The sequence below is a fragment of the Akebia trifoliata genome, chromosome 12 (assembly GCF_017979445.1).
Source record: "Akebia trifoliata isolate Shusen 1 chromosome 12, ASM1797944v1, whole genome shotgun sequence".
Lineage (NCBI taxonomy): Eukaryota > Viridiplantae > Streptophyta > Magnoliopsida > Ranunculales > Lardizabalaceae > Akebia > Akebia trifoliata.
Window position 1 is genome coordinate 22,539,317 of NC_141386.1, and position 144,179 is coordinate 22,683,495.

Genomic DNA, 144,179 nt, shown 5'->3' on the forward strand with positions numbered 1-144,179 from the left:
TTTTTGAAGTGCCTACAAACCTTAGTTCGAATCCGAGAAACGAGACTTCAACTTTTTGAATCACAGAATGAATAGGCTTTTTGAAATCCCTACAAACCTAAGTTCGAGTCCGAGAAACTCCAACTTTTTGAATCATAGAATGAATAGACTTTTTGAAGTGCCTACAAACTTAAGTTCGAGTCCGAGAAACAAGACTCCAACTTTTTGAATCATAGAATGAATAGGCTTTTTGAAGTGCCTACAAACCTTAGTTCGAGTCCGAGAAACGAGATTCCAACTTTTTGAATCATAGAATGAATAGGCTTTTTGAAGTGCCTACAAACCTTAGTTCGAGTCCGAGAAACGAGATTCCAACTTTTAGAATCATAGAATGAATAGGCTTTTTGAAGTGCCTACAAACCTAAGTTCGAGTCCGGGAAACGAGACTCCAACTTTTTGAATCATAGAATGAACAGGCTTTTTGAAGTACCAACAAACTTAAGTTTGAGTCCGAGAAGCGAGACTCCAACTTTTTGAATCATAGAATGAGTAGGTTTTTTGAAGTGCCTACAAACCTAGGTTCGAGTCCGAGAAAGGAGACTCCCACTTTTTGAATCATAGAATGAATAGGCTTTTTGAAGTGCCTATAAATCTTAGTTCGACTTTGAGAAATGAGACTCCAATTTTAATAGGATTGTTTAAGTTCCTGTAAACCTCAACCAGAGTTCGAGAAATGAGACTCCAGCTTTGTTTGAATCATGTTGAATTAACAGGATTGTTTAAGTTCTTTAGCCCGAGAAGCGTGGCTACAATAGGTTTGAGCTCGATAAATGAAACTCATACTTTTTTGAACTCTAAGAAAGAATTTCAAATAGGATTTAACGAAGTTCTTACATTGTTATGACTCCAATTACCTCATTATTCGACCTTGCTATGATTGATTTGGTTGTATAAACACATTTCAATTTTGAATCATTATTGTCAGTGAGAGAAGATCTCTAGGACCTGACACATTTTTACTCAGTAAGCATCACACCATTGCACACACGTGCACTTTTTCATTAGTCAAGGAGAATTTTATAAAATTCAAGGATCTTACACTGTCAGTGAGAGCTCACGTTCGAGGACCTGACAACATTTTTGTTTAGGGAGAGTTTTACACTCAAGGATCTGAATGCCCCGCCGAATTGCTAAATCAGGCTGCAAAATGAACTGTCACTAGCTTTGGCATTCGGATATCGCACTATCTACCAAAATAGATTTCCTATCTAGTTTGCTTCAACCCTCTACCAAAGAGGGGCATCTGTAGACACCTCATTTTTGTACTCGCTGATTAATCAACTCGTCAACCCGATCGCAATGATTCCCAATGATGGATGTTTATTCCATTGCTTTATTTTGTTACCAGAAATGTTTCAGAAATCCGGATGAGGTATCTCAAACTGACAAAACCTTAGAAACCACGCTACACTAGGAAAATACGACTCCAGAAATATAGAAATCATCATCTTGTAGACCCAAAAAGAAGCTTCACGATAAAAATCACTAAAAATGACCAAATTACAAAAATACCCCTAACCTTAAAATATCTCTAGAGCCTACGTTACGATTAGGAAAATCCTTTCGAACATATAAAATAACAAATCGAAATCAAATAAATCATTTCACCAATTTTAACAAAATTCGATAAAATTACGAAAATACCCCTCATAAAGTTCATGACCATTTCACACGAAAAATTTCATAAATGACACAAACTAATATTTCCATTGAATACCTTACGAAAAATTGATTCTAAAACATCGTAGAACATTAAAAATTGACTTAAAACGTGAAAAGTCCTCTCCGGGGGTAAAACGGTAATTTCACAATTTTCATAATTAAAATTTTCGAAATTAATAAATAAAACATTAAATAATTAAAGTGAAACATTAATGAAATTAATTTAAAATTTTAAACTTAAAAAATCGATCAATCGGGCTTTCAAGTAAAATTGTTGAGGGTTCGTGAGATATTTCTTTAAGGACCCCTCCATTTGGGGGTCCAAAGAATTAAAGATATAATAGAGAGGGGTTCTCCAAAAAATCAAAGTAAATCAAGCAAGACTAAATTCAAAATCTTAAAGTCAATCTAGTGAGACTAAAGTCAAAATTAAAGTCAATTAAGCAAGACTGAAGTCAAAGATATTAAAAGTCAATCAATTAAGACTAAAGTCAAAATATTAAAAGTCAATTAAATAAGACCGAAAGTCAAAATCATAATAGAATTCTAATTAAATAATAACTTTATCTAATAGAGTTCTAATTAAAAAACAATTCTACCTAAAACAATTCTAATTAAAACACAATTCTACCTAAAACAATTCTAACTAAAACATAACTATAATTAAAAGAGTTATAATCAAACACTAATGCTATCTAAATCAACCCTTAAAAAAAACATATATAAATAGAGGTGCTTACACCCTATTTTCGTATCAAATCATAAACCCTAATAGAAGTAGGTCTAAAAGTCCCCCTAGCCTCCCATAAACCCTAGTTTTGGAGTCTCAACTCCTTACCTAACATCCCTCTTTCGATTTTAGCCTAAAAAATGCTTAAAAATCCTTCGTAAACACCCCAAAACCCATAACAAACTTGAAGAATCTAGATCAAAAAAGGAGATACCTTACCTCGGAGATCAGAAATCCAAATCTGGAGACAGAACGGAGCAAGGAATACGATACAAGGAGCAATTTTTATTGGATCTGAGGGAATAAGGTATTTGCTATCGGAAAGGTACAATTTCTTCTTTCTTTTATTATCTAGGTTTTTTTAGCAATGTAACTTATTTGGAAAATTAGTAGAGACCGGCTTTGGCCGGGCGGGGTTGGTGCCTAACACCTTCCAATCCCGTAACATGATCCCCGAATTCAGTTTTTTTCTGTTCTAGATTAGTTCTTTATCTATTTAGAGTCATTGATCGGTTCCTAGATCGTAATAACTAGGTGGCGACTCCCAAACCTCAAGGGTCAAAAGCGGATCAGTGCACCCCGTGGATCGAGGGCGCTTTCACTAGTAAGACTAAAGTCAAGATCTTAAAGCCAATCAAGTAAGACTAAAGTCAAAATCTTAAAGTCAATCAAGTAAGACTAAAGTCAAAGGCAACCAAGTAAGACTAAAGTCAAAATCTTAAAGTCAATCAAGTGAGGCTAAAAGTTAAAAGCCTAATAGAATCCTAATTAAATAATAACTCTATTTAAGACAATCATAATTAAATAAGAACTCTATTTAAAACAACTCTAATTAAATAATAACTCTATTTAAAACAATTTTAAATAAATAATAACTCTCTAAAAGAATTATAATTAAACACTAACTCTATCAAAACAAGTACTTAAAAAAAATCTATAAATAGGGGTCTCTATAACCTATTTTCGGATGAAAAAATAATCCCTAAAAAAAGTAGGTCAGAAAGCTTCCCCAGCCTCCCATAAACCCTAATTTTGAAGCCCTAACTCCTTACCTAACATCCATACCTCAACTTTAGCTCAAAAAATACTTAGAAGCCCTTAAAAAACACCCAGAAATCCATAAACAAATCAGAAAAATTCATATCTAAGAAGGAGGTATTTCGCCTTGGAGGTCTGAAGCGAATTTAGTGACAGAATGAAGCAAGGAGTACTGTACAAGGAGCTGTTCTATCAGATCTGAGGGAACAAAACCGTTGCATTCAAAAAAGGTAAATATTTATTATTTATTATTTTTTATTATTTAGGTCTTTTTAGCAATGTAGTTTTACTTGGAATTAGTAGAGACTAGCATTTGTTGGGCGGGGTTGGTGCTTAACACCTTCCACTATTTTTAGTAGATTAGTTACTTTTTTATCCGTTTTGAGTCAATATTCGATTCCTAAACAGTAATAATTAGGTGGCGACTCCCAAACCTCAAAAATCAAAAGCGGATCCGTGCACCCCGTGGATCGAGGACACTTTCATTACTCGACCATGCTCATTGTTCGGATGGATCCCTTGAAGTATCTCTTTGAGAAGTCGGCACTAACGGGAGGTACTGCAAAATGGCAACTACTATTATCGGAGTTCGACATCACCTATGTCACTCAAAAATTCATTAAAGGACAAGCCATTATAGACCACTTAGCGGAGCACCCTTTACTCGATGAAGCCATTTTGTTTGTCGAAGCCAAAGACGATGATGAAGACAAAAGTTGAAAGAAGTACTTTGATGGAATAGTAAATTAAAAGGGAAACGGAATTCAGGCAGTTTTGCTCAAGCCAGACGAAACTCATATTCCCATTGCAGTTAGATTAAGGTTTCAGTGTTCCAACAACGAAGTCGAATATGAAGCATGCATTATAGGGTTGAAAGCAGCGATCGACCTCGAAGTGGATGAAATAAATATATTCGGAAACTCAAGTATGGTAGTTTACTAGACAACGAGAGAATGGAAGACCCAAGAACAGAGACTAGTTTCTTATCATGAGTATCTTGAGGATCTAAGTTCAAACTTCACTCGAATCTCATTCACTTATATGTCGAGGGCAAAAAATCAATTTGCAGATGCACTAGCCACTCTTGCTTCAATTATCAGCATCTCCGAAGATACCATCGTCGACCCCCTTGAGATTGGTATTCAAGACGAGCCAGCATACTGTCAGCCAGTGGAGATTGAAGAGCTTGAGGTAAAACCATGGTATGCAGACATCAAGGCATTCTTAGAGGACCGAACTTTCCCACCCGATGCCACAACAATCGACCGAAAGACTATTTAGAGATTGGCAGGACAGTTCTTCTTGAGTAGTGGAGTCTTATATAAAAAGTCGCACCATGAGGTCTTCCGCAGGTGTGTAACAGAAATAGAAGCTCAACGTTTAATCGAGACCGTGCATGGTAGAGTTTGTGGACCTTACATGAATAGACATATACTCGCAAAGAAGATTATGAGAATCGGTTACTACTAGATGACAGTGGAGAGCGATGGGTATCAACATGTTCGAAAGTGTCACATGTGTTAAATCTATGCCAACAAAATCAATGCGCCACCTTCAAAGTTGCACAACATGACTTCTCCCTGGTCCTTCTCACTCTGGGACATGGATGTCATCAGACATATCAATCCTCAAGCTTTCAATGGGTATCGTTTCATTTTGGTTGCCATCGACTATTTTACAAAATGGGTAAAAGTCGAATCCTACGCCAATGTTACGAGGGACAACGTCTTGAAGTTTGTGAAGAACAACATCATATGTCGGTATGGCCTCCCAAGCGGGATAGTAACTGATAATATCAAGAATCTCAAGAACAAAGACATGTCCAAGATGTGTAAGAATTTTTAGATCACCCATCACAACTTAATCATTTATAACCAAAGATGAATGGAGCAGTCGAAGCCGCTATTAAAAATATCAAAAAGATCATCGATAAAATGGCTATCACTTATAAGGATTAGAACGAGATGTTATCATTTTCTCTAAACACTTATCGAACGTCAATCCAAACTTCGACTAGGGCAACATATTCACTGATCTACGAAATGAAAGCAGTCTTGCTTGTTGATGTTGAGATTCCCTCTTTTTGGATCTTAAAAGAAGTTGAATTGGATGAGACAGAATGGGTCCAAGCCCGATTTGATCAGTTGAACTTAATAGAAGAAAAATGACTTTCAGCAATCTGTCATGGGTAAACTTATCAACGGAGAATAGTACAAGCTTATAACAAGAAGGTTCGACCTAGAGAGTTCTTGTATAGAGACCTTGTTTTGAAAAAGATTTTACCAATACAAGAAGATGCAAAAGGAAAATTTTGTCCGAATTACGATGGGCCATTTTTCATCAAAAAGGTACTGTCAGGGAGAGTGTTGATTCTCACAGAGATGGATGGAGAGGTCTTTCCACAACCGATCAATGTCGACACCGTCAAGAAGTATTACGCCTAAAGTCATCCTTTGAAATGAAAAGAGGCCATCTTTCTATTACCTGAACAATTATCTACCCTTAGTTAACCCTTTTTGAGCCATCACATTCATTTCTTAAACTAGGACTGAGCCAAGTCACCGCCATCAAGAAAATAAATAAAAAATAATCAAAAATCAAAACAAAAATACCAAGGTATACTCCTAGCCCACATGAGGATAAACTGTGAACGACTAAAAGTACAAAAAATCAAAAAGTCAAAAATCTCTAATACTTTATCTTAAACTCAACTCAAATCTCCTACCTAAACAAGTATATGAGACGTTGGGAGGAGACATAGATCATATTTTCGAAACAAAAATAGACAAACCCCATATCCATTCTATCCCTCAGTAAATCCAGATTCAACTTTTCTTATCCTTTCGCAAGCATAGCCTAAGCCTACGTTTCATCCTATTTAAAGTCCTCTCAGATCAGGGAATGGTTTAAGGCAACTCAATTAAGGTGGAAGCATGTCGTGAAAAACATCATCAGGGTATAATTGATTTTGTTACATAATTCGAATTTCAAGCCACCAAAGTCGTTGGAAGACCCGAGAGGGAAGGTCAGGTCAAATATTTGAAAAAAAGAGCGACTTGAAGAGTCATTGATCTTGAAGCTCAACTTGAGTCACCGCACTATGAAAATCGTCGGAGGAATTTGAGAGGGGAGTCCAGATCTGCTATTCAAGAAAGAGCGCCACTAGAAGAGTAGAGCATTTGATCTTGCAGCTCAACTTAAGTTACCAAGCCACAAGAGGTACAGAGAAACCGAGAAGGTACTAAAAGTGAAAATCTATAAAGTAAACATAGACTGAAAGGGCATGGTGAAAACCCGCAAGGGCACTATGAGTAAAAAAATCAGTCTATGGCAAGATCAAAACCACCGGCACAATGAAAACTTGAAAAGGGCGTCAATGCGCAAAAATGTAAAAATCGGGTCTGGTGAAAATCATAGCTGGCGCTAGGGGTAAAAATGAAAAAAATAAAATACAAAAACAAATTAAAAAAATAAAAGAAACAAAAGAAACAAAAAATATATATAAACTCCTAGCCTGCAAGAGTATAAACTGTGAACGGTAAAAATCTTGAAATCCTCAATGTTCCAACGGATACAGTGAAGATAACTTAGTCAAAATTCTCAGTCTCGGGGATGACTCTAAAGAGGCTAAGGATTAGTTGATACTTGTATCTTCGGCATTTGGCAAAGGAACCATGATCGTTAACTTTCAGAGTCGTCAAACATTGTTTGTCACAGATTATTCGACAAAGGTAATCTTTTAAAATTTAAAACAAAAAATACATAATCAAAATTATTATTTTTGGCCTATGACGAAAAATCTAGGAATTTCCTCGAAACTCAAAGTTTTCAAAAGTAGTAGATATATCTGAGGCCACTACGTAAAAACCTATTTTTTTCATTTTATTTATTTCAAGCAGTACTACACAGCTTTTCTTGAAAGTAAAGTACAAAAGAGGACAATGGAGGAAGAACTATTGAAACATTTTCATACGAAACATAATAGGCATCAAGTCTATCCTCTAAGGCTTTGATTTGACTAACTTGGTCAATGATGATTCTCTCTACATCCGAGGCAAGATAATTCATCGAATACTCAAATACCAGGTCATCATGTATCTTCAAAGCAAGCCTCTCTCAAGAACGACCACCCTACGTCAAGCCTTCTCAAGACGATCCCGTAACTTCCTCAAAAAGGGAAGAAGGAAGTTCAAAATTTGGAATTAACAGGGGAAAAGAAAAATATCTCAAAATTGCATTGCATGGTTTAAAATGTCAATTAGTTTCAAAAATCATCAAAAATTCTATCTAAGATTTCAAACGAGCTCTATGTCACGAAGTCAAGGGTTTCAAAAATGTTAATCCTATCAGACATTGGGCTTGGGTAGCCACATTCTACAAAAAATTCCTCAATCCATTCGACATTTTTAATCATCATGCAACAAATTATTTTAGATTCGTACAAATAAAGGGTCTAATTTATTCTTTGCAGTTCTTTGTAAGCAATTCCTACAAAGAGGGGCAACTGTAGACACCCCAATTTGTACAAACCCGTTAGGAAAATCTAAATTTTCTGTAATTGATTCCAACTAAGACACAAGCCTATCACAGGCCCACATTGCCACTTGGCATCATACATGCATCATGTCATATAATTTGCATGCTCAACCTTGTCCCTAATCCGAATCCATTACCCATTCATCGATTCATTACCCATACCATAATCAAGGTCTAAGATAAAGCCCATCTTTTAACCCAAATTCAAGTTCATTCTTTTAGCCTACTCTCAAATCCCAAATTCCATAACCCAAGTTCATTCTAAGCCCAACACCAAGCCCACTCCTTCACATCCCCTCAAAAGGTGACACATGTTGATCTCTCATAAGCGCTCAATACCTAATGCCTTATCTAATTGAAAAATCAACTCCCCCTTGTGAAAATTCAAGAATGTCCTTCCCAAAAAAATTGGTCAAACGAAAAAGATTCTTAGGTCTTTGGTAATAATCCATAAAGTTGAGAGAACTTCCAATCATATCCTCAAAAGGTGGAAATCTTCAAGTACATACAAAGAGTTCTCCCATTAGTCCATTTCAAAATTTTACTTCCACCCTTGCTTTATAATTTATTTACAAATTAACCAAGATCTACTTTTCACCTACCACTCCACCTTTATACATGTCATTTTCCTATTAATCCTCCCAAAAGTACTTTTTATTCTCTCATACCTCTATTTACCAAAAATAATCAAAGATCAAAGAATATTTTTAGGATTTCTTCACAAATGTGATATTTGCCCTCATACAAATAAAAAATCTAAAAGGAAATTACCTAAACCTTATGTCCATTCTCTTTATTTTTAGGATTAGACCATTTTATCCTAGAAGTTTTTCAAAAACTCTACAAATATTCTCATTTTCTATGAATAATTTATGTTCTTAAGCCCTAATTTCTAAACCTAAAACTCTACCAAAATCTCTACTTATCTCTCATCTCTCATCTCTCATCTCTCAACTTTCAACTCCCTTAACCCTCAACTACATCCTTCAACTCTCAAGTTCATTTCTCAAGCTCAAGTTCAGTCAAGACTTCCAAGGGGACAAGGTGGGTATAGTAGTTATTATTTATATTTTAAGTTGCATCTTCTTCTACTATCCCTCTCTTTTCATTTTTTTAGTAGCCTTTAGGATGTAATGGAGAACCCTCATTCATCTCGAGTAGATTGAACCTCAACCTTGGGCATGAAATGCTTGAGGCGGGTTGGTCGAAAGGATAGAAGTTGACGCCCTTCTTTACCCACTTTTATCTCATACATCATATCATACACCATGCACACACACCACATATGCTTGGTTATGATGAAAAATTGTGTAACTTTCTTAATGGGGTTAATACACTAAGTTTTTAGATAAGCATGCATGCATTAAGGTTATGGATCTAAATGAGCTCTATTTATGGAACTTCTCTAAAATCCTAAATCAACATTCCAACTCATGTAAAGATGTGATGATTTTATGGGATATCCTCTTTTATTAGATATTCCTTATGTCTATACTAACATTAAATCTTCTTTCATAGAGGTACATACACACATGTGCACACATCTACTTCATGCATCTCATGCATTTTTCTTGATATGATATTCTTTTCTAAAATAGACAAATTTAAAAGGTAACCACATTAGGTGGAGAGAATAGGGTGCCTAACACCTTCCATATTCTCTAACCGAATCCCTTTACCTAAATTTTAGGTAGACCACACCTTTTCCAAGAATAAGAGTCACTACAATGCCATGAAAAAATGGTTTTTCAAAAAAATCAATTCGGGTGCCCATTTATACCTATTTTCAAAAAAGAATGGTGACGACTCTAAACAACGTAGCATTGAGGTTCAAAGATAAACATTCTCATGTCTATAGGATTGATTATTTTTTCTAGAATCGTTTTGATTTTCTTATTAAAAATCTCTACCTGGCTACATGTTTGTGGATGGTAAGGTATTGAAATTTTATGTGTTATGAGGTATTTCCTCATCAACGATATAAAGATTTTATTGCAGAAATGTAAGTCACCATTACTTATGATAACTCTCGGAGTATTGAATCTTGATAAGATAGTTTCCTTAACAAAGCTGATCACCACCTTGTGATCATTCATTTTACACATCACAACTTTTTTCAATTTAGATACATAATCAACTGCAACAAGGATATATTAAAAATCCTAGGAGATAGCAAAGGGCCCCATAAAATCTATGTCCCAAACGTAAAAAAATTTGATGATCAGAATAGGTTCTGAGGCATTTCATTTCTCTTGGAAATTTTTCCTAGCTTCTGACTTCCACTACAAGATTTACTAAAATCATGGGCATCTTAAAAAATGGAAAGCTAGAAGAAACTACACTACAAGATTTTTACAGCGGTCTTCTAACCACTGAAGTGCCCTTCATAAGCATGATTATGACAAAATTCTAAGATATTAGATTGTTCACATGTTGGAACACAACGTCTAATAATTTGGTCAGTATAGTATTTGAATAAGTATGATTTGTCTTAAAAATACCATTTGATTTTCGAAAGGAGACAATTTTTCTTGTCTAGTCATTGAAACTGACAATTGACCTATAATTGGTGATCCTTGGCTAGTCGGAGCCATAGGTGGTAGGATATTCTACGTTATTGGTTGTTGTTATTGGGGTTGTTCCAGTATGGCTTGATTCGAACCTGAGGTTTGATATTGAACAGCCTGAATGGTACTTGGATTTGCTATTAATAGATCCATAATCTTGTCGTGTTTTTCTAACGTCTTCACCACTATATCTAGCTTCGAGGTGAGATCTGTTATGATTTCTATTACTGACTGTTGAGGTCACTCTGAAGTGCTCATGATTGATTGCGAACGTAAAAAATATGGAGAATTATCAGGCGACAAATACTTCTTTCTAGGTCGTTTGACTACCTGTGGATAAGATGTTAAGCGTTATATATTATTTACACAATGACGATGCATGATGTTTTATTAGATCAAATTAGATTAATTGGTAAAGTTGAATTAAGAAAGGCTTGGATTGGGTTGGAGTTGGATTTTTTTACTTTTTGTGTCAGTACCGAGCTGGGGGTTCGTCGACATGGAGTCGAAAGGTTTTTAGCATGGAACTGAGGTTTGCCAACACGTAGATGTAGATTTGTCAACACGAAGTTGGAAATTTATTGGCGTGAAATTGGAGGTTCGTCAGTACGAAACTAAAGATTTGTCAACACGGAATTGGAGGTTCATCAGCATGGAGCCGGAGGTTTGTCAATAAGAAGTTGAAGGTTCAATGGCACAGAGTCAGAGGTTAATCGGCACGGAACCGGAGGTTTGTTAACACAGAGTTGGAGGTTCAATGGCACCGAGCCGGAGGTTTGTTAGCACGGAACTGATATCAGAGCACTTTGAGAAGCATGGAAGCCCTTATGGTTATGAGTATCCAAGACAAGAAATTCGATGAAGCTAAAGCGAGTGAAGCCAGATTGTTTAGTCCAGATTTTGAAAACACATCCTTCTTGGATGATGTCAAACCACGCCCCTTGCAAAAGGCATTACAAAAATTTTTGAGGGGATGGGTAAGCTATATAGAGGATTGAAGACTTTAGAGCGACGACCCGATACAACTAAACAACCCGAGAAAATGAAAGATAGCTACTACTATAGGCAGATCTCGTAGGGATAGACACTTGAGTAGATGTTTTCATTAGGAACTTGTATTTTGTTGTTATGCTATTAGGTTTACTTTACCTTGTTAAGCAGTTTTTATTTTATCTAAATGTTGTACTATCCATATTTTGTTTCAAAAACAGTTTTTGTTTGCAGTATTTTTCAAAAATCATTTTCTTTTTCCTAATTATTTTGTCTTATGCTAGTTTACATATTGTAGGTTGAAAATACAGGTGTATTTTTTTCTGACATAACTTTGGAACCAATTACCTAATCTATGATCACAGTATCTTTTGGGGTGCTTCTAGCATCATACAACAAGATTACAATTAATACAATAGATACAATAGACATTGGAACAATGGTAAGTGGTGTGTTATCTCATTTCAGGAGACATTATGTAATATGATAAGACTATAGGATCCTTTTTAGGTGCTTTTCAACCAACTTCATTTACTTTTGTCAATTCCAATTTTGCATTTGCATATTGTTAGTACCATGTTTTGTCAATTCCAATGTTAGTCGTGTAATGTCATGGTGTATCTACTGGAGAACAGTATTCGTGTGCATTACTCATAGACAAATCAATAATATATCAAAACCAATCCAAGTCAAGGAATATCTTCACCCATGGAGCATCAGAACAGGTCTATCTCAAGAGAATCAGAAGTTGTCGGCACGAGTGAAGGTACCGCCAGCCACCGACTGAACAATATGGGATATCATCCATCGGTGGCAGAAGCACAATCTTGTCGGTCCTACTGACAGAATACTCATCGGTTCCACCGATGAACAACCTATCGGTTCCACCGTCAGCCACCGACTGAACAATATGGGATATCATCCATCGGTGGCAGAAGCACAAACTTGTCGGTCCCACCGATAGAATAGTCATCGGTTCCATCGATGAACAACCTGTCGGTCCCACCGCCAGAACTAATTGGTGAACCAGCGTTAGGTGGCAGAAACATAATTCTGTCGGCATCACCGCTATTATATTCATCGGTGCCACCGATGACACTTGGAAGTGCCACCGACAGAACTGCCGAAAATGTACAACGATAAGATTTTCGATCATTATGTTTGGTCGGTGCCACCGATGGGATTCAGGTGCCACCGACAGAAAGTCGTTAAGAGCTGTTCCTATAAAAGAAAAACTCTAGGCTTCCTTTTCGATGATCAACATCTTCTAAATTGCTCAAGCTAATAAGCACACTTCAAAAGGCTTAACAAAGTAAGAAGGATCATGAGGTGAAATGAAAATCATGCATATTAAGCTACCTCATCTGAGTTGATCAAGTTTCACTTACTTCATCCTTCAAGAGTTGCATTCTAACATTGAGCTAATCAAGGAGCCACGGATGAAGGAAGTAATGAAGAACCGAAGAATGACAAACTCACCTCAATCGGCATAACTATGAGTTTGACTGTTTGTATTTTAAATTCCAAAATTCTCTTGTAATAGTTTACTTGATTTCTTCTTCAAAATCAATCACTTGATTGAGTTGCGGACTCAAGTTGAGTGACAAAGGTTACTGAGTTCCCGAAGTATAAAACTCAGACATTTTGAGTGGATGTGGTCCACTCAATCTTAGGGTTGCGAAATTAACCCGAAAAATTCTATGTGCTGTTTAAGGTGAATCAAAAACCTCAGTTTTAGTGAACACCAAAGAACCATCAATTTGGGTTCCTTTGGGAATGGACGTAGGCATAGGTGCTGAACCACTATAAATCGTGTGTCACATATTTTTTGCCTCAGATTTCCTTATCTTCATGCAAATCTGGATGCACATCATGACTGATCATAACTTGCATAAATATCTTGTCTCATGAATGATTTGGTGAATGCACCCTGATTAACAAACTCATTAAAAATTCATTTACTCTTAAGGGTTCACATTTAGAAGAATTTTTAAATAGTCCTATTCACCCCCCCTCTAGGTCTCTACACTGTTAAAGTCTGTAATTTCAATGCTTGCTAAAATATTAAAAATAATATTATGTTTAAGTTTGGGGGTGTAGGGTCAGATTGCCACCTATTTTCTTTTCTATTCAAAAATCATAAAATTTTGAAAAATTTTAAAAAAATATTTGGGCAACTTTGTTGTATTTTGTTTAAGATCCTAGTTTATATCTTTAAGCACTTAGTTAAAAATTACTAAATCAGTTTTTAGCTAGAAGCTTTGATCTGGAGTCTTCATTCGTGTTTTTCTTAGGCAAAAGTTAGAGCAAAGTTACCTCTTATTTATACTTACTTCTAATAAGATTACCAAGAGTCTAGGTTAAATTGAGTAAGCTTGTTACCTTTTTTCTACCTAGAGTATAAGAAAAAATCGGGTTTCATAAACTTTGACTTCCTTGTTCATTTAGTTGGCTAATTAAAAGAAAAACAGAATTGAGTTGAATATGTCTTGAACACCAACAATTGAATTAGACTAGATACCTTAAAAAAGGTCACGTGTTTTTCTTAGAAAAAAGAATGAAAAAAGAGAAAAAACAAAAAGTAAAAGAGTAAGAAAGAAAAAGATCCCTTGAAGTTTAAAAGAGAGAGAAAGATTTTCAAGAATCAAATGTAGAAAAGTCTAGAGTTTCAATAGGGTGAAAGTCATTAAGAGTAAAAATGTGAGTACGTTGGAATATCATATATAAAGTCCCATTGAGATATTAAAGTGAACATCCACACTTCTTACTACCCTAGACAGGATGCTAAGTTTAAAACTAAACCCTAACTTGATCCAAGTATCCCAGATTAGTTAGAAGATTGAAACTCACTCTAGAAAACCAAATCTCTAAAGTTTCTAGGTTAGAATCGCTATATCTTAAAGATCAGTTTAAGTTTAAGTTTTGTCATAGAGAAATAAGAGTTGAGACTCCATACTAAGTATTACTTTCAAATGACTGACAAATCTTAAAAGAACTTGTGTTTTTATATATAAGTTTTGATTTTGACCATTATTACTTCTAAAGTTATTTCGAATTTTGTGGGTATATTATCTACAAACCCTCACAAGTCAAACTCGTCCACTAGGGGTAACTTAGCGGTTTAAGGGTTTGATGCATTTGCTAAATGCAGTCGAGATACTTGTGAAAGTGGTAAATTTATTTTTAAAGGACTAGAAAAAGTTAAGTTTGGGGGTGTGATCAGTGCCTTAAAATACTGAATTATCCACACTTTTCTAAGGTATTTATCTCAATTTCCGTCCTTATTTCATTAGTTTAGATGAATATATATGTTAAGCCTCAAATTATTACATTTCATGTTATACCTTGTTAATTAGGCTTAATTAGAGAAAATAATTATATATTTCAGAAAATTGATCGCATGTGTTAACTATATAGGTCAATGATCAAATCATTCAAATGGACAACACATCACTTAAGCAAGAGTACACTGCAATCAAGAGGTCAGATCAAGCATCCAGTAAAAAGATGAAATGTCAATGCTTCCAAAGCAATGCGATGTAGTGAACTTTCATTGTAACGTAGTCCACATCGATTAGATCACCCTAAAATTTATCCTATTTGCTTCGCATGTGAGATTATACGCAAGAGTGATGGTGGTTATATTTATATCATTTGATAACATCTCAAGTATATAAATAGGTCATTTTTCCAATTTAAAAAGAGTCCTTGGGCTCTTATTCCTTTTCTTTTTCTCCCCCAATGCCCTTGGAATTATCTCTGTAATTTTCATTTTTTAATTAGCTTTTAATTTAGCAATTTCTATAATTTCTCAAGGAGATAATGTATCTTGGTTATCATGAATACAAGTGTTGGTTCTTTTACTTTCTCTTGTATCCTTTCTATGACCATAAGCTAGAATCCCTCCATTAGCGAGAGGATGAAGCCTAGGTGCAAGCTTTAGTTCTGTATTATCTCTTCATCCTTCTATGCTCTTCATAATGTTTATAAGATTCACTTCAAGGTTTTATCCAACTCTAATGGATCAAAGCTTTAGTTGAATCTCTACACTTTATATGCTTGACTTAGATGTTTTATGCTTAGATAAGATCAATATAGAATATGCTTAATTAGATATTTGGTGGTAGGGACTTCACACATTAGTGAGTAAAGGAGTACTAAGTATAGTGTGTTCTCAAAAGCTTCATGTCGTATCTTCTAATTCAAGGAGCTCATACCAATTCCTTGTGGTTGACTGCAAAGAAAGATAAGCTCAAATACAATTTTATGTACTGATTTTAGATTACTCTAATCACTAATGGGTGTTTCATCTTTTGTTTACATAGTAAAATTTCCAGCAACATTTTATTCTCCATTTTGTTTTACACAAATTCGAAAACAAGTTTGAATTAAAATTTAGGTTAACTTCATTTCTTGCTAACTTGGTAACATTCCCCATTTCTCTTGGGATTGATCCCTCACTTACCCATAAGCTAAGGAGAGTATAAGTATTAATTTTTGATGAGATGACAATGACGACATTACTACCCACTCGAACAGTCCATTTCTTAATACATTCTTCTCAGAATGCCACCAATGACTAGCATCCCCGTCTAGCTGAAATGTCGTCATTATCACCCATTAATTTCTTGGGCACTGAATGGCACTTGAAATCTCTCCGATCTTCAATACCCATTCCTCGACCTCAATGGGATCGGAAAAACCCCCAAATCTCGATGGACATAGTCACTGGAAGTTTTGTAACCACATCCTAGATCTGCCTATCCATGGGGTTAGGAAATTCTCTCATTCCTCAAAAGTACAACTTGTGGCTGTGGTCCCTGTGGTGGAACCTGAGGTGGACTAGGGTCTACCCTCTGTGAAAAAGCCTAGTAATCTTCAATTCAACCACCTCTCCAGCTAGCCGAGCCTATAACTCAATCATCTCCTCTCAAAATTTAATCTGCAACTCGGTTATCTATCTTATGAACGACATTAGCTATGCTATTGGATTGAAGGTCTGACCCGAAGCCTGTCCTGTCTCTGCTACTTTTCAACCTCTTTTTTGTCCTCTACCTCGTCCACTTACTTCAATTATGTATGTCACCAACAAGACACCTATCAAAATAAGGCCTACAAGAATTCTATGAAAGCATTAATTACTAATTTGACTAGGAATTTAGTAATGGACACTATTTCTATTACTAACAGAATAAACCTAGAATCTTATCTTAGACTTACTAGGCTCTAAGGACTTCTAGACATAGAAGAACTTGTAATCCACATACGGAACTACGAATGAGCTCCGATACTACTCTTTAGAGTTTCGAGAATACTAACACAAATCCCTATGTCAAATCTCAAGGTACTAGGTGGCGCTTCGAGACTTCGGCATGATTTCCTCTATTTATGTTAGCATTCCAAGGCATACAACAACCTAATAAACCATATACAACCAATCCTGTATATACATATATGCTAAAAATATACAAGTAACTGGAACTGTAAACATTGAACAACATAAAGATAGATCAGAGTGTGGAATGAGTAAAAATATACAAGATTACAAAAAATGTCCTTTCGCTAACAAAGTCCTAACTCTCGACCCAAAATTTATATATAACCTATACGGACTGACACGGCTAGTATAACCCCAATGTTCATTAGGTGGCGGACTCTAGTCATTTAAATAACCAACCAGATGCTCATTACTCGTCGACTCCACGCCCGTCTCGGCAACTATTGGCTCAAAAACTAAAAAAATAGGTTAAAAATGGTGAGTAACAATGGTTCCCTAGTGTAGACAGCCCATTTTTGCACTCACCTGATTAATCAACTCGTCAACCCGATTGCGACAATTCCCAATGATGGATGATTATTCCAATGCTCTATTTTATTACTTAATATGTTTTAGAAATTCAGATGAGGTATCTCAAACTAACAAAACTGTAGAAACCACACTACGCTAGGAAAATATAATCCCAAAAATATAGAAATCATCATTTTGCATATAAAAAGAAGTTTTACAATAAAATCACTAAACAATGACTAAATTATCAAAATACCCCTAACATCAAAACATCCCTAGAGCTCACATTACGCTTAGAAAAATTCTTTCAAACACATAAAATAATAAATTGAAATTAAATAAATCATTCCACCAATTTTTACTAAAGTTGACAAAATTACTAAAATGCCCCTCATAAGGTTCACAATCGTTTCATGCAAAATGTTCGTGAATGACACAAACCCATAATCCCATTAAATTTCTTATGAAAATCGATTCCAAAACATCCCAGAACATCAAAAAATGACTTGAAACGCAAAAGTTCTCTTCAAGGGCAAACGATAATTTTTCAATTTAAAAAATTTTAAATTTCTAAATTAGTAAATAAAATATTAATTAACGTAAAATAAAATCTTAATAAAATTAATTTAAAAATCTCAACCAAGAAAATTAATCAGTCAAGCCCTCAAGCAAAATTGTTGGTAGTTGCCCACATATTTAAATGAAACCCCCTTAATATTTATTAAAAGGCCCTTCTATCTGGGGGTCCAAATAATTAAAGATATAATTAGGGGGTTCTACAAAAAACTCAAAAATATATTCTTTCATTGTACGTAAGAATTAAAATCTAATTTAAAAGACCAAGTCAATCTCATAAGACTTAAGTCAAAACCCTAATTAAAACTCTAATCTAAAGAAACCTAGTCAATCAAACAAGACTTAAGTCAAAATCCTAATTAAACAACCTTATATTATTTAAAAGGAAACCTAGTCAAACTCTAAGTCTTTCAAAAAAAATCTATAAATAGGAGCCTCCACAACCTAATTTCACAGGTCAAAATAAATCCTAGAAAAAGTAGGTCAAAAAGTCTTCCTAACCTTTTCCAAACCTTAATTTTTAATTCTTAACTCCCTACCTATCATTCAAACCCCAGATTTTATTCCAAAAACCCCTCAAAAACTCTCCATAAACACCTAGAAATCCCTTAAAAAGTCAGGAAACACTTAGATCTAGAAGAAAGATACTTTAACTTGGAGATCAAAAATAGATCTAGTGATGGAAGAGTAGCAAGGAAACTCAAACAAGGACATTCTCTGCCAGTACTGAGGGAACCATCGTAATCCACTAAGTAATTATTTTTATTATTTTTAGGTCTATTTTACAATGTAGTATTATTTGAGAAAAGTAAAGACCAATGTTTACTGGGTAGGGTTGGTGCCTAACACCTTTCAACCCCGTAACCTGATCCCCGGACTTATTCTCTGCATAGATCAGTATATTATCTATTGGTAGAGTCAATATTTGATTCCTAGACCATAATAACTAGGTGACGACTCCCAAATCTCAAAAATCAAAAGCAAATCATACACGGATCAAAGGTATTTTCACCTAGTAAGACCACAAATAATTCTTATTAATAACCTCTCCTAACATGAACGAATAAGCATAATAAATCATTTTAATACATATAAAATTCACAAAATAAACTATGAGTAACTAGTACATATAGTCAAGGATGAGCAACTAAACATTTGAATGATTCACAAGACATCAATCAATAGTATTCACTATAACATTACCTTCTTATACAAATCTAATTGACAAAATGAAAACATTAAACAAACATTTCATTTTATAATTCAAAATAAGGCAACAGATACATAATACATACTAGTAGAGTAGTAGACTTAGAGAGTTTGAGTTCACGATTGAATCACTTCCAATTAGGATATGATGTTATAATACTTTACTGATTTTTAGTTCCTGATTTTGTGGTTGGTCGCTGCAACGTGCCATATTTGCTTGACTATTTATCCAACTCAGGTAGGCCATTTGACGTGATCGTAAGTAATGAATCTCTTTTCGATGTGTGAGTATGTTCGACTACTCTAGATTATTAATAATCACTAACTAATCATCTTCATCTATGCTTATCAGGTATGCATGTGATTCCCATTATACAAGTTCACTAGTAAAAATAAAGAGGAATAAATCTAGATTCCAATTGTGACTCTACTCTCATATGCATCCTATACCACGTATGAAATTGATTGTCCCTACCGTACATCCCAGGATAATACGTCACTCCTGATGATATGATGGACTATCCCTTCAGGTATTCACAAGCTCTTTAATAGTTTACAAAATAGATACACATATATATATATCATTTTTCTTTGAAAATAAATGAGAAATTAACATTACAGAATTGAGAATGGATATCTAATTTCCTACCATGCAATTGTGGCCCCCTAGCCTAAATTAAATAATAGTGTAGAAATTAAGCCAACACCTTGCACTAACAAAAAGTAAATAAACATGCATCAAAAAATAAATTACCCTGGATATCCGTTCATCAACCCACACATATCACAACACTGTAAAATATTAATATAACCCATCGGGTGTGATTATAACATTTTATCGTTTCATCTCTTTTTCCAGTGTTTTCATTTCTCGGTGATTCGAATACCATTTTCTTTTTTTAAAATTTATCAAACAATGTAAATTCCTTTAATACTAATCATTTTCAAAGTTGAAATTTCATTTTTGACAATTTAACTTAAAACTATAGCAAATTCAATCAAAATAAGGTCCTGAAAATGCACGAAAATCAAATAGTCAAATTCAGTACTAGTAATAGCTGTCGGTGGCACCACTAGATTGGCTTGTGGTAGGTGACACCGCCAGTCCTATTGACAAAATTAGCAGACTACATGAAAATTGGGTTTTTTCGTCCAATTTGTCAAATTTCTTTAACAATTCTTCGATATACAATCCCACCGATGTATAATTTATTGTAAAACGTGATTAAAACACATCAACACATAGGTCTCGCATGAATTTGAAAACAATTACAAAGAATTCTATGATTTAAAGCATATCACAAGTTTTGTTAAAAGTCCTAAATACAATTTTCATAATCTACAATTACCAATAGGAATTGAGAGACCCCTACAAAAGATCATGATTGTCAGAAATGATAAGTTATCACCAAAGTTGAGGTGAATACATGGAAATTGAGGTTAAATAGACTTGGTTGTGACACAGTCGGTGATTTGTGAAGATCTTGACGTCAACTTTCTACTTTCCTCCTTCGAAGGAAGATGACCCTAACTCTAATTCTATGAAACCCTCAAGTAGAAAGTGTTGGAACCTATTTGAAGTATGTGGCTGGTTTCGATGAAAAATGGGGAAGAAGAAAGGAAAATAGCAATCGAAGAGGGTGAACTTGTAAAGTTTGTCGACGCCAACAATTTTCTCTCCTTCATCGAGACTCAATGAGGTCTCGTTTGCAACGGATCTAGATGAGAAAGTAGTGGAAACCTTTGGTTCTCAATCGGCTAGGTTTTGGGTCATTGGAAACAAAAGAATTATTAATTTCTTTTATTTAAAGACCTTGAGGAATAAAGTTGGTATTTCTTAACTTGGTTTTATTGTTGGTAGTATATCAACTTTTCGGACTCGAAAATTAGTGAATGATTACTCCATTCTTTACAATTTTTCATTGTGGACCTAATGGTACGATCGAATTTTACTAATTCTCATTTTAACAAAATTTACCTTTTTAGGTCTCGTTTGACACAAAAATCGAGAATTTGTAACTTTTCTGTTTAAACTTGAATTTGAATGTGCTTACAAGCTAAAATATGTTTTTCAACCATTTTGAATCCAATGGAGAAGTTTGTTTTCATCCAAAGTGACTAAATCAAAATCTAAGAATTTCTACACTAAGTCCCACTTTCAGAATTTTCTCAAAATTTTACTATTTTAATTTCTTCAAGATACAAATTGAAAACTTGGGGTATTACATTTGTAGAATGTATACCGGGTTTGTGGCAATCGATACCAAAGCACTTTGAGGAGCATGGAAGCCTTCATGGTTATGAGTGCCTAAAAGAAGAGTTTGATAAGGTTGGAATGAGTGAAGCTAGATCGTCTAATCAAGATTTTGAAGACACATCCATTCTTGATGATGTCAAACCATGTCCCCTCTAAAAAATATTTACAAATATTTTCAAGGATATGGGTAAGCTGATAAAGGGTAGAAGACATTAGAGCGATGACTCAATACGACTAAACAACATGAGAGAATGCAAGAGTTTAAGACAACCACTACTAGAGGCAAAGCTCATAAGCATTAAATGTTTCAGTAGAAGTTTATTTGTTATTAGGTTTACTATGTTTAGTAGTTGTTTATTTTTTATCTGAATGTTATACTATCTATATTTTATTTCAAAAATAACTTCTTTTGTAGTATTTTTCAGAAATCATCTTCTTTTTCGTAGTTATTTCATCTTTTGCTAATTTACACAATGTAGGTTGAAAATACTGGTGTGTATTTTTTTGACATAGCTTAGGAACCAATTACATAAACTATGATCACTGTATTTTTTGTGGTGCTTTCTGCATCAAACAACATGATCACGATTAATACGACAGATATAATTGACACTGCAACAATGGTGAGTGGTGTGTTATCTCATTTCAAAAGACATTATGTTAATATCACAAAACTATAGGATCATGTTCAGGTGCTATCCAACCTACTTCATTTGCTTTTGTCAATTTCAATTTTATATTTGCATGTGCATATTAAAATATTGAGGACAATATTATGTTTAAGTTTGGGATTTTCACCTATTTTCTTTTATTTTTTATTCAAAAATCATAAAAATTTTAAAATTTTAAAAAATTATTTTGGCAACATTGTTTTATTTTGTGTAAAATCTTAGGGCCTGTGTGGATACAGGAGCCAGAAGTACTTAGAACATAAGTACTTTCGTAAGTACTTTTTGAATTACTGTCTGGAGTAGGTGGATAACTGTTGTGTGCTTGAATCCAGGTTCTAAAAAGTACTGTTAGAAGTATTTTTGATAGAGTTTTGTGTTTGGAAACTATTTTGGATTCTGTTAAAATGATCAAAATGCCCTTATAAGTATCAGTTACTATTTTTAACATTATAACTCAACAAATTATTCTTCATAAGAAATAAAAGTTATTGTTTTTATCCATAAAAACTAAACACCCAACAATTATAAACAAATAGAAGATATTATGAGCAAATATATATAACCACTAAAAATATGAAGAAGCTTTCACCACATCAATGGCTAGTAAATTTTTGTGTAATTGTTCACATCAATCTTGCAATAATAAAATTTCAACCATGGTTGGAATGCTCATGGATAAATCATTGAGTGATAAATTGGGGGAGCTAGAAATCCAAATTCAAATGTTACACTAAAAGGCTACCACCATATCAATGGATAATAATAAAATATTATTTAATTACATTTTGGAGGATATATTTATAATTTTCAAAATTTATTAGGGGCATACTTGTCCCAAATGCTACACCAAAAACTTACCACCACATCAATGGATAGTAATATAGTATTACTGCAATTGCATTTTTGAGGGTATGCTTGTAATTTTTAAATTAAAGTCCCTTAGAGGTATTAAAGTGAACATCCATACTTCTCACTACCTCGGACAGGATGCTAAGTTTAGAATAAAATCCTAAGTTGATACAATTATTCGGAATTAGTTAGAAGATTGAAACTAAATCTTTAAAGTTTCTCAGCTAGAATCATTATATCTTATAGGTCAATTTAAGTCTATATTTTGCCATAGAAAAATAAAAGTTGAGACTCCATATCAAGTATTACTTCAAAATGACTAACAAATCTTAAAAAACCTTGTGCTTTTAGATATAAATATTAATTTTGACCATTATTATTTTAAAAATTATTTAGAATTTTGTGGGTATATTTTTTACAAACCCTCACGAGTCAAACTCGTCCATTAAGGGTAACCTAACGGTTTAAGGACTAATTGCATAGGCTAAAGACAGTCGAGATGCCTACGAAAGTGGCATAGTTATTTTCTAAGGGACTAAAAAAAGATAAGTTGGGAAAAGTGATTAGTGTCTCAAAACACTAATTTATCCATACTTTTCCTAGGCATTTATCTCCATTTTCTTTTTTATTTCATTAGAATAAGTAAACAAGTGTGTTAATCCTCAATTTATCGCATTTCATGTTATACCATGTTAATTAGGATTAATTACACAAAATAAATGTAATTTTAAAAAAATTGATCACGTGTGTTCATTGTACAAGTCAATGACCAACCTATCCATATAAATATCAAATTAATCAATTAAGAATGCACTACAATCAGGAAGACCAACCAAGCAACCATGTAAAAATAGAGATCTAGATGTTTTTAGATCAATATGGCACAGTCACAAAGCAATGTGGTGCAGTCCACCTCAGATGGATCGCCCTAAAAATTTTCAGTTTGCTTCGCACTTGAGATTATACGTAAGAGTAATTGCGACTATTTTTTTATCCTTCCAAAGCACCTAAAATCTATAAATAGATCATCTTCCCAATTAGGAAAGAATCCTTGGGCCCTTGTCCTTTCTCTCTTCTTCCCCCAACACCCTTGTTATTTTCTTTGTAATTTTCATTTTGTAGTTAGGTTTTATTTCAACAACTTCTGTAATTTCTCAAGGAGATAATATATATTGGTTACCACTTGAATACAATTGTTCTTCGTCTTATTTTTTCTTATATCCTTGCAATGACCATAAGCTAGACTCTTTCTATTAGTGAGAGGAAGAAGCCTAAAAATAAGTTTTAATTCTGTGTTTATTTATTTCTCCTTTCATGTTCTTTATGATGTTTATAGGGTTCTCTACAAGGTTTTATCCAACTCTAATAGATCAAAGCTTTGGATGAATCTCTACACATCATATGCTTAACTTAGATGTTTTATGTTAAGATAAGATCAAGATAGAATATGCTTAATGTAGATATATGGTGGTAGGGACTTCACACATTAGTGAGTAAAAGAGTTCTAACCAAAATATTATTAAAAGTTTCATGTCATATCTTCTAACCCAAGGAACTCAAATCAAGCCCTTGAGATTGAATGCAAAGAAGGATAGACTTAAATACCGTTTTATTTACTAATCATAGGGTACTCTAATCATTAATGGCTTTATTTCTATTAGTTTTTAGTATTAATTTCCTTTTTATTGTTTTATTTTTCAGCAACATTTACTCTCCATTTTATTTCACAAAAATACAAAAGTAGATGTTAAATTTGTAACTTAAATTAATTTCATTTTTGCTTGAAATTACAGGCTTTGACAATGTATAGACCTAGAGGGGGGTTGAATAGGACTATTTAAAAATTCTTCTAAATGTGAACACTTAAGTGTGACTAAATTTTTAATGAGTTCGTTCTATTGATACATTCATCAAATCATTCACGGGACAAAAGATTTATGCAAGCTATGATCAATCATGATATACATTCAGATTTGCATGAAGATAAGGAAATTAGAGAAGAATACAAGACACACAATTTATAGTGGTTCAGTAATTGTGCCTACGTCCACTCCCAAGAGAACTCCAATCGATGGTTCTTTAGTGTTTACTAAAACTGAGATTTTTGGTTCACCTTAAACCGCACATAGAATTTTTCGAGGTTAATTTTGCAACCCTAAGATTGAGTGAACCACATCCACTCAAAATGTCTGAGTTTTATACTTTGGGAACTCAGTAACCTTTATCACTCAATTTGAGTCCGCAACTCAATCAAGTGCTTGATTTTGAAGGAGAAATCAAGTAAACTACTACAAGAGTATTTTTGAAATTTAAAACAAAACAATCAAACTCACAATTATGAAAATTGAGGTGAATTTGTTATTCTTCGGTTCTTCACTACTTCCTTCATCTATGGCTCCTCGCCTAGCTCAATGTTAGAATGTAAATGCTTGAAGGATGAAGTAAGTAAAGCTTGATCAACCCAGATGGAGTAGTTTGATGTACATGATTTCGACTTCACCTCACGATTCTTCTTACTTTGTTAAGCCTTTTGGATTGTACTTATTCGCTTGGGCTTAAATCAGAAGATGTTGATCAATAGAAGAATGAAGCCTAGAGCTTTTCTTTTATAGAAACTGCTCTTAACGGCTTCTTGTCGGTGGCACCGACCAAATATAACGGTCGAAAATCTTACCGTTAAACATTATCGGCAGCACTGTCGGTGGAACCTCCAAGAGTCATCGGTGGGACCGATGAGCATTATACCGGTAGAACCAGTAGAACTATGCTTCTGCCACCGAAGGATGATTTCTCAATTAGTTCTAGCGGTGGGACTGACAAGTTGTTCATCAATGGAACCGATGACTATTCTATTGGTGGGACAGACACGTTAGAGCTTCTGCCACCGATTAAAGATTTCCCATTTTGATCTGTCGGTGGCTGACAGTGGATCGGATAGATTGTTCATCGGTAGAACCGACAAATTTAAGCTTCTGCCGACGATAGATGTTTTCTCATTTTTTTCTGTCGGTGGCTGATGGTAGATCCTTCACTCCTGCCGACAGTTTCTGTTTCCCTTGAGATAAAGCTGATTTTTGGATGACCTTAGAGCACTCACAAGATGCTTCGATAATAACGTGTTCTTATGCTCCACGGGTGAAGATGTCCCTTGTCCTTGGTTAGTTTTGATACATTATGGATTTGTCGTTGATGTAATGCATACAAACAATGTCCTCCAGTAGTTACAACATGACAACATACGACAAATCTTGGAATTGACAAAACATGGTACTAACAATCTCCCCCTTTGTCAATTATAAGACAAAACCAATCCTAGACTACCAACTATGAACCATTTGTAAGAGTAATTAATTACATGTAGAGCCCAACAAGATATTACACAAAATATACAAATATAGAGCAATAAGACTCTTAACAGATTACAGATACATGTTCAGATATTGTGTGACAGCAGATATCTCCCCCTTACTCCGTGCATTGTTCATATATGCCTGCATTAAAATAGTTGTTCATAGGTGGGATGCCTTCTCCCCCTTTTTGTCAGTTGTTGACAAAGGGTGAACCACCCAAAAGCCAACACACAAGGAAACCAAATAACAAGAGATACAGCAGGGTGAACAGAGACAGAGATGCACAATAGTGAAGATGCCAAGAATGAGGATGCATGCATCAGTGAGAAGGGAAAAATAGAGCATGAAATTAACTATATATTCAGTATAAACAGTACAAGGTACGGAAGATAGATAAATACATGTTCGGACAAAAGCAACCCAACAAAATACAGCTGAACAACAAAATAGTCGGAGAATATAACTATAAAGCCTAATCACTACTTGAGCTGTCATCGGAGGTGGCGTGTCCGGATACACAAGCCCGAATAAGAGTCTTGAGGTACCGGATCATCTTCTTTAGGCGCGACTCCAGACGAGTTTGCCCTTGTACCAGGTGGAGCTGACCTACTTCCAGAGCAGCTAACCGAGACTCAAGATTGGAAGGGGCAGCCGAAGGTGGAGCGGGTGTGTCCTGAGGAGGTGGAGTTGGGGCTCGACGTGCTGGAAGAGGTGGGGGAGGTGCAGCGGGAAGGGCAATCCGCATCTTGGAAAGGGTGGCGGCTGTGAAAAGTTCTTCATGAATCAATGGACTTGTGTCTGCCTGAACACCACAGAAAACGGCCATGGCCATATGGTAGGTTACCGGACGTGCGACCAGAGCGGGCAAAGCCGACAATCGTATGGAGGAGATAGGTGGCAAAACACATGGCTTGTCCGGTGGCAATACAATACAGAGTATCGGCCATGTGCATCGCAACATCGGTCTTGTTCCAAGCACGCGGATAAAAAATAGATGTAAATAATTTGTGGAGAAGTTTATACCACGAAAAGGAGATCTATGCACTGAATAGCACTATCCTTGACCCACTGGATGTCCCGATGACAGAATACATCCATGTAAGCTTTGCGACGAGTCCCCAGGTCTAAAATGGGATCAGGATTGCCAACATAAGTGCATGTGATGCCCAAGATGGAGGTAATGGTGGCGGTAGTAACATGGGTGCTGATCTGATCAGGCGTGCCGAAGGCCACCACATCAAGGAAATGAGGAAAGTCGCAAGAGTCTACAATGCTGGCATAAAAGCGACGAACGCGCGAAAGAAAGACATCGCCTCCAAGGTCCAGAAGTGCCTCCCAACCCATTTGTTGAAGTAAGTCAGGGATGCCAAATGGGTGCACGACTGCGAGGTCAACGCGGCGTTCACAAACAATTGGGCGGTCTAGAAGGGACTACAATTGCTCTAGATATTGGCGCTGATCATCATCAATGCCTATATCTGAAGCAGGAGGATGGCGAGAACCCTGTGGAGGTGGCAGATCAACGTCCTCTTCATCATTGTCTCCATCGTCAGCGGAGGAGGAAGGACGAGCAAATGATGTAGAAGCACGCTTGCTTCTAACATTCCTTTGTGCCAGTGGCGGCCTCGCTTGGCGACGACGAGCCATGAGATCGATGATGATCCCAGCGAAGATCAGAGTAAGGAGAGCAAAGAGAATCATCATGGTGGCGAGCGACAAGAGAGAGAAGGCAGAGAGAGAAGGAGGAAGAGGGTGAGACGAAGCAATGTAACAGTGAAGGAAAATGAAGAGGCGCGAAGAGAAAATGGGGAAAAAGGGTTTAAAATGACGAATCGCATGCTGCCGGTCGAACCGTCAGATTCTGTCGGTGCCACCTGTAGACACCCCATTTTTGCATCCGCCTGATTAATCAACTCGTCAACCCGATCGCAATGATTCCCAATGATGGATGTGTATTCCATTACTTTATTTTGTTACCAGATGTGTTTCAGAAATTCAGATGAGGTATCTCAAACTGACAAAACCTTAGAAATCACGCTACGCTAGGAAAATACGACCCCAGAAACATAGAAATCATCATCTTGCAGACCAAAAAGAAGCTTCACGATAAAAATCACTAAAAATTGACCAAATTACCAAAATACCCCTAACCTCAAAACAACCCTAGAGCCTACGTTACGCTTAGGAAAATCCATTTAAACACATAAAACAACAAATCGAAACCAAATGAATCATTTCACCAACTTTAACAGAATTCGACAAAATTACGAAAATGCCCCTCATGAAGTTCACGACCATTTCACACAAAAAATTTCATAAATAACATAAACTAATATTTCCATTGAATTCCTTACAAAAAATCGATTTTAAAACATCCTAGAACATTAAAAACTGACTTAAAACGTGAAAAGTCCTCTCCGGGGGTAAAATGGTAATTTCAAAATTTTCATAATTAAAAAAATTCGAAATTAATAAATAAAACATTAAATAATTAAAGTGAAACATTAATGAAATTAATTTAAAAATTGGAACTAAAAAAATCGATCAATCGGACTTTCAAGTAAAATTGTTGAGGGTTCGGGGGATATTTCTTTAAAGACACCTCCATTTGGGGGTCCAAAGAATTAAAGATATTTTAGAGGGGGGCTCTCCAAAAGTTTAAAGTCAATCAAGCAAGACTGAAGTAAAGGTATTAAAGTCAATCAAGCAAGACTGAAGTCAAAATTAAAGTCAATTAAGCCAGACTGAAGTCAAGATATTAAAAGTCCATCAATTAAGACTAAAGTCAAAATATTAAAAGTCAATCAAATAAGACCAAAAGTCGTAATAGAGTTCTAATTAAATAATAACTCAATCTAATAGAGTTATAACTTAAAAATAATTTTACCTAAAACAATTCTAATTAAAACACAATTCTACTTAAAACAAGTCTAACTAAAACACAACTCTAATTAAAAGAACTCGAATTAAACACTAACTCTATCCAAATCAACCCCTAAAAACATCTATAAATAGAGGTGCTCACACCCTATTTTCGTATCAAATCATAAATCCTAAGAGAAGTAGGTCTAGAAGCCCCCCTAGCCTCCCATAAACCCTAGTTTTTGAGCCCCAACTCCTTACCTAACATCCCTCCTTCAATTTTAGCCTAGAAAACACCTAAAAGCCCTCCAAAAACACCCCCAAATCCGTAATGAACTTGAAGAATTCAGATTCAAAAATAAGGAGATACCTTGCCTCGGAGATCCGAAATCAAATCCGGAGACAGAACGAACCAAGGGAGTACGGTACAAGGAGCTATTTTGTCAGATCTGAGGCAACAAAATCCTTGCTATCGGAAAGGTAAATTTTTTTATTTTTATTTATTTTTATCTAGGTTTTAGCAATGTAATTTATTTGGGAAGTTAGTAGAGACCGGCTTTGGCCCGGCGGGGTTGGTGCCTAACACCTTCCAACCCCGTAACATGATCCCAGGACTCTTTTTCTCTTTCGTAGATTAGTTTGCCTTTTTTTAGAGTCAATTTGGTTCCTAGACCTTAACAACTAGGTGGCGACTCCCAAACCTCAAGGGTCAAAAGCGGATCCGCGCACCCCGCGGATCGAGGGCGCTTTCAGTGGCGACTCTGTTGGGGATCATTGAGGATTAGACTTGAAAAACCCCAAGTATGGGAGCATTGCTAAAGCGATCTAGTTTTCGTTAATTGTTAGTTCATCTATTTATTTACTTGTTTTTTATTCTTTATTTTTCTTTTTCTTTTGTCATCTGTTTGTTTAATATTTGATCACATGTTTAGATCATGAATATTTTGCCCTTGCATGTTCGCATTATGTTATTACTTATAGTCCAATCGAGGGGTATTTAGAATGATCCTAAATAACTAAGAAAATCAAGGAATTTAATTAAGGATAGAATAATGATTAGTGAATCGCGTAGGGTTGTTTTCTTTTTATAAAGTTTTGGTGGACGATGTATCTTTTAATAATTTCTTCTTTCATTTTTTAGTTTGTTTTATTTTTACTGTTACTGTTTTTAAAATTGTTTTAGGTTCCATTAACATTGATAATGGGCTGAGGGTGTTAATGTGAAAAAAAACTAATCCTTTCAATAGCCCCCCATTTTTTATTTTTTTTTCTTCGTAAATTTTTTTTTTAAAGGGTCTATCTACAGCAACGTTGGGCTGTGTTGTAGCAAAAAACAAATCGTTTTTTTTTTTTTTTTAACTTTTTGGAGGTTCTGTCAAAAAACAGCATGCTGTTTGTGTAGGGTGCTACGAGCAACCCTGATTTTGTTCTTGTCTCACACCACTTGGACAACAACAATATTGGTGATTAAGAGGTGTGTCATACATAAAATCAGTGTGTTGCTTTTCGCACACCATCTTCTTTAAAAAGTCGACCTGGTTTCAGCGTTTTTTAACACAAAAGCCGAACACATCTCTCTGTTCTATCGGCTGAAATCTCAGCCCGATCGTTTTAAATTTTGCTCGAAGTTACTAATGCCTTTCGATTCAAAGCAGTTTTTTCTTAAAAACCGACTTGAATTGAAGGGGTTCATCAGGAATAAATCGATTTTTCTTTCTTTTTGTCGAAGAGAACTTCCATGTTCACTGGTTCAAGCCGTGGGAAATTTAAATTTCGAATGAGATCGAGACATAAACCATTCCAATCGAATCGAACCCAATATGAATCGGTTCTGAAAAGGATTACAGGGCGGAAATTTCTTGTTTTGGTTGTTTTTTTTTTTTTCTCTTCAATCCAATGTTCTGATTTTTCTTGAAAGTCTCGATTAATTTCGATTTGGAAATGGATAGAAACCAGGTCTATTGTTTTTTACTAGAATCATAGTTTTGGAGTTCATAGGTTTTTTTTTTCGGCTCTTCTCTTGATTAGTTGACATCATCGATTGTAATTTTCTTTGCTGTTTTGGTTTTGGATAGTTAAGAATGGTAAAAGTCAAAAACGAACTGGATTGAGATGACAGAACGTAATAGATGGTCGTGGTGAGCACGAAGTTTTTTTTTTTCAATGGGATTGGCTGCGAATCAGCACTGGTTCTATGAACCAATTACTCAATGTGGTTTCAAAATATCATCCCAATCCTATTGTGCGGAAAGCAGTGATCAATAGTTCCAAATTAAAATCAGATTTTGCAAGTGTTCTACAATTTTCAGACAATTTTCCAATAATTAGAAGGGATTAACTTACATCGAATTACACTTCCATCAAACCCTTGAACTGATAAAGGAAATTTTTTTTATAATAATAATAAATCCAGATTTGTGTGTTGCCAACAACAACATATATTTTCTTTCACAAAGCTCTTTCGATTTTAAAATCATTTTGTTTTCTAAAAAAAAAATAAAAAAAATATAATTTTGTTTAACCTCAGATCTCATCAATTACCGCTCTATTTTTAATTCAATATTCCTTGAAGTTCCATATTATTTTGGGCCACCCAAAATAACCCTCGATTGGATCATAGATAATAAATATTTTGGGCCCTTTCAACGTTGGTTCAAATTAATTATTCTTCGAGTTATATGCCTACATAATGTGCCATGATCTCTACGGATATTTACGATATGTTTGCTTTCAATGTGATGGATTTTTTGTGTTATTTTCTTAATCAATATTCATACAATATCCATATGTTGTAATGGTTTTGATCGGGCCATGGGCCCATTTGTTTGAAAAAGGCCCCGGGCACACCCCACCCTGTTTTGCACACACCACATGCACGTTTACTGTTTTGAGCACTTACACATCCCATTTAGCCAACGTGGCAATAGTGCGTGGCCCGGTCTCTTCGGAGATGTGACGTCATTCATGAAACCCACAACTCCAGTCACGTACCTTAGGGTATATCAAACTGGGGGCATTAATACCGTCTGATCAGGTGATTCTGAGAGATATATTGATGCACCCAGGATGGAGCGCCCTGAGCCTTTGACCTATTGTGAGCCACACAGTCACATGTCCCGATTGCCAACGTAGTACTAGTACGTGGTCGGTCCCCTCGTGGGATGCCAAACCATTTATGAAAGCTACAACTCTTGACTCGTACCCGTAGGTATAAAAGATAATCTAAGTATATCAATTGCACTTCTTGATCAAAATCGGTGCCTAAGCAAGATCTTGCCCCGCTGTACCCTACTGTACGAGGGGGATAGACTACATCTATTCTAGATGAGAGGTATTTAAGTGGGCCCTTGCTCAGCATTGTGCGCCACCTCTCAACTGGAGATCAAACTGGCTGTTTTTGGCTTCAGAGAAGTGAATTGAGGTTTTAGATTATCACCTACACGGTATATCAAACCAAGTCACCACGTATCGAAAGGTATATAGGTGTGCTTGGGCAAGGGTGGCCAGATAAAAATGCATTACACGTAGTAAGCTTAGAGTTTAGAAACCTTCCTAGTAGGTCACGACTCGAACTTATCGTGGGTGTTCCCGGGTTGTTATTGAATGAATGCATGTGATTGATGAATGTATGTGAGTGATGTGAATGACGAGATCAAAGTGTATGACTGTCCTCAAGGATCAAAAAAAATTTATTTTTGAAAATTAAAATGGGTGCACTGACCCAATAAAGAATCCATTCTTTTACAATAATGACCCAGTCCATCCCGATCCAACAATCATGATGGACCGGGCCAGTTAAATCAAAATGGAAATCGAATTTTCAAAGAAGAAAATATTTTTCTGAAAAGATTATTTTCCAAAAGAAGTGTTTTCCAGAAAAAATATTTTCCAAAAAATATTTTCCATAAGAATAAGATTTTCTAAAAGAAAATAAATTGATCTCTTACATGGACCATTGGAAGAGTACTAAAATACCCTTTTGTGTCAAACCAGGATGTTAGCCGCCGACGATAACCCAATCGATCAGTTAGTCAAAACAACCATCATAGGAATGCACCCTGTAGAGAAGATCAATTTTGGGAGATTCATGTTGAGGAGTGCTCTCTACTTCCATGAGTTTGAGATAGACTGGAACCTCTTACGTGCTATGGCTAAGCGATGGAACCCCTATCTTCACATATTCCATATGGGGTATATGCATTTGTGCCCCACTCACGAGGACTATTGCGGCATCATGAGGATATCCACTTCAGGACCTCTAGTCAAGCCCTCATTGAAGACCGGATATTCTGGTGAACTCGCCACAGGACTAAACATTTCCAAGAAAGAAGCTAAGGTCTTAGTCAACGACGGGAGATTGAACTTAGTACCTTTATTGGGCCCGTATCGCTCCCGCAGTCACCCTATCAATGTAAAACCCGAAGCCTGGCGAGCCACTAGGGATTATCGATTATGCTTAGAAATCCTAGCCCAATACATACTGTCCTCCAATAGTGATGGCCAAACTATCCCTGAGTCTTTCATAGATATAGCCTCTCAACTCTCAAGGAAAGCCAACCCAGTACCTCTCATCTTAGCCGAAACCTTCTCAGGTTTTGATGCCATAAAAAATGGTGAGCGGGAAAGCTTCAAGGGAAGCCCCTACTTACTCTATATGTGGCTTTGTGACCGTCTCAAAATCGTAGAGGTTCCCTCAAACCTCGAATATGGGCCAGAACATTTTTCCAAGAGAAACCTGTTAGTGCGTCACAACTCAGTCAAAGCTTGGAGCAAATGGTTAGACTCTCGCCTCGCCTGTCATATTGATTTTAGGTGCCCTTGGTGGATGACTGATCCCCCTGTTCTAGGAACCAAAGGATCATACTATGTCCGTCTGATTGGTTTAGAAGAAACATATTTTTACCATCCTAATCTGATCCCATAACAGTACGACGTACCTACAGAGTTATCCTTACCTCAGCACAAAGCTTTCTTTTCCCCTGAGCCTTTGACTGAAAAGTTAGTACACCTCATTGAGAAAGCTTGGAACAAGCGCACCTTAGGGTATCCAGACGGACCAGCAGAATTCAGAGAGCCAGTTGTTAGAGCTAAGAGGGTCAAGCCTGACAGCAATCCTTATGACCATCAAGACAAACCAAGCGTCCATGTAAAAATAGTTCAAATCAAATTTGTTGAAAGATGTTTTAATAAGAACATATTGTTTGTCAATCATTTTCAATAAAACTATCTTTCTTTTTGAATAAATATTTATTTTCTTCTCGAATACTCATTGTGTGAATGGATTAATTAATGGATTGGTGCACAAACCTCAATAAAATAATTCTTAAAAATGTTATCAAGGGGGTAATACTGAAATTGACTAAATCTACCTTTGATGGGGTCATATAGGATTATCATTGCGCCCAAACTCAAGCGTCCACCTCCTAGTTGGAGTCGTAAGTCCAGTCGGTTAGAACTAACCACAGCACCAAGTCAACAAGTAGAGATGGCTTCAGAATCTGAGCTCACAGAGATCCGTAAGATCTTGGCAGCCTTTGCCAATGATATCAGCAATATAAAAGGCAAAGTGGAAATGTTAGAACAGACCTCGAATCGACGGGAATTCCCCTAGATGACCCAAAGGGAAAAAAGGTAGAAGAGAAACGTCCGCGTGAAGTCTTCGAACTCGATGGAGACGAAAACTATGTTGATGAAAATCTGGCGTTATCTAATAGAATGTCTCAATTGGAGTCAGCGATGAAGAGTATAAAGGGTATTGATGAAATTACAGCAGGCATTGAAGCTTTGAATCGCATCCCTAGAATCCATTTGCCAGAAAAGTTTGTGATGCCTGAAATGGACAAGTTCAGTGGGACAGGGTGTGCAAAAACACATCTTAAGGTGTATGTTACCAACATGCGCACTATGGGTCTCAGCGACGAACAAATGACATTGTTGTTCCAAAGAACTCTATCGGGATCAGTACTACGTTGGTTAATGTCTCAAGATCCAGTTACTGTGGGTACATGGGAAAACATGTCAAAGGCCTTCTGGCATTAGTATAAGTACAGCACCGAGATTGAGACTTCAAGAAGGGATCTGGTAGCAACTAAACAGAAAAATGGGGAGACATTCACTGATTTCATTGGTCGCTGGAGGGCCAAGGCTTCTCAAATGTGGGATAGACCTTCGGAGAAGGAACAAGTAGCAATTATCCTAAAGAACCTCTCTCAAGGATATGCTCAACACCTAGTGGCCCAATACCTCCCTACTTTTGAATCCTTGTTGCAAGCAGGGAGCCAACTTGAGGATGCGTTTGCCTCTGGAATCCTTTCTAACCCCTCAGATAACAAGCCTAAGAAACCATATGTTCCCAAACCCAACATCAACCATACTTACATCGCCAATACCTCAGTTACCCTAGCTTAACCCCCGGCCCGGACTAATAACCAGATTCACCCGAGTCAACCTCGAACTCCACGCCAATTTACCAATTTAGGGATGACCCTTACCGTAGCTTTGCAAAAACTGTTGAAAAAAGGGTTGCTTACCCCGATTCAACCCCGACCTTTACCAAATCCCTTGCCAGTCGGACACAACCCCAACTTATTCTACAAATTTCATCAAAATCCTGGCCATCACACGGATCGATGTATCACCCTGCACCATGCCATTCAAAACCTTATTGATAACAAAAAGATCACGATCCCAAGCCCACCAAATGTCACCACTAATCCACTACCTACCTATCAACCTCCACCGACCCTGAACATGGTTTCTCACACCCTATTACCATTTGACCCTGTTTCTCTCATCCATCCAATCCAAGTTAAACCGCCCAGTTACCCCCTTGCCGGGATAGCCTTCACTGATGAGGTTTTCACCACAAACTATGAACCATTTGATTTAACCTCGGATGATACCTATTGTTTATCCCCGCCTCGTTACGATAGTCCCGCGTTCACTAGTTACTTGTTGGCCCAAATGAATCTGAAAAACCCTGAACCTTTGACAGTCGAAGATCCATACTTGTTGACTGAGGAAGATGAGCCTTTCTCCCTTTCCTGTGATGAAGTTAGACATATGACTCAAGGGGGAAGAGTTTTTAAGCCACAAGAACTTTGTGTTGAAAATCCTACAGTCCTGGCAAGAAAAGAAGGAGAAGATCCCACTAAGGAAAGCATCGAAGAGGATAACTCCGTGATCAAACAGTTGAAAAAATCAGGGTCCAATATCTCAATATGGGGTTTACTCATGGCTTCCACTGCTCATAGGGAGGCTGTTCTCAAAGCACTAAACACAGCCCAAGTCTCCCTTGATACTTCTCCAGATCAGCTGGCCAGTATAGTGGGGGCAACTTACGTGGAGAATATCCTATCCTTCTCGGACTCAGATCTCCCAAAAGAAGGGGCAAGCCATATTAAGCCGTTGCACATTACAGTTGACTGTAACGGAATGAGGGTACCTTTGGTTTTGATTGATAACGGGAGTGCACTGAACGTTTGCCCGCTGAAAACGACTACTTGTCTCGGATTTAAGGCTGAAGACCTACTAATCAAGGTGTTAGAGCCTATGATAACACCAAGAGGGATGTACTGGGAATTTTGCACCTTCGACTGTCCACAGGCATAGCTGAATTTCCTGTAGAATTTCAGGTTATTGACATCCAGTCTTCTTTCAATTTACTGTTAGGGAGACCATGGTTACACCAGAAGGTCAAATTTATCAAGGATGGGCTAGTAATTACTCTTCATGGAGATGCTGAAATTGTAGAGATCATAAATAATACTGAGGCTAAGGATAAGCCGTTGCTTGAGATTCAACCAGAACAACAGGGAGTAGAGCTCTGTGGGTTCGAATTTGAAAAGATATGCTTAGTCCAATGGGATCAAGCCATGAAAGAGTATTTTCCAATGGAAAATACCTGTAATTGCTGCATGGCCAATATATTCAAGAAAATGAGATTCTTCCCTAGTATGGGCTTAGGTCGCAAGCAGCAAGGTATTAAAGAGGCACCAGTGATTAAAGAGGCCATCGGCACATTCGGACTAGGACATAAGCCTACTAAGGAAGATTGGGTCCAATATTGGAAGACAAAACGGGATAAGGCCATCACTAAAAGGCAAAGGCGTACCGCAGATCTCATCAAAATGAAGTCCTATCGAAAGACTCTCAATGGTTATTTTGTGAAAAAAGGAGAAGACTTCCGTTACTGTGGGTTCCCAGAGCCTTTCATCTATCACATCACTGGTACTCGACTGCCGGGGTTTGAAATCTTCTTTGGCATGGAATGGCCTGAAAAATAAGCAAGCACAGAAGTTAAAGAGAAAAAAGTTGAAGACTGGCAGCTCGATCTGAACTCCCTCAACATCGATCAGCTATTCATTGAAGACCATAGTATTTTAGTATTGTCGGTTGAGAAAGGGATCCCAAATCCTCAGTCTATAATCAAACCCGCTGTTGGGGCTCTATCAAATTATCATGTAATCAGTCCTGTGTTGCATGTCAAGGCTGGGTCTGTCGGTCCCATTAGTCTTGTTCAGTCTGACATGCCAGTTGAGTCATTTATTTCTGTTGAGTCGAGTAAGTTAGTTGTTTCTGCTGAGTCGTTGCTTCTAGGGTGTCTATTTTTTCTGCTGAGTCGAGTGAGTCTGTCAAGTCTGCAATGAGTCCTGTTATCCCATCTCTTTTTAATGAAATGAAAGAAATTTTTGATTACCCAGAGCGCAATAATAATTCAACTAACAATCTGGCTTCAGAAGGAGAGTCTTCTGACGAAGAACCTCCCCCTGAAATAATCAAATTACTTAACCAAGAAGAGGAACGTCAGCTCAACCTCTAATAGAGGAAGTAGAGGTTATCAACCTCGAAACAAAAGAAAGTCCTCAAGAAATTCGGATAGGGGTCACTTTATCTCCCGATGAACGTAAAGGGATAGTAGACTTGCTCAAAAAGTTCAAAGACGTGTTCGCGTGGTCTTACGAGGATATGCCGGGGGTAAGCATAGATATTGTCCAACATCGGATTCCGTTATATCCTGATGCTCGACCAATCAAACAGAAACTTCGACGTATGAAGTCGGAATGGACTTTGAAAATCAAAGAAGAAGTTACGAAGCAGATTAACGCTGGATTTTTGGAAGTAGTAGAATACCCTGACTGGATTGCCAATGTCGTCCCGGTACCGAAAAAGGATGGAAAAGTTAGAATGTGTGTGGATTTTAGAGACTTAAATAAAGCAAGCCCAAAGGATAGTTTCCTTTTACCACACATAGATGTTCTAGTGGACAGTACAGCAGGGCACGCTTTGTTGTCTTTCATGGATGGATTTTCAGGGTACAATCAGATAAAAATGGATCCTCGAGATATGCAAAAAATGTCGTTCATCACGCAGTGGGGGACCTTCTGCTACAAGGTCATGCCTTTTGGTTTGAAGAACACTGGAGCTACCTATTAAAGAGCAGCCACGACTTTACTACATGACATGATACACAAGGAAGTCGAAGTCTATGTAGATGATATGATAATCAAATCCAAAGAACGACTAGGACGTGTTACTGCATTAGAAAAGTTTCTCACAAGGATTCAAAAGTATCAACTCCGCCTCAACCCACAGAAATGTGTATTCGGGGTAACTTCTGGAAAGCTGTTGGGATTTGTAGTCAGTCAGAGAGGAATAGAAGTAGACCCTGTAAAGATTAAAGCTATCCAAGAGATACCGCCGCCCGAGAATGAAAAGCAGATTCGAGGTTTTCTGGGCAGAATCCAGTATGTTAGCAGGTTCATCGCTCAACTCACCAATGTCTGCGAACCTATCTTCAAGCTTCTAAAAAAGAATGAACCAACAATTTGGAATAAGCAATGTCAAAAGGCTTTCGACCAAGTCAAGGAGTATCTTTCAAACCCACCTATTTTGGTCCCACCTACACCGGGTGAACCACTTCTTCTTTATCTGTCAGTCACAGAAGAAGCTATGGGGTGCATGCTTGCACAGTATGACAAAGATAATCACAAAGAAAGGGCCATCTACTACATCAGTAAGAAGATGTTAGAGTATGAACGAAAATATTCATCCTTGGAGAAAACCTGCTTAGCACTGGTATGGGCCACTCAGAGACTCCGGCACTATATGTTGTCTCATTCAATTATCCTGTTATCTCGGATGGATCCTCTCAAGTATCTTTTCGAGAAACCAGCATTGACAGGGAGAACCGCACGATGGTTATTGTTGCTATCAGAGTTTGACATCACGCATGTTACACAGAAGTCTATCAAAGGGAGAGCTGTAGCAGAATACCTGGCAGATCACCCTGTAGTAGAAGGAATAAGGCCTATCGATCAATTCCCAGATGAGAACATCTTGCACGTTAAAGAAGAACCGCAGAACCAAACATGACAGTTGTACTTTGATGGAGCCGCCAATCAAAATGGGTATGGAATAGGGGTAGTCCGGTTTTCTCTGGAAGGGTGCCATATTCCTATCGCTATTAAGTTAGCCTTTTCGAACACTAATAACACGGCTGAATATGAGGCGTGCATCGCGGGGCTCGAAGCTGCTTTGAACCTGGGCATTTCAGAAATTGAAGTTTTTGGGGATTCAGCCTTGGTCATACATCAGTCATTGGAAGAATGGAAGACTAGGGATGAAAAGTTGAAACCTTATCATGAGTATTTGCTAAACTTAGTCAGTAAGTTTAAAGCTATCCTGTTCCAGCACTTGTCAAGGGAGGATAACAGATTTGCTGACTCCTTAGCAACTTTATCTTCAATGATCCATTTGCCTCCTGGCATGGAATTAAGGCCGATCACGGTTGAAGTCAAAGAGAAACCCGCATATTGTCATCAGATCAATATTGCTACTCGATTACCCGATGGAAAGCCGTGGTACACAGACATAAAGAAAGTGTTGGAAAAATAAGAATTCCCAGAAGAAGCATCGAGGAAGGAACGACAGACCCTACTAAGATTAGCATCTCAATTTATCCTGTGCGCCGGAAGCTTATACCAAAGGTCTTATGATGGGATTCATTTGTCGTGTGTTGATGAAGATCAAGCTGAACAGATAATGATTGAACTACATTCAGGAGAATGTGGCCCTCACATGAGTGGGAAAATGTTAGCTAAGAAGATTATGAGACAAGGATACTATTGGCCCACGATGGAAACGGATTGTCATCGCATGGTCAAAACCTGTCATAAGTGCCAAATACATGCGAACCTTATACATATGCCACCATCTCAATTAGTGGGTCTGACTTCACCATGGCCATTCTCAGTCTGGGGAATTGACATTATTGGAAAAATATCGCCTAAGGCATCAAACGGGCACGAATACATTCTAGTTGCCATCGATTATTTTACCAAATGGGTCGAAGCTGCCTCTTATGCTGTCCTCACTGCGTCTCGAGTTGCAAAGTTCATTCAAACAAACATCATCAGTCGATACGGGGTACCTTCAGAGTTGATCTCTGATAACGGGTCGCACTTCAAAGCTGAGGTTATCAAATTGTGTTCAAAGTTCAAAATCTCACACCATAAATCATCTCCTTACCGCCCTCAGACTAACGGAGCAGTCGAAGCAACTAATAAGAATATTAAGACTATCCTTAGAAAAATGTGTCAATCACATCGAGATTGGTCAGAAAAACTGCCATTTGCATTATGGGCATATCGAACCTCAATTCGATCCTCCACCGGAGCTACTCCCTACTCCTTAGTGTATGGCATGGAAGCAGTCTTGCCAGTTGAAATGGAGATTCCATCTCTCAGGGTTCTCTTAGAAAGTAAGTTGTCAGAAGCAGACTGGGTTCGCCAACGGTATGAAGAGTTAAATTTGATCGAGGAAAAACGAATAAGAGCGTTGTATCATGTGCAAGCTTATCAAAGAAGAGTCGTCCGTGCGTTTGACAAGAAAATCAAGGCCCATCACTTACAAGTCGGGGATTTAGTACTCAAAGAGAACAGGGCACCTATTTTTGATCCCAGGGGGAAATTCAAACCAAATTGGGGAGGTCCGTTCATTATCAAGGAAATATTACCAGGAAAAGCTGTCAGACTTCAAGATCATGATGGAATCGAATTACCAGAACCAACCAACCTTAACCAAATCAAATGGTACTACATTTAAGGAGGCCATTTTTGGCCGAATCAATCCTCATATTACCCAGTTACCCAGTCCAACATATCCTTTCTCAACCCCTTTGCAGCCTTTTCAAAAAGAAAAATTATGCCTTTTTCTTTCTCAGCTCGATCACCTAATCTAGGGGATGGAAGTTTCGAACTACGTTTTGGTCCGATCCCAAAATTCTGGGGTACGTAGGCAACCTGAGAAGTTACTTCATGCCCGACCACATCAAAATAAAAAATATATTTCCCATACAATAAAAAAAAATCAAGAAAAAATTCAAAAGAAATATCATCCAAAATGGGGAAGAAAATTAAAAAAAATTAAAAAAAAAAAGAATTTAAAAGGAAATGCCACACAATGGGCATTTGGGTTTTTGAGCCTCAAAATCCCTTTCTTTTTATACCCAGTCCTAAGCCTACCTATGAAAGTCCTCCTAAGTACCGTGCTAAAAGTTAAGGAAGATAGCAAAACATGATCAGACAGTAACTCTAGAAGTTCAGAGGAGAAAAAGAAAAAAATGGTAAAGCTTGCTAAGTTGAAAACCCGAAAAGGGCGACTTAGGCAAAAATTAAGGCAAGCTCGCAAGGTTGAAAATCTGAAAGGACAACTTTGGCAACAATCAGAGCCAAGAAAAAAAAAGAAGAGCTCGCTAGATCGAAAACCTGAAAAGGCGATCTAGGCAAAAGCTAAAGCAAGCTCGCTAGATTCAAAACCTGAAAAGGCGATCTAGGCAAAAGTTATAGCAAAAAAGAAAAATAGAAGAAAATCCCAAGCTGAGAGCGGTCCGAGCTGAAACATCAGAAGTCCGAATAATCAAGGTCAATACTTAGCTTAAACCAGGCATAGGATCAGAAGCCACAAGTATCTTGTCTACGATCGATCTGAAAATTTTTACTCCCCCGAGTGAACCAATGGAGAAAAGGGTGAATTCTATGATGAAACTCGAAAGGAAATAATTTTGTACTCTTGAGCCTGACTCAAAAACCTTCAATAAAATTAATCAAAATTAAAAGTTAAGTCTTTATTGCGCTTGTGGTAATCAATTATTTCAAACCTTCATACAAGGGGCATTTTCTTTTTTTAATGTAACTTTTCTCCCTTATACTAGGGGCATTTTTTTATGATGTGTTCAATTATTTTCAAGGCCATGGTCATTGTCAAACTAGAGGCATTTTGCTTTTGAGCAATGTTAATCCTAAGAGATAATGAGAACCCCAAATTTAAGGTAACCCTCTTGATAACAGTTTTTCAAAAAACTCTTGAGGTCCAAAAGAAATAAAAACTCAGGTTTTAAAACTTCTTGATAAATTCTTGAGGTTCAAACAAAAGCATTTTGGATCTCACATAAGGAGATATGGCATTCTTTCGTTCTCCAGATTCTTTTCAGATTCGATCATTCTTGGAATTGATCATTTCTCTTCCAGATTCATTATCTTCCAGATTTATTCGTTCTTCGATTCGTTCTAATCAGTTTTCTCCAAATTCGTTCATTCTTTCCCAAAATTCATTCATTCCTCTGCCAGTTTTGCTCAGTTTCCGTCAAGGGTAAACTTGGATTTTGCTCAGTTTCCGCCAAGGGTTATCTTGGATTTTTCTCAGTTGCCGCCAAGGGTTATCTTAGATTTTGCTCAGATGCCGTCAAGGGTTATCTTGGATTTTGCTCAGTTGCCGCCAAGGGTTAACTTGGATTTTGCTCAGTTTCCGCCAAGGGTTATCTTGGATTTTGCTCAGTTGCCGCCAAGGGTTAACTTGGACTTTGCTCAGTTACCGTCGAGGGTTTTCTCGAAGTTATGCTCAGTTTTACTCAATTATGCTTAGTTTATACTCAAATTATGCTAAAATTATACTCAGATTTTACTCAGTTTCACACAGTGCACACACTTGCACATTTGCACTTTTTGATCAAGGAGAATTCTTTAAAATTCAAGGATCTGACATCGTCAGTGAGAGTTTGCGCTCAAGGACCTGACAACCTTTTAATTCGGGGAGAGCTTTATCCTCAAGGATCCGAACACCTGACCAATTGCTAAATCAGGCTGCAAAATGAACTATCACTAGCTTTGGCATTCAGATATCGCACTATCTACCAAAACAGATTTACTATCTAGTTTGCTTCAACCCTCTGCCAAAGAGGGGCATCTGAAGACACCCCATTTTTGCATCCGCCTGATTAATCAACTCGTCAACCCGATCGCAATGATTCCCAATAATGGATGTGTATTCCATTACTTTATTTTGTAACCAGATATGTTTCAGAAATCCAGATGAGGTATCTCAAACTGACAAAACCTTAGAAATCACGCTACACTAGGAAAATACGACCCCAGAAACATAGAAATCATCATCGTGCAGACCAAAAAGAAGTTTCACGATAAAAATCACTAAAAATTAACCAAATTACCAAAATAACCCTAACCTCAAAACAACCCTAGAGCCTACGTTACGCTTAAGAAAACCCATTCAAACACATAAAACAACAAATCGAAACCAAATAAATCATTTCACCAATTTTAACAGAATTCGACAAAATTACGAAAATGCCCCTCATGAAGTTCACGACCATTTCACACAAAAAATTTCATAAATAACACAAACTAATATTTCCATTGAATTCCTTACGAAAAATCGATTTTAAAACATCCTAGAACATTAAAAACCGACTTAAAACGTGAAAAGTCCTCTCCGGGGGTAAAACGGTAATTTCACAATTTTCATAATTAAAAATTTTGAAATTAATAAATAAAATATTAATTAATTAAAGTGAAACATTAATAAAATTAAATTTGAAAATTGAAACTAAAAAAATCGATCAATCGGACTTTCAAGTAAAATTGTTGAGGGTTCGGGGGATATTTCTTTAAAGAATTAAAGATATTTTAGAGGGGGGGCACTCCAAAAATTTAAAGTCAATCAAGCAAAACTGAAGTCAAGGTATTAAAGTCAATCAAGCAAGACTGAAGTCAAAATTAAAGTCAATTAAGCAAGACTGAAGTCAAGATATTAAAAGTCCATCAATTAAGACTAAAGTCAAAATATTAAAAGTCAATCAAATAAAACCAAAAGTCGTAATAGAGTTCTAATTAAATAATAACTCAATCTAATAGAGTTCTAACTTAAAAAAAATTCTACGTAAAATAATTCTAATTAAAACACAATTCTACTTAAAACAAGTCTAACTAAAACACAACTCTAATTAAACACTAACTCTATCCAAATCAACCCCTAAAAACATCTATAAATAGAGGTGCTCACACCCTATTTTAGTATCAAATCATAAATCCTAAGAGAAGTAGGTCTAGAAGCCCCCCTAGCCTCCTATAAATCCTAGTTTTGGAACCCCAACTCCTTACCTAACATCCCTCCTTCAATTTTAGCCTAGAAAACACTTAAAAGCCCTCCAAAAACACTCCCAAATCCGCAACGAACTTGAAGAGTTCAGATTCAAAAATAAGGAGATACCTTGCCTCGGAGATCCGAAATCAAATCCGGAGACAAAATGAAGCAAGGGAGTACGGTACAAAGAGCTATTTTGTCAGATCTGAGGGAACAAAGTCCTTGCTATCGGAAAGGTAAATTTTTTTATTTTTATTTATTTTTATCTAGGTTTTAGCAATGTAATTTACTTGGAAAGTTAGTAGAGACCGGCTTTGGCCGGGCGGGGTTGGTACCTAACACCTTCCAACCCCGTAACGTGATCCCCGGACTTTTTTTCTCTTTCGTAGATTAGTTTGTCTTTTTTTAGAGTCAGTTTGGTTCCTAGACCTTAACAAGTAGGTGGCGACTCCCAAACCTTAAGGGTCAAAAGCGGATCCGCGCACCCCGCGGATCGAGGGCGCTTTCACCACCGACATCTGCTGATGAGTAATATGGCGGTGGAATCGACAGAATGCTCATTCTACCACAGACAGATTTCCTCCCCCTTTTTTTATTTTTTTTATTTTATTTTTTTATTTTTTATATTTTTTTTGTTTGTTGTGGGACTAATATTTCTCAAATTTTCCAATAAGTGCATATAATAATAGGGGCCAATCGAATGTTCAAATGAAGAGCGAAAGTGGGAAGCAAACCTACATCCCGAGTGCACACAGGCACTCGTGCTTTATGTTGGAAACGCCCTGCTCATAAAGAGAAAACCCCAATGGAGTTTCGAAGGTGATCAAACCTTGGGGAATCTAATGGCTTAGTGAGAATATCAGCAAGTTGACTTTCAGTCAGTACATATTCCAGCCTAATTATGTGTTCTTCAACAAGTTCACGAATGAAGTGATGCCGTATATCAATGTGTTTAGTGCTAGAGTGTTGGACCAGATTCTTCGAGATATTGATGGCACTGGTGTTATCACATAAGAGGTTCATTGTATCTTGAGATATCCCATAGTCCACGAGCATCTGCTTCATCCATAGAAGTTGCGCACAGCAACTTCCAGCTGCAATGTACTCAGCCTCAACGGTGGAAAGGGATATGGAACTTTGCTTCTTACTATGCCAGGCAACTAAACAGTTCCCGATGTAGAAGCAACCCCCACTAGTGGATTTTCGATCATCCATGTTTCTAGCCCAATCAACATCTGAGTACCCGACTATGATGGACAAGGAATCAAACAGATACCAGAGACCATTTTCGGTAGTACCGGCGACGTACTTGATAATTCTCTTAATAACTAGGAGATGAGATTCCTTAGGATCGGTTTGAAAATGGGCACAGGTTCCTACACTATAAGAGATGTTGGGGGACCTACTAGCTGTAAGATAGAAAAGGCTATCAATCATACTCCTGTAGAGATGCTCATCCATACTCTTACCTGAAAGATCTTTAAAGAGTTTAAGAGTGGTGCTCATAGGAGTATGATGAGTTCGGCCAGACTTTAAACCAAATCGATCTACCAAGTCTCAAGCATATTTAGTTTGGGAAATGAACATGCCATTCTCGAGTTGTTTAATTTGCAATCCAAAAAAAAAGGTGAGTTCACCAACCATGCTCATTTCGAATTCAGATTGCATAAGGTGAGTGAATTTGTTAGCCAATCCTTCAGCAGTGGACCCGAACACAATGTTGTCCACATAGATTTAAGTAATAAGAGTGTGACCATCAACTTTTTGAATAAACAACATTTTATCAACGCTCCCCTTTACAAATTTATGACTGAGCAGAAACTGAGTCAGTCTTTCATACCAGGCACGGGGGCTTGTTTGAGGTCGTAGAGAGCCTTTTTTAGTTTGAAAACTTGGTGAGGATGTTTGGGATCAACAAAGCCTTTTGGTTGTTCAACATATACTTCCTCATCTAAGAGGCCATTAAGAAAGGCACTCTTAACATCCATTTGAAATAGTTTGAATTTCATCACACATGCAATGGACATCAAAATCCGAATTGACTCAAGTCTTGCTACCGGGATGAAGGTTTCATCAAAGTCAATCCCCTCAATTTGAGAGTATCCCTAAGCAACCAGACGAGCTTTATTTCGGATAGGCTTGCCAAGTTCATCAAATTTGTTTTTATAAGTCCATTTTGTCCCGATGACATTTTTATCACATGGCCTTGGTACAAGATGCCACACCTGATTTCAATGGAATTAAAGAAGTTCGTCTTGTATGGCTTGGACCCAGTATTCATCATGGAGGGCTTCATCAATATTTTTGAGCTCCAACTTGGATGTGAAGCAGAGATGACTATTCAGCGTCTCAAGTTGTCATCGGATTTTTACTCCGATGTGAGGATCTCCAAGGATTTGACTGGCGGGATGGTCCTTGACAACAGGTAGTGTTTCTGGAACCTGAGACGTTGGGGGTGGTAAGGATGTAGGAGGGAACACTCCATCGTCATCACCTTCAACGTCAGAAGGACCATTCTCCTTGATGGGTTGATCATCGACCACCACATTTATGGATTCTTGAATTGCAGAGGCCCTCTGATTAAAAACTCGAAAAGCTCGACTGTTCGAAGAGTATCCCAGAAAGATTGCTTGGTCGCTTTTCGAATCAAACTTCTCCAAATGTTCCCAATCTCTAAGGATATAACACTTACTACCGAAGACCTTGAAGTGCTTGACACTTGGAGTTTTGTTGTTCCATAATTCATATGTTTTTTTGTTTAGGCTTGCTCGAAGATATACTCGGTTGATGATGTGACAGGCAGTGTGATATGATCCTTCTTGAATGATATAAACCCTCTTGAAGATCTCTTGATGATCTCTTCTAGGAACCCTTGAATTTGATGTCTTCAAAACGTGTTAGATCACTTGGGAACAAAAGATGTTGATCGGATTAGAATCTTAAGGAAACTAAGTCCCTAAAACCCCAACCTTGAGACGCCACAAAGGATGATCACTCCTTTGATAAGTCGAAGATTCATGCACTTCTTCAAGAACTCAAGCAAGAACTCATACAAAAACTCATACAAGAACTCATAAAGAACACATGAAGACTTAAGAAACTTCTTGAATAAACTTCAAAGAATTGCTCATAAAATGTAAATTATAAATTGTGTCTCAATTACAAGATGAGGTGCCCTTTTATAGAAAAATTAGATCAAGATTAATTCTAATTAATCCTTGGAAAAATAAAGAAAGTCTAATTAGTCCTTAGGAAATTAAGAATTCAAAACTAAGGACAATTAGAACATAAAAATTCCCAATTAACCCTTGCATTCAAATTGATCTCTTGCATAAAAAGATAGTTGACCATCCTTGATGAAACTTTGATATCTCCGAAGTTAGCCTTAGAATCTTCTAGAATGGCCTCTTTGTATTGTACTTCCACAATCAAGCCTTGCAATGCCTCTTCCATCTTCTTTGTCCTTGCCCTAGTCATCAGACCGCCAATTCCTTGCAATGGTTCTTGAGAAGACTTGAAAACATCAACTTGAGTTATTAGGTCAGCAACTCGATCTCCATTATTCTCCTCATCTTCGAAAAGATTCATCCTTGAATCACCTACATTAAACAAAGATAAATCAGCAACATTAAAAGTTGCACTAACATTACCATAATCACTTGGCAAATCGAGTTCGTAGGCGTTATCATTGATCCGTTCCAAGACTTGAAATGGACCATCTCCTCGAGGCTGCAATTTTGATTTCCTTTGGGTAGGAAATCGCTCCTTACGCAAGTGCACCCAAATCCAATCTCCAGGGTGGAAAATAACTTTCAAGCGGCCCTTATTGGCTTGCTTAGCATATTGCTCATTCTTCCTGTCAATGTTGGCTCGAACTTTGGCATGTAAATCTTTCACAAAATCTGCATTTTTCTTATCATCAAGATTAGCATGTTCATTAGTAGGCAAAGGTAAAATATCCACAGGCGTTAAAGGATTAAAACCATAAACAATCTCAAATGGAGAAAATGAAGTAGTTGAATGAATAGTCCTATTATATACGAACTCAATATGTGGTAAACACTTCTCCTATTGTTTTAAATTTTTTTGAATGATAGCACGCAACAAGGTAGTGAGTGTCCTATTAACTACTTCAGTTTGGCCATCCATTTGAGGATGTACAACAGTAGAAAATAGAAATTTAGTTCCTAATTTACTCTATAAAGTACGTCAAAAATAACTTAGGAACTTAACATCTCTGTCACTAACAATTGACTTAGGTAGCCCATGCAATCGAACTACCTCTTTGAATAACAAATCATCAATATGTATTGCATCATTGGTTTTAGTACATGCAATAAAATGGGCCATCTTACTAAACCTATCAACAACAACAAATATACTATCTTTACCATTTTGAGTCCTTGGCAATCCTAAAATAAAATCCATAGAAATATCAGTCCAAGACTGATTAGGTATAGGCAAAGGGGTATACAAGCCATGCGATCGAATTTTAGACTTTGCTTGCCTACATGTAATGCACTTGTCACAAACAGATTGAACATCATGCTTTATATGGGGCCAATAAAAATGCTCACGTAAGATATCTAAAGTTTTTAGGACACCAAAGTGACCCATTAAACCTCCCCCATGACTTTCCCTTACAAGTAACTCACGAACAGAACAATTAGGCACGCACAATTTATCTTTCTTGAAAAGAAATCCTTTATGCCTATAAAAGTCACCAAACGCACACTTAACACATACATTCCATACTTGGCTAAAATCAGAATCATTGGCATACAAATTTTTAATCAATTCAAAACCAAGTAGTTTAGTTTGCAAGGAAGTAAGTAATACGTACCTTCTTGATAATGCATCGGCCACAACATTTTCCCTCCCACGTTTATATTTAATTACATAAGAAAATGTTTCTATAAACTCTAACCATTTAGCATGTCTTTTATTAAGCTTACGTTGGGTCTTCAGGAATTTCAAGCTCTCATGATCAGAATGAATGATAAATTCCCTCGGCCATAAATAATGTTACCATGTTCAAAGAGCTCTCACTAATGCATAAAGCTCTTTGTCATAAGTAGGATAACTCAATGCTGCCCCACTTAGCTTTTCACTAAAATAAGCTATTGGTTTAGAATCCTGCATCAAAATAGCTCCTACTCTAATCCCGGATGCATCACACTCTATTTCAAAAGCTTTATCAAAGTTAGGCAAACACAATAAAGGTGCATTAGTTAACTTATCTTTCAAAGCTTGGAAAGCCTGATTCTGCACATTAACCCAATTAAAAATAACATTCTTTTTAACAAGTTCATTCAAAGGTGCAGCAATAGAACTAAAATCCTTAACAAACCTTCGATAAAAACTTGCTAAACCATGGAAACTTCTTACCTCGTTCGCATTCTTAGGTGTAGGCCAATCCTTTATTGCCCTTACATTTTCCTCATCAACACTAATTCCCTGAGAACTAACAACAAATCCAAGAAACACAACAGATTCCATATAAAATGTGCATTTCTTAAGATTAACATATAATTGGTGTTCTCTTAACACACTGTACACAGCATGCAAATGCTTCACATGGTCATCAACATTTTTGCTATAGACTAAAATATTATCAAAGTAAACTACCACAAATTTTCCCATGAATGCACGCAAGACATGGTTCATTAATCTCATGAATGTACTAGGTGCGTTAGTTAAACCGAAGGGCATTACTAACCATTTATACAACCCATATCTAGTTTTAAATGCAGTTTTCCATTCATCTCCCTCTTTCATGCGAATTTGATAATACCCATTCTTTAAATCAATTTTAGAAAATAAATGAGAGCCATGCAATTCATCAAACATATCATCCAACCTATGGATAAGATGCCTATATTTTACTGTTATCTTATTAATAGCTCGACAATCCACACACATGCGTCATGTTCCATCTTTCTTTGGTACTAAGAGAACAGGAACTGAACATGGGCTGAGTCTTTCCCTTACAAATCCCTTCTACAGCAGTTCATCCACTTGCCTATGTATCTCTTTTGTTTCCTCGGGATTAGCTCTATAAGCAGGTCTATTTGGTATAGCAGAACCAGGCATGAAGTCTATTTGGTGCTCAATTCCTCTTAAAGGAAGTAAACCATGTGGAATCTCCTCGGGAAAAAGATCCTCAAAATCCTGCAATAAAGACACAACAATACTAAGCAAAGATGAATTAAGATCGTCAGTGGAAAAATAAACATCTTTGTACATAAGAACTAGAACTTGTGACCTTGCTATCATTACACTTTTAACATCATGTTTTTCAGCAAGTACACTCAGTACTTTCTTCTTCTCTCCATATTGTTCACTTTGCTCTCCTTTTTGCTCACACCTTTGTTTCTCTTTCATTTTACACTCACTTGCTATCCTGACCTGGTCCTCATAAGCTTGCAAAGGTTTGAGAGGGGCCAATACAATTTTTTGATTGTTCATTACAAAAGAATAACGATTTTTATACCCATAATGCGACACTCTCCTATCAAATTGCCATGGTCGACCGAGTAGTATATGACCAGCATGCATCGGTGCCACATCACAAATAACCTCATCCATATACTTGCCTATTGAGAAAGAAACCCGAACTTTTTTATTTACCTTCACTTCTCCATAATCATTCAGCTATTGTAGCTTATATGGCTTAGGATGTTTCTGCCACTTCAAATTCAACTTCTCTACCAACAAGGTACTAGCAACATTGGTACAACTCCCATTATCAATAATCAATATACAGACTTTATCCTTCACGTGGCAACTTGTGTGAAAATTATGCTCACGTTGCTCCTCATCTCCTTCATCCTTAGGCTGTATACTCAAAGCTCTCCTGGTGACAAGTAAATCACCATGCACAGGCTCTTCTACTTCAACATCAGAGCAATCCTCTAAGGGAGGCATCTCGTTGTCACTTGAACTAGCACTTTCAATGTCACCGTTTGCCAAGACAACCATAACCCTTTTTTTTGGGCATTTAGAAGCAATGTGTCCGAACCCTTGGCACCTAAAACACTTAATCTGACATGACTTAATAAGAGGCTTTGTTTCAGGTCTATCTTTAGGAATAGAAACCGAAGGCTTCAACTTTGCATCTTCTTTTGGTTTGAAAGGAATTTTATTGTCCTTCCAATTTGGTCTCCACGGATTATTAGAAGATGATCCAGATCTGAACCTTCTAGACTTGATTTGCTTTTCCACTTTAATGGTTTTGTGCAGTAACTTTTCCATCTCCACATAATGGTGCAACTCAACCACATCAACAATCTCTTTGTTCAATCCGGCAATGAATCTAGCTATGGTTGCTTCTCTATCTTCCTCTATGCTTGCTCTAATCATGGTAATCTCCATTTCTTTATAATAGTCCTCTACACTCATGGAACCTTGAACCAACCCTTGCAGTTTGATATACAAATCTCGATAGTAATGGCTAGGAATAAATCTTTTACGCATCACTGACTTCATCTCATCCCATGATCTAATAGGTCTCTCACTATTTCTGCGCCTATTGATCACCAATTGATCCCACCATATACTGGCATAGTTTGTAAATTCCACGGCGGCTAGCTTTATTTTTTTATCCTTGGAATAATTATGACAATAAAAAACGTGCTCAACCTTTCTTTCCCACTCCAAATATAATTCAGGATCATTCTTTCCTTGAAAGGTCGAAATCGTCGTCTTTATGCTATCCAAATTGTTATCTTCTTTGAAATCAACTTTCTTATCCCGTCGATAATGTACTCTCTCCACTTCGGAATGAACATCTTCTTCTCCGTCGAACTCATGTCTTCGATATGGTTTAGATTTGATATGCACTAATAGTCGTTCCGATATCCGGATAAAAAGTTATGGCCGTTTGAAATTAGCAGTATCAATTTTCTGCAACTACAAACAGCGAATAGCCATCCTTTTTTTTTTTTTTTTAAACAAGAATTTAATTGTGGTTGTTCGGATCTCATAAAAAGAAAACATACATTCAGCAAAATAAGAAAAGGAAATAAAATAATTTTGAGAACTCAGGAACAATTCGTTGGTGGTCACCAATAAGGCGTTTGTGGACCAACTTGGTTTGCTCTTGAGTTATTTAACATATCTCTTTTTTTATTTTATTTTATTTTTTTATATTCTATCATCCAACAACAACAAGAATGTTAAGAGAGGATGTTGTAGACACCCCATTTTCGCATCCGCCTGATTGATCAACTCGTTAACCCGATTGCAATGATTCCCAATGATGGATGTGTATTCCAATGCTTTATTTTGTTACCAGATATGTTTCAGAAATCCGGATGAGGTATCTCGAACTGACAAAACCTTAGAAACTACGCTACGCTAGGAAAATATGACCCCAGAAACATAGAAATCATCATCTTGCAGACCAGAAAGAAATTTCACGATAAAAATCACTAAAAATTACCAAATTACCAAAATATCCCTAACCTCAAAACAACCCTAGAGCCTACGTTACGCTTAGGAAAACTCTCTCGAACACATAAAATAACAAATCGGAACCAAATAAATCATTTCACCAATTTTAACAGAATTTGACAAAATTACGAAAATGCCCCTCGTAAAGTTCACAACCATTTCACACAAAAACTTCATAAATAACAAAAACTAATATTTCCATTGAATTCCTTATGAAAAATCGATTCTAAAACATCCTGGAACATTAAAAACCGACTTAAAACGTGAAAAGTCCTCTTCGGGGGCAAAACGGTAATTTCACAATTTTAATAATGAAAAAATTCGAAAGTAATAAATAAAACATTAAATAATTAAATTGAAACATTAATGAAATTAATTTAAAAATTTGAACCTAAAAAATCGATTAATCGGACTCTCAGGCAAAATTGTTGAGGGTTCGTGGGATATTTCTTTAAGGACCCCTCCATTTGGGGGTCCAAAGAATTAAAGAAATAATGGAAGGGGGTTCTCCAAAATTTAAAGTCAATCAAGCAAGACTATAGTCAAAGTATTAAAGTCAATCAAGTGAGATTAAAGTCAAAATTAAAGTCAATCAATTAAGACTAAAGTCAAAACATTAAAAGTCAATCAAATAAGACCAAAAGTCATAATAGAATTATAATTGATTAATAACTCTATCTAATAGAGTTTTAACTTGAAAACAATTCTACCTAAAACAATTCTAATTAAAATACAATTCTACCTAAAATAAGTCAAACTAAAACACAACTCTAATTAAAAGATCTCTAATTAAACACTAACTCTATCCAAATCAACCCCTAAAAAAATCTATAAATAGAGGTGCCCACACCCTATTTTCGTATAAAATCAAAAACCCTAAGAGAAGTAGGTCTAGAAGCTCCCCTAGCCCCCCATAAACCTTGGTTTTGGAGCCCCAACTCCTTACCTAACATCCCCCCTTCAATTTTAGTCTAGAAAACACCTAAAATCTCTCCAAAAACACCCCCAAATCCGCAACAAACTTGAAGAGTTCAGATTCAGAAACAAGAAGATACCTTGATCTAGGAGATCCGAAGTCAAATCCGGAGACAGAACGAAGCAAGGGAGTACAGTACAAGGAGCTCTTTTTGTTAGATCTGAGGGAACAAAGTCCTTGCAATCGGAAAGGTAAATTTTTATTTTTATTTTATTTTTATCTAGGTTTTAGCAATGTAATTTACTTGGGAAGTTAGTAGAGACCGGCTTTGGCCGGGCGGGGTTGGTGCCTAACACCTTCCAACCCCGTAACTTGATCCCCGAATTCAGATTTTTATGGTAGATTAGTTCCTTTTATCCATGTTAGAGTCGGTTTGGTTCCTAGACCACAATAACTAGGTGGCGACTCCCAAACTTCAAGGGTCAAAAGCGGATCCGCGCACCCCGCGGATCGAGGGCGCTTTCAGTGGCGACTCCACTGGGGACATTGAGGATCAGACTTGAAAAACCCCAAGTATGGGAACATTGCCAATGATCTAGTTTATATTTTTAGTTGATTCTATTTAATTGCTAGTTAGTTAGTTTTTTATTGTTCGTTTATCATTTTTTTTATTGGTGGGTTTAACCATTAATTTCGGTTCAACTTTGAATACGTTATTATAGCATATTATTAATTTCATGTAATTCAATCGAGAGTCACTTGGGGTGACTTTAAATAATACCAAGTTTCTACGGATACTTTGTTGAGGGTGGAATAACGATCGTTGAGGATGAAATAATGAAACAAAGGATTCTTTTTATTTTTATTTTAAGGTATGGCGATTCATTGGTGATGACAAAAGATTTAAAAAAAAAAAAACGGGGAAACAACGTTCGATATATAACTTATTTTTAGTTAGTTTTTTTTCATTTTTTGTTTTTTTTAGATGATTTATGGGCAAGAGATGCTGCCCATTGACAGCAGATGGATTTAAAAAAAAATAAAAAAAATAAAAAAAAATAAAAAATTTTGAAGTTTCTGCCAACAGCAGCCTCCAATGGTGTGCCCCAAGTATAAAGCAATTTGAGTTTTTTAAATCCAACGATTTTCAATGGGGTGCCATAAGCGAAAACCCATTTTTACTTCTCAATTAGTTCTTTTAAAAGAGGTCTTCTTCCCCATTCGATCCCATCTGTCTCGACAGAGACTTGAGAATGCTTCTCCTCAAAGATGCCAAAACCCATGCTCCAGTTTGTGGATCTCGAACAATCGAGATATCAATCGATCAAGCCTGCTTCTACCTCTCAATCGAGCAAGTAAACGATGGAATAAAGGCGAGTAAATGACACGATCTGCTACATGCGATGAAAGGTTCGATTAAGATCAATCCTCACTTGCCTAAACTCAGTTTTGAGCCTCATCTCTACGTTCCTATTCAGTTTAATGGCTATTTTTTTTTTCAGTCAGCCGTTCTTGTAAGATTGATACTTCTGATCTCGATTGAACGTGGAGATCTTTGTGAAGATTGGTTGAATCGGTTTTTCACTCTTTTTCTTTTAAGTAAAAGTCTCCAATCACCATTAGAGAAGTTCAGAAAGAGATTTCTCTCATCACAGCGCTAAAATGGCGAATAATTCGTCAAAAAATCCCTTGTTACAGGCTGATCTCGACGCTGATCTGTTGTTATAGGTTGATCTCAACGCTGATCTGCTGTTATGAGTTGATCTCGACGTTAAACTTCTGTTGATCTCGACGTTAAGCTGCTGTTATAAGTTGATCTCGACGTTAAGCTGCTGTTGATCTCGACGTTAAGCCGCTGTTGATCTCGACGTTAAGCTGCTGTCATGAGATGAGCTCGACGTTATCCTGCTGTTTTAAAATAGCAAGGCTGATCTCGACATGTGCTGGATGAGTTCGATTATGGGCAGCGGCATTTAATCTGTTTCCCAAAATTATCTTGGTTTTTTAAAATCAATCTATTTTCTAAAAAAAAGGGGAAACAACGTTCGATATATAACTTATTTTTAGTTAGTTTTTTTTCATTTTTTGTTTTTTTTAGATGATTTATGGGCAAGAGATGCTGCCCATTGACAGCAGATGGATTTAAAAAAAAATAAAAAAAAAAAAAAAAAAATAAAAAATTTTGAAGTTTCTGCCAACAGCATCCTCCAATGGTGTGCCCCAAGTATAAAGCAATTTGAGTTTTTTAAATCCAACGATTTTCAATGGGGTGCCATAAGCGAAAACCCATTTTTACTTCTCAATTAGTTCTTTTAAAAGAGGTCTTCTTCCCCATTCGATCCCATCTATCTCGACAGAGACTTGAGAATGCTTCTCCTCAAAGATGCCAAAACCCATGCTCCAGTTTGTGGATCTCGAACAATCGAGATATCAATCGATCAAGCCTGCTTCTACCTCTCAATCGAGCAAGTAAACGATGGAATAAAAGGCGAGTAAATGACACGATCTGCTACATGCGATGAAAGGTTCGATTAAGATCAATCCTCACTTGCCTAAACTCAGTTTTGAGCCTCATCTCTACGTTCCTATTCAGTTTAATGGCTATTTTTTTTTTCAGTCAGCCGTTCTTGTAAGATTGATACTTCTGATCTCGATTGAACGTGGAGATCTTTGTGAAGATTGGTTGAATCGGTTTTTCACTCTTTTTCTTTTAAGTAAAAGTCTCCAATCACCATTAGAGAAGTTCAGAAAGAGATTTCTCTCATCACAGCGCTAAAATGGCGAATAATTCGTCAAAAAATCCCATGTTACAGGCTGATCTCGACGCTGATCTGCTGTTATAGGTTGATCTCAACGCTGATCTGCTGTTATGAGTTGATCTCGACGTTAAACTTCTGTTGATCTCGACGTTAAGTTGCTGTTATAAGTTGATCTCGACGTTAAGCTGCTGTTGATCTCGACGTTAAGCCGCTGTTGATCTCGACGTTAAGCTGCTGTCATGAGATGAGCTCGACGTTATCCTGCTGTTTTAAAACAGCAAGGCTGATCTCGACATGTGCTGGATGAGTTCGATTATGGGCAGCGGCATTTAATCTGTTTCCCAAAATTATCTTGGTTTTTTAAAATCAATCTATTTTCTAAAAAAAAGGGGAAATTAATTTGTTTCACAAAAAGGAAAATCAAAATAAAAAAAATAAAGAGTAGAAAGTTTTTTAAAAAAAAAAGGAAGTTCAAAAAATAATGAAATCAAAATTTTTAAATGTTGCTAATGGCGACATATGCTCAAGTTTTTTTTTGTTTTCTGAATTTCTTTTGATCGGGCTCATCTTGTGTTTTTTAAACTATCCTCTCTATTTCATCGATTATTATTATACCCTCAATTCAATACCCTTAGAAATTTCAAATTATTTCAGGTCACCCCAAAATAACCTTCAATTGGAATACATGAGAAAATAATACGGGATTAAATGCTAATATCAAGTATATGCTTAAGGTGCTTATCTTTGCCTATATGATTGGAATAATGTTGACTTTGATTGAATTTTCATTTGATCCGAATAGTTTTGATCTTGATTAAATTTTCATATGTATATGATTAGGCCCATGGGCCCATTTGCTTGAAAAGGCCCCGGGCACACCCCACCCTGTTTTGCACACACCACATGCACGTTTACCGCTTTACTCACTTACACGTCCCATTTAGCCAACGTGGCACTAGTGCGTGGCCCGGTCTCTTCGGAGATGCGACGTCATTCATGAAACCCACAACTCCAGTCACGTACCTTAGGGTATATCGAACTGGGGCATCAATACCGTCTGATCAGGTGATTCTGAGAGACATATTGATGCACCCAGGCTGGGGCGACCTGAGCCTTTGTCCTATTGTGAGCCACACAGTCACATGTCCCGATTGCCAACGTAGTACTAGTACGTGGTCGGTCCCCTCGTGGGATGCCAAACCATTTATGAAAGCTACAACTCTTGACTCGTACCCGTAGGTATAAAAGGTAATCTAAGTATATCAATTGCACTTCTTGGTCAAAACCGGTGCCTAAGCAAGATCTTGCCCCACTGTACCCTACTGTACGAGGGGGATAGACTACGTCTATTCTAGACGAGAGGTATTTAAGTGGGCCCTTACTCAGCATTGTGCGCCACCTCTCAACTGGAGATCAAACTGGCTGTTTTTGGCTTCAGAGAAGTGAATTGAGGTTTTAGATTATCACCTATACGGTATATCAAACCAAGTCACCACGTATCGAAAGGTATATAGGTGTGCTTGGGCAAGGGTGGCCAGATAAAAATGCATTGCACGTAGCAAGCCTAGAGTCTAGAAACCTTCCCCATAGGTCACGACTCGAACTTATCGTGGGTGTTCCCGGGTTGTTTATTGAATGAATGCCTGTTGTTGGATGAATGTATGTGAGTGATGTGAATGATGAGATCAAAGTGCATGATTGTCCTCAAGGATCAAAGAAATTTTAATTTTGAAAATTAAAATGGGTGCACCGACCCAGTAAAGAATCCATTCTTTTACAATAATGACCCAGTCCATCCCGATCCAACAATCATGATGGATCGGGCCAGTTAAATCAAAATGGAAATCGAATTTTCAAAGAAGAAAAAGAAAATATTTTTCAAAAAATTATTTTCCAAAAGAAGTGTTCTTTAGAAGAAACATTTTCCAGAAAATATATTTTTCAGAAAATATTTTCCATAAGTATAAGATTTTCCAAAAGAAAATAAATTGATCTTTTACATGGACCATTGGAAGAGTACTAAAATACCCTTTTGTGTCAAACCAGGATGTTAGCCGTCGGCGATAACCCAATCGATCAGTTAGTCAAAACAACCGTCATAGGAATGCACCCTGTAGAGAAGATCAATTTTGGGAGATTCATGTTGAGGAGTGCTCTTTACTTCCATGAGTTTGAGATCGACTGGAACCTCTTACATGCTATGGCTAAGCGATGGAACCCCTATCTTCACATATTCCATATGGGGTACATGCATTTATGCCCTACTCACGAGGATTATTGCGGCATCATGAGGATATCCACTTCAGGACCCCTAGTCAGGCCCTCATTGAAGATCGGATATTCTGGTGAACTCGCCACAGGGCTAAACATTTCCAAGGAAGAAGCCAAAGTCTTAGTCAATGACGGGAGATTAAACTTAGTACCGTTACTGGGCCCGTATCGTTCCCGCAGTCACCCCATCAATGTAAAACCCGAAGCTTGGCGAGCCACTAGAGACTATCGATTGTGCTTAGGAATCCTAGCTCAATACATACTGACCTCCAATAGTGATGGCCAAACTATCCCTGAGTCCTTCATAGATATAGCCTCTCAGCTCTCAAGGAAAGCCAACCCAGTACCTCTAATCTTAGCTGAAACCTTCTCAGGGTTAGATGCCATAAAAAATGGTGAGCGGGAAAGCTTCAAAGGAAGCCCTTACTTGCTCTATATGTGGCTTTGTGACCGTCTCAAAATCGTAGAGGTTCCCTCAAACCTCGAATATGGCCCAGAGCATTTTTCCAAGAGAAACCTGTTAGTGCGTCACAATTCAGTCAAAGCTTGGAGCAAATGGTTAGACTCTCGCCTCGCCTGTCATATCGATTTTAGGTGCCCTTGGTAGATGACTGATCCCCCTGTTCTAGGAACCAAAGGATCATACTACGTTCGTCTGATTGGTTTAGAAGAAACATCTTTTTACCACCCTAATCTAATCCCAGAACAGTACGATGTACCTACAAAGTTATCCTTACCTCAGCATAAAGCCTTCTTTTCCCCCGAGCCTTTGACTGAAAAGTTAGTACACCTCATTCAGAAAGCTTGGACAAGCGCACCTTAGGGTATCCAGACGGACCAGCAGAATTCAGAGAGCAAGTTGTTAGAGCCAAGAGGGTCAAGCCTAACAGCAATCCTGATGACCATCAAGACAAAGCTAAGCGTCCATGTAAAAATAATTCAAAACAAATTTGTTGAAAGATGTTTTAATAAGAACATATTTATTATCGTTTTCAATCAAACTATCTTTTCGAATAAATATTTATTTCCTTTTCAAATACTCATTGTGTGAATGGATTAATTAATGGATTGGTGCACAAACCTCAATAAAATGATTCTTAAAAATGTTATCAAGAGGGTAATACCGAAATTGACTAAATCTACCTTTGATGGGGTCATATAGGATTATCATTGCGCCCAAACTCAAGCGTCCACCTCCTAGTTGGAGTCGTAAGTCCAGTCGGTTAGAAAGAACCACAGTACCAAGTCAATAAGCAGAGATGGCTTCAGAATCTGAGCTCACAGAGATCCGTAAGATCTTGGCAGCCTTTGCCAATGATATCAGCAATATAAAAGGCAAAGTAAAAATGTTAAAACAGACCTCGAAATCAACGGGAATTCCCTTAGATGACCCAAAGGTTGAAGAGAAACGTCCACGTGAAGTCTTTGAGCTCGACGGAGATGAAGAGTATGTTGATGAAAGTCCGGCGTTATCTAATAGAATGTCTCAATTGGAGTCAGCAATGAAGAGTATAAAGGGTATTGATGAAATTGCAGCGGGCATTGAAACTTTGAATAGCATCCCTAGAATCCATTTGCCAGAAACGTTTGTGATGCCTGAAATGGACAAGTTCAGTGGAACAAGGTGTGCGAAAATACATCTTAAGGTGTATGTTACCAACATGCGCATTATGGGGCTCAGCGACGAACAAATGACATTGTTGTTCCAAAGAACTCTATCGGGATCAGCACTACGATGGTTAATGTCTCAAGATCCAGTTACTGTGGGTACATGGGAAAACATGTCAAAGGCCTTCTGGCATCAGTATAAGTACAGTACCGAGATTGAGACTTCAAGAAGGGATTTGGAAGCAACTAAACAGAAAAATGGGGAGACATTCACTGATTTCATTGGTCGTTGGAGGGCCAAGGCTTCTCAAATGTGGGATAGACCTTCGGAGAAGGAACAAGTAGCAATTATCCTAAAGAACCTCTCTCAAGGATATGCTCAACACCTAGTGGCCCAATACCTCCCTACCTTTGAATCCTTGTTGCAAGCCGGGAGCCAACTTGAGGATGCATTTGCCTCTGGGATCCTTTCTAACCCCTCAGATAACAAGCCTAAGAAACCATATGTTCCCAAACCCAACATCAACCATACTTACATCGCCAATACCTCAGTTACCCCAGCTCAACCCCCAGCCCGGAATAATAACCAAGTTCACCCGAGTCAACCTCGAACTCCGCGTCAATTTACCAATCTAGGGATGACCCTTACCGTAGCTTTGCACAAACTGTTGAAGAAAGGGTTGTTTACCCCGATTCAACCCCGACCTTTATCAAATCCCTTGCCAGTCGGACACAACCCCAACTTATTCTATGAATTTCATCAAAATCCTGGCCATCACACGGATCGATGTATCACCCTGCGCCATGCCATTCAAAACCTTATTGATAACAAAAAGATCACGATCCCTAGCCCACCAAATGTCACCACTAATCCACTACCTACCTATCAACCTCCACCAACCCTAAATATGGTTTCTCAGACCTCATTGCATTCGATCCCATCTCTCTTATCCATCCAATCCAGGTCAAACCGCCCAGTTACCCCCTTGTCGGGATAGCCTTCACTGATGAGGTTTTCACCGCAAATTATGAACCATTCGATTTAACCTCGGATGATACCTATTGTTTATCCCCACCTCGCTACGATAGTATCGCGTTCACTAGTTACCTGTTGGCCCAAATGAATCTGAAAAATCCTGAACCTTTGACAGCCGAAGATCCGTACTTGTTAACTGAGGAAAATGAGCCTTTCTCCCTTCCTGTGATGAAGTTAGACATATGACTCGGGGGAAGAGTTTTTAAACCACAAGAACTCTGTGTTGAAAATCCTGCAGCCCTGGCAAGAAAAGAAGGAGAAGATCCCACTAAGGAAAGCATCGAAGAGGATAACTCCGTGATCAAAACATTGAAAAAATCAGGGGCCAATATCTCAGTATGGGGTTTACTCATGGCTTCCACTGCTCATAGGGAGGCTTTTCTCAAAGCACTAAACACAACCCAAGTCCTCCTCTTGATACTTCTCCAGATCAGCTGCCAGTATAGTGGGGGCAACTTACGTGGAGATATCCTATCCTTTCTCGGACTCAGACTCCCAAAAGAAGGGGCAAGCCATACTAAGCCGCTGCACATTACAGTTGACTGTAACGGAATGAGGGTACCTTAGTTTTGATTGATAACTGGAGTGCACTGAACGGTTGCCCTCTGAAATGGCTACTTGTCTCGGATTTAAGGCTGAAGATCTCAAACCTACTAATCAAGGTGTTAGAGCTTATGATAACACCAAGAGAGATGTACTGGGAATTTTTGCACCTTCGGCTGTCCACAGGCATAGCTGAATTTCCTGTGGAATTTCAGGTTATTGATATCCAGTCCTCTTTCAATCTACTGTTAGGGAGACCATGGTTACACCAGATAAAGCCATCCCTTCTACGATACACCAGAAGGTCAAATTTATCAAGGATGGGCTGGTAATTACTCTTCATGGAGATGCTAAAATTGTAGGGATCATAAATAATACTGAGGCTAAGGATAAGCCGTTGCTTGAGATTCAACCAGAACACAGGGAGTAGAGGCTCAGTGGGTTCGAATTTGAAAAGATATGCTCAGTCCAATGGGATAAGCCGTGAAGGAGTATTTTCCAATGGAAAATACCTATAATTGTTGCATGGCCAATATATTCAAGAAAATGAGATTCTTCCCTGGTATGGGCTTAGGTCGCAAACAGCAAGGTATTAAAGAGGCACCATTAATTAAAGAGGCCGTCGGCACATTCGGACTAGGATATAAGCCTACTAAGGAAGATTGGGCCCAATATTGGAAGACAAAACGGGATAAGGCCATTGCTAAAAGGCAAAGGCGTACCACAGATCTCATTAAAATGAAGCCTATCGAAGACCCTCAATGGTTACTTTGTGAAAGAAGGAGAAGACTTCCGCTACTGTGGGTTCCCAGAGCCATTTATTGATCACATCACAGGTACTCGTCTGCCGGGGTTTGAAATTTTTTTGGCATGGAATGGCCCGAAAGGAAGCAAGCATAGAAGTTAAGGAGAAGAAAGTTTGAAGACTGGCAGCTCGATCTGGACTCTTCAACATAGATCAGCTATTCATTGAAGATCATGGTATCTTAGTGTTATCAGTTTGGAAAGGAATCCCAAATCCTCAGTCTGTAATCAAACCCGCTGTTGGGGTTCTATCAAATTATCATGTAATCAGTCCTGTGTTGCATGTCAAGGCTGGGTCTGTCGGTCCAATTAGTCCTGTTCAGTCTGACATGCCAGTTGAGTCATTTATTGAGTCGAGTAAGTTAGTTGTTTCTGCTGAGTCTGTTATTGCTAGGGAGTCTGTTTTTCCTACTGAGTAAGTGAGTCTGTCAAGTCTGCAATGAGTCCTGTTACCACCCATCCCTTTTTCATGAAATGAAAGAAATTTTTTGATTACCCCGAGCGCAATAATAAGTTAACTAATAATCTAGCTTCGGAGGGAGAGTCATCTGACGAAGAACCTCCCCCTGAAATAATCAAATTACTTAAACAAGAAGAGGAACGTCAAGCTCAACCTCTAATAGAGAGAAGTAGGGTTATAACCTCGGAACAAAAGAAAGTCCTCAAGAAATTCGTATAGGGGTCACTTTATCTCCTGATGAACGCAAAGGGATAGTAGATTTGCTCAGAAAGTTCAAAGACGTATTCGCATGGTCTTACGAGGATATGCCGGGGGTAAGCACAGATATTGTCCAACATCGGATTCCGTTGTATCCTAATGCTCGACCAATCAAACAGAAACTTCGACATATGAAGCCGGAATGGGCTTTGAAAATCAAAGAAGAAGTTACGAAGCAGATTAACGCTGGATTTTTGGAAGTAGTAGAATACCCTGAGTGGATTGCCAATGTCGTCCCGGTGTCGAAAAAGGATGGAAAAGTTAGAATGTGTGTGGATTTTAGAGACTTAAACAAAGCAAGCCCAAAGGATAGTTTCCCTTTACCACACATAGATGTTCTAGTAGACAGTACAGCAGGACACGCGTTGTTGTCCTTCATGGATGGGTTTTCAGGGTAGAATCAGATAAAGATGGACCCTCGAGATATGCAAAAGACGTCGTTCATCACGCAGTGGGGGACCTTCTGCTACAAGGTCATGCCTTTTGGTTTGAAGAATGCTGGAGCTACCTATCAAAGAGCAGCCACGACTTTACTACATGACATGATACACAAAGAGGTCGAAGTCTATGTAGATGATGATAGTCAAATCCAAAGAACGATTAGGGCATGTTACAGCAGCGTGGAAAATTTCTCACAAGGATTCAAAAGTATCAACTCCGCCTCAATCCACAGAAATGTGTATTCGGGGTAACTTCTGGAAAGCTGTTGGGATTTGTAGTCAGTCAGAGAGGAATCGAAGTAGACCCTGTAAAGATTAAAGCTATCCAAGAGATGCCGCCTCCCGAGACTGAAAACAGATTCGAGGTTTTCTGGGCAGAATCCAGTATGTTAGTAGGTTCATCGCTCAACTCACCAACGTCTGCGAACCTATTTTCAAGCTTCTTAAGAAGAATGAACCAACAGTTTGGAATGAGCAATGTCAAAAGGCTTTCGACCAAGTCAAGGAGTATCTTTCAAATCCACCTATTTTGGTCCCACCTACACCGGGTGAACCACTTCTTCTTTATCTGTCAGTCACAGAAGAAGCTATGGGATGCATGCTTGCACAGTATGACAAAGATACTCGCAAAGAAAGGGCCATCTACTATATCAGTAAGAAGATGTTATAGTATGAATGAAAGTATTCATCCTTGGAGAAAACTTGCTTAGCATTGGTATGGGCTACTCAGAGACTCCGGCATTATATGCTGTCTCATTCAATTATCCTATTATCTCGGATGGATCCTCTCAAATATCTTTTCGAGAAACCGGCATTGACAGGAAGAACCGCACGATGGTTATTGTTGCTATCAGAGTTGACATCACGCATGTACACAGAAATCCATCAAGGGGAGAGCTGTAGCAGAATACTTGGCAGATCACCCTGTAGTAGAAGGAATAAGGCCTGTCGATCAATTCCCAGATGAGAACATCTTGCACGTTAAAGAAGAACCGCAGAACCAAACATGGCAGTTATACTTTGATGGAGCGGCCAATCAAAATGGGTATGGAATAGGGGCAGTCTTGTTATCTCCAGAAGGGTGCCATGTTCCTATCGCTATTAAGTTAGCCTTTTCGAACACTAATAACATGGTTGAATATGAGGCGTGCATCGCAGGGCTCGAAGCTGCTTTGAACCTGGGCATTACAGAAATTGAGGTTTTCGGGGATTCAGCCTTGGTCATACATCAGTCATTAGAAGAATGGAAGACTAGGGATGAAAAGTTGAAACCTTATCATGAGTATTTGCTAAACTTAGTCAGTAAGTTTAAAGCTATCCTGTTCCAGCACCTGTCAAGGGAAGATAACAGATTTGCTGACTCCTTAGCAACTTTATCTTCAATGATCCATTTGCCCCCTGGCATGGAATTAAGGCCGATCACGTTGAAGTCAAAGACAAACCGCCTACTGTCATCAGATCAATTTGCTACTCGATTACCCGATGGAAAGCCATGGTACACAGACATAAAGAAAGTGTTGGAAAAACAAGAATTCCCGAAGAAGCATCGAGGAAAGAACGACAGACCCTACTAAGATTAGCGTCTCAATTTATCCTGGCGCAGGAAGCTTATACAAAAGATCTTATGATGGGATTCACTTGTCGTGTGTTGATGAAGATCAAGCTGAACAGATAATGATTGAACTACATTCAGGAGAATGTGGCCCTCATATGAGTGGGAAAATGTTAGCTAAGAAGATTATGAGACAAGGATACTATTGGCCCACGATGGAAATAGATTGTCATCACATGGTCAAAACCTATCATAAATGCCAAATACACGCGAACTTGATACATGTGCCGCCATCTCAATTAGTGGGTCTGACTTCACCATGGCCGTTCTCAGTTTGGGGAATTGACATTATTGGTAAAATATCGCCTAAGGCATCAAACGGGCACGAATACATCCTGGTTGCAATCGATTATTTTACCAAATGGGTTGAAGCTGCCTCTTATGCTGTGCTCTTACTACTGCGTCTCGAGTTGCAAAGTTTATTCAAACGAACATCATCAGTCGATACGGGGTACCTTCAAGAGTGATCTCCGATAACGGGTCGCATTTCAAAGCTGAGGTTATCAAATTGTGTTCAAAGTTTAAAATCTCACACCATAAATCATCTCCTTACCGACCTCAGACTAACGGAGCAGTCGAAGCAGCTAATAAGAATATCAAGACTATCCTCAGGAAATGTGTCAATCACATCGAGATTGGTCAGAAAAACTGCCATTTGCATTATGGGCATATCGAACCTCAATTCGATCCTCCACCGGAGCTACTCCCTACTCCTTAGTGTATGGCATGGAAGCAGTCTTGCCAGTTGAAATGGAGATTCCATCTCTCAATTTTGTTAGAAAGTCAGTTTCAGAAGCAGATTGGATTCGCCAACGGTATGAAGAATTGAATTTGATCGAAGAAAAACGACTAAGAGCATTGTACCACGTGCAAGCTTATCAAAGAAGAGTCGCCCGTGCGTTTGACAAGAAAATCAAGGCCCGTCACTTACAAGTCGGGGATTTAGTACTCAAAGAGAACAGGGCACCTATTTTTGATCCCAGGGGAAAGTTCAAACCAAATTGGGGAGGTCCGTTCATCGTCAAAGAAATATTACCAGGAAAAGCTGTCAGACTTCAAGATCATGATGGAATCGAGTTATCAGAACCAACCAACCTTGACCAAATCAAACGGTACTACATTTAAGGAGGTCATCTTTGGCCGAATCAATTTCCTTGCTACCCAGTTCATTATCTCCTTTCTCTAGCCTTTGCAGCCTTTTCAAAAAAAAATATATATATATATATATATATATATATATATATTGCCTTGTATTTCTTAGCCGATCACCTAACCTAGGGAGGGAAGTTTCGAACTACGTTTTGGTCTGATCCCAAAATTCTGGGGTACGTAGGCAACCTGAGAAGTTACTTCAGGCCCGACCACATCAATAAAAAAATCTATTTCCCCACATAATAATAAATGAAAAAAACTCAAAAGAAAAGAAATTCAAAATGGGGAAGAAAATTCAAGAAAAAAGGAAAATAATTTAAAAGGAAATGCCACACAAGAGGGGCATTTGGGTTTTTGAGCCTCAAAATCCCTTCTTTTATACCCAGTCCTAAGCCTACCTATAAAAGTCCTCCTAAGTACCGTGTGAAAAGTCAAGGAAGGTGGCAAATATGATCAGACAGTAACTCTAGAAGTTTAGAAGAGAAGGAGAAGATAAAAAATGATGAAGCCTGCTAAGTTGAAAACCCAAAAAGGGCGACTTAGGAAAAATTAAGGCAAGCTCGCAAGGTTTGAAAATCTGAAAGGACAACTTTGACAACAATCAGAGTCAAGAAAAAAAAGAGCTCGCTAGATCGAAAACCTGAAAAGGCGATCTAGGCAAAAGTTAGAGCAAGCTCGCTAGATTGAAAACCTGAAAAGACGATCTAGGCAAAAGTTAGAGCAACAAAGAAAAATAGAAGAAAATCCAAGCTAAGAGTGGTTCGAGCTAAAACCTCAGAAGACCGAATAACCAAGTTCAATACTTAGCTTAAACCAGGCATAGACTCAGAAGCCACAAGTATCTTGTCTACAATCGATCTGAAAATGTTTACTCCCCCAAGTGAACCAAGGGAGAGAAGGGTGAATTCTATGATGAATCTCGAAAGGAAATAATTTTGTACTCTTGAGCCTGACTCAAAACCTTCAATAAAATTAATCAAAAAAAAAGTTGAGTCTTTATTGCGCTTGTGGTAATCAATTATTTCAAACCTTCATACAGGGGCATTTTCTTTCTTCTTTAATGTAACTTTTCCCCCTTATACTAGGGGCATTTTTTTTAATCTTTGCATGATGTGTTCAATTATCTTTAATGCCACGTACATTGTCAAACTAGGGGCATTTTGTCTTCGAGCAATGTTAATCCTAAAAAATTAATAAGAACCCCAAACATAAGGTTACCCTCTTGATAACAGTTTTTTTGAAAAACTTTTGAGGTTCAAAAGAAATAAAAACTCATGTTTTAAATTCATAAAACTTTTTGATACATCCTTGAGGGTCAAACAAAAGCATTTTGAATCTCACATAGGAGATATGACATTCTTTCGTTCTCCAGATTCTTTTTCAGATCCAATCATTCTTGGAATCGATCATTTCTCTTCCAGATTCATTATCTTCCAGATATATTCGTTCTCCGATACCGCCGAGGGTTTTCTCGGAACTATGCTCAGATACCGCCGAGGGTTTTCTCGGAATTATGCTCAGTTACCGTCGAGGGTTTTCTCGGAACTATGCTCAGATACCGCCGAGGGTTTTCTCGGAACTATGCTCAAATACCGCCGAGGGTTTTTCTCGGAACTATGCTCAGATACCGCCGAAGGTTTTCTCGGAACTATGCTCAGTTACCGCCGAGGGTTTTCTCGGAACTATGCTCAGAGCCGCAGAGGGTTTTTCTCTCAGATGCACCGAGGGTTTTCTCGAATTATGCTCAGATACCGCCGAGGGTTTTCTCGGAACTATGCTCAGTTTATGCTCAGATTATATTCAAATTTTGCTCAGTTTATATTCAAATTATGCTCAGTTTATACTCAAACTACTCTCTCAATTTATGCTCAGGTTTTACTCAGTTTCACACAGTGCACACACTTGCACATTTGCACTTTTTAGTCAGGGAGAATTCTTTAAAATTCAAGGATCTGACGCCGTCAGTGAGAGTTTGCGCTCAAGGACCTGACAACCTTTTGATTCGGGGAGAGCCTTACCCTCAAGCTGCAAAATGAAATGTCACTAGCTTTGGCATTCAGATATCGCACTATCTACCAAAATAGATTTGCTATCTAGTTTGCTTCAACCCTCTGCCAAAGAGGGGCATCTGGACACACCCCATTTTCGCATCCGCCTGATTGATCGACTCGGCAACCCGAATGCAATGATTCCCAATGATGGATGTGTATTCCAATGCTTTATTTTGTTACCAGATATGTTTCAGAAATCCGGATGAGGTATCTCGAACTGACAAAACCTTAGAAACTACGCTACACTAGGAAAATATGACCCCAGAAACATAGAAATCATCATCTTGCAGACCAGAAAGAAACTTCACGATAAAAATCACTAAAAATTACCAAATTACCAAAATATCCCTAACCTCAAAACAATCCTAGAGCCTACGTTACGCTTAGGAAAACTCTCTCAAACACATAAAATAACAAATCGGAACCAAATAAATCATTTCACCAATTTTAACAGAATTTGACAAAATTACGAAAATGCCCCTCGTAAAGTTCACAACCATTTCACACAAAAAACTTCATAAATAACAAAAACTAATATTTCTATTGAATTTCTTACGAAAAATTGATTCTAAAACATCCTGGAACATTAAAAACCGACTTAAAACGTGAAAAGTCCTCTCCGGGGGTAAAATAGTAATTTCACAATTTTAATAATGAAAAAATTCGAAAATAATAAATAAAACATTAAATAATTAAAGTGAAACATTAATGAAATTAATTTAAAATTTTGAACCTAAAAAATCGATTAATCGGACTCTCAGGCAAAATTGTTGAGGGTTCGTGGGATATTTCTTTAAGGACCCCTCCATTTGGGGGTCCAAAGAATTAAAGAAATAATGGAAGGGGGTTCTCAAAATTAAAGTCAATCAAGCAAGACTATAGTTAAAGTATTAAAGTCAATCAAGTGAGATTAAAGTCAATCAATTAAGACTAAAGTCAAAACATTAAAAGTCAATCAAATAAGACCAAAAGTCATAATAGAATTATAATTGATTAATAACTCTATCTAATAGAGTTTTAACTTGAAAACAATTCTACCTAAAACAATTCTAATTAAAACACAATTCTACCTAAAATAAGTCAAACTAAAACACAACTCTAATTAAAAGATCTCTAATTAAACACTAACTCTATCCAAATCAACCCCTAAAAAAATCTATAAATAGAGGTGCCCACACCCTATTTCCGTATAAAATCAAAACCCTAAGAGAAGTAGGTCTAGAAGCTCCCCTAGCCCCCCATAAACCTTGGTTTTGGAGCCCCAACTCCTTACCTAACATCCCCCCTTCAATTTAGTCTAGAAAACACCTAAAATCTCTCCAAAAACACCTCCAAATCCGCAACAAACTTGAAGAGTTCAGATTCAGAAACAAGAAGATACCTTGATCTAGGAGATCCGAAGTCAAATCCGGAGACAGAACGAAGCAAGGGAGTACAGTACAAGGAGCTCTTTTTGTTAGATCTGAGGGAACAAAGTCCTTGCAATCGGAAAGGTAAATTTTTATTTTTATTTATTTTTATCTAGGTTTTAGCAATGTAATTTACTTGGGAAGTTAGTAGAGACCGGCTTTGGCCGGGCGGGGTTGGTGCCTAACACCTTCCAACCCTGTAACTTGATCCCCGAATTCAGATTTTTTATGGTAGATTAGTTCCTTTTATCCATGTTAGAGTTGGTTTGGTTCCTAGACCACAATAACTAGGTGACGACTCCCAAACCTCAAGGGTCAAAAGCGGATCCGCGCACCCCGCGGATCGAGGGCACTTTCAGATGTATATATATATATATATATATATATATTATATATGTATATATATGTATTACCAGCAAAAAAATATAATAAACGAGTAGTAGACAGTAAGTCAGCAATTGGATTATATTCTACGTTAATGGCGGAATCACCATGACATACTTGCTGAAATTTTCAGCAAACTACATTCCAACAAGAACACATTGAACACATTGAAAACACTGTTGTTATTTATTTATTTATTTATTTATTTTGAAATCGTTCTTGGTCTGATCCGATTTAATGTAACAACAAATCGCTCTATATGAACTAGATACAGCAGCTCCAACAACAGAAACGTGTTTCTGAGTTTCCAGCAAAAAAATAAAAAAAATAAAAAATAAATAAAATTAGCATTAAAACGTTGGTTGTTGAGTATGCATTCAACAAGAAAACCAACAATTCAATATAGTAAAACAGCCAAATATCAATATAGCAATTCAATAGAACGTTGCTGAAATTATCATTATGGCTGCTTATATTCTCCCTCTCTTAAGTTTATTTATTTATTTTTTCTATTCGAAGAGGACGTGAAGAACAGCAAAAGCAAACATATATGTATATAATTAGCAAACACAATCGTAAAACAGAAGAATCAGCAAGAAAGAAAAATGTTTTTTTTTTTAAAATGTATGTCACATGTTGGTCTGAATCTTCAGCAAGAAAAGAAAATGTTTTTAAAGAAACAGTAGATTGCAATTACAAGATACCAATTGAGATGAAACAATTGATGCCAATTGAAAATCCAGCAAGGAAACCATGGAATGTAAAGAAGACGTTCTTCTTTATAATGGCTGAATTTTGAAAATGTTGTGACGAAGAAGGATTCGTCTATTTTCAATGAAAGATCAACAATGAAACAAACATTTTATTCTAAAATTTCCAGCAAGAACAAACGTCTAGATGTTGGAAAACACAACAACTATGTATATTCTATTGGTTGCAGCAACAACAATGGTGGAAACATAGCAACGTCATTGGTGATGAACACAGCAACAAAGAATGTTTCTTTTCAATCAAGAATGTATCAAGAATTTTGAAATCTAAAACAAACAAAAAAAAAAAACCTGATTTTTCCAGCAAAGCTTGGTTGCGAATTGGTGGGAATTTATGGTTGGGGAGCAAGATCTACCCGTTTTGTTCTTCAATCCAATGTCGCCCGAACCAAATCTTCGAAGGATTCCTTCAATTATGATCTAATTTTCAGCAATCTTGGTGCTCTGATACCAAATGATATGATCCCTCTTGAATGATATAACCCTCTTGAAGATCTCTTGATGATCTCTTCTAGGAACCTTTGAATTCGATGTCTTCAAAACGTGTTAGATCACTTGGGAACAAAAGATGTTGATCGGATTAGAACCTTAAGGAAACTAAGTCCCTAAAACCCCAACCTTGAGACGCCACAAAGGATGATCACTCCTTTGATAAGTCGAAGATTCATGCACTTCTTCAAGAACTCAAGCAAGAACTCATACAAGAACTCATAAAGAACTCATAAAGAATACATGAAAACTTCAGAAACTTCTTGAATAAACTTCAAAGAATTGCTCATAAAATGTAAATTGTAAATTGTGTCTCAATTACAAGATGAGGTGCCCTTTTATAGATAAATTAGATCAAGATTAATTCTAATTAGTCCTTGAAAAAATAAAGAAAGTCTAATTAGTCCTTAGAAAATTAAGAATTCAAAACTAAGGACAATTAGAACATAAAAATTCCCAATTAACCCTTGCATTCAAATTGATCTTCCAAATTGATCTCTTGCATAAAAAGATAGTTGACCATCCTTGATGAAACTTTGATATCTCCGAAGTTAGCCTTAGAATCTTCTAGAATGGCCTCTTTGTATTGTATTTCCACAATCAAGCCTTGCAATGCCTCTTCTATCCTCTTTGTCCTTGCCCTAGTTATCGGACCGCCAATTCCTTGCAATGGTTCTTGAAAAGACTTGGAAACATCAACTTGAGTTATTGGGTCAGCAACTCGATCTCCATTACAGTGTTTACAGATTCGACCCATAGACTTTTAGGAAGATTCTTACTATGTAGCATGACTGTGGCCATTTCTAGAAGAACGCGATTCTTTCTCTCAGCAACTCCATTCTGCTGAGGGGTCTTCGGAGCTGAAAATTCATGTCGAATTCCATGTTCATCGCAGAATTGTGTGAATCAACTATCCTCAAATTTTCTACCGTGATCACTTCTTATTCTACCAACAACAGATTCCTTTTCTGTTTGGATACGCTTTATAATTTTTTTGAATTCATCAAAAGTATCAGATTTCTCTCTTAGAAATGCTACCCAGGTGAATCTAGAGTAATCATCAAAAATTACCAAGAAGTGTCTCTTTCCACCTAGACTTTATACTTTAGTGGGGCCCACAAGGTCTATGTGTAAAAGTGCTAGGGGTTTTGAAGTTGCAAGAGTGGTTGTCTTTTTGTGAGTACTTCGAATTTATTTACCAATTTGACACTCCCCACAGACATCTCTTGGTTGTTTTTCCAATTTGGGTAATCCTCTAACTAAGCCTTTTGAGGCAAGTCGAAACAAGTTCTTGTAGTGAACATGACCTAGACGTTGATGCCATAACTAGACTTCATCAATTTGAGCCATGTTGCTTACAGTGGTTTCTCCTGAGTTTTCGATAACATAACAGTTATCAAAAGTGCGAAGACCTCTCATGATAATTTTTCAAGTCGGAGTGGAGATCTCGCAAACTTCACGATTGAAGCTCACTCGGTGATCCTTGTCACAAATTTGGGATATGCTAAGAAGGTTATGTTTCAGACCATCAACGCACAATACATTTTCTACTGTGGGTAATCCACGACCACTGACAGTCTCTCTCCCAATAATCCTAGCGGTACTTCCATCACCAAAGTGACTGACCCTCCGTCAAAATCAACCAAGTGGCTAAATTGACTTCGGTCACCCGTCATGTGTCGAGAACAACCGCTATCAAGGTACCATCGCAAAAGATTTATAGCCTTCAGGACTGTGTGAATTACAAGGCACTTGTTATTCCCATTTTTGACTTTCCATTGTAGAATCGTCTTGGGGGGTTGAGGATTATATTTAGGAGGGGAGTTCTCCTTAGGGGACCTACCCTTCTTGGGTGATTTTGAGGAGAATTTTTCTTTGGATACATTATTCCACCTTGATTTCCTCTACTTGATTCAGCAATTGCTTTAGCTTTTAGGTTTAGGTAGGCAATCTGTTTGAAGAGGTCTCCAATATTGTTGCTTTGTTTGGGAGGAGATGAATTCTTTGCTCCCTTCCATTTTGGAGACTTTTCTTTCTTTCATTTTTTGACTTTATTTAACAATGGATTCTTTCCCTTATCATGCTTCTTTTTTTCAACCGATAAAGATTTACCAATAGAGATTTGTGAGGTTGTGTGGTAGATAGTTCTGTACTCGATTCATTCAAATTTCATGTGACCCGTTCCACCACAGAAATTGCATGTGATAACTTTCTTGGAGTCTTTCTTAGTGTTTGATGACTCTCCATGTATAAACACAGTGGGAAATGGATGTGATGTGGAAGTATACCTATCATAGCCTAATCCTCCTTTATCTCCATAGGATTTTTGCACTCCTAGAAGTTTTTGTAACTCCAAGCTTCCTTGAGTGTAGTTATACTCAAGTCTAGTCTTCTGTTTTTTCAGTTCGTTGATGTCAAACTTAAGAACTTTGTTTTCATCACGAAGATTTACTAATTCTAAGTTCTGACGAGCTATTGCGGAGTTAGCCATCGAAATGAGATTCTTGAGTTATTGAAGATTTTTTGCCATCTCATCTTTCTCAATCAAGACTGTCTCCGATGTAGAGAGCAAGCTGGTCTGTCTTTCTAAGGCTGTTGAGAGTTGGATCTTAATATCTTCTAATTCAAGGCCCATAGAGAGTTTTTCCTCGCAGACTTGCTTATATTGGGCATGCCACTGTTCCTTTTGGAGTTTTTCTTGACTGTGTTTTTTGGTTAGTTTTACATGACTAACAAACAGTTGGTCAAATGCAGATTGAAGCTCAAGTTCATCACTGTCCTCATCTTCTCCTTATTTATCAGATGAAAAAGTGACTAAGGAGTGATTCTGACTTTCACAGTCCAGTTCTTCTTCAATTTCATCCCCATCCGGAATACAGACTGTGGTGGCAGCCATAAGGATCCAAAAAGTATCTTGGTTTTCAGCATCTGAATGAGAACCTAACTCTTCTTCATCTTCTGACTCATCAGAGTCATCCCATGTAGCCTTAGCAGCCATTGTTGTGCCCTTAGTCTTAGGTCTAGAAAAACCTTTGGATTTGGATTTAGTGGAGCACACATTTGAGTAGTGACCAAGACCACCACATGTGTAACACTCAGTATCTTCTCTTAGTTTAGACACGGTTCTACCTATAGGCGCATGTCTATCTATCGGATGATTACGTTTACTAGTGTTACCAGGTCCTCTTCTTTTGAAGAACTTTTGAAACTTTGAAACTAACAAAGCTAAGTCTTCCTCATTTGATCAGTCTCGTTATCCTCATCAATCAATATCTTCTTATGATCATGGGAGGAGGTTGAGACCCGATACGAGATGTTCGTTTGGACGTGGACTTCGAAGAGGATGTCTTCAAGACCTGAGTCTTCCCTTTTGAGGGAGGACCTTCGAGATGGAGTTCGAAGGTAGTGAGAGACCCCATAAGTTCCTCAACGATCATTGTTTCCACATCTCGGTATTCATCAATTGAGGTAACCTTAGAGACAAATCTCTTAGGCAGGGATCTTAGGATTTTTGCACAAATCCTACCTTGAGGGACAATATCTCCTACTTAAAACATAGAGTTGCAAATGTCACTTAGACGTGCGTAAAACTCTTGGACAGTTTCGCTTTCCTCCATTTTAATATTTTCAAATTGAGTGCGAAGGAATTGAAGTTTAGATTTTTTTTACTATACTCGTGCCTTCGTGAGCGACCTCTAGAATTTTTCATGCTTGCTTGGCCGACTGACACGTGCATATCCGTTGATACTCATCATCAGAAATGGCACTCGTAATGACATTAAGAGCCTTGTAATTGTTGCTACTGTCTACTTTATGCTATTCTGTCCATTTTCTTGATGGTCTCGGAACAGAGGTAGTGACACCATCTACCTCGATGATGTCAACAAGAGGTTCCCAACCTTCCTCAATCAAGTCCACACATCCCTACTTAGAGAGTTGATGTATATCATCATTTTATTCTTCCAGAAGGCATACTTGATGCCTTCGAACATAGGTGGACGAGTCGAGGACCATTTATCGACTCTAGACATGATGCAAAGCCACAAATCACTCAGCGTTGTTAGACCTTTCTAGAGTAACCTGCTCTGATACCAATTGAAATTACAGGCTTTGACAATGTATAGACCTAGAGGGGGGGTGAATAGGACTATTTAAAAATTCTTCTAAATGTGAACACTTAAGTGTGACTGAATTTTTAATGAGTTCGTTCTATTGATACATTCATCAAATCATTCATGGAACAAAAGATTTATGCAAGCTATGAGCAATCATGATATACATTCAGATTTACATGAAGATAAGGAAATTAAAGAAGAACACGAGACACGCAATTTATAGTGGTTCAGCAACTGTGCCTACGTCCACTCCCAAGAGAACTCCAATCGATGGTTCTTTAGTGTTTACTAAAATTGAGGTTTTTGGTTCACCTTAAACCGCACATAGAATTTTTCAGGGTTGATTATGCAACCCTAAGATTGAGTGAACCACATCCACTCAAACTGTCAGAGTTTTATACTTTGGAAACTCAGTAACCTTTATCACTCAACTTGAGTCCGCAACTCAATCAAGTGCTTGATTTTGAAGGAGAAATCAAGTAAATTACTACAAGAGTATTTTTAAAATTTAAAACAAAACAAATCAAACTCACAATTATGACGATTGAGGTGAGTTTGTTATTCTTCGGTTCTTCACTACTTCCTTCCTCTATGGCTCCTCGCCTAGCTCAATGTTAGAATGTAAATGCTTGAAGGATGAAGTAAGTGAAGCTTGATCAACCCAAATGAAGTAGCTTGATGTGCATGGCTTCGACTCACCTCATGATTCTTCTTACTTTGTTAAGCCTTTTGAAATGTACTTATTCGTTTGGGCTTAACTTAGAAGATGTTGATCAATAGAAGAAGGAAGGATAGAGCTTTTCTTTTATAGAAACTGCTCTTAACGATTTCCTATCGGTGGCACCTGAATCCCGTCGGTGACACCGACCAAATATAACGGTCGAAAATCTTACCGTTGAACATTATCGGCAGCACTGTCAGTGGAACCTCCAAGAGTTATCGGTGGGATCGATGAGCAATATACCTGTGGAATCGACAGAACTATGCTTCTGCCACCGAAGGATGATTTCTCAATTAGTTCTGGCGGTGGATGGCGGTGGGACCGACAAGTTGTTCATCGGTGGAACCGATGACTATTCTATCGGTGGGACCGACACGTTAGAGCTTCTGCCACCGATTGAAGATTTCCCATTTTGATCTGTCGGTGGCTGACGGTGGATCCGATAGATTGTTCATCGGTGGAACCGATGTCTATTATGTCGGTGGAATCGACAAATTTAAGCTTCTACCATCGATAGATGTTTTCTCATTTTGTTCTGTCGATGGTTGACGGTGGATCCTTCACTCCTGCCAACAGCTTCTGTTTCCCTTGAGATAGAGCTGATTTTGGGATGACCTTAGAACACTCACAAGATGCTTCGATAATAACGTGTTCTTATGCTCCACGGGTGAAGATGTCCCTTGTCCTTGATTAGTTTTGATACATTATGGATTTGTCGTTGTTGTAATGCATACGAACAATGTCTTCCAGTAATTACAACATGACAACATACGACTAATCTTGGAATTTACAAAACATGGTACTAACATTGCTAACTTAGTAACATCCCCCATTTTTCTTAGGCTCGATCCCTTACTTTCCCACAAGGTAAGGAGAGTATAAAAATATTAATTTATGATAAGATGATGACGGTACCATCAATGTGGTGGTGTGGTGGAATGGTACTGGTGGTAATGGTACATGGGGATCATGGTATGCATGGTGGTGGTAGTAGTGATTGGTCGTGATAGGGGTAGTGGTCATAGTCGTGATTGACCATGATGGACTATAAGGGATGTTAATATTGGTATTGGACATGTGTAAAGCCTTATGAGCTAGGTAACCCAATTATTTTCTCCAATTACTTGTAAAAATTGAGTTAGGGTTTGGGTATCCCTTTTTGAACTCTTTATTTTGATATTGTGATTTGTTGTCAATTTGTCTCATAGTTTTTTCCATCCTCATTGAAAGGTTTTGCCACGTTAAAATTTCAGTGTCTTTTTGTGTGTACTTATTATTTTAACTAGGTTAGTTTTTCTTTACTTTTTATTAATTAGTTTTTATCAAACATATATGCATGCTTATGAACCTATAAATGACTGTCTTAGAGGTAAGAACCTTTGAACGTTAGAAACTAATATTTTGAAACCATGTTTGTGATGATGGTGGTGGTGGTTGCATATATGCATATATACAAGTTTCTATTTCTCCAGGTTGCATGTGTGTTTCTGTTTCTTTGGGTTGGATGCATGTTTTTGTTTCTGCAGATTGCAGTAGGTTAAATATTGTTTCTATTTGTATAGGACACTACCCAGAGAAAAAAAAATTATTAAAAAACAAACCTAAATATAATGTCAGTTTTTTATAAAACTAGCGTTATAAAATAATTACTATTTCCAATATTTATTATTATTTACTTACCTTTGAGGATAGAACATCAAAACCTGACATTATTCCAAAAATATAACGTTGGCTTATAACCGATGTCATAACCCAACATTTAAGACGTTAGTTGATTTTTGAATCGATGTTAGAGACGACGTTACAATAACATCAGTTATAAATCGACATCAAAGGCCTTATTCCTACTAGTGCATACTCTTGTTGCATCAATCAAGAAGAATTTCCAAATTCGAAGATCTTACACCCTCGTTATCAATGAGAGCTCACGTTCCAAGAGCTAATACCTTTTAGTCCAAGGAGAGTCGTACCCTCAAAGATCTGAATGCCCAGATAAATTGTGAAATCAGACTACAAAATAAATGTCACTAGCTTTGGCATTCAGAAATCACACTATCAACCAACACGGATTTGCCATGTAATTTGTTTACATCCTCTACCAAATAAGAGCATCTGTAGACACACCATTTTACGTCCACCTAATCGAACAACTTATCGCCTAATTGTGTGGATCCCTAATAATGAGTGCAAAGTACATACCAAAAGTCAAAAACTTGTGAGAGTTCTTTCCTAACCACTTCGTTCCCAATTATCTTCATTATATCCTTTCTCTCTTCTTGGTACACTCGACTTAGAAATTACGCATGCTTAGAATTGTTACACGTTTTGACAACTTAGAAATCTCGCAACACTAAAAAAATGAAGTCGTGAGACTTAGAAATAATCACATTGAAATTGAAATAAATCTCAGTCAAAATTCGCATAAATTGATAAAATGAGTAAAATGTCCTTGACCCTCAATTCATACTTAAAAACATCATTTCGTTAGGAAAATATAACCCTAGGAAAAAATCAAACTTTTCGACAGTATTTGAACAAATTTGCAAAGTCTAGAAACCCCAACTCTTGGGAAAACAAAAATTCTTACATGAAATGACAATTTTCACATAAAATGACGATTTTCAATATATGGAATGACATCCCTCAAATTACGTGAAGTGATAAAAATTATCACATGAAATGATAGAGAATTTCTCACAAAAAATAATAAAATTTAAGCTATAATCAAAAAATTAAAACTTTTACTTGAAATAAAAACTCTTAAAATATTAAAAAATCCAAAATTGGGTATTGGATCTTTGTTGGTCAAAATTAAATTTTACTTAATAAACCTCAATTAAAAATGGAATGTTAAAATAAACAAATTAAGCCAATCAATTGAGACCAATGAAAGATTTAAAACAATTCATCTATCAATCCTAACTCATGAATTTAATTCACTGATTAAAAAATTTTAAATTTGATTTTTAATCACACTAACTTAACCGAAAAGATCGCAACCGATTAACCCAATTAAAATATCTCTAAATAATTAAATCAATCATTAATCGATCAATCTAGCCAATTAATCTTGAAAATCGACCAATCAAGCCAATTAATCTTAAATTCAAACAATAAAAAACTAATCCCTTTTTATTCGTCAAGCCAATCCTAAATCGATAAAAATATAAGATTATCGAACAATTGGAATGCATTCATTCAATTGTGGAGAAGAGTTTTATTTTAGTAGGACTTTAAGAGTGAGTTTGACAAAACAAGATTGAGGGGAGGAGAGATTAAGTAAAACTCGATCTCTAAAAAGAATGGTAGTTACGTTGAGAGATGGAGAGGGATAAAAAAAATCTGCAATTTCATTCTCACATAAAATTATATAAGAAGAAAAAAGAGTTCAAGAAGGACTCACACTCTCTCATTATATAAAGTGTTAGAAAAAATAGAACTTGAAAAGAAAAAAGATTGCTCTGAGGCATGAAGTAATCTACGTTGTCTTATAGACAATAGATGCCCCCACTCCGATTGAACACGAAGATGCAGATGGGTTGCTAGTAAACTTATCTTCATGACACAACAGAGCCCAGTTTTATCACAACTGTATATTTCCTCAAAATTTGTACTATTTTAAGAAAATCTGTCACACAGAATCTCTAATATAAAAATGTCTCTTTTTTGTAAAAAAAAATTTTAATAAATAAATTTTAACAGAATTGATCTCTATAAATAAATAACAATTACAAAAGTCACATCCATTTGAAAATGGATTAAAAAACTCAATAGGTATGAAACCCATTGGAACCACTAGGCACTTATTTGGATCAAAGACTATGTTAAGCACCCTGTGGGCCCTTCGACACCTTTCAGGTCAGTCTTGATGCCTATCCAAATTTGGATGGCACTCCTTAATATTTAATTTTTCTCTCTCTTTATTTCTTTTCTTCATATAATCAAAAAGAATTATTAAATTTTCATATAGCTAAAAGCCATTAGGAGCTCTCAAGGAGAGAGTCTTTAGAATGAAGAAAAAGTTGAGAATATGTTCTTATTTATAGGTTGCAAAATCCCTCCAAAACATTTAGAAAGCAATGTGGGATTTACAAAATATTTGAAAAAAGAACCAAAAAGTACTTTTACAATCTTCAATCCATGTAAAAAGATATCAACTAATAGAAATGTTCTAAAAAATACTTATTTTTTCTTTAACAAAAAAATACACAAATATAAAGTAACTTTCAAATATCATTTTAAAACAAACTAAATTAATTTTATTTAAATCAATTCTAAATAAATATTAATTTACATTTATTAAAATTTATTTTAACATAAAGAGCACTTCTCCCACGTTGAGATAGATAGGAAAAACTTAGAGAAAGAAGAGAATAGGGAAAGAGAAGCTCACCATTACAGCAGCTACTCTAAACCTCCATTGATCCTATCGACTTCAACCATTATAGCACAAGCCATTAACCTAACCTTCGTCTTCGATGTCCAACACTCTTGTCACCCATCTTCTTCCCCATTTAACCACAACCTGGACATCCATAGAATGTTCTCGACTTCCCCCATTCATCATTTCAAACGCCCTCCATTAATCCTCCAACTTCTTGTTTTATTCACTCACCTACAACAAGCCTCTAACTCCTATGTCGTTATTTTCTTCATTGTTTTCAGCCACCCACACAACCCCACACTCTTGGTTTCAGCACCCATTTCCTCTCTCTTACCCATAGACCATCACAATCACTTCTTCACCCTCCAATCTCACCCACAGACCATCACGACATCACTCATCTTCTCATTCATCACATTCCATTCTCGGCCTCATAATAGTAGCCCCATAGCCCCTATGATTTCACTTTCTCTAACACAACAAACCCAATTACTGCAGCTACACCTTGCGCCCTACATGTCATTCCAGTTCTTGGTCAAACTCTTACTACCATTCTCTGCTTTTGTCGTGTGCAATCTCAACATCATTAGCTCTCAGTCAATCACTCATCTAAGCCACTCTCATGCTTATAAAAACCCCATCATGATCGTGCAATCACCTCTCAACCTCAATCCTTTTTCAATTCTAAAGGCATCGCAACAACCACACATTTTCTATTTTCCTAATAAAAGAATTATGATCTTGCATTCAAGATTTTATGTGACTGGACGTTTGATCAACCATTATATTGTTTTTCCTTTCCTTATTTTTTCTTTTCCTAGAAGCATTAATTTGTATGTAACTTGGGATTTTTAGTCAACCCATTGGCTTTTATGGTGTGCCTTAAAGGAAAAACTTTTCTTTGGAAAAAAATATGGTTTTGGGTTTACTCACTAATTTTCGCCATGTAGGGGAGCTAAAACTCTTTTTTTTATAAAACATTCATGGTGTGGGTGTTGATCACATTGATTTTTTTTTGGAGTACAAGTCGACTTACTGGTTTTAGCAGTCAATTTAATCCAAGAAGTTTTCATAAGAACCATGTTGATTCAACTCATGGAATTTTATACATGTAGGGGATAAAAATCATTTCTTGTTTTATAGAATTGGCACGTGAGTTTACTCAATAATTTTTGTGCATATGCCACTCAAATTGACTTTCATTTTTTATTATAAAAATGACTCATGATTTAATACAATGATTGTATACGTGACATTTAAATCGAATTTCATTCTTGCAAAATTCAAATTTTGTTGCATACTTTCAGAAATTGATTCATTAATTTTTTTTTTTTTTTTGCAATATAGAATCATAGAATATATTTATGTGTGAAAATTTCGAGAGTTTATGTGGGGAATTTCAATTTTGAAAAATCTAGCCCATAGAGTTCAATTGGTCAACTAGTTGAGATGATGATGATCGGGTTTAACCCCCCTTAGCTCTTTGACCTCAATGTTGACCTTAGTCTCTTTTGGTTGACTTTTGTCTTTACTGATGAGACTATCGTTGTTCTTTTCACCGGAGTTAATAATAATCTTACTTTTACCTTACTTGTGGGCAAGTAGGGGATCGAACCCAATAAAAAGAAGGAATAGAGCTAAGCTAAGAAGACAAAATCCAAATTAACTAAAAGGAATTAAAACTGTTTTTCTTTGTATTTTTGAACTTATAAGAAGATGTAAAATTGCTAGAAAATAACTAAAGTAAATGAAATTAAAAGCAAGTAAACTTATGAATTAAAACACCATTGGAGGTGGATCTACCTAAAACATGTTAATGAGCAATTCCTAGTCTCTAGCCTTTTTATAACTCAATCATATGGGCTTGGTGTTAGCTCCTTAGATCGAAAAATTTTGCAAATAAAATGAATTAAGGGAACAAAAACAAAGTAGAATTCTTTGAAAATTTCTTACTACAAATTATCTAATTTAAGCATACATTATCTTGATCTAATCTAAGCATAAAGTATCTATATTAAGAATAAAATGTGCAAGAAACTTAAAGAGAATTCATAAGCATTTTAAATAAAAGAAAGGCATAAAATTAGAAATAACACAAGAACTTGCTCTAGGCTTTTCCACTCTCCAATGGAGGGGAACTTAGCCTAATGTCATTGCAAGAGAGGGAAGATAAGAGATGAAAGAACTTTTTTTCATTTCATGGAGAAAATTACAACTTCTTCTTCTTCTACTTCTTACAAGACTATTTAACCAAAAGAAAATAACTAGAAGATGAAAATACAAAAAATAAGAGAATAGGTTAAGAGCCTTAGATTAAAGGAGTCTTGGATAAGAGAACAAAGATGGGACCTTTTATCTAAAAATGAAGACTCTATTTATAGAGAAAATGTGTGTAGAAGAGTCTAAAAGTAGCCTCCATTTTTCTTTGCACAAAAAGATAAAAGAGGAGAATATGAGTTAAGGATTAGGGCATTCCAAAGGATTAGGACATTTCAAAGTGGGCCCAAATGCTTTTGTCTTGAGATTTTGATTCCAATTTGTTGATTTTCTGCACAAGAAACACACGTAATTAGATTTATCTAGTAAATGAATTTATTTATATATAATTAAGCCTAATTAACATGCAACGTGGTGATTTGAGGCTTATCATGATTATTATCTTAATATGGATAAATAGGTACAAAAATCAAGATAAATATCCGAAAATTGTGTGTATAATTGAGTGTTTGGAAACACTCATCATTTACGTTGATCATAGGTTAGTCTTGGATTGTAGTAGAGACAGATTGGGCAGTTTTGATGCCTAACACCTTCTTTGCACATGTTTTTTATCCATGGATGGCTCCAGATCCATTTTAGAGTTACCTTTTGGTTGCTAGACCTAAACTAGATGATGAATCCCAATTCTAAGAAAAGCCCCCAATTTGTTATATATTTTTTCGATGTGAAAAAGTGGCCAAGGCACTTTTAGAACCATATATGCTTTCTCACTTGTATCTAAACTTTCACATTAGGGTGTGCAATGTGAGGTTCAATCTTGAGGTTACTTCAACATTATTCTTAAAAATGGTTATAAAAACTATTTATAGCGAGTGGGGATTAAACGAGTAGGCTTTAATGGGATATTTCTGTGTATTTGAGGAGTTCAAAATTTTGGTAACATGACACGTGTCCTTTTATATTTATTCCACTCCATTACTTTTTGTTAATTTGAAATACCTCATTGGGTAATACAAAGGTAAATCAAAGGAGTGGGTTCTATCAAAATTTTGAAGCGGAACGACCGCTTCAAATATTTTCCCTAGAAGAGTGTATGTCCGATATTTTTTGCACATGAGACCGTTTTATTATAGAGAGATTTACTAGATAGGCCTATTTGTTGTAATTTTATTACAAAAACTCCCTTAATTTACCAAGTTTGTTAATTGAGGAAACCTTACCATATGAATCGGGCTAGCATATGACTATCTTAGTAAGATTTCAAATCATACTAAGGAATGTTGGGCCCACAGGGATTATCAAATTAAAAATCCAACACCACAGCCTTCTAGATTTCATGTAAAAACTTGGATTCAAAAGAATATTAGAAAAAACCTTTTTGAACTTGATCATAAGTATTGAAAATGGATGGTTACTATAGATGCAAAAAATTTGCTCTATCTTGTGATTTGTGGTGATGTTTTTTTATCTCCACTCCTCGCACCCTTGGGTGTGCCTACAACAACATCTTTGCGACATCCAAGTCAGAACCTTAGTACAAAAATAATGTAAAATTTAGAGGAAAGAGAACTCATACCTTTTAGTACCTCTGTCTATCAATTTATAGAAATGAACCCTAGGATCCCTTTTGATCTTGTTATCGATTTTACCCTTATCCAATTTAGAAGAAGATCTTAATTCCTGATTTTAGAATGTATCTGGTCAGTGTCCCATCCTCGTATATTCTTTCTTCCTTGAAACTTTCCCTCACTAAGATTTTAATCACTTTTGATATAATCCCTGATTTGTAGGGATTTGAACTGATTGAACAGCGCTACCATGCGTCCTTGACCCAATATTTCCCCGACCAACTAAGATCCGAGGCCATAATTGGTTTGTGACTGAGCCAACGAACTTACCCGTAGACGAGTTAGCACGGATCTTCGTGTCTAATTCGAATCCCTAGGTGCCACATATCACTCTTTGTACCTAACAAAAACCATCTTCCATAATACCCTCTCTCGGGGTTTTACATTTTTAGTCCAAGTGCCCAAGAATAGATGAACAGTACCATGTGACACATGGCTGCACACCTTATAAATTCTCATTTCAAGGTCTAAGATCTATTCAGTCAATGTCCATGTCATGCATCATCTGCATGTTTTACCTTCAAAAGTGTGATGATTATAATTACCTAAGTTTATTTGAATCGTTAGATTGCTACATGCCTCGAGATATTTTTTTTTTACAAATACATTGTCTATTCCTCAATTTTTTTGTCATTTTCTATTTATCAATTGGATTTATTGCCATCATGAACTAAAATTCTTAAGCCAATAGATATTACCCCTTTATGGTCAGACTTAGAACAAAAATCAATTAAACCCATCCCTAATGGTTAAACCTGGCTCCTTTACGAACCAATCATTATTAAAAATAAGGAAGAATTAGTCCAACCCTCATTGGCTAAATTTGGTTTCTTTATGAACTAAGTTTTTATTAGTAAAAAACCACCCCAAATGATTGGGTTTGGTTTCCGTTACATGCCAAGATTTTTGTTGTGTATTGACCCCCTTACAAGGCTTAGCTCCCATAATGAGCCAAAGCTTTCATTGTAAGTTGACCTCCTTGCAGTGTGGCTTGGTTCTTGTAATAAGCTAAGGCTTACCAACTCCAAACAGTCAAGTTGGCTCTCGTAATGAGCCAAGACTTGCCAACCCTCAACGAGCCAAGACTTGTCAATTCCAAATGGTCAGGTTTGGCTCCCCCAATAAACCAAGGCTTACAAATCTCAAATGATCGGGCTTAGCTCCCCTTATGAGCCAAGACTTACCGATCCCAAATAGTCGGGCTTGGCTCCCCCCATTGGCTCTCGTAATGAGTAAAGACTTGCCAACCCCTAACGATCGAGCTTGACTCTAGTAATGAATCAAGACTTGCTAATTCCCAACGAGCCAATATTTTCCAATCCCAAACAATCAAACTTGGCTCTTCCAATAAGCCAAGACTTGCGAACCCCAAACAATTGGGTTTGATGCTAAGAGGTCCCACACCACCAACTTAGGATGTAAACCAAACTTCTTAAATGAATTGCATATAACACTAAGTGATCCCATATGATTGACTTATAATGTGGACCAGACTCCCCATATGAGTCAGGTTACACTAAGTGGTCCCACACAACCAACTTAGGATGTGGACCGGACTCCTTATAAGAGTCGGGTTGGTGTTAAGTGGTCTCATACGACCGATTTAAGATGTGGATCAGACTCCCAAATGAGTCAGGTGTGGCGCTAAGTTGTCCCATACGATCGGCTTAAGATTTGGACCGGACTCCTAATATGAGTCGGGTTGTGCTAAGTGATCTCATACGACCGACATAAGATTTGGAACAGACTCCCAATATGAGTCAGGTTGCGCTAAGTGGTCCCATACAACTGATTTAAGATGTGGACTGGACTCCCAAACAAGTCAGGTGTGGCATTAAGTAGTTTCATATAACCGACTAAGGATTTGGATCGGACTCCCAATATGAGCCGGATTGTTCTAAGTACTCCCATACAACCGACTTAGGATTTGGACCAAACTTCCAATATGAGTCGGATTGCATTAGGTGGTACTGCACAACAGAATTAGGATTTGGAGTGGATTCCCAATATGAGTTGGGTTACGCTAAGTGGACCTGTATGACAGACTTAGGAAGTAGACCACTAACAAACGAGTCAGGTATGGTACTAAGTGGTCCCCATATGAGTGACTTAGGATTTGGACTGGACTCCCAATATGAGTCTGGTTTGCTAAGTGTTTTCTCTGCAACCTACAACTCTTAAGCAATACCAACAAAAAACAATGGCACATGTATGGAATATAACACGATTATTAGCCCCAGTTGTAATTTAAAAATTATACCTCATAAATTAGGCTAAAAGTGAGCCCCAATGTATACCATTTTACTCGATTAAATTGGGGACAGAATGAACCCCCAATCTAGTCACAGATTGGACATAATTTCCTAACTTGATCAAAATTTTAAACTACAAACTTGACTCAGTGGAGTCTTGTGACTTGGCCAAGTTCATGACTCAAATAAAAACATATCTTATTTTATGGCTCCATGCTGTGCACAAACCAATCATTATGAACAAAAATTGGGTAGGGCTGGGTAGATTGAGCAAAGCTAGATTCCAAGTAAAACTGGGTAGATCAAGTCAACTCTTTTGAGTGGTACTAACCGATTAGAATTGGTGATCTCCCTGTAATGTATACCCTTTCTGGAGTATATCACAATGTAAACCACTCCCACATAAGCCTAGCCATATCCAAAGTGGTTTGGTGATAACAACCCCATAAATTTTTACAGCTTCGTGTGAGCATCCCCACGTGCAATACATTAATAACACATATACTTGGCCATATCTATAATATCCCTAACTATATCACCACCCTTAAATGCATAGTTTTTTTTTGTTTTTACTTTTTCTCTTTCTGTGCATCATACTTTTTACACATCCATGTTAGAATACCTTGGTAGTATAATTAGCATTACCTTTATCTTTTTAGCTTCGGTATTTATTTTTTCCTCTTGATGTTGACGCAACACTATAGATAGAATTGTAGAAAAAAACTTCCAATACTCTACCCATTTTTTGTGATGGGCCCACTAATTGATATTTTTTTATTCTTTACAAACTCTGTTTCGTAATGTGCACGTTTCTTTTTTTCGTGCATCTTCCAATGATTATTACCCCAAAACAACACTAACCTATCACCTTGTACAACTAATCCGTCATAGAGACTCCAAATTAATCATAACTAACCGATCGTTGTCACCGTTACAACACAATTAAATTGCTACCAGTGATTTCTTGATGTGCCATTACTTTTGATCTGATTAAACCCATGCCGATCAAAGGGTTTAACAACCAAATCAGAACCCAATGAAGTACCAAAAATTTTCCCATTGTTCATCGATCCACGCTACTTGTTGATTTCTTTTAACTATTAAGAACACGCACCATAATCTCCTATGTAGATTGAGAATCGTAAAAGTGATTCTTATTCGATCCCACCTTTTGATTTTCGTGAGTATTTTTTATTCGTTTTTACGGACGACGCCAAATTGTAGATGCAAAAATTTATTCTACCTAGGGATCTTTGATGATGTATTTTTATTTTCACTCCTTATGCCTCTAGGTGTGTTTGCAGTAACACCTCTCCACCGCCCAAGTCAGGACCTTAGTACAAAAACTCTAGAATCCCTAAAATCTTTTAGTACTTTTATCCATCTATTTATAGAGATGAAATCCTAGAATCTCTTTAGATCTTGTTATCGATTTTACTCTTATCCAATTTAGAAAGAGACCTTAATTAGTGATTTTGAAAAGTATCTAGTCAATATCTCATCCTCATACATTCCTTCTTCCTTGAAATTTTGCCTTACTAAGATTTTAATCACTTTTGATATAATCCCTAATTTTTAGGGATTTGGACTGATTGAACAGTTCTACCATACGTCATTGACCTAATATTTCCTCGAATGATGAAGACTCGAACCCATGATTGCTTTGTGACTTAGTCACCGAATTTACCCTCGAACGAGTTGGCTCGGATTTTTGTCTCTAATTCAAATCCTTAGGTATCTTGTGTCACCCCTTGGTACCCAACGTAAAACATCCTTCACAACTACCGAACTCTCAAATTTAAAATAAAAATTAAATAATAAAAATTTACTTTTTTTTTTTTTTTCAAAGTTCTTAAAATTTTATCATTTATAACGCTATGCCATCAAATCATGTTTTAGATGTCATAAACTAATGCAAATAGGATCCACTCATGGTATGTTAAGTAATAAATTAATGGTAGAAATTTGAATTTTTAACTCAAAGATTAATTTGATAAAGTGAGGTTTGGTGGGTAACAAAAGTCATAAAGTAAGGCTTCCATGGAGTTGTGAGAACTCCAAGGGAGTTTTTGTAATAAAAGTGGAGCCGAGTAAATCTCTCCTTATCGTATGACGTACAATCTTGAGCTGACTTCAGCATTATTCTTTGAGTCGTGCTAGGGTAACACAATGGGAGATAAATGGTGACAAAAACTTGTGGTGTCGTGCATATTACCGTAGATGCTTTTCCGCAAAATATGAGTAAAAAGTATATACGGTTATGTCCGCGCCACCAAATCATTTTATCACCTTTATATCTCCGTTTTTGTCATTCCAGTATTTTTCTTATTCTTTATTACGAAAGAATAGTAAAGAAACAGGGTAAGACAGCTAAGCGAGACTAAAGAAAGTCGCCATGCGAGAATTATTAATAAATAAGAGCCTCATGTGGCGTTGAAGGCAACCATGAGAGGAGGAGTAACCATCGAAGGGCCTTTAAGCTTCGACGATGAGACCCAACTTACAGTGTTCAAGAGCTCTCTCTTCTGCACTGGAGACGGCTTCTCTGTCTACGATTCACAAGGAGTTGTTCTCTACCGAGTCGACTCGTACGGCCCAGACGCTCGAGAACAAGATGAACTCATTTTAATGGACGCTTCTGGAAAGGGCCTCCTCACTGTTAGCAGAAAGGTCAGTAGACTCAGCTCCTAAATCCATCGCCTTTTCACTCTAGATCCCCAAAGGAACGAGTCAATTCACCAAGTTATCCAATGAAAACTGAAAAGGTGGAAACTCAGCAATTTTATTTCTCTACCTTTTTTGGTTGATTTACCAATATATTTCTCTAAAATTTTAAAATTTGCGTTATTCATTTTAATTTCGAAAACGATAAAGAGTCCGACTAGCCTTACTAAACCATGATCCAATCCCCAGGGGTGACCCAGAGAATTTCACTGGTTTGGGGCGAAATAATAATAGTATAACGATGAAATTAGAAAATTATAAATGATAAAGGAATTTTAGAAGATCGATTATATATATATATATATATATATATATATATAAGAAAAATCTTAAAAACAGAGAAACAAAAGTTTATTGACTTCTTGGAACTCAAACTAAGAATGAATACAAACCCAAACAATTAGTCTCATATTACAAACCCTAACAATTAGCTTCCTGTCATTTTCATCAAAGTAACCTTTATTTTGAAAATTCCTCAAAATTACCGAGTAAAGTTGACTTATTGACTCGCTGATTTTTGAAATTATGATTATTTGAAGCCAATAACACGTTAGTTGAATCGTGAAAGAGATTTTCTTTCCTTGGAATTTATATATAAAAGAGTATGTATAACCTTACTAATTTAGTAAGATTTTAAATCTTACTAAGGTCGTTGACTTCACTTATGGCACCTTAAAATATGATCGGATGCCACAAGGATGTAGAGGGATAAAATTCAATTAGCTTTGGGGGAAAAAAATTCAAAAATATTATTTTTCACTCTTAAATTTTAATTTTAAATTTGAAAGTTTTGCAACTGTCCATTTTAAAAACCTTGGATCAAGCCTCATAATAATTTTATTTTGGAGCTAAGATTTTCAGTGAAATCTAGTGTGTTGTGGTGTTGGATTGTTAATTTGATAATCTATTTATGTTCAACGAGCCTTAGTAAGATTTCAAACTTACTTAGTAAGAAAAAATCAATTTTAACAAAAACTCCCTTGCAGGTCTGACAAGTATAAGGGAACCTTATTTTACGAAACTTGTTACTCAGCGAACCTTACTTTATGAGTCTGACTAACCTTATTAAGCTAGTATGGATTTCACCCTCTAAGTTAGTAAGGGTCCTTAGGCTTACCTCATGACTTCTAAAAACATTATGATGCTTCAAGATTGCATGGGACAAAATTCTATGAACTTTAAAAAAAGAAATCACAAGTTTATTTTCGATTGTATTTTAATTTTAAATTTTAGAGTTAGTGAAAGTTTAAGTAATAATCATCCATTTTCAAAACTTTGATCAAGCTCAAAAGAAATTATTTTTCTTCTTTTTTCATCCACTTTTTCGATGAAATCTAGAGAGTTGTGTCGTTGGATTGCTAATATGATCATCGATTTATGCAAAAAATTATTTTTTTTTCCTATTCGATGGAATAATTTATTCTCAAGATGTTAGTTATACCCTTTTTGGAATTAAAATGAGTAGTGTGTTGGAAATTGGAACCAAAATTTCTCAATTTTTTTTTTTTAATTTTCTTTTTCTTAATTTTGCCCCCTTTTTTTAATTCTTAAATTATTTAAGGGGCTGTGGACATACATCTAATTCCGATTTATCGCAAAATTAAGATTGGGACTCGTTCCTTCAGCGATTCCGAGTCAACTCGGGGAAGATCACTGTTTTAACTTGTAGGTGTGCTTTTGGAATCAGAGACCGAGTCTCCATCAACGTTGGGAAGGTTTCTTAGGTGAAAGAATCGAAGGTCAGCAACCTATCTTCAGCGTCCGAAGATCATCTATGTTGGGACGGTCGAGCGTGACCTCTGTAGTTTACGGAAACCCAGGCGAGGTGTACGAGATCGAGGGCTCCTTCGTGGAGCGATGTTGCACTATCTACAATACATCGCACGAACAGGTGGCGCAGATCAAGAGGAAGGTTGACTCATCAGTAAATGTGGTGCTTGGGAAGGACGTTTTCTTGCTTTGCTTGAAACCTGGGTTTGATGAAGTTTTTGCAATGGGTTTGGTTATGGTGCTTGATCAGATCAACGCTGATGATGGAGAAGAGTTGGATCCAACGCAGAAGCACTGAAATTCTGATTTCTTTTCACATGTTTTTTTTAACGGCAAAAAATGGGTCGTTGTGTAATCTGTTGTCGGGTATCGTTGTTTTTAATAGCTCTTTATTTTTCATAAATCATAAAAAAATGTAAGATTTTATTAAGGTTAGAGATATCTTCTGTTTTATTAGGGGACAAGAATATCTGATTATTAGGTGCTTATTAATTAACCGAACATTATAAAACAAGTTTCAAGTAAACTAACGTCCAAAATGGACTGATGAGACATCCCAATCATAATCCACTTGTGAGCCCGCCATTTGGAAATATTTTACGAAGAGCCTGGCATGAATAGCAGCCTATTTGACAAAATAGAAAACAAATAAAAAATCTCTTTCCAATCAACAGTGGAAATGGAAATTTCGTGATGGCATCATGATGTTGCATTAAAAACATGATCTGATAGAGGGTGAAGCCAAAATTTTACTTGGGGTGGCCAAAATAATAATATGAAGATGAAGTTAGAAAAATTACATAATAAGAGAATTTTAAAATATTGATTTTCTAAAAAAAAAAAAAAAGGAGATTTAAAAGAAAAATCTTAAAAACAGGGAAACGATCGTTTCTTGAATTTTTACAACTCAAACTCGTATAATGAAGAAGTGGAGACGAACTTAATACAAACCCTAACAGTTATTTCCATGTCATTTTGATCAAAATAACCTTTATTTTGAAAATCCCCCTAAAATTGTAGAGTAAAATTACCTTGAATCAATGAGTTTGAAAATTACAATTTTATTGAAATACATAACAGATAAGTGAAATTGTGAAAGAGTATTTCACACTCTTATATATCAAAGACTAAGGTGTTGTTTGTTAAACTGAAAAAAATAAGTGCTGAATAGCATTAAGCGCTGAAACTTATAAGTGCTGAATTTAAGTACTGAAAAAGTTGTTTGTTTAGATGCTGAATCATGTTTGTTACACATTGCTGAAACTGATAAATTGTCTTTGTTATCCTTACAATCATATTATACATTGTTTGCATGTTTCAAATGCTTATTTATTATCAAACACAATAAAATATATTATTTCTTATAAAATTAAAATATAATTTATTTTTAAATAATAAATAATAACCAAATCTTCAATTTATAAATAATAATTTCTATTTATAAAAAGCTCACAAATTTCAAATTAAAAATAATAATGTCATACAAGTCACCAAAATTTGAAATCAACTTTAAAAAGAACTTAATTTTAGATGAATAATTTTCGATGGAAATGAAGGATGTGTAATTATAAAAGCACCCTATGAATTAATAAGGGCAACTCACACTATAGCCATTTTTTGTTTTGTTTTATATGGATTAAAGTTTTTGGAATGAGCAAATTTTTAGTGATGATGGTTTATATGGTCTAGAGATCATCCTCACTAAAAATCAGCCTATTTTGAAACTTCTAACTCGTTAAAAATAGTTTTCAAAAAAAAAAAAAGGGACAATTTACGGTTCTTGAACTTATTTTGATAGGGTTAGAAGTTTCAAGATGTGCTGATTTTTGGTGAGGATGATCTCCTTATTGTAGAGATCATCCTCACCAAAAATCAACTCATTCCAAAACTTTTAACCCATATAAGACAAAATAATTTAGCTATGGTGTGGGTTTATTAATTTGTGGGGTGTTTATATACTTATCCATGGAATATAAGAGGTAATATCCTTTTAAGAATAAGGGCATACTTGTCCATGCTCAAAAAAACAAAGGGCATACTTGTCCGTGTTGAAAAAAATGAAGTGCTTACCGCTTCAGCACTTTTTTTCAGCATTAAAATAGTGCTGAATTTTTTTCACTTATTTTCAACAATAAGCACGAGTAAACAAACGCGCTATTTTGACAAAAGTGCTGAATTTAATTTGTTCAGCAATAAGCACTGAAAAATAGCGCAAACAAGCACCGCCTAAGTTTAGCCTTACCACCTTTGTAGGATTTCAAATTTTAATAAGGATTGTTAAGCTCATCTTGTGACATTAAAAACACGATTCGATGCCATAGGGATGTAGAGAACAAAATTCTATGAACTTTATTATTTAAAAAGAAAAATAAAAAATCTTAAAAAGATTATTTTCACGGTTAAATTTCAATTTTAAATTTGGAAGTTCGGTAATTGTCCATTTTCAAAATCTTGAATCATGCCCAAAAAGAAATATTTCTTCGTTCGGAGTTTTTCCATGAAACCAAGAGGGTCGTAGTGTTCAATTCCCAATTGGTAATCCATTTGAGCCCAACCATCCTTAGTAAGATGTCAAATCTTACTAAGTAAGGAAAGTGTTTTTCAATATAAAAATAAAGAGCTTTTATTGTCACACTAACTTGTACTATCAACACTAAATTAAGGTGTTGCTAGCAAAAGTTAGTGTGGCAATAAAATCCCTCTAAAATTATTTTGTGGAGGCCCCACAACTGTCCATATTAATTCAGTCTGTGTAACTAGGAAATATTTTTAGAGAGATTTATCGAGTAGACCTATCTGTTGCAATTTCTTTTACAAAAAATCCCTTACTTTATCAAGTATGTTACTGAACAAACTTTAGTTTATTAATCATGATAGCATGGCTAACTTACTTAGATTTCAAATCTTATTAAAGGTCGTTGGGCCCTCATGTATTATCAAATTGGCAATCCAATACCACAATCTTCTAGATTTCAAAGAAAAACTTAAATTCAAAAGACAAAAGTTCAAATCAAAATCCTTTATGAGCTTTTGATCGAATGTGTTGAAAATGAATGACTACCAAACTCCAAAATTTAAAACTAAAATAAAACAGTGAAAATTAACTATTTTTTTTCAAAGTTCTTTCTTAAATTTTTTTCCTTTATAACCATGCGACATTAGATCATGTTTTTAGATGTCACAAATTAATGCGGTTAGGATCCATTTCAAGGTATGTTAAGTAACAAACTAACCTTATCAATTTGAATTTTATGATATAAAATCCCACTCCAAGGTTTGTAGAAAAAACTTTGAAGCGGTCATCCCACTTCAAAATGAGACATGTCTTGTAACGATGAGGGTTCCTTCAAAATTTTGAAGTAGGTTGGCCGCTTCAAAATTTGAAGTAAGCACCCAAGTTTACTAAGTAATAACTCTAAAGAAAGTTTTGTAATAAAATAGTTAGGTTTGCCAAGTAAATCTCTCTCGTTTTATCCCAAAGACCTAATCAGCTAAGCCATTAGATTGCGCTCGATCTAACGACTTAGATTTATTCTCGTGTTTTAAGTGAATAACTATGTTGTTTTAACAGCGCCATCCATCTTCTTTTTAATATTTATTGCGACCTCTATGGATCCATTTAAAACACAAATCTGAACAAAACAAAATAGATCTGAAGTTCTAAACCTGTCTCTCTCTATAAAACCTATTCAAAACCCTAACACAAAAACAAAAAAAGATCGAAAGAGACCTCTACATTCATCTCCTTCTCCTTCAAAAATCCTAACCCTCATATCTTAGACAGAGGTGCTCACTCAGATAATCTTAAATCTCTCAAGCGAAGCTCTCGACATTCAGCCTCTCTGTGTAAATACACAATCTGAACCTTGGAAAACCTATATCCAAGGCCAAAAAATTTGATAATTTTAAAAAATTCAACTTTTCTCTTAGATCCCATATATATTCAAAAGTTTTCTACATTTGATGTTCCATGAAACAAATTGGATAATTTTTTTTTTCATTTTAGCGGAAGACATCATGAAAATATCTCTATAATAACATAGGTGATTTAGGGTGATACAACAATAATTGTACCTATAGAGGCAAATTCGAGTCTTACCTCAATTTACTCAGCTCTGTTACTTCAAAAAGGTGCTACTAGTTCCTCTATGATGGCACCGGTGTGGAACCTACCAATAATCCTCCAACGATCAAGTTAGAGTTGCATAAAAAGTTAATAGATATTAGCTCAATTCGAGAGGGGGCCAAAGCGATCCATAGCTCTTCATCCTCCCTCAAATACATAGGATATCCCAGGGATTAGGATTTTCCATTTGTTCGGGATTTGATCATGGGGGATCACATGATCATAGGGATCTTAAATCCAATTAGAATCTCCCTTTTCATGTCCCTAAATCTTTGGGATATCTCTTAAAATCTTAGAGCTTGATACTCATGGCATAGGATTGCGTGAATATACTAATTTACTTTGCCATGCCAATAAGGCAAACTTTTATCTTTACCATACCTTTATATTGAGTAGGATTGGATTATTGACCTTTATAGTTATCCCTTCTCGAGAATACGAGAGGTCTTGCCATTATCTCGAGAAACGTTCCCTATTTAGAATGGGTGTGATCATTAGCACAAAACCTTTACTTCTAATCATAACAGCTACTCCATAACGTCTCATTGCATTTAGTGACTTGCCATTTTGCATTTTGCATTTTGGACGGTCGGGATGATGTGCTCTCCATCTCTAACTTTACATGTGTTCCATTGTAAACACCCTATTTTTGTGACAGCATGATTCAACTACTCATTACTCAATTGTTGTGAATCCCTAATGATGAGCGCATGATACGTGTAAAGAGTCAAAAATTTGTGAGAATCCCTTTTCCGTTTTGTTTTCTGGACCTTCCCCATTCTATCTATCGTAGAAATGCACAACTTAAAAATTACTCACACTTACGATCGCCACACATTTATACTCAACGTAGAAAGTACGTAGCTTAAAATCTCTACACAATATTAGGAGAATGAGACCTTAAAACTTAGAAAGAATCACATTGCAATAAAACAAAACCGTTTATTAAAATTTAGAAAATTTGATAAAATGATAAAAATACCTTTCATAAGTCCCACACCTCCGAAATGTCTCGAAAGTATTTTCATTACTCTCGAAATGTGATTTCAAGTCTAATGAGTCTAAAATCAGTGAAAACAAATATATCTACGAAGAATTGCAAAAATGATAAAAATGCCCCTAAATAATTTGACTCTCATGTAGAGACTGTGATTCCCAAAAAAACACGACTTTTGAACTAAAAATAAATATTTCGACAATATTTAGACAAATTGAAAAAATCTAGAAATTCCACGTTTTGAAAAATAAAAAATTCTCTTGTGAAAAAATGATTTTCATCACATAAATCATAAAATGACAATCTCCATTTTACATGGAATGACACCTATCAATAACAATTGAAAATCGAAACATAAAGTTGAATTCAAAATTCTAAAAATCAGATATTGGATCCTAGTTGATCAAATTCTAAGTTTTACTTATTGTACCCCAACTCAAGGTACAAAGCGAATGATTAGATTGATGAAAGGTGGGGTGACGATAGTGATATTCATGTTAGGACAAATCCTTTAAGATCGAACCAATCAACCGATAATAAAAATCAAATATCCATCGAACCAATCAATTTAAAATCTAAACCATCAATCAACCAATTAGGATAATCCAATCAATAAATCCACCTCTCATGCTGTAGACACCCCAATTTGAACTGACTCTTGCTTGAAAGGACCCAAAAATATCGATTTTCAACAAAGTTTGCCAAAGGGTCTCAAAGGCCCAAATTATTAAAAAAGTGACATTTTTTATCAAATTGAGGTCCTTAAGACCCCCCTAAGGGTCTAATGGACCCAACCTTTACCATTACGCTCCCGAAATAAAAAATATCTGATTTTCAATAAAATTCACCAACGGGCCTAGAAAGCTTAATTTGTCAACACGTGGCATTTTCATTGATTTAAGATCCCTAAAACCCCTTAAAATTTTAAGGGATCCACTAAATGAGACTTGGGACCTTTCCCATCTTCCCTACCTTTCACTACTCCACTCTCAAAATTGAATTACCCCAAGCCCGCTTAAAACCCACGAACCCTCAACTCTTTAAAATTAATTTCTCACCTTATCCCTTTACCTAAATCCAATCTCACACCACCTAAAACCTACCCACCCTTCCAAAATGACCCTAACCAATTTCAAATAACTCAAAACCCTTCCTAAAACCCAAGCCCAATACATTAAAGTTCACAAACCATTATCCATATCCAATCCACCTCCATACCCATAAGCCTAACCTACAAACCATTATCCATATCAACCAATCACCATTTTGATCATAAAAAATGACACATGTCATTGGACTCATGTCGTTTTTACGTTGACTAATGTCATTGGACTCATTTCATGTTATAACATGGCTTGAATTGATAAAGGAGTTCATTGATCAATATTCGTTCAACATAAATATCGAACTTATAAGATGAGATCTAGAAATGACCAAGAAAAAGTATGATAAGACTTTTATTAAATTCACCATCTGAAGGAAGGCTAAGGCTACTCAGTTGTGGGACTGAACTCAGAAAAAAAAAATAAGTTAAGATCATCCTTAGGAATCTAACTCCCACTTATACCAAGTATCTGATACCTCAGTATCTTCCTACTTTCAATTTCTCATCAAAGTTCAAAGTTAAGTAGAAAATAGACTCTTTTTGGGAATTTTTGAAAATTCAATTGAATCTAAACTCAAGAGTTTCAGACCCAATACGAATGCTCTACAATTGGTTAATGCTTCTTTCGTACTAGCTACTCAACCCTCACAACCCAACCTTATGAGATAATTAACCAATCTTGGAATGTTCCTTAGTATTGTCTTTCAAAAATTGATGAAAAATGGATTGTTGAAACATTGCAACCTAAACTATTACTTAATCCTTTCCCTCCAAACTTGGATACTAGGCTATTTTATGAATTCCATCAAATGCCTGGTCATAATTTTGATAGGTGTATTACCCTTCGTCATGTTATTTAAGACCTCATTGAGCAAGGAAAAGTCACCATACCCACTTTTAAAGTACCTAATGTTAATACCAACCTATCATAATCAACCTCTACCTGCTTTAAACCAAATTTCCTTAGCCATACTAGAACTACTTTGCCTATTTCCTTCATTCGCCCAATCAAACCTAGCGGCCAATATTATCTCATCAAGATGAGTCCAGAGCAACGATAGTGTTAGAAGATAGAAAATTTATCGAAGTAATAGGTCATCATGTATCTAACAAATTCGATTTAGAATATGAAACAGTGATCTATCATGAAGATATCTGAGGGGATACATGTCTCGAAATCACAATCCATCAATCCTAATATTTCTCCCAATAATTTCTAGATTTAATCCAATTAATTATGTCAATTAATTTTTATTTCGTTAGTTGCTTTTTAATTTACGTAGCTGCGTCAGTCACATTAGTTTCTATTCAGTTAGTCATATCGTTATGCTTATTAGTCAAGTAGTTTTAGTTGAATATGTCCATCTTTTGTTATCAATTCAGTTTTTCAATTCCAATGAAATAAAAAAGTATTTCAATAATCATGCGCGCAATAATGATTTGAGCATAAAATCTAACATGGAGAAGAGCATTGAGCTCAATGACTATATATGATAAATATTGGAATTAAAGAATATGCCTAAGAATGGTAATCTGGTATTGCTTCATACACAAAGGAACATGGGAATGCAATAAACCTACTTGAGAAAATTCAGTAATTATAATATTTTCACACAATCCTAAAAAGATGTGGCAGGCACTGAATTGAGTAACATCAAACCCTATTGTACCCGAATACAAGGCTGACTCAAAGGAAATTTTCAAAGTCGAAGATAACAGAATGATGCATTTGAAGGTATCGATAAGACCAATAAGGTCTATGTTCGAAGAAGAAACCATTATAATTTTCACTATTGAAAAGAAAATTTCTTTGAAAAACTTCAAGAGTTGAATGATTTCAAGTAGGATTGAAGAACTCAACCTCGTGTAGAAGAATAGACTTCATTACATTCAATGAGTGACATTCAAGTCTTTGTCAAAAGTTCCAAAGATTGAAAACACGCCTAGGACATTACAATGGTCTCAAAAGGAGATCAAAATATCAGGTTTCTAGAACCTTAGCTAGATCAAATGGTGTTTCACCTAAAGAGACCTTTTTGGCCGAACCATCCTCCTTTTCTTACCCACAAAAAAATTCTTTTCTTTAGTCATTTTTAGCCTGTATAAAAAATCAATAGCCTCTTCTTTTTAAACTACACCTACCAACCTTGGGTGAGTAGTCTTTATTTGAACTATGTTTTGACTTGATCCTAAATAAAAATTGGGGTATGTAAGCAACCTAAGAAGTTACTTCAGGGAGGGTACATAAAAATAACAATGCCAAACTAGAGGCATTCTAAGAAAGGAGAGAATCAAAAAAATTGATAAAAAAAATATTATCAAACTAGGGGCATTTTTAAGAATTTGAGCGTGGTTCGTCAATGCGAAGCCTGATTGTTTGAGAAAAAAGAATTACATCAGCACGAAACTGACATCAACATGGAGTCGGTATTAACACGGAGTTGGAACAATATTTTTAAAAAAAATTACATCAGTCAGAGTTGGTATCGATACGGAGTCGATAAAATTAGAAAAAGAATTACCTCAGCGCGAAGTTGACATCGATATGGAGTCGGTAAAACATTTAAGAAAAAGAATTACATCAACCAGAGCTGGCATCAACATGAAGTCGGTAGAGTATTTTGAAACAAAAATTACATCAACACGGAATTGGCATCGTCACAGAGTCGATAAAATATTTTGAAAAAAAATTACATCAGCACGGAGTTGGCATTGACACAAAGTTGGTAAAACATTTTGAAAAAACATTACATCAGCATAGAGTTGACATCGATACGGAGTCGGTAAAATATTTTGAAAAGAAATTACATCAGCATAGAGCTGGCATCGACATGGAGTCGGTAAAAAAAGAAATTACATCAACACGGAGTTGACATCGACACGGAGTCTATAAAATATTTTAAAATAAAATTTCATCAGTACGGAGCTAGTGTAGACACCCCATTTTTACATCCTCCTGATTAATCAACTAGTCAATCCGATCACAATGATTCCCAATAATGGATGTGTATTCCATTGCTTTATTTTGTTACCAGATGTGTTTCAGAAATCCGGATGAGGTATCTCGAACTGACAAAACCTTAGAAACCATGCTACGCTAGGAAAATACGACCCCAGAAACATAGAAATCATCATCTTGCAAACCAAAAAGAAGCTTCACGATAAAAATCACTAAAACATTATCAAATTATCAAAATACCCCTAACCTCACAATAACCCTAGAGCCTACATTACGCTTAGGAAAACTCTCTCAAACACATAAAATAACAAATCGAAATCAAATAAATCATTTCACCAATTTTAACAGAATTTGACAAAATTACGAAAATGCCCTTATAAAGTTCACAGCCATTTCACATAAAAAATTTTCATAAATGACACAAACTAACATTCTCATTGAATTCCTTACGAAAAACCGATTCTAAAACATCCTAGAACATTAAAAACTGACTTAAAACGTGAAAAGTCCTCTCCGGGGGCAAAACGGTAATTTCATAATTTTCATAATTAAAATTTTCAAAATTAATAAATAAAATATTAAATAATTAAATTTAAATATTAATGAAACTAATTTAAAATTTTGAACCTAAAAAATCGATTAATCGGACTCTCAGGCAAAATTGTTGAGGGTTCGTGGGATATTTCTTTAAGGACCCCTCCATTTGGGGGTCCAAAGAATTAAAGATATTTTAGAGGGGGGTTCTCCAAAAATTAAAAGTAAATCAAGCAAGACTGAAGTTAAGGTATTAAAGTCAATCAAGTGAGACTAAAGTCAAAATTAAAGTCAATTAAGCAAGACTGAAGTCAAGATATTAAAAGTCAATCAATTCAGACTAAAGTCAAAACATTAAAAGTCAATCAAATAAGACCAAAAGTCATAATAGAGATCTAATTAAATAATAACTCTATCTAATAGAGTTCTAACTTAAAAATAATTCTACCTAAAACAATTTAATTAAAACACAATTCTACCTAAAACAAGTCAAATTAAAACACAACTCTAATTAAAAGATCTCTAATTAAATACTAACTCTATCCAAATCAACCCCTAAAAACATCTATAAATAGAGGTGCTCACAGCCTATTTTCGTATCAAATAAAAAACCCTAAGATAAGTAGGTCTAGAAGCCCTCATAGCCCCCCATAAACCTTAGTTTTGGAGTCCCAACTCCTTACCTAACATCCCCCCTTCAATTTTAGTCTAGAAAACACCTAAAAGCCCTCCAAAAACACCCCCAAATCCGCAACAAACTTGAAGAGTTTAGATTCAGAAACAAGGAGATACCTTGATCTAGGAGATCCGAAGTCAAATCCGGAGACAGAACGAAGCAAGGGAGCACGGTACAAGGAGCTCTTTTTGTCAGATCTGAGGGAACAAAGTCCTTGCTATCGGAAAGGTAAATTTTTATTTTTATTTATTTTTATCTAGGTTTTAGCAATGTAATTTACTTGGGAAGTTAGTAGAGACCGGCTTTGGTCGGGCGGGGTTGGTGCCTAACACCTTCCAACCCTATAACTTGATCCCCGAATTCAAATTTTTTATGGTAGATTAGTTCTTTTTATCCATGTTAGAGTCAGTTTGGTTCCTAGACCATAACAACTAGGTGGCGACTCCCAAACCTCAAGGGTCAAAAGCGGATCCGCGCACCCCGCGGATCGAGGGCGCTTTCAGTGGCGACTCCACTGGGGACATTGAGGAACAGACTTGAAAAACCCCAAGTTTGGGAATATTGCCATTGACCTAGATTTTATTTGTTTTTGCTCTCTTTCTTTTCCATTTGATTTTTAGGTAATTTCTTATTATTGTCTGGTTACCGTTTTTTGTTCGTTTATTTACTGACCCAATCATTAATTTCTATCTAATTTCGGGTATGGTAATGTGGCACATTTTTTGTATTTCGATTGAGAGTCACTTAGGGTAACTTTAAATAATACTAAATTTCAAAGAATAACGTGATTGAGGGTAGAATAATGAGGATGGAATAATGAAACAAAAAAAGGGTTGTTTTCTTTATTTTTAAAGGTATGTCGATCTGTGTCTGTTTAGATAACTAAAGATTTTTCTTAGAAATACGGTTTTATGTTATTTGATAAGGTGTAAGAAAATTAGATTTTTTTTTTTTTTTCCTTTTCTTATTTCTTTGTTTATTTGTTTATTATTTAGGTGTTTAGTTTTTTTTAGGCAAGACATGCTGCACATAAGACAGCCAAACAAAAGAAGTAAAAAAAAAAAAAAAAAGTTTTCTTTTGAGTTACTGTTGGCAGTAGCCCTTGGTGGTGTGCTCCCAGTACAACTCGATTTCTACTTTTAAACCTAATGATGCTCATAGGGAGTTGTTAGTAAAAGAAATTTCTTTTTATTTATTCTTCAGCCCTTCTTAAAACAGTTTTTTAAAAACAAATCCGTCTTCTTCCCCAATTGACTCCATCGGTCTCAAGAGCTTTGCCCCCAAGGGTTCCTTAAACCATACCTGGGTTTGCGAATCTCAGTCGATTTAAGTATCAACCGATCAAAGCAGCCCTCATCCTGATTACTTCTAGATCGAACAAGTAACGACGAACATACTGGTTTGAGGCGCTGTCTCCTCTGTGAGATGGGAGATTCAATTGATATAAAAGATCACAAATATCGTTGTTTTCTCTCGATTTTTTTTGGGACTGGTATGGGGCGCTGTTTCTTGATTATTTCGCATCTTCTTCACTCAAAGATCGTCTCATGTTTCGATTTTTAGTGGCTATTTTTGCCCGATCAGTCGTTCTTGTAAGGAAGGTACTTCTGATCTCGACCACGAATGTGAAGACCTCGATGGATGTTTGAATCTCAGTTTCTCTCTGTGTTCTTGCTCGATTAAATTTGTCGAAGCTAGGTTATGGTTCTTTTCTTACTCTCGGTTCTGAATAACCAAGAACGTTAGTAGCCGAACACCGAGTTAATAACAGCGATTCTGTTGTTTTAAAACAGCACCTAAGGCTGATCTCGACGTGATTCTACTGTTCTGAATGGTATCTAAGGTTGATCTCGACGATAATGGATGAGGTCGAATTTTGGGCAGTAACGTATAATCTATTTTACAAAACTATTTTGAGTTTTTTTTTATTTTAAAAATCGATTTGTTCCCTAAAAATAAAAAGTGGGAAATTAATTTGTTTTTTAAAAAGAAAAATCAAAATAAAAAAAAATAAAAAGTTTTAAAAAAAAGAAAAAAAAGAAAGCAGATCAATTTTCTTTCAATGTTTTCAACAGCAACATATGCTTGTTGTATGGTTTTATTTTGTTTTCTAATTTTCTTTCGATTGGGCTCAATTTAAAAAAAAATAATAATAATAAAAAATAAAAAATAAAAAAATAAAAACACCATCATTATCTCATCAATCATGATTATACCCTCAATTCAATACCCTTAGAAATTTCGAATTATTTCGGGTCACCCCAAAACACCCTTGATTGGACTATAAAATTTATCAAATTATTGCGATGATCGGGTCTAATTGATTGCCACATACCGTATATGTGCATGTTTAAATCGTGAAGCGGACCATATTATTAATTCATGATAATTGCCTATTTAATATGCTACAATGTCATTGGGAATACATGTTTGATGTTGGTCATAATGTTGATCATGATTAAATGTTTATGTGATTGGAATGGTGCTTATATCCATATAATTCATGTTATAATTGGTTTGATTGGGCCATGGGCCCATTTATTTGGAAAAGGCCCCGGGCACACCCCACCCTGTTTTGCACACACCACATGCACGTTTACCGCTTTACTCACTTACACGTCCCATTTAGCCAACGTGGCACTAGTGTGTGGCCCGGTCTCTTCGGAGATGCGACGTCATTCATGAAACCCACAACTCCAGTCACGTACCTTAGGGTATATCGAACTGGGGCATCAATACCGTCTAATCAGGTGATTCTGAGAGACACATTGATGCACCCAGGCTAGGGCGACCTGAGCCTTTGTCCTATTGTGAGCCACACAGTCACATGTCCCGATTGCCAACGTAGTACTAGTACGTGGTCGGTCCCCTCGTGGGATGCCAAACCATTTATGAAAGCTACAACTCTTGACTCGTACCCGTAGGTATAAAAGGTAATCTAAGTATATCAATTGCACTTCTTGGTCAAAACCGGTGCCTAAGCAGATCTTGCCCCGCTGTACCCTACTGTACGAGGGGGATAGACTACGTCTATTCTAGACGAGAGGTATTTAAGTGGGCCCTTGCTCAGCATTGTGTGCCACCTCTCAACTGGAGATCGAACTGGCTATTTTTGGCTTCAGAGAAGTGAATTGAGGTTTTGGATTATCACCTATACGGTATATCAAACCAAGTCACCACGTATCGAAAGGTATATAGGTGTGCTTGGGCAAGGGTGGTCAGATAAAAATGCATTGCACGTAGTAAGCTTAGAGTCTAGAAACCTTCCCAGTAGGTCACGACTCGCACTTATCGTGGGTGTCCCCGGGTTGTTTATTGAATGAATGCATGTGATTGATGAATATATGTGAGTGATGTGAATGATGAAATCAAAGTGTATGATTATCCTCAAGGATCAAAGAAATTTTATTTTTGAAAATTAAAATGGGTGCGCCGACCCAGTAAAAAATCCATTCTCTTACAATAATGACCCAGTCCATCCCGATCCAACAATCATGATGGACCGGGCCAGTTAAATCAAAATGGAAATTGAATTTTCAAAGAAGAAAAAGAAAATATTTTTCAAAAAAAAAAAAATTTATTTTCCAAAAGAAGTGTTCTTTAGAAGAAACATTTTCCAGAAAATATATTTTCCAGAAAATATTTTCCATAAGAATGAAATTTTCCAAAAGAAAATAAATTGATCTTTTACATGGACCATTGGAAGAGTACTAAAATACCCTTTTGTGTCAAACCAGGATGTTAACCGCCGGTGATAACCCAATCGATCAGCTAGTCAAAACAACCGTCATAGGAATGCACCCTGTAGAGAAGATCAATTTTGGGAGATTCATGTTGAGGAGTGCTCTTTTCTTCCATGAGTTTGAGATAGACTGGAACCTCTTACATGCTATGGCTAAGCGGTGGAACCCCTATCTTCACATATTCCATATGGGGTACATGCATTTATGCCCTACTCACGAGGATTATTGCGGCATCATGAGGATATCCACTTCAGGTCCCCTAGTTAGGCCCTCATTGAAGACCGGATATTCTGGTGAACTCGCCACAGGGCTAAACATTTCCAAGGAAGAAGCCAAAGTTTTAGTCAATGACGGGAGATTGAACTTAGTACCGTTATTGAGCCCGTATCGTTCCCGCAGTCACCCCATCAATGTAAAACCCGAAGCTTGGCGAGCCACTAGAGACTATCGATTGTGCTTAGGAATCATAACTCAATACATACTGACCTCCAATAGTGATGGCCAAAGTATCCCTGAGTCCTTCATAGATATAGCCTCTCAGCTCTCAAGGAAAGCCAACCCAGTACCTCTAATCTTAGCTGAAACCTTCTCAGGGTTAGATGCCATAAAAAATGGTGAGCGGGAAAGCTTCAAAGGAAGCCCTTACTTGCTCTATATGTGGCTTTGTGACCGTCTCAAAATCGTAGAGGTTCCCTCAAACCTCGAATATGGCCCAGAGCATTTTTCCAAGAGAAACCTGTTAGTGCGTCACAATTCAGTCAAAGCTTGGAGCAAATGGTTAGATTCTCGCCTCGCCTGTCATATCGATTTTAGGTGCCCTTGGTGGATGACTGATCCCCCTGTTCTAGGAACCAAAGGATCATACTACGTCCGTTTGATTGGTTTAGAAGAAACATCTTTTTACCACCCTAATCTAATCCCAGAACAGTACGATGTACCTACAGAGTTATCCTTACCTCAGCATAAAGCCTTCTTTTCCCCCGAGCCTTTGACTGAAAAGTTAGTACACCTCATTGAGAAAGCTTGGAACAAGCGCACCTTAGGGTATCCAGACGGACCAGCAGAATTCAGAGAGCAAGTTGTTAGAGCCAAGAGGGTCAAGCCTGACAGCAATCCTGATGACCATCAAGACAAAGCCAAGTGTCCATGTAAAAATAATTCAAAACAAATTTGTTGAAAGATGTTTAAAGAAGAACATATTGTTTGTCATTTTCAATAAAACTATCTTTCTTTTCGAATGAATATTTATTTTCTTTTCAAGTACTCATTGTGTGAATGGATTAATTAATGGATTGGTGCACAAACCTCAATAAAATGATTCTTAAAAATGTTATCAAGGGGGTAATACCGAAATTGACTAAATCTACCTTTGATGGGGTCATATAGGATTATCATTGCGCCCAAACTCAAGCGTCCACCTCCTAGTTGGAGTCGTAAGTCCAGTCGGTTAGAAAGAACCACAGTACCAAGTCAACAAGCAGAGATGGCTTCAGAATCTGAGCTCACAGAGATCCGTAAGATCTTGGCAACCTTTGCCAATGATATCAGCAATATAAAAGACAAAGTAGAAATGTTATAACAGACCTCGGAATCAACGGGAATTCCCTTAGATGACCCAAAGGGAAAAAAGGTTGAAGAGAAACGTCCACGTGAAGTCTTCGAGCTCGACTGAGACGAAGAGTATGTTGATGAAAATCCGGCATTATCTAATAGGATGTCTCAATTGGAGTCAGTAATGAAGAGTATAAAGGGTATTGATGAAATCGCAGCAGGCATTGAAGCTTTGAATCGCATCCCTAGGATCCATTTGCCAGAAAAGTTTGTGATGCCTGAAATGGACAAGTTCAGTGGGACAGGGTGTGCAAAAACACATCTTAAGGTGTATGTTACCAACATGCGCACTATGGGACTCAGCGACGAACAGATGACATTATTGTTCCAAAGGACTCTATCGGGATCAACACTACGTTGGTTAATGTCTCAAGATCCAGTTACTGTGGGTACATGGGAAAACATGTCAAAGGCCTTCTGGCATTAGTATAAGTACAGCACCGAGATTGAGACTTCAAGAAGGGATCTGGAAGCAACTAAACAGAAAAATGGGGAGACATTCACTGATTTCATTGGTCGCTGGAGGGCCAAGACTTCTCAAATGTGGGATAGACCTTCGGAGAAGGAACAAGTAGCAATTATCCTAAAGAATCTCTCCCAAGGATATGCTCAACACCTAGTGGCCCAATACCTCCCTACCTTTGAATCCTTGTTGCAAGCCGGGAGCCAACTTGAGGATGCATTTGCCTCTGGGATCCTTTCTAACCCCTCAGATAACAGGCCTAAGAAACCATATGTTCCCAAACCCAACATCAACCATACTTACATCGCCAATACCTCAGTTATCCCAGCTCAACCCCCAGCCCGGACTAATAACCAAGCTCACCCAAGTCAACCTCGGACTCCGCGTCAATTCACCAATCTAGGGATGAGTCTCACTGTAGCGCTTCACAAATTGATGAAAAAAAGGCTTCTTACCCCTATCCAACCCCGACCTTTACCTAATCCCTTGCCAGCTGGACACAATGCTAATGTGTTCTGCGAGTTCCATCAAAATCCTGGCCATCACACGGATCGTTGTATCACCTTGCGCCATGCCATTCAAAACCTTATTGATAACAAAAAGGTCACCATCCCTAGCCCACCAAATGTCACCACAAATCCACTACCTGCTTATCAACCTCCACCAACCCTGAATATGGTTTCTCACACCCCATTACCATTCGACCCTGTTTCTCTCATCCATCCAATCCAAGTTAAACCGCCCAGTTACCCCCTTGCCGGGATAGCCTTCACTGATGAGGTTTTTACCACAAACCATGAACCATTCGATTTAACCTCGGATGATACCTATTGTTTATCCCCACCTCGTTACGATAGTCCCGCGTTCACTAGTTACCTATTGGCCCAAATGAATCTGAAAAACCCTGTACCTTTAATAGACGAAGATCCATACATGTTGACTGAAGAAGATGAGCCCTTCTCCCTTTCCTGTGATGAAGTTAGATATATGACTCGAGGTGGAAGAGTTTTTAAGCCACAAGAACTCTGTGTTGATAATCCTGCAGCTCTGGCAAGAAAAGAAGGAGATGATCCCACCAAGGAAAGCATAGAAGAGGATAACTCTGTGATCAAACAGTTGAAAAAATCAGGGGCTAATATCTCAGTATGGGGTTTACTCATGGCTTCCACTGCTCATAGGGAGGCTGTTCTCAAAGCACTAAACACAGCCCAAGTCTCCCTTGATACTTCTCCAGATCAGCTAGCCAGTATAGTGGGGGCAACTTACGTGGAGAATAGTCTATCCTTCTAGGACTCAGATCTCCCAAAAGAAGGGGCAAGTCATACTAAGCCGCTGCACATTACAATTGACTGTAACGGAATGAGGGTACCTTTAGTTTTGATTGATAACGGGAGTGCACTGAATGTTTGCCCGTTGAAAATGGCTACTTGTCTCGGATTTAAGGCTGAAGATCTCAAACCTACTAATCAAGGTGTTAGAGCTTATGATAACACCAAGAGAGATGTACTGGGAATTTTGCACCTTCGGCTGTCCACAGGCATAGCTGAATTTCCTGTGGAATTTCAGGTTATTGATATCCAGTCCTCTTTCAATCTACTGTTAGGGAGACCATGGTTACACCAGATTAAAGCCATCCCTTCTACGCTACATCAGAAGGTCAAATTTATCAAGGATGGGCTGGTAATTACTCTTCATGGAGATGCTGAAATTGTAGGGATCATAAATAATACTGAGGCTAAGGATAAGCCGTTGCTTGAGATTCAACCAGAACAACAGGGAGTAGAGCTCAGTGGGTTCGAATTTGAAAAGATATGCTCAATCCAATGGGATCAAGCCATGAAGGAGTATTTTCCAATGGAAAATATCTATAATTGTTGCATGGCCAATATATTCAAGAAAATGAGATTCTTGGTCGCAAACAGCAAGGTATTAAAGAGGCACCATTAATTAAAGAGGCCATCGGCACATTCGGACTAGGATATAAGCCTACTAAGGAAGATTGGGCCCAATATTGGAAGACAAAACGGGATAAGACCATTGCTAAAAGGCAAAGGCGTACCACAGATCTCATTAAAATGAAGCCCTATCGAAAGACCCTCAATGGATATTTCATGAAAGAAGGAGAAGACTTCCGCTACTGTGGGTTCCCAGAGCCATTTATTGATCACATCACAGGTACTCGTCTGCCGGGGTTTGAAATCTTTTTTGGCATGGAATGGCCCAAAAAGGAAGCAAGCATAGAAGTTAAGGAGAAGAAAATTGAAGACTGGCAGCTCGATCTAGACTCCCTCAACATAGATCAGCTATTCATTGAAGATCATGGTATCTTAGTGTTATCAGTTGGGAAAGGAATCCCAAATCCTCAGTCTGTAATCAAACCCGCTGTTGGGTCTCTATCAAATTATCATGTAATTAGTCCTGTGTTGCATGTCAAGGCTGGGTCTGTCGGTCCCATTAGTCCTGTTCAGTCTGACATGCTAGTTGAGTCATTTATTTCTGTTGAGTCGAGTAAGTTAGTTATTTCTGCTGAGTCTGTTATTTCTAGGGAGTCTGTTTTTCCTACTGAGTCGAGTGAGTCTCTCAAGTCTGCAATGAGTCCTGTTACCCCATCTCTTTTCAATGAAATGAAAGAAATTTTTGATTACCCCGAGCGCAATAATAATTCAACTAATAATTTGGCTTCGGAGGGAGAGTCTTCTGACGAAGAACCTCCCCCTAAAATAATCAAAGTACTTAAACAAGAAGAGGAACGTCAGGCTCAACCTCTAATAGAGGAAGTAGAGGTTATCAACCTCGAAATAAAAGAAAGTCCTCAGGAAATTCGTATAGGGGTCACTTTATCTCCTGATGAACGCAAAGGGATAGTAGATTTACTCAGAAAGTTCAGAGACGTATTCGCGTGGTCTTACGAGGATATGCCGGGGGTAAGCACAGATATTGTCCAACATCGGATTCCGTTATATCTTGATGCTCGACCAATCAAACAGAAACTTCGACGTATGAAGCCGGAATGGGCTTTGAAAATCAAAGAAGAAGTTACAAAGCAGATTAACGCTGGATTCTTGGTAGTAGTAGAATACTCTGAGTGGATTGCCAATGTCATCCCGGTGCCGAAAAAGGATGGAAAAGTTAGAATGTGTGTGGATTTTAGAGATTTAAACAAAGCAAGCCCAAAGGATAGTTTCCCTTTACCACACATAGATGTTCTAGTAGACAGTACAGCTGGACATGCGTTGTTGTCCTTTATGGATGGATTTTCAGGGTACAATCAGATAAAGATGGATCCTCGAGATATGCAAAAGACGTCGTTCATCACACAGTGGGGGACCTTCTGCTATAAGGTCATGCCTTTTGGTTTGAAGAACGCTGGAGCTACCTATCAAAGAGCAGCCACGACTTTACTACATGACATGATACACAAAGAGGTCGAAGTCTATGTAGATGATATGATAGTCAAATCCAAAGAACGACTAGGGCATGTTACTGCGTTAGAATAATTTCTCACAAGGATTCAAAAGTACCAACTCCGCCTCAACCCACAGAAATGTGTATTCGGAGTAACTTCTGGAAAGCTGTTGGGATTTGTAGTCAGTCAGAGAGGAATCGAAGTGACCCTGTAAAGATTAAAGCTATCCAAGAGATGCCGCCTCCTAAGACTGAAAAACAGATTCGAGGTTTTCTGGGCAGAATCCAGTATGTTAGCAGGTTCATCGCTCAACTCACCAACGTCTGCGAACCTATTTTCAAGCTTTTTAAGAAGAATGAACCAACAGTTTGGAATGAGCAATGTCAAAAGGCTTTCGACCAAGTCAAGGAGTATCTCTTAAATCTACCTATTTTGGTTCCACCTACACCGGGTGAACCACTTCTTCTTTATTTGTCAGTCACAGAAGAAGCTATGGGATGCATGCTTGCACAGTATGACAAAGATACTCGCAAAGAAAGGGCCATCTACTACATCAGTAAGAAGATGTTAGAGTATGAACGAAAGTATTCATCCTTGGAGAAAACTTGCTTAGCATTGGTATGGGCTACTCAGAGACTCCGGCATTATATGCTGTCTCATTCAATTATCCTATTATCTTGGATGGATCCTCTCAAGTATCTTTTTGAGAAATCGGCATTGACAGGGAGAACCGCACGATGGTTACTGTTGCTATCAGAGTTTGACATCACGCATGTTACACAGAAATCCATCAAGGGGAGAGCTGTAGCAGAATACTTGGCAGATCACCCTGTAGTAGAAGGAATAAGGCCTGTCGATCAATTCCCAGATGAGAACATCTTGCACGTTAAAGAAGAACCGCAGAACCAAACATGGCAGTTATACTTTGATGGAGCGGCCAATCAAAATGGGTATGGAATAGGAGCAGTCTTGTTATCTCCAAAAGGATGCCATTTTCTTATCGCAATTAAGTTAACCTTTTCGAACACTAATAATACGTCTGAATATGAGGCGTGCATCGCAGGGCTCGAAGTTGTTTTGAACTTAGGTATTACAGAAATTGAAGTTTTCGGGGATTCAGCTTTGGTCATACATCAGTCATTGGAAGAATGGAAGACTAGGGATGAAAAGTTGAAACCCTATCATGAGTATTTGCTAAACTTAGTCAGTAAGTTTAAAGCTATCTTATTCCAGCACTTGTCAAGGGAGGATAACAGATTTGCTGACTCCTTAGCAACTTTATCTTCAATGATCCATTTGCCCCCTAGCATGGAATTGAGACCGATCACTGTTGAAGTCAAAAATAAACCCGCGTACTGCCATCAAATCAACATTGCTACTCGACTACCCGATGGAAAGCCATGGTACACAGACATAAGGAAAGTATTGGAAAAACAAGAATTCCCGGAAGAAGCATCGAGGAAAGAACGACAGACCCTACTAAGATTAGCGTCTCAATTTATCCTGTGCGCAGGAAGCTTATACAAAAGATCTTATGATGGGATTCACTTGTCATGTGTTGATGAAGATCAAGCTGAACAGATAATGATTGAACTACATTCAGGAGAATGTGGCCCTCATATGAGTGGGAAAATGTTAGCTAAGAAGATTATGAGACAAGGATACTATTGGCCCACGATGGAAACAGATTGTCATCACATGGTCAAAACCTGTCATAAGTGCCAAATACATGCGAACTTGATACATGTGCCGCCATCTCAATTAGTGGGTCTGACTTCACCATGGCCATTCTCAGTCTGGGGAATTGACATTATTGGTAAAATATCGCCTAAGGCATCAAACGGGCACGAATACATCCTGGTTGCCATCGATTATTTTACCAAATGGGTTGAAGCTGCCTCTTATGCTGTCCTCACTGCGTCTCGAGTTGCAAAGTTTATTCAAACGAACATCATCAGTCAATATGGGGTACCTTCAGAGTTGATCTCTGATAACGGGTCACACTTCAAAGCTGAGGTTATCAAATTGTGTTTAAAGTTCAAAATCTCACACCATAAATCATCTCCTTACCGACCTCAGACTAATGGAGCAGTCGAAGCAGCAAATAAGAATATTAAGACTATCATTAGGAAAATATGTCAATCACATCGAGATTGGTCAGAAAAACTGCCATTTGCATTATGGGCATATCGAACCTCAATTCGATCCTCCACCGGAGCTACTCCCTACTCCTTAGTGTATGGCATGGAAGCAGTCTTGCCGGTTGAAATGGAGATTCCATCTCTTAGGATTTTGTTAGAAAGTCAGTTGTTAGAAGCAGATTGGGTTCGCCAACGATATGAAGAATTGAATTTGATCGAAGAGAAATGACTAAGAGCATTGTACCACGTGCAAGCTTATCAAAGAAGAGTCGCCCGTGCGTTTGACAAGAAAATCAAGGCCCTTCACTTACAAGTCGGGGATTTAGTACTCAAAGAGAACAGGACACCTATTTTTGATCCCAGGGGGAAGTTCAAACCAAATTGGGGAGGTCCGTTCATCGTCAAAGAAATATTACCAGGAAAAGCTGTCAGACTTCAAGATCATGATGGAATCAAGTTACCAGAACCAACCAACCTTGACCAAATCAAACGGTACTACATTTAAGGAGGCCATCTTTGGCCGAATCAATTTCCTTGCTACCCAGTTCATTATCTCCTTTCTCAGCCCTTTGCAACCTTTTCAAAAAAAAAAATATATATATATATTGTGCCTTGTATTTCTCAGCCCGATCACCTAACCTAGGGGAGGGAAAATTCGAACTACGTTTTGGTCTGATCCCAAAATTCTGGGGTACGTAGGCAACCTGAGAAGTTACTTCAGGCCCGACCACATCAATAAAAAAAAATCTAGTTCTCCACACAATAAAAAATTAAGAAAAGGATTCAAAAGGAAAAAAAAAATCTAAAATGGGAAAGAAAATTTAAGGAAAAAGAAAACAATTGAAAATGAAATGCCACACAAGGGGCATTTGGGTTTTTGAGCCTCAAAATCCCTTTCTTTTTATACCCAGTCCTAAGCTTACCCATAAAAGTCCTCCTAAGTACTGTGCGAGAAGTCAAGGAAGATAGCAAAGCATGATCAGACAGCAACTCTAGAAGTTCAAAGGAGGAAAAGAATATAAAAAAAGGATGAAGCCTGCTAAGTTGAAAACTTGAAAAGGGCAACTTAGGCAAAAATTAAAGCAAGCTCGCAAGGTTGAAAATCTGAAAGGACAACTTTGGCAACAATCAGAGCCAAGAGAAAAAAAAGAGCTCGCTAGATCGAAAACCTGAAAAGGCGATCTAGGCAAAAGCTAGAGCAAGCTCGCTAGATTGAAAACCTGAAAAGGCGATCTAGGCAAAAGTTAGAGCAATAAAGAAAAACAGAAGAAAATCCCAAGCTGAGAGCGGTCCGAGCTGAAACATCAGAAGTCCGAATAATCAAGTTCAATACTTAGCTTAAATCAGGCATAGACTCAGAAGCCACAAGTATCTTGTCTACGATCGATCTGAAAATGTTTACTTCCCCAAGTGAACCAGGGAGATAAGGGTGAATTCTATGATGAAACTCGAAAGGAAATAATTTTGTACTCTTGAGCCTGACTCAAAACCTTCAATAAAATTAATCAAAATTAAAAGTTGAGTCTTTATTGCGCTTGCGGTAATCAATTATTTCAAACCTTCATACAAAGGGCATTTTCTTTTTCTTTTTTTAATGTAACTTTTCCCCCTTATACTAGGGGCATTTTTTTTATGATGTATTCAATTATTTTCAAGGCCATGGTCATTGTCAAACTAGAGGTATTTTTCTTTTGAGCAGTGTTAATCCTAAGAGATAATGAGAACCCCAAATTTAAGGTTACCCTCTTGATAACAGTTTTTTCGAAAGACTTTTGAGGTTCAAAAGAAATAAAAACTCATGTTTTAAATTCATAAAACTTTTTGATACATCCTTGAGGTTCAAACAAAAGCATTTTGGATCTCACATAGGAGATATGGCATTCTTTCGTTCTCTCCAGATTCTTTTTAGATCCATCATTCTTGGAATCGATCATTTATCTTCCAGATTCATTATCTTCCAGATTTATTTGTTCTCCGGTTTGTTCTAATCAGATTTCTCCAAAATTCATTCATTCCTCTGCCAGTTTTGCTCAGTTACCGCCGAGGGTTTTCTCGAAACTATGCTCAGTTACCGCCGAGGGTTTTCTCGGAACTACGCTCAGTTACCGCCGAGGGTTTTCTCGGAACTACGCTCAGGTACCGCCGAGGGTTTTCTTGGAACTATGCTCAGATGCCGCCGAGGGTTTTCTCGGAACTATGCTCAGTTACAGCTGAGGGTTTTCTCGGAACTATGCTTAGTTACCGCCGAGGGTTTTCTCGGAACTATGCTCAGTTACCGCTGAGGCTTTTTCTCGGAACTATGCTCAGATACCGCCGATGGTTTTCTCGGAATTATGCTCAGTTATGCTTAGATACCGCCGAGGGTTTTTCTCGGAACTATGCTCAGTTACCGCCGAGGGTTTTCTCGGAACTATGCTCAGGTACCGCCGATGGTTTTCTCGGAACTATGCTCAGATGCCGTCGAGGGTTTTCTCGGAATTATGCTCAGATACCGCCGAGGGTTTTCTCGGAACTATGCTCAGATGCCACCGAGGGTTTTCTTGGAATTATGCTCAGATGCCACCGAGGGTTTTCTTGGAATTATGCTCAGATTATATTCAAATTTTGCTCAGTTTATATTCAAATTATGCTCAGTTTATACTCAGACTATGCTCAATTTATGCTCAGGTTTTACTCAGTTTCACACAGTGCACATACTTGCACATTTGCACTTTTTAGTCAGGGAGAATTCTTTAAAATTCAAGGATCTGACGCCGTCAGTGAGAGTTTGCACTCAAGGACCTGACAACTTTTTGATTCGGGGAAAGCTTTACCCTCAAGGATCCGAACACCTTGACGAATTGCTAAATCAGGCTGCAAAATGAACTGTCACTAGCTTTGGCATTCAGATATCGCACTATCTACCAAAATAGATTTGCTATCTAGTTTGCTTCAACCCTCTGCCAAAGAGGGGCATCTGTAGACACCCCATTTTTGCATCCGCCTGATTAATCAACTCGTCAATCCGATCGCAATGATTCCCAATGATGGATGTGTATTCCATTGCTTTATTTTGTTACCAGATGTGTTTCAGAAATCCGGATGAGGTATCTCGAACTGACAAAACCTTAGAAACCATGCTACGCTAGGAAAATACGACCCCAGAAACATAGAAATCATCATCTTGCAAACCAAAAAGAAGTTTCACGATAAAAATCACTAAAAAATTATCAAATTATCAAAATACCCCTAACCTCAAAATAACCCTAGAGCCTACATTACGCTTAGGAAAACTCTCTCAAACACATAAAATAACAAATCGAAACCAAATAAATCATTTCACCAATTTTAACAGAATTTGACAAAATTACGAAAATGCCCTCATAAAGTTCACAACCATTTCACATAAAATTTTTTCATAAATGACACAAACTAACATTCTCATTGAATTCCTTACGAAAAACCGATTCTAAAACATCCTAGAACATTAAAAACTGACTTAAAACGTGAAAAGTCCTCTCCGGGGGCAAAACGAAAATTTCACAATTTTCATAATTAAAAAATTTGAAATTAATAAATAAAATATTAAATAATTAAATTTAAACATTAATGAAACTAATTTAAAATTTTGAACCTAAAAAATCGATTAATCGGACTCTCAGGCAAAATTGTTGAGGGTTCGTGGGATATTTCTTTATGGACCCCTCCATTTGAGGGTCCAAAGAATTAAAGATATTTTAGAGGGGGGTTCTCCAAAAATTAAAAGTAAATCAAGCAAGACTGAAGTTAAGGTATTAAAGTCAATCAAGTGAGACTGAAGTCAAAATTAAAGTCAATTAGGCAAGACTGAAGTCAAGATATTAAAAGACAATCAATTCAGACTAAAGTCAAAACATTAAAAGTCAATCAAATAAGACCAAAAGTCATAATAGAGATCTAATTAAATAATAACTCTATCTAATAGAGTTCTAACTTAAAAATAATTCTACCTAAAACAATTCTAATTAAAACACAATTCTACCTAAAACAAGTCAAATTAAAACACAACTCTAATTAAAAGATCTCTAATTAAATACTAACTCTATCCAAATCAACCCCTAAAAACATCTATAAATAGAGGTGCTCACAGCCTATTTTCGTATCAAATAAAAAACCCTAAGATAAGTAGGTCTAGAAGCCCCCATAGCCCCCCATAAACCTTAGTTTTGGAGTCCCAACTCCTTACCTAACATCCCCCCTTCAATTTTAGTCTAGAAAACACCTAAAAGCCCTCCAAAAACACCCCCAAATCCGGAACAAACTTGAAGAGTTCAGATTCAGAAACAAGGAGATACCTTGATCTAGGAGATCCGAAGTCAAATCCGGAGACAGAACGAAGCAAGGGAGCACGGTACAAGGAGCTCTTTTTGTCAGATCTGAGAGAACAAAGTCCTTACTATCGGAAAGGTAAATTTTTATTTTTATTTATTTTTATCTAGGTTTTAGCAATGTAATTTACTTGGGAAGTTAGTAGAGACCGGCTTTGGCCGGGCGGGGTTGGTGCCTAACACCTTCCAACCCTGTAACTTGATCCCCGAATTCAGATTTTTTATGGTAGATTAGTTCTTTTTATCCATGTTAGAGTCAGTTTGGTTCCTAGACCATAACAACTAGGTGGCGACTCCCAAACCTCAAGGGTCAAAAGTGGATCCGCGCACCCCGCGGATCGAGGGCGCTTTCAGCTGGCATCGACACAGAGTTGATAAAGTATTTTTAAAGAAAATTACATCAGTAAAGAGCTGGCATCGACACAAATTCGATAAAATATTTTAAAATAAAATTACATTAACACGGAGCTGGCATCGACACGGAGTCGATAAAATATTTTGAAAAAGAAATTACATCAGCACGGAGTTGGCATCAGCACGGGACTAGCATCAACACGAAGTTGGTAAAATATTTTGTAAAAGCAGATTAAATGAAATAAGTTGAGTTGAAAAACATCTTTTTTGTTAACCTTTAATCCAATTATCTAAAATCAAGATCAGCCAGTCAGATCTTCAAGGAAGAGGCGACGCACAATGACACTCTTAAATCAACTCATTTTCTTGAATAGACGTAATCTATCCCCCTCGTATCAACAGGGCAAGATCATTATTAGGTACCGACTTTGATCAAGAATTGCAATTGGTGCTTGAATTTTTTATTTTATTTTTTAGTTTGATTTGTTAAAAAAATAAATTGATTCGTTTGAATTGATCAACCGATTGTTGATCTTGATGGATCGTATTTAAATCATGGACATGATTGAGATTAAATGATGGATCCGATTTGGATTGGGTACGGGTTGTGAACCTGATCCAAAATGGATATGGGTCATGGCTTGGATCGAAATTAATGGATGTGAGTCGTGAACCCATTTGAAGTGGATATGGGTCATGGACCCATTTGAAGTGGATATGAGTCATGGACCCAATTGGAAGTAGATATGAGTCGTGGACCCATTTAAGGTAGATATGGGTCGTGGACCCATTTGAAACGAATATGGGTCGTTGATCCATTTGAGGTGAATATGAGTCGTGGATCCAATTAGAAGTGGATATGGGTCGTTGATCCATTTGAAGTGGGTATGGATCATTGACCCATTTGAAATTGATATGGGGTGTAGACCCATTTTTGAAGTAAGTAAGAGTCGTGGACCCATTTGGACATGGATATGGGTCGTTGACACATTTGGAACTGATATGGGTCGTATATCCATTTTTGAAGTGGGTATGGGTTGTGGACCCATTTAGACATAGAAATGGGTCGTAGACCCATTCGAAGTGGATATGGGTAGTTGGCCCATTTTTTATATGGACATGAGCCGTGGACCCATTTGAAGTGCATATGGGTCACTGAGCCATTTCAAAGTAGATATGGGTCTGAACCTATTTGAAGGTGGGTATAGGTTGTGGACCCATTTGACGTGGATATGGGTCATGGACCCATTTTTAAAGTGGATATGGGTCATGGACCCAATTGAAAGTGGATATGTGTCGTAGACCCAATTGAAAGTGGATATAGGTCGTGGACCCATTTAGACATGGATATGGGTCACTGACCCATTTTGAGCGAATACGAGTCATGGACCCATTTTAAAAGTGGATATGAGTCGTAGACCTATTTGGATATGGATATGAGTAGTGGATCCAATTGGAAACGGATATGGGTCATGGATCCATTTATACATGGATATGAATCGTTAACCCAATTGGAAGTGGATATGGGTCGTAAACTCATTTTCAAAGCGGATATGGGTCGTGGACCCATATTCAAAGTGGATACTCGATGGTGGATGATAATGAATTCAATTGTAGGTGAGGTTGATGGCGTGCCATCTTGGGCGAGATTAATTTCGAACAGGATCAATTTTAAGTGGTAGGCCTTGATTTTAATGATAAAGTGAGTTATTCAATTATTTTCAAGCCTTAAAACTTAAAATAAAAATAAAGTCTAGAAGAAAAGTTGTTAAGACTGATGTAAAGAACCAAATGAGCACAGAATAAAAAAAATTTAGGTCCATTTTTCATATATGGACTGAGCATTTTTATGTTGGTCCGTGCTTCAAATACGGACCAGAACCTTAAAAAAAATTCACTATGGTCTGTGTTGCATACACGGACTTAACCATTTTTCTTGAGTCTGTGCTTCAAACACGGACTAGAAGTTATTCTGGCATTCTAAAATGGCTTTGTTTTTTGTCCTCATCTTGTTTTGGCCCAAAATTTTTGGATTTTGAGGCACATAGCCTCAATTTTTTGGCTTGGGCCAATTTTTTTATTATTTTTTATGATGCAAAAGATATACAAACAGATTTCCCCTTTTTACCTACGGGGGCATACAAAAGAGAACAAAGTGAAAATATCCTAAAATCTATACAACTTGCCTTCATGGGCTAAAAAGTAAATAAATAAATAAATAAAATTGCAACATACGAACATGGGATGGATACACATTTGATTTTGAAAATCTTTAGTGTCATATGTCTATTAATTACGCTTCGATGTATGCGAGTTTATGGATGTTTTTCGGATACCCATTCTTCAAACCTCGATGAACATTGGAGTATCCACGTCTTAAGTTAGTGAATGGGGTGGATGTTCTCCTCCCCACCACCCAAAATAACAATCTCGGGGGCTTGAAAGTACCAGCATCTGGGAAGAGAAATTTAACGAGGGAGGGTGTGACTTGTGCATTGGGTTATAAATCGCATGTGCAAGTGTGTGTGCATTTTTTTTAAATGTATCCATCCTTACATCACTTGTCCAACAAAAATAAAATAAACATACAAAGCATGAAATAAATTAATATTACAAGCATTCTCCAATGATTAAAAAAAATTAAAAAAAAATAAGAGAGACATGGAAAATGTTAGAAGATAAGTACAAATGCAAAAATGAAACATTTTTTTTAAAACACAATGATCTAATCGGAATGAGGGTCAGACCCACTAGTATCCCTAGCGGAGTCGCCAAGCTGTGGACACGTGATTTATTCACTTTTGAATATATCATCCACTTTGGGAGGTTTTAGAGTCGTCACCATTCAAATTTGGTAAAAGGGTGTGAATGGTCACCTGATGTCATATTTTTTGAAAACTATGTCATTTTGACATTTTATGATTCTCGTATGAATAAGGTACATGGTCCAACTATTAATTCTAGGTAAGGGGGTCCATTTATGGAATAAGGAATGTGTTAGGCATCTTCTCCATCCACCATAGGTGGTAACCTCGGATCCGGTCCATTCTTGAAAGTAAAATAAAATCAAATAAAATCAAAATAAAAAAAATCGATATACTCCCTCGAGTATGAAAGGCTTAATGTTGGTTTAAACCATTGAGGGCACCCTTATTGAAAAAGGGGCCTTTTGATGATTCAAACCATTGTGATGTGTGTAAAAGTGTAGAGAGGGATGAATAGAAGAGGGGAGTTGGAGGGGGTATTCTTTTGTCCAAACCCACCTTATTTTTTGTTGACTTTCTTTGACTTTTGTTGATGAGTCTCTTTTGACCTTCTTGAATTTTCTTGAGAAGAAGTTGAGAGTTGAGAGTTGAAGGTAATAGAGGTGAGTTGAGAGAGAGGGTTGAGTCTTAAGTCTTAGGGAGAGTGATTTCTTTTTTAGTCTCGTGGAGGGTTAGATCTTAGGTTTTTCATTAGGGGTTGTGAGTGGAAAATGGAGAGGTTTTATAGGATTTGGAGAGTTATTTTGGGGGTAAGGTAGAGTGAAATGAAGAGAAATGGTATAATGGTGTGTGGTTTAAGAGAAAGGTAAGGGTAAATTAGAAAAGATTGGAGGGTATCTGTGTAAGAAGGTCAAATGGGTTGTTTTACAATCGAAATGGGTTGGTTATTTCAACCCATTTGGGTTGAGTGTTAGGTGAAGGATAATAAATAGTGATGATGGGGTATAAGAGAGTGATGGATGGGTTGAGAATTTAGGGAATAGTGTTTGGATTTGAGAGAATGGGGGGTGTAAAAGGGTGGTTAATGATATTTCGGGAAGGTGTGGGAGTTGATACCATGTGTTAAAGTGGGTAGAAATGAAAGGTTAAAATGAGTTGATGGGAGATGATGAGCATTTGATTTGAGAGGAGAAGTGTAGGTTTAAGTTGTAGATGTGGGTTTTGTAGGGAATGATGAGGGTAAATTAGTGGGAGGTATAGGTTAAGGGTGTGGGTAGATTAGATTTTTTTAGAGAAAAGGTGATGGGTAGGTTGAGGATGAGGGAGGTCAGTTGAGGTGGTGACATGTGTCCCACTTTGGTGATTATGGTGATTGGTTGTGATGTTAGATTGAGTTGAGTTAGGCTTGGGTAATGGATTAGGCTTTAGGCTTTGGTAATAGTTTGCACTAAAGAATGGTTGGGTTTTATTTTGTAGGTTGGGTTTGGGTTTATTGATGGAAAGGATTAATGTGAATGGGCTTAGGTGATGGGTTTAGGTTGGGTTGGGGGTGTAGAACAAGAATGGGTTTGGGCTTGTAGATTGTATGAGGGAGGTGAGATGTTCGGGTTCATGGGCCATGTAAGTAGGCTTGGGTCATTTATTGAAAAAGAGATAGGATTTTTTTGGTAGTATGACTTTTGAGGGCCCAATACAAATTTTTTTATCTTTTGGGTATTTTGCATCGAGGGCCCGGTTAAATTTGAATGTTTACAGTGACAATTTTCCTTGCTTGATGGTAGAAATGGCATAAAGGCATGGTAGACCAAGCTAGTCATAATAACAGCATGTGCAACTCAACTTTTCCAGATTGACAACATATCTATTTTTAAGTACACCAACCTCGTAAATATGTGTTCCAGTTTGACGAATATCCACATAATTTAATAGAATATCAAATCTTTTAATTTCACCTAGAGCAAAAGGAGTCTACTGATCCTTAAATATTTTGCATTCTTCAAACCGCTCAAAAAAATATTTAGACAACTTAGTATTTGTTGCATGAACAAGAGCTGTAATCGGAAGTTCTCTTTCTAAATTTAGAACCTTCTTTATACATTCAGATATGTTCGTCGTCATCATGCGATATCATTTGGAAGAAAAGTAAGCTTTAGTCTATTTTTTCTGATCGATGACACTTAACCATTTGTAATATTTGGATTGACTGTCACGCAACCCAAGCATCTAATATTCAAATGCTGGAATGTTATATATATCTTTCCCATCATCCAGATCTTCTATTTGACAACATTATCCTTGAATTCACGTACAAAGTTATTACATAGGTATCTTAAACAAAACCCATGGATGACGTTGGGAAAAATAAGAGGGACACTCTCCAGAATATCTGGGTGACGATCAAATATCAATATAAATCGACTTTCAATTCCAATAACTCTATCTCCGAGGATTCGAAAAAACTATAACCATGAATCGGTATTTTCACTATCAACGACTACAAATGTTATGGGGAAGACCTTGTTATTACCATTTAAACTAGTTGCAACTAAGAGTTGGGCACGGTATTTACCTTTTAGGTGGGCTGCATCAATCGATGTCATGCCTCTTATGTTATTTTTGTAACTCTTAATACAAGCACCAAAACTCCGAAAAAATCTCACAAACCTATCTTCCTCTCTACATACAAGTACAGTGACGTCATCAGGATTAATATGTATTAACTCTACACAATATGATGGTAATATACGATATGACTCGTCCCATGAACCAACTAACTCCGATATAGCAAACTCTTTTGCCACGCCTTACAATATGAAATTGTAGCACCAAAGTATTTTTAAATATACATGATAATTTGACTAGGTGTTATATTAAGGTGTTCCTTCAAAATCGCCTTCACTCGAACTGCAATCTAATGACTATTGGCCTCCCTTTGGTCACGACCACGTGTTGATAATGCACACGTATGATTGGTGATTAACTTCTTTATTTCAAAAGTTGGAACCCTACGGAGTTTAGTAGCATGAATGTGCTAAAGACAACTTTGGACAACACACTTGACTGAGATTGTTGTATGACAAGTCCTTATGGGTTATATCTGGAAGTTTGACAACATCATACACTCATTTAAAGCTACTTGAAACAAAAAATTTGAATCATACGTATTTCCAACTTTTAATTTTATCCTTCCTCTAGAATGATTTTCAAGAGAAAACTCAAGAACTTCATCATCGAAATATAGGTTATCGTATCCTTTATCATAAGTTTTTTCCCATATATTGTCAAATTCAACACCATCATATCCTTTTTCAGAAGCTAATCCCATGTCTACGCTGTAACTAAACTCCTCTCTTGCGTCGGAATTACTGTATGAACTATTTTCTGAAACTTTCTTTTTGGATGAATTACATGACTCAAAGAATTTTTTTTCTACGAGAACAAACACCCTCATCCATATCAACATTCTCACCATCAAACAGACAATTCATTGTAGAAGGAAAATCGTACCTAAACATAGACGTGCCAAATTTAAAAATATTTTTAAGAGGATTAATTGAATAAAGTAACATGAGTAGACATACATAGGGGTTGAACATCCTGAAATTTCAATGTGTAGGTCTGAATTAACTTAATAGGTGATGAATCTGGAACTCATCCAGTATAATTGCATCTGTTTGGTGGATTTTTTGAAATAAGATTGTCTTCACCATTCATTTATAAATGGGATTGAAAGAATAATTAGAGATGAATCGCATCGTTATAACTTAGACTATAACTAGTTCTTAACTTAAAATAAAATTAAAGAAAGAACGAACTTAATCGCACATCTTTCTATTTTCAACAATTTCGAAGGGACCACAATTGGCTCTAATGTTTTTTCCCTTCTGCATGTGTAAAACCATAAATCATTTGTATCAACCACAAATAAATTTTTTACTATGATAGATTCGAGTTCATGATGTCTCACACTTATTTTCAAATATATTCTATGCATGCATATGATTGGTATCATTTTTCATTTCAACAAGGTGTCAAGATTTTGTAATGAAAACGTATATGGTTTGAGAATCTTTCAGTACTCCAATGAACATTTCTTTAACGTCTATATTGTTTTTTATATCTATCTCAACAAATGGAGGGCTAATTCTATACAAGTATTTTAACTTCAAAATAATCTCATCTTGACTACATGTAATGACTTCATACATCATATCGGTTAATATTTTAAATGAAATATCACGTCCAACATACTTATTCTTGCATTTACCACTATACTTAAACCCGTCAAATGCATCTACGATCTCTCCATCATAAAAGCATATCAACGAAATCTTCATTTTATCCATTTATTAAATTCACCCTACATATGGTATTTTCATACTAAAAGTGAGATTATTTGTGATCAAATGTGAAATCTATAAAAATATTTGGGAAAAATGGTACACATTCGAATCTTTAAGACGCAATACATCGAACACATTAAATGCAACACGATAATTAAGCTCTAAGACACTAACAATTATAGTTCTAACTCATGAGAAAAATATCATCTTATAATCTAAAATTCTACTAAATTTCAATAAAATTAAATAATAAAAAAAAATCATTACATTTCTTTAAACATTAAAAATCTAATACAACTCTAAAAAGTCAACAGTAAACATGAAACTCTGACAAATCCAAATCAATCCATAAAATTAGTCATTAAAAGATAAAATTTACATCAATCCTAAATATTCCAAAAATTAAAATCCTAATTGTACCTAATCGAATTTACAATCTAGGATTCGAATACCCCAAAACACATACACAAACAGTTTTGATTCAAATTTCTCATGAGCTCCACAACGGAGAGAGATAGAGAGAGACTCGCATCGAAACTATTCTTGCAATCTCCACAATAGAAAGAAATAAAGATAGAGAAACTTGCAAGTTTCTCACGATTTTCACAACGAAAAAAGATATATAGAGAGAGAGAGAGAAAGGGAAACTTGCAACATTTTATAGATCTCTCCAACGGAGTGAGAAAAAGAGGTTGCATACCTCTTTGATGTCAGTGAGAGCTTTTGTAGAAGTTAGTCGAAGGAAACCAGAGATTTATTTATGAAAGAGGAGAAGATTGATTCGTAATTACAATCAAAATTCTTTTTTTGAAAGATAGTATGAAAGAGTAGTGGAGATAAGTAGAGAAAATAGATTTTTTCTTAGTGGAACTTGGTAACCATTTTTGAAAGAAGGGTAGGGATATTTATAGATACTTGGAGGATATTTAAGGGGTATAATAGGGTGAAAGGTTAGGAGGATTGATAATGATATTGGTTTTAGAGGTGAAAGATGTGAAATTTAGAATGAAAGTGAAGGTAATTGTGTAATGGGTGGAAATAAGTGATGTTTAGATCTAAATTGTTTGGATCCTACCCAAATCCATTTGGGTAAAGTGTTTGGTGGGGTGAAATGAGTGATGATTGATGGAAGGAATGGAGGTGTAAGGGTGTTGTTTGGAAAATGAGTGTTAAGTTGGTTGAAGAGGTGAGGTGTGTAGATTTAGGAGAATGGGTTGGGTAAGAGGTTGATAGATTGGTTTTTGGAAGGATTAAGTGGGTGACAACATGTAACAAACATGATGAGAGAGTGAGGTGATGAGATTGGTTGATTGGTTAATGGTGGTTGCTTGATTAAAGAATAGGGTATGGGTTAGTTAGTTGATGATGAGGGGGGTATGGGTTGAGATGATTTTGTTGGAGTGTTTTGAGGAAAGTGTTGGATAGAGATATTGGTTATGATCTGGGTGGTTAATGGTGTTAGAGAATTGGGATGAGTTAGGATATGGGTGGTGATGTGGGTGGTTGTTGATGTTAAAGAATGGAGATAGGTTAGGTTAGGGTAGGGTATAGGTTGAGGTGATTTTGGAGAGAGGTGATGTGGGTTAGATGAATTGTTTAGAGAATGATGACGGGGTAGGTGATTAGATGAGGGAGGTGAAAGGGGATCATGACATGTCTCATTTTTTTATGTTGAGAGGGTGATTGATTGATGTGGGTAGTAATTAATGGGTTAGGGTTGTGGGTTGGATAATAAATAGGGTATGGATAGTGGTTTATGGGCTTTTAATGTATTGGGCTTGAGTTTTAGGAGGGTTTTGGGTTATTTTGGCTTGGATGGAATTTGTTTTGAGTTGAATTTTTGAGGGTAGGTTCGTTTTAGGGTTTAGATGTTATGGGATCAAATTTAGGTTAAGGGTAAGGTGAGAAATTATTTTAGGAAAGAGTTGAGATCTTGTGGGCCTTGAATGGGCTTAGGGTGTTTGCAGATTCGGAGGTGGAGCGGTAGAAGGTAAATGAGGGTAGGCATCCCAAGTCTCACATTTTTTAAATTTCTAATTTTTTGAGATTTTTGCAATCATTGATTTGATAAAAAATATCACGTTTTGGTAAATCGAGCTTTTAAGGCCCGTGAGAGAATTTTATCAAAAATTTGGTATTTTTTTTATGCACAGTGGAGCAGCGAGGGTTGGACAAGTGTAGGATAGTTCAAACACCTCTAGTGGGTCCCTTAGACCATTGGGTGGTCTTCGGGGCCTCGATTCAATTAAGACTGGCATTTTTTAATGTTTTAGACCTTAAAGGCCATTGGCCTATCTTGTTGGAAAATCGATATTTTGAATGGAGTGGGGTAGATGGGAGCATGCCCGATCTTTTCATGTGGGTTCATTAGACCTTTAGGGGGTCTTAGGGGCCTTGATTTTGACAAAAGTGCCGCATTTCAATGATTCGGACCTTCGAGGCCCGTTGGCCCAGTTTATTGAAAAATTACTATTTTTAGGCCCTTTCGAGTGACGGCCCTTCAAATCGAGGTGTCTACAGCTGCCTTTCTTTGCAAGAATCGCGTACAAAAAACTACAAAGACTAGACTAAACCCCTATTTGTACGGGCCAGACGAAAGTTTACAAAACACGACTTCGAATTACCGGTTGAATTGATGATTTTTATAGAAAATGGTTACTCAAGCACAGGGTCTGACAGAATTACCTTATTAATTCCTTGATCTCGATGGCGCGGAGCTCGTTTGAGATCTCGGATTTGACGAAAATTTGATGGATTTTGAAATTTGGATACTTCTCAGTCGTGTCTTAACAATTCGGAATTGATTGTAACTAGAAAGGATTTTGAAATTCTTTTGATTATTCTGATTTTTTTTATTTTTATCTTATTTTGATTTTGATTTTTTTTATTGACTGATCCGTGCTCAAAACACGGATAGCGTTTTCCTTTGTTCATCCGTGCTTTGAGTAACGGATGGCCTTGATTTTGTCTCATCTGTATTTCCAGAACGGTTAGCATGGTTCTTCATCTCATCTGTATTCAAAAAACGGATGACGCGATTTTTGTTTCAACCGTTCTTGGAGCACGGATGCCATGAAGCTTTCCTTACCAGTACTGGTAGCACGGACCAATACGATTTCGAACGTTTTAAAACCTGCGCGCCTCTTCCTTTTCATTTCTTTTGGTTTTCTTATGGTTTCTCTTCTTCTTTCTCGTGATTTCTCCCCTTTTTCTTCATCATCTTCTTTCTTTCCTTGATTTGGGCCTTTGTCGTTGATTGTTGGAAGATTTGGACTGCTTGGGTGTTCGTGGAAGCAACTCAAAGCTGTTAGGAGTTCGCTTTAGTGTTACGACTTTGCTGTGAGTTTTCCTTGTTATTTTTTTGATCTTTTCTTCCTTGTTTAATTCATATAAGAACATTCACTTTGCTTTAAACACAGCCTCTTCTTCTTGCCCTTTTGTTGATTTATTCATACAATTCTTTGAGCACTTGAACTTTATCATGTTTTGAAATATTATCGATTGTTGCCATCTTGCATTGCTTGCTTCTCTTTCATTGTTTGATTGGATATCGATTTAGCTTTGTCTTTATGGATGGTTTGGTTGATTCATGAAGAATGGTGGTGTGGGTGAAAATTTGGTAGAGGGTGAAGGTGATTATGCATTGTTGGGTGGATGTTGCTAGGATGGGCACGACCTTTTAGAATGATTTCAGAGTCAATGGGATTGTGGGAGGGTCGATGACTGACTCTTGAATGTTTGTTGGGGTTGGTGGGTTTGATTCATGGTTTGTTTGGGTAGGTTGAGATGTATGGGGGGCGTGAAGAAGATTGGGTATCTTTAAAAGGGACTTGATAGGGTGATGGTTGTGTCTGGTTTACGGGGGATTGGGTGGTTTTGGTCATGGGTTGGGGACTGCTTGAAACTGGTTTAAGGGTTGTTTGGGTATGAGAGGTTGAACTGCATTAGGGCTTTTAGAGACTGTTTGAGGATGAGAACTGGGATGGTTTAAGTACTTTTTGGAATAGGATTTTGGGTTGAACTTAGGTGGGTAAATTTGGAATGAGGTTTAGGACTGTTTAGTGATGATCTTGGGGTGTTCTTATGGGCTGTTTAGAACTATTTGGACATTGTTTGGACAAAAGATGGGGTGGTTTGAGATTGCCGAGGGGTCGGTTTAGGACTAGCTTAGGCATGGATTAAGGGTGGTGAAAAGCGAAAGGGGTGATTAGGGACTGGATTGGGGTCGGAATGAGGAATGCCTGATGTAGTCAAGGGACTATTTTAAGACTATTGGGATTGGGTTGGACTGTGGATAATGGGGGGCTTGGGTGGGTTGATTTTTCTTATTTTCCTTTCTCTCTTTTTAGCATGCTTTTGATTTGGAATTGTCTGTTTATTATGCATGTTGTACTTTCTTTCCTAATCGTGAACATTCTGCTTTACTTCGGATATCCACACATGTTTCTCTCTTGGATGGTGTCCTCTTGTGTTGAATGATTAACTGGTTTGGCATAGGCTTTTGATTGGTCGATTAAATTGGGTCAGAATGGGTTGACTGGATTGATTAGTTCAACTGGTTTGTCTTAATTGACTGGGGTAGGCTAGATCGACTGAGTTGATTGGGTTTAATGGGTTTTAGGTTTTGACTGGGTTAAACTGGGTCGATGGGTGTGATTAGGTTTTGACTAGATTGACTAGGTTGACTGGCTTTGACTGGGTTTGATTGGACTTTAACTGGGTTAACTGGGTTAAACTGGGTCGATGGGTGTGATTAGGTTTTGACTAGATTGACTAGGTTTGACTTTGGTTGATCAATTTGACTTTGGTTGACTGAGTTTATTGGGTGGATTTTGGTTGATTGAGTTGGATAGGTTTGTTGAGTTGGATGGGTTAAACCGGATTGACTTTGGTTAACCGAGTTGACTTAAGTTGACTGAGTCGGATAGGTTTGTTAGGTTGACTAGGCTGATGAGTTGACTAGGTTAACTGAGTTGACTGGGTTCTAACTAGGTTTTGACTTAGATGGGCTAGGTTTGACTGGGTTTGACTTAGATGGACTAGGTTTGACTGAGTTGTCTTAGATGGGCTAGATTTGACTGATTTGACTCGGTTTGACTTAGATGGACTAGTTTCATCGAGATACTTGACCATATGATTTTGAGTTGTCGAGTTGACCGCTTGGCAACTTGCAGATGGGTAGAGAGACACGGACTCAGGTGGCGAGGCATTCTTCAGACGAGGAGGAGGCGAGGCCCAGGACTAAGACCTGTTTTGCCTTGGGGTTTGGTGTAGCGACCGAGTGTGGTTGGCCAAGGTAACCTTCACGGAGGCCTAATTCATCTTCGATGGCTGGTTCTTCATCCGGTAGCAGGGTAGATGAGGCCAACACTTCTTAGAGTGGTCCAGCCAAGGACCTTCCTAGCAGCAGTGGTGGGAGAGTCAAATGTGGTGGCCGAGGTCTGGCAAATAAGGCCGTTGGTAGAGGTCGAGTGGGTCGAGAAGTTACCAGGGTCGAGATCCCTACGGAAGAAAGTGAGAGGGTTCTGGATACCTCTCTTCTTCGTGGATTGGGGAGGCATGTCTCTATTCTTGTCCAATTGGATATTCCTACCCCCTATCCTTCAGCCAATTTTCGAGGAAGATGGAGCGCATTTCTTTCTACTACTGCGCTATTTTCAGATGATATCTAGACCCAGTTCTTGACAATGGGTTTTGGAGCCTTCTTGCAGATCCTAGCACTCAGAGCAGATCGTCCATTATTCTTGGCTATAGTTGAGAGGTGGTTTCTAGTGACTCACTTGTTCCATATGCCTGAGGTGGAGATAGGCATCAGACCCTCTGATTTTGTTGCTATCACTGGCATTGCAATAGATGGGGAGCCCTTGCCCTTGGCTACGTTGACGATGCAGGAGGTAGGCGAGCTATTGGGTATTACCAGAGTCCTTGTCTCCATGGTAGGGAAGATGGGCAGGATCAGTACGGAAGTGCTGATGGGGCTGTTGCTGATCGAAGGGGAAGACGGACCCCCTTATACTTACAGGGAGATATCAACCCGCTTCGGTGATCGTGATTTCGATATTATTTTTCGCATTTGCTTTCTTCTCCTCATTGGCAGTTACTTCTTTTTGGAGGACGATTCTTTAGATTCTACCATCTTCCTCTCAGTCATGCACAACATCGACCATATTGGTGATTTTGACTGGGGGAGTTTGATTTATGGTACCATTTTGGCTAGCCTAGACCGAGTGGTGGAGGGCATCACTGCACCTCATGGAGTTGGCATCTCCACTTGATTCTTTTGGCAGTTTATTGAGGTGACAAGATCTCGATTTCATTTTTTTGTTTGATTCTCTTTCTATCTTTCGTTCACTTGTCTGACACCTTATCTTCTTCTTCAGATTTTCATTCATGTCTATTTCCCCTTCTATCTGCCCACTCGCCGCCACCCCGAGGAGAGTTATCCATTGGGTGCTTTTTGGGTCACTAGAGACGCCAAGGCTATCAGGAGCACCCCAGGAGTGTCCTGGCCCATATTGATTGATGTCATCTTCGAGACGTGAGTTTTTTGAACCTTTCACTTCTATTCGACTTTGAAATTATCTGTATCTATTTTGACTGTCTATTTTATAGATCTTCTTCATTACGCTTCGAGACCTTCCTCGTACTATCAAAATGGGCGGCAAGAGGTGCGGAATGCCTATAGGCGTAACCTTAATCGATAGTGTTACCCTTACTTCATTGGAGAGTAGCGATACACATTTTATCTAGGGGAGCGTTTGTTCTTCCAGCACGACGGGAGCCTTCGCATCCCTGTCGCTCCACCTGAGCCTATCTCGGGGGCTATGACGGTAGATGAGTATCTTGCCCAGGCGAGGGGCGTAGATGTTGTTGGACTAGTAAGAGCAGGTGACTACCAAGCTTGGTTCTGAGAGGCATCCATTGGGTGTATCATGCCTGCAGTCACTGCCAGAGCTGGGATCATAGAGATTGGAGGGGTTCTTCTTCAGGAGCATGCTGTTACGGTATGCATTCTATGATTGTCTCTTTTCTGTAGGACTTTCTATTTCTTGTCTTTCTCACTTGGTCGGTGTTTTACTTTCAGGCCGATGATCTTCGTCGTCTCTGAGAGGGCTATGATGTAATCGAGGCCCAGGCAGCGAGGGCCGTGGAGATGGAGAACAGATGGAGGGCCTCTAGGGCGGAGGTGGAGGAGCAGACTGCTCGGATTGAGGAGCAGGAAGCTCGGATTGAGGCACAGGCCACTCGTATCCAGGAGTTTGAGCTTGAGATGGCCTTACGAAAGTCTCGTCTACAGGCCGAGATGGTATGTCTCTTTCCGTTTATCTTCTTTTTCATTTCATAGATTGTAGTTCACGAATATTTTATTTTGATTGGTTCTGTAGACACCTCAATTTGAACGGGCCACTTCTCGAAAGGGCCCAAAAATATCGATTTTTCAAATAAATGGGCCAACGGGCCTTAAGGGCCCAAGTCATTGAAAAGTGACATTTTTCCCAAACCGAGGCCCCTAAGACCTCTCAATGGTTTAGGAGGCCCACCAAAAGGACTCGGCCTACCTTACACTTTCCCAATATTCACCACTCCGCTTCCAAAATAAAAAACGCCAAATTTTCAATAAATTTCACCAACGGGTCCAAAAAGCCCGATTCGCCAACACGTGGCATTTTTGATCAAACTAATGATTGCAAAAATCTAAAAAAATTAAAAAATTAAAAATGTGAGACTTAGGATGCCTACCCCTCCTCTACTACCACTGCTCCGCCTCAACCAATCTCTAAAACCCAACACCATTTCTAAAACCCAAGCCTAACACTACAAAGCCCACAAATCATTAACCATATCCAATTCATTATCCAACCCACAACCCTAACCCATAAACCACAACCCACATCAACCAATCACTCTTTTATCATCAAAAGATGACACATGTCATCACCCCATCTCACCTCCCTCACCCAACTACCTACCCCATTAATTTGCTTTAAATCCCATCTACCCACACATCAACCCATCACCTTTTCTCTCAAATCAAACACATCTACCCACACCCCTAACCTATACCTCCCCTAATCTACCCTCATCATTCCCTACAAAACCTACATCTACAACCTAAACCTACACCATCCTCTCAAGTCAAACACTCAACCTCTCCCATCAACCTATCCCAACCCTTCATTTCCACCCACTTTAACACATGACATCATCTCCTTCACCCTCCCAAAATATCATCAACCACCTCTTTAAATCCTCCATTCTCTTAAATCAAATACCATTTAATCACAACCACCATCTTAAACTCACCTCACCAAACACTCCACCCAAATGGGTTGGGTAGGATCCAAACCATTTAGGTCAAAACTCACCCATTTAAACCCCCTTCCCTAAATTCCCTCCAATCTCCTCTAAATTACACCCACTTCTCTCTCAAACTCGTAACCATTCTACCCTTTTTCTTCACTTCACCCTATTATATCCCTAAAATAACTCCTCAACATCTATAAATACCCTCCTCCTCTTCTCAAAAATGGCCCCCAACTTCTCATTACAAAATTTCTCCCCAACACTCTCTCTACTAACAACCATCACCAATTCTCACCAAGTTTACCCACTCTCTCTCACAAATCCTCCACAAGTCTCACTAAAAAAAAGAAAAACAAAAGAAATCCCTACTCTCTCTAATCACCTCTTCCCATTCTCATACTCTCATATTATACTAAGGACTCAAGAAGACTCGAAGAAAAAGAAACAAAGAAGAAAGAAGATACAAGGTGGGTTCAAGGCAACCCCCCCTCTCTCTCTACCCTCTCCTCCTCCCTCTTCTATTATCCCCTCCCCTCTTTTCAAGGCAAAAGTTTATAATGATCATCCCCTTCAATGGGATGATCTTATATTCAAGCCAAAAATAAATCCCTACTTAGGGTACACATTATCAACACGTGGCACATCATTTTATTTATTGTATTTTTGATTAAAATGACCGAGTTGAGTTGAGGTTACCAATATTTAGTGGGGAGAAAAGGGTGCCTAACACATTCCCTTTTCTCCAACCGAGTCGCTTACCCCGAATCTCAAGGTTCAATTAGTTCCTATCCATCGAGAGTCACTAAACGGCAAAAAAATCCGATTTTCACTTTAGTTCTCCGATTATGTCCTCTTAAGCATGCGTATCATCAAACAAATGAAAAAAAAAATTTCTTTTTTAGCCCAAGACAAAAACTAGAGGCAATGTGCCTCAAAATGGGTATAAAAAATAAAAAAAAATAAAAAAAAAGTCGTTTTTCTTCTTTTTTGGCCGAATGGACAGTCGAACTTAAAATGATCATAACTTTCTCGTCCGATGTCCGATTAGCTATTAGTGCATATCGATTTGGGGTAGAACAAAATTTTCTACCAAATGTGATAAAGTCAGCAACATTTTGACAAGTCAGAATCGATTTTTGAGCTCATTTACTATCGTTTACGCTATCATTTCCGTTTGATGTCTCGTCGCGATACAAAATGAGTAGGAAAGAAAAGCATAAAAAAGGGGAAAAAAATTTGGCCCAAGCCAAAAACCAGAGGCAATGTGCCTCAAAATGAGCACAAAAAATTTTTATTAAAAAAAAAAAATTAATTAAATTAAAAAAATAAAAAAAAAATTTCTCAACTTGTTCCTTACATCAGTCTTGGAAACTTTCCTTTTGGAACTTATTTTTATTTTAAGTTTTAAAGCTTCAAAAGATCAAACGGATCTTTTTCATACTCAGGGCGTACCGCTCGCCACTTTTTGATTGATCAAAATGAAAATTCAAAGTGATCATCAGTTGGACTATAATAAAAAAAAAGAAGTCCTTTTATGATTAGTTCATTCATAAAATTGAAAAAAATGATAAAAAAAAAAAATCGATTGGTTGATGCTTAACTATGAATGTGCAACCCTTATGGAAAAATTATCTAAAAAGTTATGATCTAGCCAACAGGCCCACCCATCTGAAAAATGCCCCGGGCGCACCCTATCCTATTTGCACACACCACTAGCACGTTTACTTTACTGTATTGCACGCTTGCACATCCCTAATAGCCAACGTGGCACTAGTGCGTGGCCCAGTCTCCTCGGAGATGCGACGTTATTCATGAAAACCACAACTCCAGTCATGTACGTCATGGTATATCAAACTGGGAGATCAATACCATCTGATCAGGTGATTCTGAGAGGTATATTGATGCACCCAGGCTAGAGCGACCTGAGCCTTTGACTTATTGTGAGCCACACAATCACATGTCCCGATTGCCAATGTAGCACTAGTACGTGGTCGGTCCCCTCGCGGGATGTGAAAATCATTTATGAAAGCTACAACTTTTGACTCGTACCTGTAGGTATACAAAAGATAATCCAAGTACATCAATTGCACTTCTTGGTCAAAACCAGTGCCTAAGCAAGATCCTGCCCCGCTGTACCCTACTGTACGAGGGGGATAGATTACATCTATTCTAGACGAGAGGTACTTAAGTGGGCCCTTGCTCAGCATCGTGCGCCACCTCTCAACTAGGGATCAAACTGGCTATTTTTGGCTTCAGAGAAATGAATTGAAGTTTTATATTATCACCTATACGGTATATCAAACCAAGTCACCACGTACCGTCTGATTGAGTACGCTTGAGAGGTATATAGGTGTGCTTGGGCAAGGGTGGCCAGATAAAAATGCATTGTAGTAGTAAGCTTAGAGTCTTGAAGCCTTCCCTGTAAGTCACGACTCGAACTCATCGCGGGTGTTCCCGGGTTGTTGAATGAAACCTGATGATTGATGTATGTGAATGATGTGAATAATGAGATCAAAGTGTATGATTGTCCTCAAGGGTCAAAATTTTGTTTTCAGAAATTAAAATGGGTACACCGACCCAATAAAGAATCCATTTTTTTGCAAAAATTCAATAATGACCCAGTCCATCTCGATCCAATGATCATGATAGGCCAGGACATTTAAATCAAAATGAAAATCAAATTTTCAAAAAAGAAAAGTGTTTTCAAGAAAGTGTTTTCCATAAGAACAAAGATTTTCAAGAGAAAGGTAAATTTACATTGACCTTGAAAATGTACTGAACTATTCTCTTGTGTCAACTCAGGATGCTGGCTGCAGGCAATAATCCAATCGACCAATTGGTCAAAACAACCATCACGGGGATGCACACTGTAGAGAAATTCAACTTTGCAAAATTCATGTTGAGATGTGCTCTGTACTTCCACGAGTTTAAGATAGATTGGAACCTTTTGCACGCTATGGCTAATCGTTAGAATCCTTATCTTCACATCTTCCACATTGGGCATATGCACTTGTGTCCTACCCATGAAGACTATTGTGGAATCATGGGGATATCTACTTCAGGTCCTCTAGTCAGGCCTTCATTGAAGATAGGATATTCTGGTGACCTCGCCACAGGCCTAAACATTTCAAAGGAAGAAGCCAAGGCCTTAGTCTGTAACGGGAGATTGGATTTAGTACCCTTATTGAGTCCATACCACTCCTGCAGTCATCCCATTAATATAAAACCAGAAGCTTGGAGAGCCACTAGAGACTATCGATTGTGTTTAGGGATCTTAGCCCAATACATACTGACCTCCAAAAGTGAGGGTCAAACTGTTCCTGAGTTTTTCATAGACATAGCTTCCCAGCTCTCTAAAAAAGCCAATCCCGTACCTCTTATTCTAGCTGAAACCTTCTCAGGTTTGGATGTCATAAAAAATGGTGAGGGAAGGGATTTCAAAGGAAGCCCTCACCTACTTTATATGTGGCTCTGCGACCGTCTCAAAATTGTGGACATTCCTTCAACCCTCGAGTATAGGCCAGAGCACTTTTCCAAGAGAAACATGTTAGTACGTCACAACTCAGTCAAGGCTTGGGGCAAATGGTTGGATTCTCGTCTTGCACGTCATATTGGTTTGAGATGCCCTTGGTGGATGACGGACTACCCTATTTTAGGTACCAAAGGATCCTATTATGTCCGTTTGATCGGACTGGATGAGACATCTTTTTACCAACCTGCTCTGATCCCAGAACAGTATGGAGTACCTATAGAGTTTTCGCTACCTCAACACAAACAATTCTTTTCTCCCGAACCATTGACTGAAAAGTTACGGCATCTCATTGAGAAGGCTTGGAACAAGCGCACCTTAGGGTATCCAGATGGACCAGCAGAGTTCAAAGAGTCAGTCGTTAGAACCAAAAGAAGCAAGCCTAATTGTCCTAGCAATCCTGATGACGATCAAAACAAATCCAAGCGTCCATGTAAAAGAATGTAAAATAGAGTTATTTGAAAGTTGTAATTCAATGACAATCCTATTTGTCAAACAATTTTCAATAGTTCAATGAAATTTCTTTCAGTTTATTTGTGGATAATCATGGCATAAATGAATTGTTTAATGGGTTGGTGTACAAAATTCAAAATGTAATCTTCTTTTTCAAAATGTCTTACCGACTCCGTGTCGATGCCAGCTCCGTGCTGATGTAATCATTTTTAAAATTTTACCGACTCCGTGTCGATGCCAGCTCCGTGCTGATGTAATCATTTTTAAATTTTACCGACTCCGTGTCGATGCCAGCTTCGTGCTGATGTAATCACTTTTAATTTTATCGACTCCGTGTCGATGCCAGTTCCGGCTGATGTAATTCTTTTTCAAAATCCTCTTTTACCGACTCCGTGTCGATGCCAGCTCTGGCTGATGTAATTCTTTTTCAAAATCATCTTTTACCGACTCCGTGTCGATGCCAGCTCCGACTGATGTAATTCTTTTTCAAAATCCTTTTTACCGACTCCGTGTCGATGCCAACTCCGTGTTGATGAAATCATTTTTTAATTTGTACCGACTCCGTGTCGATGCCGGCTCCGTGCTGATGTAATCACTTTTTTAATTTTATCGACTCCGTGTCGATGCCAGCTCCGTGCTAATGAAATTTCACTTTTTCAAAATACTTTACCGACTCCGTGTCGATGCCAGCTCCGTGCTGATGAAATCATTTTTAAATTTTACCGACTCCGTGTCGATGCCAGCTCCGTGCTGATGAAATTTCTTTTTCAAAATGCTTCACCGACTCCGTGTCGATGCCAGCTCCGTGCTGATGAAATTTCACTTTTTCAAAATGCTTTACCGACTCCGTGTCGATGCCAGCTCCGTGCTGATGAAATCGTTTTTAAATTTTACCGACTCCGTGTCGATGCCAGCTCCGTGCTGATGAAATTCTTTTTTCAAAAATGTTTTCCCGACTCCGTGTCAATGCCAGCTCTGTGATGATGAAACTACATTTTTCAAAATGTTTTCCCGACTCTGTGTCGATGCCAACTCTGTGTTGATGTAATTCTTTTTCAAAATATTTTGCTAGTCCCGTGTTAATGCCAACTTCACGTTAATGTCGGCTCCAAACCAAAGAATTGTTTCTTTAAAACTCGTTCGCTTTAAAATAAATAACTTTTACCCGGCCTAATAAAATGTCAGGCATTTTTCTTTTTGTAAACAAGATAGTAATGCTTGGTCTTTTGTACCCAAAGGTGGCCAAACGAAAGAAGTACAAACAACCTGAGAAGCCTCCATATTTCCTTCGATCTACATCAACTATGAGCAACTCAGAGGACCCACAACCTGCGACAAGTGAACTTGCTAAAGCTAATGCAATGATAGCGAAGTTAATAGAAACAACGAAAAGACAAGAACAAATGTTGATGGCTGTTTTTAGTAATACTAACTTCCTACAAGCGCAAGCCGCTCAGCACCAAGCATCTGGATCAAATCCGGAACCCCTTGAACAGACACGACCAAATCAACAGACCACCACACCTCTTACGATGCCAATGTATCAGGGCCCTCCACTTTCCATCCCACAGAATCAACTACCTCCGGTGGTAATCCCAGATGATGAGTGTGACTTCAGGGTGCCTGAGGCCAAAAATGCCACTAATAACAAAATGGCCCAGCAGATAGAGTCTCTCCAAGAAGAAATGAGACGGATGAAGGGTACAAATACTTTAGGAGGGACAAGATTCAGGGACCTTTGCTTTTATCCTAATGCACAGTTGCCGGCCAAGTTCAAATGTCCGGAGTTTGAGAAGTACAGTGGGGTAGGATGTCCTCTGTCACATCTAAAACTATACTGCGGATCCATGTGCCAATACGGCGAAGATGACAGGTTACTGGTGCAATTGTTTCAAAGAAGCTTGACAGGGCCAGCACTTAAATGGTTTTCCGGATTGGACCATACGCTTATCAAAAGTTGGCAAGACTTGGCTGAAATGTTCTGGCATAATTATCGGTTCAACATAGATGTAGGTTTGGATCGAAATGATATGGCCAAGATGACTAGAAAGCAAAGGGAAGCAGTAAAAGAGTACGCCCAGAGATGGCGGGAGTCTGCTTCGCAAGTAAGGCCTGCAATGACTGAACAAGAGATGAACACCACGTTCATCTCAACACTAGGGCATGCCTTTTATACTCATCTGGTTTGACACACCACAGGCACCTTCTCAAATTTAGTTCAAGTGGCAGACCGGGTCGAGGACGAGATCCGGACTGGTTTAATATTTGATTTAACAGCCCTAAATGCAGCGGCAGGGACATCGACACAGAAAAAGTTCGTGCCTTTTGTCAAAAAGAAAGAGGAAACTCAAGTCAACAATGTACAACCCAGCCAACCTTTTTTCATTCAGGCACCAGTTCAGAGGCCGCAGGCACCACAAGCCCCTTGGGCGCCAGTACCTCGAGCTGCTTGGGCTCCAGCACCGCAAAACCCCTTTCAGATAGTTCATCTGCAAGCACAACCAGCACCACAGTATGGGCAAAACCAGCAGGCACGACCTAACAGGGTAAACAGAGTATTTACCAGATTGCCCATGACACTATCAGAATTACTGCCACTCTTATTCAGAGGAGAATATCTGGTAAAACGTCCACCAAATCCTGAGGCTGTGAAAGGGCCAGGGTACAACCCTAACCTGCTCTGTGAATTCCACATGGGTGCACCAGGGCACTCCACAGATCAATGCTGGCAGCTCAAGCATCAAGTACAGAACCTGATCGATAAAAAGGCTCTCATCCTAGATGGGCCCGCCAACCCACCCCAACAATAGAACATCAACCAAAATCCCCTACCTACTCACAATGGAGAGGGGAGTGGGCACAGGGTAAATGTTGTCTGTGGAGAACTCGACTTCAATCCCTCAGATTTAATAGCGCCTATCGGGTCCAAAATCAGGGTTTACCTAACTCAGGGATCAGAAGCACCAACAATCAGCACAGTCAACCACCACACAACAAGCTCACCTCAAAATTCACTACCACCACTCAGGTTGGCCGACCTCACCATCCATCCCACTCATCAAAATACTACTATCCGACCGCCTTTAGTTATACCTTTTGGATCACCAAACCACCAAAACTCTGCCCGACCCCCTCTCCACATACCATACACCGCATCTTCATGTCCACTACTCATCCTCCCATATACTCCATCAACTGCTCCTACTACCGTTTCATCCAAATCATCGCCACCACCCCTTATTCTTAATGTAAAACCCGAGCCGCTTCCCATGACCATACACTCACCCAAACCATTCTCCTATAACTCTATCCAGGCAGTTCCCTGGAGTTATGAGACAACCATCACCACAACCTCCGGGGTTGAAACCATGAAGAAAGCAATGGTGGCCGACATTGGGCATATGACAATGGCAGGACGATACAAAAAAATATCAAAAAAGGGGGTAAGCATCAAGGAAGAGACTGAAGAAACAGCAAAAGGCATGACGGATGAAGAGAAAAGAAAAGTAAAAGGAAAGGATAAAATGAACGAGAGTGAACAGAAAGAAGAGAAGGCGAAAGTGACGGATAAGGAAGCTGCAGACTTTATTAAATTCATTCTCAAGAGTGAGCATAATATAGTAGACAGATTGAACAAACAGCCGGCTCAAATCAGTATCCTGGGTCTGATGCAAAAGTCAGAAGAATACCAAGAGGCATTACTGAGAGTTTTGGGAAAATCGCATGTACCTGCAACTACCTCACCCGCGGAACTAGAACAAACAATTAGTCAGATAATGGCCCCCAATCCCATTATTTTCACTGAAGATGAATTTGTGCCTGGAGGAACGGGGCACGTCGAGCCACTAAACATCATGGTCATATGCAAGGGCATGATGGTGGCTAGGGTGCTAATTGATAACGGCTCAACGCTTAATGTTTGTCCGCTTGAGACCTTCCGGAAACTCAACGCTGATTGGTCACATGTCAAGCCAAACAACAAAGTTGTCCGAGGTTTTGACATTTCGAGAAGGGATTCTCTAGGAGAAGTGGACCTACCTGTCACAATAGGCCCATGTACAATCGAAGTAACGTTTGAAGTCATGGAAATACCAACAACCTTCAACTTACTACTGGGCAGGCCATGGATCCATATTGCCGGGGCAGTACCGTCCTCTCTACACCAAAGAGTCAAGTTCATCATGGGGCAGAGAATGATATCAGTGTTGGCAGAAAATCTTATCTCGGCTGGAAGAGCTCCGGATGTGCCATTTATCGACATTGAGATGACGAAAGACAAAGCACTATATCACTCTTATCAATTCGCCGCTGTCAATCATATTGAAAAGGGACAGGAGAAGGTAAAAGCAAAACTATCCAGACCAAATCTGATGGTTGGTCGGGTTATGAAAAGGGCAGGTTATAGACCCAAGCAAGGGCTGGGACCAGGAGGAAGAGGGAGAACTAAGCCGATCGAAGTCAAAAAGCATACTCCTTATTTTGGTCTAGGGTTTAGGCCCACAAAGAGGGATATTGCAGAAATGAATGACAAGAAAAAGGAGCTCCGGCTAGCAAGAAAGCAAAACCGTGATCCGAACATCTGGAATCTGGGCCGAGTCCCTCCCATCAATGATAGCTTCCCAAAATCCCATATCCGACCTGACGACCTATCAGAACTGCCATCAGCAAAGAAGCCAAAAATGGTAAATCCTAAACCAGTGCACCCAATCGTAGAGTCCCAATTATCCTTTGAAGAAGGCATGATGTTCTATTCAATGGGGATTCCGATGAAAGTCCATCAGAGATTGTTCCAAAACCAACCAAGGTGGAAATCACTACTAGCCAAGGGAACAAATCACCCTTTCCAACGGGCATTGACTGGGCATCAGTCGTCATCCCACCGAGTTTGGGAGGGTGTAAACACCCCATTTTTGCATCCGCCTGATTAATCAACTTGTCAACCCGATCGCAAGGATTCCCAATGATAGATGTGTATTCCGTTGCTTTATTTTGTTACCAGATGTGTTTCAGAAATCCGGATGAGGTATCTCGAACTGACAAAACCTTAGAAACCACGCTACGCTAGGAAAACACAACCCCAGAAACATAGAAATCATCATCTTGCAGACCAAAAAGAAGCTTTACGATAAAAATCACTAAAAATTGATCAAATTACCAAAATACCCCTGACATCAGAACAACCCTATAGCCTACGTTACGCTTAGGAAAACTCTCTCGAACACATAAAATAACAAATTAAAACCAAATAGATCATTTCACCAATTTTAACAGAATTTGACTAAATTACGAAAATGCCCCTCATAAAGTTCACAATCATTTCACATAAAAATTTTCATAAATGACACAAACCAATATTTTCATTGAATTCCTTACGAAAAATCGATTCTAAAACATCCTAGAACATTAAAAACCAACTTAAAACGTGAAAAGTCCTCTCCGGGGGCAAAACGGTAATTTCATAATTTTCATAATTAAAAAATTCGAAATTAATAAATAAAACATTAAATAATTAAATTTAAATATTAATGAAATTAATTTAAAATTTTGAACCTAAAAAATCGATCAATCGGGCTCTCAGGCAAAATTGTTGAGGGTTCGTGGGATATTTCTTTAAGGACCCCTCCATTTGGGGGTCCAAAGAATTAAAGAAATAATGGAAGAGGGTTCTCCAAAAATCAAAGTAAATCAAGTAAGACTAAGGTCAAGGTATTAAAGTCGATCAAGTAAGACTGAAGTCAAAATTAAAGTCAATTAAGCAAGACTGAAGTCAAGATATTAAAAGTCAATCAATTAAGACTAAAGTTAAAACATTAAAAGTCAATCAAATAAGACTAAAAGTCATAATAGAGATCTAATTAATTAATAACTCTATCTAATAGAGTTCTAACTAAAAAACAATTCTACCTAAAACAATTTGAATTAAAACACAATTCTACCTAAAACAATTCTAATTAAAACACAATTATACCTAAAACAATTTTAACTAAAACACAATTCTAATTAAAAGATCTCTAATTAAACACTAACTCTATCCAAATCAACCCCTAAAAACATCTATAAATAGAGGTGCTCACACCCTATTTTCGTATCAAATTATAAACCCTAAGAGAAGTAGGTCTAGAAGCTCCCCTAGCCCCCCATAAACCCTAGTTTTGGAGTCCCAACTCCTTAGCTAACATCCCTCCTTCAATTTTACTCTAGAAAAAACCCAAAAGCCTTCTAAAAACATCCCCAAATCCGCAACGAACTTGAAGAGTTCAGATTCAAAAAATAAGGAGATACCTTGCCTCGGAGATCCGAAGTCAAATCCAGAAGCAAAACGAAGTAAGGGAGCACGGTACAAGGAGTTCATTTTGTCAGATCTGAGGGAACCAAGTCCTTGCCATCGGAAAGGTAAACCTTTTATTTTTATTTATTTTCTTATCTAGGTTTTAGCAATGTAATTTACTTGGGAATTTAGTAGAGACCGGCTTTGGCCGGGCGGGGTTGGTGCCTAACACTTTCCAACCCCGTAACTTGATCCCCGAATTCAGTTTTTTTGGTTTTAGATTAGTTTTTATCCGTTTAGAGTCATTGATCGGTTCCTAGACCG

At 37.5% G+C, this 144,179-nt stretch overlaps 1 protein-coding gene and 1 pseudogene across 2 annotated transcripts; one reads left to right on the forward strand and one right to left on the reverse strand.

Annotated features, from left to right (window-relative positions):
- Positions 1-46,919: 46,919 nt before the first annotated feature.
- On the reverse strand, positions 46,920-74,469 carry LOC147389077 (uncharacterized; annotated as a pseudogene).
- Positions 74,470-89,631: 15,162 nt separating this feature from the next.
- LOC147389078 (protein LURP-one-related 12-like) lies at positions 89,632-92,248 on the forward strand. 2 transcript variants are annotated; one of them, XM_086419953.1, is made up of 2 exons: positions 89,632-89,968; positions 91,692-92,248. In XM_086419953.1, exons 1-2 carry the CDS (start codon positions 89,744-89,746, stop codon positions 92,088-92,090), a joined length of 624 nt encoding a protein of 207 aa, XP_086276079.1. In that variant the 5' UTR covers positions 89,632-89,743; the 3' UTR covers positions 92,091-92,248. The 2 variants fall into 2 exon arrangements, with proteins under 2 accessions (XP_086276079.1, XP_086276080.1); XM_086419954.1 differs by having other exon boundaries at positions 89,637-89,968; positions 91,710-92,248.
- The last annotated feature ends 51,931 nt before the right edge of the window (positions 92,249-144,179 follow it).

Coding starts and splice junctions, on each gene's coding strand:
- LOC147389078 (XM_086419953.1), top strand. CDS start 89,744: ATGAGAGGAGGAGTAACCATCGAAGGGCCTTTAAGCTTCGACGATGAG. Junction 89,969..91,691: donor TCCTCACTGTTAGCAGAAAG/GTCAGTAGACTC, acceptor TTTAACTTGTAG/GTGTGCTTTTGGAATCAGAG.